This window comes from Lissotriton vulgaris, chromosome 4_1 (genome assembly GCF_964263255.1).
Source record: "Lissotriton vulgaris chromosome 4_1, aLisVul1.2, whole genome shotgun sequence".
NCBI classification, from domain to species: domain Eukaryota; kingdom Metazoa; phylum Chordata; class Amphibia; order Caudata; family Salamandridae; genus Lissotriton; species Lissotriton vulgaris.
The window spans coordinates 457,936,194-458,080,372 of NC_141691.1; positions in this window are offsets into that span (position 1 = coordinate 457,936,194).

Consider the following 144,179-nt stretch of genomic DNA (forward strand, 5'->3'; position numbering starts at 1 on the left):
CACATATAAATACAATTGCTGTAAAATGTGCTAGAGGCTAAGGTAAAATTTTGTCTCTAGATCTACTAAAAATAGAAGCTCTGTTCTTTATGAATAGTTCTACTTTAAGCAAAGGATGTGTGCCAGAAAAAGGTAAATATTTTGGAAATTTTGGAAAAAAATAATTTCATGATGAGGTGGGAAAAAAAGTTCAAAACGCTTTTTCAGTAGCTTTTGTTTTTCAAAGCTGAAGGCCGAATTCAGAGTTCATTGGAAAGCTGTGTGCCGGATTGTTTTCCCAAAAAATTATTGTTTCAGTTCAGGGGAGAACATCATTTCAGACAGGCTCACAAAGAATTGGTCTATATATTCAGGTGACAGTTCGACCAAGTTCGATAATGCTGTAACTTGGCAGTTGTGAGAATGATTGCTATCATCGATTTCAGGATCAGCAATGCTCACAGAAGGTTGTACCTGGGTGATTCTGCTTTCATTTCTTGCTTCACTGCCACCACCTAGTCGTAGTGCAGGAGTCTCAACGAATGCCGTCATCAGGATTGGTAACCGCTGGGGACAACACGATGCATGAGCCGTTACTGGACTTAGCAAAGTATCGACGTCCATTGGTTTTGTTGATGGTAGTGCAAGACAGGTGTCTAACACGCATTCCTCTCCGCATAGCATACATCGAAGCACAGGTAAGATGCAGTTCTGCCATATAGGTCTGAATGAAAGAAACCAGGTCATATTCAGATCTCGTAGCCTGGCTATCCTAAGGACTTTAGTTATGCGGTCCCGGTAGTGTATTGCTAGGATCGTTTCTTCCATCCGTGCCGGAGTCATGTCTGCATTTTGGTTTGCCATATCGGAGCAGGAGGGTCAAAAATAAAATACTTGCTACGAGTCCCAAAAGTAGTGGTACGCCGCCAAAAATCGAATGTGCAAAATTTGGAAAGATACCCAGGACTGCTTCAAATGGTGTTAACAGTCCCGAAAAAACTGTCTTAAATACATTCGAGATACCACTGGCATTCGACATATTTAGTATTTGGCTGAGCATTTCTTTGAAATGCACCGGGCAATTTGTTGATAATAGTGCATGTATCTCTGCCGACGTCCTTGCAACTTGGAGATCATACGTCTCTTTTGATGACGAGATGGGCACTGTTGTCTGCAAAAGTACAGACTTCATTCTGCTTGAAGTCGTATTCGTATAGAAGAGATATTCAAACTAGGCCAAATCGGAGCCACTGAATCTCCAGGGTGGTTTGGATACAATGCTTGCATACAGCAAGTGACCATGGAACTCACGTTTAAGAGATATGCTTTCCCTGGCACCAAGCCACAACAGCTGTGATCCGTTATTAGAACGTAACTCCCGTTAGAAAATTGCCTAAAGAATGGCTCTATTTGTGCTGCAGGTGTGCCATGCTGGTGGCATGAAAGGTTGTTTGAAGTACCCTCACAGGCCCCATGTAAGTTAATACATTGGCATAAAAGTATACCGCTTAGTGAATGTTTACACTCATTACCACTAAGAAATACATTTTTGTTGTTGTCACTATAACATGTGTGTGTATAAGGTAATTTCCATGATGACTTAATGTATCCTTTACCCAACTTTTCATACTGGCCTGCCGGTATATACTCAAGGCAATTTTTAAATCGGAAAGTTGTTATCGGAATTTTGATAATCCCGTGTATTATCCATTCAATGACAGGTCTTTCTGACATTGTCAATGGTAATCTCTCAAGTTTTTCGATGCTCAGGATTGTATAGTCTACTCCTTTCTGTGCCAAACTGATTTGTTTATCAGTAAGATTAAAGATGGAAAACAATGACGTTGTGTTGATTAAACGCCATGGCACATAGCCTGAACGAAGATTTTGCAATGTCCAGCCTAGCTGTACAATAGAACGTAATTGGGACTGGCCATGTTGTCACATTAGCAAGTCCTGGTCTATTATATTAATAGCAGATGATACAATACTGTCTAGTGAATATATTCTGGAGGACAGAGTCATTAACCCATTGTCCACAACAGAAAGTGATTTTTCTAAATTGATACGATAAATTTCTCGTATATTCTCGGCTGTTTCAATTTGAGTTTCTTTCCAAGCCTCGTTGTATGCCGCATATATGCTGGCCGCTATGAAACATTTTTTGATGCTGTTTGCGTGGTCCCATAATGAAATCGCGCAAGTCAGCACCATCTTTAAGTAAAGACAAGTGTTGATTAATTTGTGCCAGTGTGGATGTTTGTAGCCATTCAAGGCAGAGTTTCCCTACACTGTATGTTGTTACTATCCCTGGATGTTATCTCTGGGAGTATCTAGGGTCTGGTCTGGACATTTTTAACCCCTGTAATTTGTTCAGGAATCTATCTTGACAGTTATTCGTGTCTGTAGGCCAGATTAACCAGTTTTTCCAATCAGGATGTGTTCTGTTTTCATTTAAAATTTGGGATACGTCTATTTGTGGTTGCATTATCAGGTATTGGCTTTGGAATAGACGGTTTGTTAAGGTCTTTAATCTTAACTAGGCCAAGACAGGTTGTTTGTTGAATTGTGTCATTCAAGAACATTATTTGTTCTGGGATCATGCAGGCTCAAAATAATGCTTCTAGGCCTTGTACCTGCCAATCTTTTGTACCCCAGATGGTTTTTGTCTCAATGTTATTTTTCCAGAAATCAAAACCAAATGTAATCATTTTTTCATAAAATGTTTATTAATATATCAATTTGGTATTTGTCAGCATGGTTTTTGTCCCTGTTTTATCCAACAGTTTAAAATAAAATGTTTCTGCATTACTCGTGTTAAACCCTGAGAAGTATTGGAATTTCTCATAGAATGTTATTGAACTGCCTTTATATATTATCATATATTTGTAGTAATTCTCATTGGTTATATTTAAAAACAATTCTAAGTTGAGCAGATTTATGTAAGTAGTGGTCTGCATAATGTGAAATACAGTACATATGTTCATAATTAGATGAACCTTGTAAATAATCATGTTCTGTAAATTTTGCTGACAACACTAAATCCGACATCATATCATTTATACTTTTAAAGTCCCAATCATCAGAGAATGTACTTGGTTTTACAAAGTCACTTAATGAAACCTTAAACTGGTGAGGATATTTCAAGATCTCGACCGGGCCATATATTTCATAGTCGGTCTTGTCCCAAACTACCCCGCCGGGTATTGGAATGGCTGTGACATTTACTGATGATAGTTCTCTTTTCTTGACGTGAGATGATCTGTGAGGTTTCAGCACTAAGTTGATGTTCTGACTTGCTGTGTCCATTGAACTGTATTTTTTCTCAATTAATTTTCCCAAACAAAGTACCATGATGAGCCAAAGCATGAGGAAAAATACACCTAGCCCAATCCAAAATTCTAACCATGGAGAAATAAGATAGGTTTCTTTGAATTGATGATAGAGTTCTGTTGCTTTTTCTTTAAAAGTCTTTGTTTCTGGCGTCACTTCAGGTTCGCTTTGATCTTCCGAAAAGTTGTTGAAGTTGATGAAGTAGCCAGATGCAGTTCTGTTGATTGTTGGAATTGTTTTCTCAATTTGCCTTTCATAATCACATTCTGATGCTACATCATTGTAGACTGGTATTTCATGACGAACTGTTTCAATCTGTGTTTGAAGAGGCACAAGTTCCATGGCATTTCTGCATAGTCCTTTTTTATTCACTGCAGGTTTATCAAATGTGATTAGTCTTTCAGTTTGAACCTCTTGTATACTTGCAAATTTGGGTATTCTATTACTTCTTAGGAGTCCACTGGGCCTGCTATTGATTATAGGCCACATGATTGTGGTTTTACCAGGTCGATTGATACAACTCTGTTCTCCTTTTTACCAGCAAGGGGCGGTAGTACTACTGATCTTGTTCCGTTGATTGCTAAGACAGGTAATGCTTTTCAGTAAGAAGGCCCAAATTCCTTCTTCACAGCTATTTTCTCTCTGACCAGATCCCCAATCTTTGGAATCCAGCCAGGTCTTGCTGGGACAGGTGGTGTGTCTTCAGTGGTTGTTTGCTATTGCTTTAACTTTATGTTGCTCAGGGCTTTTCTTGTTTCATTTAAGTCCTGTAAAACAGCCAGACGATCTTTGATATCAAAGTCTTTATTCTTATCTTCTACCACTGAAGCAAGACTATCTAAGTCCTGAACATGCATTCTAGTTCCGAACAATAGTTTGTACGGGCTAAAACCTCTTAGAGAATTTCTTGGCAAGTTGTTAAGACTACGTTGGACACTTATTAAATGTTTGACCCACCCATCACCCGAACCTAATACCTTTGCTGTTATAGCCTCGTTTTATTCTTTCCACTATGCTATTTCCCTCAGGAGGAAATGGACAAGAGAATCGCAATCCAATGCCCATGCTGGTCATGGAGTCCTCATAAGCTCGAGAGCTTAAAGCAGGACCCTGGTCAGAATGAAGCATGGCAATTGCGTATGTGCCTATAAAGACTCGCAAATCTTTTATAACAGTTTTGGCGTCAGCCGAGCGCTGGGGCCACATTTTCAAAGTGAATGTAGTCTTAAACAATTAATAGGACGCTGGATTGCATGTGTAGCTAGCTCTATGCTACCTTCATACAAGGCAATGGCATTACCCCGCTTGACTCGTTACTGCGGTCTCTGTCGCAGTCTGGACAGCTCTTTACAAATTTATATTGGTGCAGGCTCATCCCCGGCCACCAGTATAATGCTTGTAATTCGGTCAGAGATTCCTTCATCTGTTTGTGCCTTGGACCTTCACCCATGTGTTTGTCTGCTATTAATAACTTTTTCCGGTTCTTGTTTGGAATTACCTTATCCCCCACTCCAGGGATTCGAGCAAAAGGAACGGAGTTTGCATCAATTACGTATGTATAATTGAGTGGATAGTTCACAGGTAGTGCTGCACAGTTGCCTTTTGAAGACGTTTTTACTGCCAGCGTTTTTCCCCGTCTATGTATTTTTCTGAACGTTTTTTTGTGGCTACGGAAGCCGGTTTACTTGCTTCCGCTATGGCTGTATTAGCCAATGAATTCCCTGCAACGTGAACGGCATCACGCCGTTGACTCAGAGTGTGTATCACGTGAGTCTTTTGTGGTTCTTTCTGTAAAAGGACTACTTGTTTCCAAAGCATCTTATGCTTGATTGTGGCACCCGTGTCATCCTTGTAATCATTTTGAACCCAGTTCTGCAAATCATTATTGTAGGAGTTGACGCAAAAATGCAAATCGCACACGATTAGTGTCGGGAATTCACGTTCGGCATTTTCAAGCGCCATCTTTAAAGATCTGATTTCAGCTCGCTGAGCCGAACATTTTCTCAGTGATTCAGTTTTTGTTATTTCCGGTCTGAATTTACCGCAGAGCGAGCGACCTTTAGCAATCGCGCAGGCTGCATCGTAGGATTTATCTTCTACATTGTAATGCTGTACAAATCTGTCTGTATAGATTATACAGGAGTACTGTTCTAGAGGCAGAATTTCGATTGGCAGAGGATACCCTTTTTCATATTTTAAATCATTCCGTTTTTTCATGTGCGGGGCGAAATAGTATTTCACGTCTTCTGCAGCAAGAGAATTTTCCCACTGTATCCATTTCGGAACCAGTGATACTGTAGGCAGGTTTTCTGGGATGAATAGTGCCTCGAAGGCGGATTCTGCTGTGAGAACAGTGATCCTTTTGCCTTGTGCTAATTCTCGTTCTTTCGCTATAGCAGTTTGCACTGCATTCACAGTATTTTCTGTGAGACTGAATGTTTTTTCTGCTTGTGTGTACAAATGTGATTTGTAAGCTATTGGTACCGTTCTCTTAGAGGTCAGGTACGTGAATCCGCATCTTACTGGGATGACCCGGATTACAAGGTTGCGTGCATTGTCACGTGTTTCTAATTCTGTGTTCGCTAACATGTCTGTTTGCAGTGATCTCAAAATTTCTGTGTGTTTTTGAGTCCAGTTGATTGTTTTGAAATCAGGTTTTATTAATTTGTAGAGAGGTTTAATCCTCTCTGCATAGTTTATGATGTAAGTTCTTCAGAAATTCAGGAAGCCTAGAATTGATTGTAAGTTCTTCAGCGTTTTCGGTGCTTGGAGTACAGCGCACTTTTCTAAGAAGTTGTCCGCTAGGCTTTTTCCTTCACTTGATAATTCGTATCCTAAAAATAAGACTGTCAGATGGGCAATTCTTGACTTTTTAAAGTTGAATTTGTAACCCTCTTCTGCAAACCCAAGTATTATGGTGTTCATCCTTTTCATGTGAGTATCCAAGTCGTCGTCTGTGAGATAGATGTCATCGACATAAGATAATGCCTCATCATCATATATTTGTAGTAACTCTGTTACTCTAGCTGAGAATAGTCCTCGGCTGTTCTTGAATCCCTGTGGGAGACTACAGAAATTTTTCTGTGACCCCATTATTGAGAAAGCAGTGAAATACCTGCTTTCTGGTGCAATATTTTGGCAAAAGAACCCATTAGATATGTCTAATGTTGTTTGGTATTTTTTGCGAATTATGTTATTCATTAGTGCAGCACTATGCGAATTTTGTACTGCAAATGTTTTGCAACATGAGTTAAGGTGTCTGTAGTCCAAAACTAGACGGTACGATTCGTCCCGTTTGGAGACAGGAAACAAAGGATTGTTCATTTGAGAGGTGCATGTTTCAATCACCCCTTGGTATTCAAGTTGATCTAAAATCTCCCTGACCTGTTTTTTCGCTTCTTGCTTAATTGGGTACTGCCTTTGTGCAGTTGGTTGACTTTTTAACTGGATTTTGTGAGGAGGAGAGTCCTCATCCCATCCTACATGATTTTTATATAATGCTGGTGCATGGGCTACTGCCCATTTCCTTGCATATATATATTTAGTGTGAATTGGAATGTGATTTGAGAAGGCAGGCATAATCTTTTCTTCGCCATGAGGGCACTCCCTGACAAACTCTGGGGGCCAATCTTGCTCCGCTAACAGGATGTCATAGCCTTTTGAGAGGTTATCCCAAAATAGACCCCTTATTCCTCTAGTCTTATCTCCCTCTATACGCACTGTTATTTTGTATATCTTATGAGGTTCGCTAACTCTGGTGTCTGCAGTTTCTACCTGAATGTATTCATTTGTGTCCACTGTCTCCAGATGATTCATCAGGATCTTGCGAGCTACGGTATTTCTGCTGCACTGTCTAGCATTGTCTGTGCCCACTCTCCATTTTTCAGCTGTGTCCTCAGTATTCTCGGCATGTTCAATTACTTTAATACTGGCTACCTTCTTCCTTGAGAATTGTAATGTTTTACTTTGAGCAGGTTCCTTGTCTTTGGACTTGGTGTGCTCTTCCCCTGGGTCTGACCGTCCTCTTCTTTCCGATTTCTGCGAAAAAGATCAAGAGGGATGGGTATCAATACTTTGATATCTATCAGGCTTTTTCAAGGTATCCCTATTTCTAAGGTTATATTTTTTCTCAGAGTGCTCCCTCTGGGGAGACTGATGTTCTCGAGTCGGAGTTCTTTCCCTCCGTTGAGGAGACCTTTCTCTGGACTGGAAAACTTTTTCTTTGGGAGTGGATTGTTAATTTCCATCCCAGCTCTTTTTAGGAGTGTTTAGATTATTTTTAATAAATAATTTTTCAGGATTTTTGAGTAGTTAGGGTTTTACAGGTTTCCCACCCAAACTATCTCTACCTAATTCTTCATAGCATTTTTCTATAATTCTGGCAAGCTCAATTGGTTGATCTGTTATATCTGTTTCTTTCAATTTCTGGCGGATCGCCACAGATGCTGCTTCTCCTTTTATGTTGGCTAGTAATATAGCCGAGACCTGTTTGAAGTCTTTCAGTAATTTCATACCAAGAGTTAAAGCTGGTTCTGGACCGTATTCATTCTGAATTTGTTTTAGCACATCCGGAATTACCGCCATGGACGGAACACCATGTGTTTTTGTATAAATGGAAGCAAAGACTGTACCCCAAGTGTCACAGTCCTCCACATGTGGTGCGACCCCCATTGGAAGGCAGATAGAATTCTGTGTTTCACAATAGGGGTAGTATTCGGGAATACTGCCTCTATTTGAGTAATTTTCTGTGCTAATCAAAAAGGAATTTGTTCCCGTTTTGCAGAGTTTTTCCAAGACATGATTGTATGTTCTGTGGTGTAATTTTATTTGTGTTCCCCTGATGAGGGGTCAGCTGTGGAACATTAACAGCTGTTGGACTGTTGCAGTCCGCATTACATATTGGACTAACTGTCTATGTATTTTAATCAGTAATTTTAGCTGTGCTAAAAGTTCTTCTCTTGACATTTTTTCAATGTCTGGATGTGGTGTGTAGCTGGCTAGAACAGGCCACGTTGCTCCTGGTCTACCTAGTGGACCGAGCCTGGTGATGTGATCATCATGTTTTAGGGCGCCTTTAAACCAGAGCAGGTGCTCTTGGTATTTTAATGGGATTTCAATCTCCTCGAAAGGAGCGTACTCTTCCGGTGGTTCCTCTATTTTGTAATGGTGAAACTCGTGTGTTGTAGCGTTTGCCGCTGGAAAGTTTATCCAAGAATAGAATACCTCTGTCTGCCAGTATTCGTGTGCCTCTATCACGAAAATGACTGTACCACCTCATGATGTCAGTTCGTTTTCTATAAGTTTTAAAGTTATAGTTTTTCTTATGTTTGCCGGGATGATAATCGCACCCGGTTCATTAATTCCTGTAACATCGAAACTCAGTTGATTCGCATCTACTGCAATTTCGATGGTTCCGTTGTTATTGCCATTTACTGACATTGTATTAATGAAGGTTTGCAGAGCAGGTTTTCAAGGAAACAAATATTAGGTGCACAATATTTTGGAACACTGTATCCTTCAACGTTGACTAAACCAGAATCTTTACATAGGAATCTCTTCCTACTAAGTTCCGGCGGATTTTAACCTTTCACCCACTCCAGACGTCTATTGGAGTATTTACGGGAGAAAAGGTCTGTGTGAAAAAGCACAACTGAATTACTCTAACGTCTTGCGTTAGTTTTATTGCCTTCCCAAACGTTGGGCGCCATGTAGTGTAGTTCCTATTTTCCCTATAGGCCCTGCGCTTTGGAATAACATAAACAGCAGTGTAGACGTAGGACTGCGGTCTTCTAGGTCTCTACTGACTATGTTAGACTTAATTTAGGTTTGCACCAGCTAGCTCAGAGGTCACTGGAAACTTTCTTGACTGAATAGGAAGTGATCAGTTTCCTGGCTCAGACAAGAAGGGATTCAGCTTCCGACAACCGCATTAACATGACAACTTTGCTCCTCAGAATAAGAGTCAATCTCTAGAGTCGTGTGAAACAATAGACAGCTATTTCACTCAGTCAGTTGTTCAGATTTTACTTTCACCAGGATGCAGAGAATAGAGAGACGGGCGTTTTCAATAAAAGATATTATTTATTGAGCAGTCTTCCTTCTCATGCAAGAGAAATGAATTGCCACAATTGCAAGACTTGTTATTATAAAAAGTGCGTACAGTAAAAGGAGTTTTACGAAATAATACTGTAAAAGCATTGATATGGTTTCTTAGCCATAAGATAGTTAAAATGAATAAAATATATACATTTCATATATACATTGGCTCACAACCTCAACTGGTGCTTCTAACTACACCTACCCCGGTGTACCTGACCTAAGCCTAATACGTGGGAGGGACTAAGTAAGTAGCAGTTTAAGTTTAGTTGGTTTTGCCTAGAGTTTGTTTCAAGAATTCTCTCTAAAGGTTTAGTCAGCACCGTACCTCTGGAATAGAATGCAGGAGGTCTGGTATCTCCTCTCAGGACCAGATGTAGGTAAAATAGATTTACCGATTCTTAATTACCGAAAATTACCGAAATTTACCGAATCGGTAATTAAGAATCGGTAAATCTGAGGGGTGGATTTGTAGGTACTCCAGATGTGCTGGAATAACGAACTGGAAAAATTGGTGAAAACCGAATCGGTAATGACCATTCATTCCTATGGGCTTTGAAGCCCATAGGAATGAATGGACATTACCGATTCGGTATTTACCGAATCGGTAAATACCGATTTTCACAAGGGTGCAGGGGGTGTAACTTTGACACCCTCTGGCACCCCCAAAACAGGCTCGGGTGCCATGTGGCAGGCATACATGCCCTAGGGGCAGGTCTGCCTGTCACATGGCATAGGTGTGCATGCACACATGTGCATGCACACCGGAATCGGTATTTTGCCATCAAATTGGATTTGATGGTAAAATGACGATTCGGTAAGGCCTCTGGGACTCAGAAGAGTCTCACCTACATCTGGGTGCCTCAGATTCTGTATATTTACCAAATCGGTAATTTTACTGAATCGGTAAAAAAATGCCCCCTACATACCTGTCACTCATTTACCGATCAGTAATGGCCAAAATCGGCCGTCACCGGTCGGTAAATGGCCTGAAACTGCCACCTACATCTGGCCCTTAGTCAGCACCGTACCTCTGGAATAGAATGCAGGAGGTCTGGTATCTCCTCTCAGGACCCGATATCCCAGTTACCCGCAAGGGTAGGCTGGAAACGCCGGAGCTGGTTTTTCTCGGCAGGAGAAAAGACAGCGTCTTTCTCAGCGTGTCAAGGAGGAGGGGCAGCGTCCGTGGGCTTCTCGCATCTGCTGGGCTCTGCAAGGGGACAGCTGATCTGCTCCAGTATTCACCTCCACCGTGTGTTTGTTTAAGGCAACGTTGGTATATTTATACCTGAAAGGTGGCGAGTTTGACGTAAGTTTTTGGACATAAGACTTCAATAAAGATGTCACTAAGAACTGGTCGTTCTTACAGTGCTCGCAGGAGTTTTATTACTAAGCAAAACAAAGCAAGCGGGGCTTTCCCAGGTTGCTGGGGGGTTTGAGATGTCGAAAGAACTCGGTGTGTTATCTAGGAATCTAAGGAAGTGGCTTCTGCTGTGTCATGGACTGTCATGAGCTGCAGAGACGAGTTACTGAAATATGGCTCTGATCGTTATGCCATTATAGGGATATGTATTGATTATAGCTTTATAGGGGCATGAGGTCACAATATTGATCGGGGTCCTAGATAAAACACAACAGTAACACAGACAACAAATTGACAACCATTTTTATAAAAATACTATTTTTGTACTGCACCAAGATAAGACACCTCTGCATGCTCAGACACCATTTATTTCCCCTGAAGACAATCCTACAGTCTACAAACGTTTTCTAAGTTACGTATTTCTGTACATGCTCTATTTAGGTGGGGTGATCTTAAGCCCTTCTGGAGCCATAAGTATTCCTATTATCATAAACTAAACTTCAACATTTTAGCGATGCGTACGCAGAGACGTTGCTCAACTCACGTACACCTATACTTAACCATATGCTATTATTCCTCGTGCACTACACAGCACACTCCTACACAACTGTGGTACCAATACCAACATATGACTGATGTAGGCACTCAAACCATGAACAGTTTATGCTAACTATGTTCACTGATACCTCACACTGTAAGTGCAGACAGGCTTTAACTAGCCCAGTAGATAGACCCTATAAAAGCAAAGTATCTTTTCAATCTAAACAAATGCAGGACCAGGACCCAGTATGAGATCAACCCCACAGCACTGTATTTTTTCATCGATCCTAACAATACCCAAACTGAGCAAGACAGGATGTGCAGAAGAGGCACAATAGGGAAGGACAGTGTTAGGCCCGGGACTTCATAGAAAATAGGTTCTTGGAGGTAGCCAGACCACTGCACCAATGTATAAATACATCCACTCCCACCTCCATATCCTGTTGCGGGTGGGCCCTTTATATCTTTTGGGTCACCTTCTTCGATGACTAGTGGACACCGGACATGGAATTCCATGCAGCCCACTCACCTTGATCACAGTAGTGGAAATGCGTCTCATGGGAGGGGTTGCAATGCTAGCATTGATGAGCTGTGCCAGGAAATCTGAGATAAAAAGATTAATAGGTGCACATCGTTTCAGGTAAGGGGTCAACTCCTAGTTGTACAGAAACAGACACTGAATTCTTTGGGTTTCAGAGGCAAAGGAGCCATATCGCTCAGCAGAAACTAAAAACTGTGGCATGATACTACATATACCGGACCTGCAATGGGGCACTTCCAAGTTGATCAATATCTACTGACAATGCAGTGAACTTACACACACCCAGCTAGTCCCAGCATGGCGGGCACTCTGCCCCCAATGTGACCATAATACGCTGGTCCTACCTGGAGAAGAGCTGTCTGAGTTGTCCCAACACCTTTGACTGAAGAACTCTGTTAATCATTCTTGAAAAACTGCTGATTATTTTGGCTGGGCTCAGAACAAGGACATTCCAGAAGAATTTAGACTGTTTACGGAGACTCAAGTAAATGCAGGAGGGTCAATATGCTTCTTCACCATGCAAACAAACCTGAATGCCCTTTGGTTATAGATAACTAGGTGAGAGCTGTTGAAGATGACAAATGATACTGAGCTCCGCCTAAACACTATTAAGGAGGAACTGAAAGCCATCCGCCTTATGATGATGAAACATTGGAATGTGTTGGACTTGATGACCTTGAATGGTTGGTTGGATTTGTGCCTAGATTGTTGCCTCCTCTTGTACTTTTATTCTGGGAAATTATCTCGGCAACAGAACTCATCCGCTTGCCACCCAAGAACTGCATCATTTGCAAGCAGACATGAAGAAGTAGGGAGGTGCCCCTGAGCAGGAACAGATGCATATCTTTTCTTGGATCCCCCTATGGGTGTCTAAACTGTTCACATCACTAATCCCAAATTTCGTTGTTGTAATTCTGTTGTGTGGTTTCTTACAAATGGGGGTTTCCTGCAGTTAAAACATAGTCCTCAATTTAGATAGTATGCATATATCTGAGAAGAGGGTATCAGACACTACTGCAACACACAAATATAGGTTTCAAATAATGTAACCATCATGACATATGAGGAGGATAAAGTCGTTTAAAATTCAGCAAGAGGGGGAAATGTTAGTATGGGTGAATATAATGTCAATGTATGCCATGAACTATGCCTGCATAACATTGTCAATACCATTAGAAACAATGTCAAAGTATGCCATAAACGATGCCTGCATAACAGTGGTGTTACCAGTCGAAACAATCTAAATGTATGCCATAATCTATGCATGCATAACAATGTCAATACCAATAAATACAATGTCAATGTATGGCATGATTTGGGCACACATAACAATGTAAATAGCAGTAAAACAATATTGATGTATGCAATAAAACTGTATCTAGAATGCATCGCACAATGTGGCACACATGGAAAGTGGAAAAAAAGGTTAAATACAAATATTTCAACTTGTTACATCTGCTCTGGGGAGACGGAAGATTTAGGCACTGCCCCAGGTTTACACGATTAAGTAAATCTGGGGCTGTGTCCAAATCCATGGGTTGCATGAGAAAACCCACTGCAATGCCCATGAAATGCCTCCTTGGCACAAAATAAGCTTTTCTTACTCCATATCTAGGAGGCCATACAAAGCCACTCAGAGTGGCTTTGCACAGACTCATCAATAAGATTGAGAGGCTTGTGCCACTGGAGCATCACAATAAGTAACTCCTTGGCAGTTCAAGCCTCTCATAAATGAGCCCCCTACTGTTTGGAGTGAACGGAGTCAATCGCAAGCGGAGCAATACATTCATGGATGGTGTTGCATAAACTGGGCATTGGTCTTCGAGGTTTGTAGGCAAGTGTGCCTTTGGTGGTGCTGTTTATGGCAGTATGGAGTTGGAAATTGAGGAATTCATGATTGGGGTGGTGCCATCTGCTGCGCTTGTGCAGTGAATGGGATGTTTGTGGAATTATTCAGTCAAAGCAAACATAAGGAGATGATGGACGGAGCGCTGAAACTTTTCAGACACTCACCCCCAGTCACAGATCTGGGTTGAATCAATCAACAGGCTATATGTATATCAGTCTTGATCTTGTGCCTCATGGGAACAGTCCATCCTTAACTGCCAAGCCATGTCTTCCCTGGACCGCAAATAAGCATCCTAGGACCGGTTTCGGGCTAACAGCCCTCATCAGCCAGGCTAGCTTGAATTCAGTGCCAATCAGGATTTGTAGAGGGCACCTGCTTCACCCATGAGAGTCACGAAGAGCTGTTGGATCATGCTGCCTGTTCTCTTATTGGTTGAACATCCAGGTATTGTGGTCCTTCTTGAATTGCTGGAGAGATGGTGAGGCTCTGATGTGCAGGAGGGGTCCTTTGATGTCTTTTGCCACCAGATGGGAGAAGGAGCAGTCTCTGCTGTTTGCCCGGTGAATGTAACGGAGGGCAGTTAGGGCGAGGGATAACAGGACAGCTAGGAGGATAATGGTGATTCCACCTCCATGTTTGATGATGCAGTTCCGGTGTGCTATCTTGTAGCTGTATGCATTTCTGCCATGATGTCAGGTGTGGAAACAGAGTTGGTGTCCCTGATCTTGGTGGCGGGCTTGCAGAGTGTTTCTGGGATTAGTAGGAGGCAGCTGAGTTGTTCTGAAGCAGTTGTAGCTGTTGTGGTGATGGCTATCCTGTGTTTGGTAGCTTCAGTGTTGCAGGAAAAGAGACAGTGCCAGCAGGTAAATGGTCCTATCATAGATCGAGGTGCACCAGAAGTTGTTGCTGAGTGCAGTGGCTTACAGCTCAGACACAGACTGGTTTTAAATGAAATACTGATAAATCAGAAGCTATGTCACAGAGCAAATATTGTTTAGAAGAATTGATTAAATATTTTGGGCTTGTTTGGACCACTACTAAGATTACATGTCATGAATTGTGTTCTCTATCTTGGTGAAGATTAACGTTGATGTACTTAAAGACAAACTTACCCATATCACTGAAAAATGATCCACCCTTCTTTTTCATAGCAGCGAAGGATTGATACACCTAAAATTATGTTTCTACCCTGTAGTAAAGTGAATCAATAATTGGGGCTGACACATGTTCAAAGTGTAAGGCCATCTCCGGGTAGATGCCACAGAAATGTAATAAAATAAACCTGTTCTCAATCTGTGGAAGCATGACACAAAGCACTCAGGCTTAATTCAAAGTCAATGTGTAAAGTATTCATGCGGTGAATATGCATTAGAAAAAGTCTCACATAATGCAATAAAACTGCACAGCCAATCTATACTACTATAACAAAGGAAGAACTTTGAGGCTTTGAGGCAGGTAAACTCGGGAACCACAGCGCTAATCCACACACCCGATACACCGTTGTAATCGTCAGGGTGTGCAGATGGTTATAGGCTATATAAATAAAAAAATAAAAACGTTATTTAAAAAATGTACATTAAAAAAAAAGTAGTCCCTCCGAAGTAGCGTCCGCCGCGACGTGCGTGCTCACGTCAGGAGCGCGGGGAGGAGCGGCGTCCAGGAGCACGACGAGGAGCGGCGGACATAGTGCGGGGAGGAGCGGTGACGTGAGGAGCAGCGGACAGGCCGGAGGAGCGGTGACCAGCGGCGGTGAGGTGACAAGCAGCGGACAGGCGGGAGGAGCAGTGACCAGCGGCGGTGAGGTGACGAGCAGCGGCCAGGCGGGAGGAGCGGTGACCAGCAGCGGTGTGGAGCGAGGAGTTTAATAGTAAATTCCATGTGTAAATTACTCAAACAGGTATATTTCATTTATGAATAATGGAGACATGGAATTAAATAGGTACTCTTTCTCTTCCATGGGATTATCCCTTTCCCTTTTGCTATTCAGTGCTGAGCATACCATCCATTCCTGATAATCCCCCTGTTGTTGTACTTAATGGCCCTGACATGGCTGTGGAACACACAGTTACAACTGGTGCAACCTTCCACTAGATCCTGCCACCAAGGACGATAAATCATAATTGATTGTAACCTGTAGGCCAGAAAATAAAATGAAATATAAATGAGTGCAACAGGGGTGTGTAAAACTCTGCTGAACGTTGTACGAATGGTGCTAGCAGGAATAGATGCCATGAAAAGAGAACGCAAATATATTCCTTACAACATATCTTTTGACGAGCGTAGTGCCCTCAATACTCTAAAACAAGATCAGTCCATTATCCTGAAACCCGCTGATAAAGGGGGAGGGATAGTTATACAATCAAGGACTGACTACGACAGTGAAATAACGACACAGATCTCACAGGAAAAACATTACAAAAGATTAGAGGGGGACCCAGCAGCCAATATTGCAGCTAAAATCTTAGAAATAACAACTGAGGGGCTAAATCTTGGCTATGTCAGTAAAAATAAATTTGAGTTCCTGAACGTGAAACATCCTAGAACACCACACCACACACAATTCCTAAAATCCATAAAAGTACCACAAACCCTCCAGGGCGTCCGATTTTGTCAGGATGCGGTTCAATTTTAGAACCAATAGGTAAATATATCGATTTTTTCATACAGGATTTTGTGCCGGTACAGGACTCATATGTCTGTGATTCTATGCACTTGATTATTCTTGTGAAGGGTAGACCATATGATGTAAGCAATGAATGGCTGGCCACCTTAGAAATCACATCACTATATACCAACATACCACAAAGAGAATGCATGCAAGTAATTAAGGATGTGTTGGACACCAGACCCAGACCCATGCAGGTCCCTACTTTTTTCATTATACAGCTGTTAAATATAGCATTAACTCAAAACTATTTTGTTTCAAAAAATACATTTTATCAACAGTGCTCCGGGACCAGCATGGGAGCCATTTTTGCCCAAAATCTGGCAAATATTTATATGGATTATGTTGAGCACCAGTACGTCATGAGCCCTATCAATGTGTACCGTCCCAACATTCAATGTTGGAGACGGTATATAGACAAAATCTCTATGATTTGGGCGGGCAACATTACGGAATTTAATTTATTTGTTGCATACCTTAACACAGTCCAACCACACCTGAAATTTGCTGAAAATATTGAAAAGACAAATGTTCCCTTTCTAGATTTAACTATTCAGCACGAAAGAGGTATTCTGTATACATCATTACACAGAAAACCAACCGGACAAAATACTCTACTCACATATCGTAGTCACCATCCCAGAGCATTAAAGCCAGTTTTTAAGACTGCGCCGGAATTGTTATAAGAAGCAGGACTATATGAGAGAGGCTGAGATCCTGTTGTGTAGACGGTACCCCAAAAAACTATTAAAAACTCCATGAAAAGGGAGTGGTTTTGTCCAAGAGACAGCTTAGTAAGTCCAAAAGAAAAGACGAAGTTGGATAAACTAATTTGTGTAACCACCTTTGGAATCCATACCAACAAAGTGCGTAAACTGATTACAAAAAACTGGCAGATAATCTCAAATATTGAACCCAGTATTGGGGCTCCAATGTTCGCCTACAAGAGAGGCAAAAACACTAAGGGCCATCTAATTAGGTCTTCCCTTGAGGAAGCCAGAGATAGTGCAGAGACACAATGTTAGAACCGGGACCCTGGCCGGCCAAGACTCGCGTCGAGGTCAGTCAGGGATCGCCATTTCTAAAGTCAGGGCAAGGGAGTCACACACCAAGGCAACCCCCACTCGCCCTCCAGGTAACGTGGCGTGAGCAGTCTAGGCTAAACTTGGAGGCGGTATGAGTTAAGTAGTTGCCCACGCACCCCAGCAACAGCACCCAAGGCCCACCTCAAAGAAAGACTCCACACAAGGTTATATATAAAAAATAGCCTTTGTATTATAATAAACAAAACACATTAGGTAACACACAAACTTTACAATGTGCCAGGGGCACGGGCAGAATTTACAAGGGGAATTATGTACAGGACAGGGCCACGTGGACCACTGTCAGGGGTAGGCACTTGTTAGAAAATAATACTGGTAGGTATACACTTATGTCGTAAACATAGAATGAGTAGCACCAAAATTATAAATGCAACACACATCCAGTAATCACTGGAACAGAGTCAAGACCTCCTACGCAATCCTAAAATACTGTAGGTAATCACGCAGGTAACTAGGACCTTCTCATCAGGACCTAAGGAAGGAATACCAACACCTAAGCAGTTCACTCTTAGCGAAGGGAAGGAAACCTAAACATAAAATGGGACATCAACAATCTACTATGCAGGTCACATTTAGCATAGGGGATAGACATGAAATACCTAATCAGGTCACTTTTAGAAAAGGTAAGCGGACATAAACAATTGCACATGAGGCATTAAGCACAGAGGTGCAGATTAGAACACATGCGCAAGAATTACATAGCAAGAAATTACAATGCGCGGGGTGCACCTAGCACAACACTCACAAATGTCCCTCAGGCCAACTGGCCTCGAAAGGGGCGGAATGCCCTGAGTCTCAGTGTCAGGGGGGGTCTGCGCAGGCAGCACAGACACAAAGCCTAAACGTGGCAACTGTCCACTAAGTGCTGGACAGTTGTTAAATACAGATGCACAACGTTGGAGCCAGGAGGGCTCAAGAACAAAGTGGGCAAGGAGCCTCTCAGGGGCTCACAAAGCAAAGGCCATTAGAGCTCAGTGCTCTAAATCAATGAAAATGCCCCCAGAGCCTCTCGGGGCTCGAAGATCAATTATGCGCTTAAGAGCTCAGCGCTCTAAAATAATGAGGGGCTGTGAGCCTCGTGGGCTCTTCACAACAAATTCCCCCTTCGAGCCTCGCAGGCTCACCAACAAATATCGCCGTCGTTGGAGCCTCGCTGGGCTCAAAACACACAACTTGCCCCCAGGAGCCTCGGGGCTCCAATCTGGATGGCAGGCTTCGTTGGAGTCCCTCACGGGGGACTCGCGATCAGAAAGGCCCCACGAGCCTCTACTCACTTGGGCCGCTCTCAGGCCCGGCCCGCACACGGAAGGGGAGGGGCGGCACCGACAACGTGCCCCGACGCCCTCCTCCCTCCCTTCACTCACCGGCTGTCTCGCTGGGGCTCCTCCGCACCACGGAGCCCTGCCGGTGTCATCAGCTGTTTCTCCCTTCGCTTCGGGAGCCTCCGGACGGCACGGCAGGCTACTTCCTGCTTCTTCCTCCTCGATGACGCAGTGGAAGGCTCGGCCGGCTGGGCCAATCCCAGCGCGGCCGGGCGTTGACGTCAGCGGCTGCTTCCTCTCGTCCCCGGGCTGCAGCGGTGAACACGGGGCAATGCCGGGTGGGCACCGGCCTCTAATGAAAAATAAAGCGAGGTGGGCACTCGCTCGCCCAAAAATCGGCGAAATCGGCTCCAAGGCCGGGTGGGCACAGGCAATGTCAATAAAGTGCTCCCAAGCGCTCTGGAGCACAGGAGAAGCGCGCTCAGCGCTTCAAGGAAATAAAAGCGCGCCTAGCGCTCTAAATCAAAATCAGGGTGCCTCCAGGCACAGCAAAGCTCCAGCAGGGTCTGGAGGCAGGCAGAGGGGCAAGGCAGGGCCAGAGCAAGCACACTGGGTCTCCAGGCAGGGAGACAGCCAAGTGGCGGTCCTCTTGGCCCCAGCAGCAGCAACAGCCCCCTCTGGCAAGGATCCTAGGCAGAACCAAGAACAGGACAAATTGTATGGGGACACAGCCCCTTCTTATAGAGAAAAGCCCCTTTATCTCAGGGTGCAGGGTGGGGGGAAAACCAGTCGCAGCTGGTTTTGAAGTACTCTGTTTACCTCAACCACCCTCTCTATTCACTGGCAGGGCTAGGGCCATCAGTCGCACTACAGGGGGTGGAGCCAGCATTGTCTGGGGAAAGTCCAGGCCCATCAGGGACCAAGTGCACTCCTCCCAAGCCATCAAGCATGCTAATCTCACACTCACCACCGGGCAGACCCATCCAGCCTTCCTGGAGCCAGGCTCACCAGCCAGCTCCAGCCAATCACACTGCAGACATATTTTACAGTAATATGCCAAGTACTAGAAATGACATTTCTACACATGCCACACTCACGCAACATACATCATTGCAAAGCATTCATTCCCACGAACACGCACATACCAAATTCGAGCATGCACTCCCCACACATCAGGAATAACTAGGGACACAGACATTCCCCATGCATCCCTATGGGAGAGCAGGCCAGCCTAACTACATGCACACACTTTACTCTGGGACCCAGAGAAAAAGTGCGCACAGACCAGAAAATCATCCACGCATATCACAGATTTAAAGCAAAAAGTTTAGGGGTGAACCTGCCTTAAGGGCCAAGTCCAACACACAACAAACACTATGGGGGCTCCCAAGTGCACAAGGCAGCTACAAATGTGGAAATTGTGCCTCATGTGCATTCAGTACAAACACAAAGACGTTTGAACTAGGAAATGTAAAACACAGCTTGAAATTTTTTGCAAACTGTAACACTAAAAATGTAGTGTACTGCATTTTATGTCGCTGTGGACTGCCCTATATCGGCCAGACTCAGCAAGCGATTAAGGCACGCATAGGGCAACATCGGAGCAGAGTTAGGAACTTGGTTCTAAACGCTCCTTTGGTACAACATTATCTATTAGGGAAGCTTACTGAGAAGTTTGTCAATCGGCACCTGTCAAAATACATCGAAAATGCTGGGGGGCTAGACCCCTCCCAGTCTGGGTTTAGGCCTAGGCATAGCACAGAGACCGCCTTGCTGTCCGTCGCTGACGATCTTCATATGCTACAGGATAGAGGTTTCTCCGTTATCCTGGTGCTTTTAGATCTGTCAGCGGCGTTTGACACAGTGTCACATGACAACATGACCTCCAGATTAATTGACATCGGTCTGGGAGGCAAGGCGCTGGCCTGGCTAAGGAGTTTTTTCACAAAGCGTACCCAAAGGGTCATCCTCGGTCCATATCGGTCGGAGGAGGTGGAGATCTCAAAGGGGCCACAGGGCTCCTGTTTGAGCCCCACGTTATTTAACATCTATGTGGCCCCCCTGGCTAACATCATGAGATCCCACGGTTTCATCCCGGTATCGTACGCGGACTCCTCTTTCCGTTTAAAACTATGACACCTGAAGTACGTAACTCCTTTGCCCGGGGGATGAACGAGTTGGCCACCTGGATGGCAGCAAACTTCCTGCAGTGCAACGTCTCCAAGGTGGAGGTGATGCTCTTCAGGGAAGCTAAATGCCTGTGGACTCCTGACTGGTGGCCTCAAGATCTAGGTCCAGTCCCTGAGCCCAAATTGGTTGTGAAAGATCTGGGAGTAAAACTGGATCAGGAGCTCGCCCTGAAACAACATGCTAATCAAGTGGTCGGCTCCTGCTTCCATGTTATTGGGCTTCTTCAGAAGGTATTCCCCTTGCTACCTGATACCACCAGAAGAACTTTGGTACAGTCGCTCGTGCTGAGTAGACTGGATTATTGCAATGGATTGCTGCTAGCCGCCAACGAGGGGATTATCGCAAGACTACAGGTTGTGCAAAACACTGCTGCACGCCTTGTTCTTAACATCCCTGCTCGTACTCCATCGAAACCCCTGTTAACCAAACTTCACTGGCTTTCAGTGAAACAGAGGGTGATGTTTAAAACATGCTGTATCAACCACAAGTGCCTCACAGGGAAAGGTCCCGATTACTTGACTAAAAAATTCAATTTATATGTTCTCCAGATCTCTTAGATCAGGAGATTAAGAATTGTTATGTGTCCCCAGGTTTAAGAAGACAAGACAAGGGGGAAGGGCCTTGTCAGTAGAAATTTAAAACTTTCCTCTTTCGCTACTAGGCTAACCATCTAGGAAGGAAGGATATATGACTGGGCCCTTTTTTGCTCTCAGATGATGCCAAAGGCTCGGAGATACTCCTCTGGGAGTCGATTCCTAGCGCGGTATAAGTTTGCAAATAAATAAATAAATAAATATGCAAGATTCCATTCATGATTATGATAGTTTTAATTGTTGTAACACTCTGGCAATTACATGCACATGACTTTGCACATGATTGCTACAAGGTAAATTGTTGAAGCACGCTGGTAACTGTATAGGTCATTGTACATGATTGCTATATGGTAAATGGTTGAAATGTATTTTATTACTATCAGATGTACTGAGACACTAGTATCCCGGATGTGCATACCGCAAATGCCCGTAGAATTGTAGTCCTACATTGGGAAGAAGCTTTGTTAATGTTTGAATGCCCCAGGAAACGGTGCTTCCAAAATGCTTAAATATGGATTGTTCTCATTGCTCTCATCGTAAATCTGTCCCTGCTCTTAGTAGTTGCGGGCCCAACTCCCTAATGACCAACCTAGTGGGTCAATGATATGATCGCTGCCAGTGGTTATTTTACGATCATCTAGATAGGGGTTTTAGTTGCTTATGTGCCGTGTTTATAATTTAGAATTTTTGCTTTCACGATACCCCACAATTGCCAGTATACATATTGCAACTATCCAAATCATTATGGTTGCATTTGGGGTCATTCTTTATTCCAACCTTTGACAATATGTCCCATCGACATATACGAACTACTTTGCCACTCCAATACGGGACGCGTCCTTTTAATTGATATGCCAAGTACATATGTAGAGGTCCAATTGTGTACAACCATGAGGCCCAATGGCTACACATACAATTTCAATGATATATGATGTATGGGCATGAGGCGAAGTAGTTAGTATTTTTTCCATTTCTATATGTCCAAAGTTCGCCTTAGCTCGCGCTCGATGAAATAGTCTACATCTGCGTTCCAGCACTTCTGACGCACATCGCACAGTCGTTAGGGAAGCTCTGCCATTGTGCGGACGCCGGTTGTATCCTTGGGATTGTCCGAAGTCACACGGCAAGTTCAAGGTAGGGAAGTGCATTATTATGGTTCCTTTTAAAGTGGTTGAAATCAGCACGAGAGTGTCTGTTGATAGAGTGTGTCTTATATATTGTATTACAGAGCCAGCATTATCTGAGCCCTGCGACAAGTTGGCCACATCGTTATTAAAGAAAATCGCCTCACCTGCAGCACCACTGAGTGCTCGGAGGTCAGTAATTGGGATTTCCTTTAGAGTTACCAAATGGCACAATCCTTAATGCATAAAGCAGATACAAAACACTGGCTATGCACTTATATTAACAGGCATTTTTGAACCCAAGTCGCAGTCCGGGAAACAATAGCGAGACTGTGTTCTACATTCACGCCATATCCAGTCATTACAGGGGTAAGTCTGGATTGCTGTGCCTCATGATAGGACCTTGACCTTCAATTGTAAACAGCATAAGATATTAATGCGTCCATTTGCCTTCTTTACCACAACTAGGTCCCGGCTGGGATCTCTGTAAGTTGCTTTTATTCACCTTCTTCACGGTGTCACAATCACCATACGTATACCGCAGTAGAATCGAGCAGGTAGTGTATAACCGTCCTACATGGACTGCTACACCACATACAATTTTTATTCATTTCACTTTGCGTTGGTCCACCCGCCTAATGTAGATATATTTTCTAATACCACTTTTTTAGGTGCCCCACATTCACTCAGTCCTGAAGAGACCTTTTATCCTCATAAGGTCGAAACATCGTCGAAAACTCTAAAAAGAAGCGGACCGTTCTTGAAAATAAGTTGCGACTATTGGGCAACTTTTTGCATTTATTTGGAAAATAACTATAGAGGTCGCTTCTTTTCCTTTGCAAAAAACGAATACATTTTAGGAACCTCATGTCACTTTTTTTACTATGATTTGTTGGAATATGTTTAGTTTTTTTGCTAGAATTTATTCACTTGGGACACAATTACACTGTTTTGAAATTGTACAAATGTATATAAATGTGTGAATTGTTTACATGTGTATCTATTTTTGCTGGTATTTAATGTATTCTTCCAGTGCATATACCACTTCCTTGCCTTTCGTCTTCTTTCATATCACCCATATTGCCATTGTGCATTTATACTATTACAACTTGTTGAGTATTTACCCACAGTAGCCATTGTTTTTGTTTGAACATTGTACTGACAGCACATATAAACTAGGCCTGGGCGGCGAACTACGCTCTGTTCGCAGAGTTTGCGAAGTTTCGGCAACTTCGCAGTTCGCGGAGAGCGTGAAGCTGTTGCCTACTTCGCAATCTACAGCGTAGCGTAGTAGTTTTTCTTCTACGCGCGCTCAATAACATTCTCGCGTGAGCGGTAATGACTTACCGTGGTTCTGCGTTCGCTTTCTCGCTTTTCTCTCCCGGTCGCGTTCGCTACGATGTTTGGAATCCGGCCGCACAATCCAACCCGACTGTGAGAACGCGATAACGTCATTCGGACGCGCGAACAAGTGAACAAGTAGTTGTGTTCCCGAACAAGAAGTGCACCGCGCGAACGCCTTATTCACGACCCGGAAGAGGAAGTAGGGGACGCGGGCGGGCGGGACAATTGAAAAAACAAGATGGCCGCGCCCATAGCCCACCACATGGGTAAGGTCGCACGCTACAATCCCCCGAACACGCAGACAGCACCCCGAACACGCACTACGCGCTCCCGAGCAAGAAAAACGGCTCGCGAACGGGACCAGCAAGATACTATGCAAGCTCGCGAAGCTCGCGTAGTGCGGGAACTGCTTCGCATAGCTTCGCGGAGTGCGGCTACGCGGACTACGACCACCCTTAATATAAACACAACACTTACTCTGTGCCCCATAAGTGTTGCTTCCCCATCGAACCTGAATAATGTCTGTAAAGTACTCAGAGTATTCCCCAGTCATTGATCTGTTTAACCTATCACTACCGCTATCTGATTTAAGCGCCCATTGTTAATATGCGTCTTATGCGTTTCCCTGTATATTACATTATTTCACACACTACTGAGTAAAAGCAAGCCTTGATAGCTCAACCTCATGCACCTGAAAGGCAAACCCTCAAAAAGATCAGACGACAATTCAGTGAATTTGAAGTATAATCTCCTTTTTACTGCTCCAATGACGGATGATAATACTTGTCTCAATGATTACTCATTTTTCCTTGAACCCTGCAGGCTTTAGGTACCTGAACTGACAAGCATACATTCAAAACCCATACTTACCCACTAGTTACATATCATGAATTTATTTGGAGGCACTTCTATTTTATCATCCAATAACACTGAGCTTGTAGATCCATGCCTAGAATAAAAATATCTGAAATTCAAATCCAACCATTCTCAATGCACTTCGCTGAAATCTCAAGCGTGGCTAATGGTGTACTTCCTGATAGATTTATTTTATTTATAAAGTTTTATATAGTGGGAACTTGATCCCGAAGGATATCAGAGCGCTTTACAATTAGAGGAAAAGGTAACAAATCAAAATGTGAGTCTAACATGGTGAATATAATAGGCATTGAATCAAATAGTACCCACATAACAGCTCATTTAAAAAACCTGAGTGAATGAGGAATGGGCTATACGATGGAGCATAGTGATATAAGAGGAGTAAGTAAAATAATCATATACAGGAATAATAACCAAAAACCAGATAATAATCATATACTGGAAAAATGACCAATACTATAGTATGTCCGATGCACTTAGAGCTAAAAATGACCCCTCCTTTTAAGGTAAGAACTTATTCATGAGGAATCTTTTTGCTTCCAAATTGAAAGCAGCCGTGGAAGAGATCCTCTGAATTTCTGGTGGAAGGGAGTTCCAAATTTTCGGAGCAGAGCCAGAGAAGGCATGTTGGCATGTTCTCTTTTTGTGGAAGATCTGTGGCTTCAAGAGGAGGAAATTGACACTCCTTGACAGTCTACCTCCTCTGGATTGCTCTAGTTTTTGTGCAAGGTAGATAGGGGTCTTGAAGAGGAGGGCTTTGTGTGAAAGGTAGGCAATCATCAGTTGAATTCTAGCTTCGTAGGGTAGCCAATTTAGCGATTTTAAAACCGGGGAAATGTGTGCATTTCCCTTGGTACCCATGATCAATCTGGCCGCTGCGTTCAGTGAAGACTTTAGAGGGGCCAAAGAACATTTGGGGAGGCCACATATCGTGAAACTGCCATAGTCAAGCCTCTGCAAAGCAAGCGCTTGGACTACTTGCTTAAAATCTGCTTGCGGTAGAAAAGGTTTGAGATACCTGAGTGTTCTCAGAAGGTGGTTAGCTCCCTTGCACCCATTGCTAATGTGAGACTTCATATTCAGATGCTTGTCCAGGGTAATTCCTAGAGATTTAGTTGAGTCGACAATGTGGGTGGAGCCGTTGAAAGCAGTGAGTTGGTTCATCCATAGGTCGAGTATGTTTCAGGGAGAAATGAGGCGGAATTCTGTTTTGGAGGTGTTTAGCAGTAGGTGGTTCGCAGTAAGGAACGAGAAGGCAGGCTTATCTCAGAGGCAGTGTGTAAAGCATTGTGAACACATACAGTAACCCAGTACCAACACTACGGATGGACACCACACAAGTAGTTGTAGCATAAAAATAATAATTTTTATATAGACTTAACAAAAGACCACAAATGACAAAAATGCAGAATAATATACTTTAAAAATAGTAGAAATAGCTGAGGGCCCGATGTAGAACACCAAATACCGTAGGGGCCTTAAATTTTACAGAATCTGTATCTTTATCGATTCGGTAAATTTACCGATTCTGTAAAATTCCGAATCGGTAAATTTACCGAATCGGTAAATCTAGATGTAGGTGGCACTGAAAACAGTGCCACAGGCCCTTAAGAATTCGTTATTTACCACAAAATAATATTTTGTGGTAAATAACGAATTCCAGTGTACATGCACATCTGTGCATTACACCTGTGCCATGTGGCACACATACATGCCCTAAGGGCATGTAGGTGTGTCACATGGCACACAAGCCAGAATCAGGGGTGCAACAGGGTGTCAAAGTGACACCCTGTCCCCCTTAACAATTCGGTAATTTTACCGAATCGGTATTTACCGATTCAGTAATTGACATTGATTCCTATGGGCCTTAAGGCCCATTGGAATCAATGGCAATTACCGAATCAGTAAATACCGATTCGGTAATTACCGAATCATACCGATTCAGTAAAAATTAGCGAATTATTTCCTACATCTCACCGAATCAGTAACATTCGGTATTCTAGAGTCGGTAAATGAGGTTTACCTACAACAGGCCCTGAGTTCTCACAACATGTAAAATGCAACACTTTAAGTTCAATGTACCTTTGGATGCGTAACGCTGTACAATAAAAAATTGCAGGCAATTTTTGATGCGTCGGTTCCTTACACGCAAGAACGGTGATGCATTGGTTCCCTACTGCTGCGTAGGGGATGCGCTGGTTCTTCTCCGCACATTCAGGTGATGCATCAGGATCTTACTCCTCTTCTGTGGCAAAGAGACCAGCAGCACCGTGATGCGATGAAGATCCGGTCCAATAAATCAAATGGCGTCTTCTAATCGATGCGACAACGATGCGTGCACGCCAAGTGGCCATGCAGCGACTAAATAATTCTTCTGAGCCGCAACAGGCCCTGCGACACGCTTCTGCGGTGAGGCAACGGTGTCTGTTGCGAGGGTGACATCCTTTTCAGGCGATGCAAGGCGCTTCGGGTGATGCAATGATGATGAGACAGCTTCAGCTGCGATGGCGACACTCTTCTCTGGTGATACTGTGGTATTGGGTTCCCAAGGCCTACATGCTTCGCAGAATACCCACTTACACCAAAAGAACTGTTGGCACGGAAACTGAAAAGTACAAAAGACAAGTTTCTTAAGACCCCATGGGGTGGTGGTACATTCCTACAGCACCCTTCGGCAATGCAAGAAGTATCACACCGAACGTTGGTGTGTGTCCTTCTTTTATACAGAAAAAAGGTAGGCGGTACATGGTTACAGAGTTTTAGGTACATATATGGTCCCTTTTGGAACACAGCCAACTCATGGGAGGAGTTACAACACCACTGGTCAGTTTGGCGGAACATTCCTAAGGGGTGACTGCTCAGTCGGAACTGCGCATTTACAGGCTTGACCGTTACTAAAAATAGCCTGTTGCTGGGCAAACTCGAGTGGTCAGTGGCACGGACAAAGGACTAAAGGGCATGCTAACCACGAGGCTGCTCATTCCCTAAAATGGCCGTCGTAACATACAAAATGGCGTTTTCGAATAAGGCCAAGTTAAGGGAGATAACGTGTAGCAAAGCTAAGCGCTAACCCAGCCATCGTCAAATTACGACAGACGACCCTTTTAGCGCTTAGCTGAAGCTACCTCATAATGGACATAGTCAGGATACTCATCTTCTATATCGATTGACATAATTTGGGCCACTTCTTTATGAAGCATCAATTCATTTTGGGCAAGAGCTCGTCTAGATGGAATACAAGCTGATAGACACATAGAACATAATGCAGGGCCACATTGTATACACAGACACAAGAAGAATAATATCCCAACTATGATACATAAGATTGTCAGTAGCTTCCAGCCCCATGTACTAAGCATCGACCAGAACCACCCCGAAAAGGTCCATGTACCATTGTCCAGATGTATCTCAGCAGCGATTTTGTGTAATTTAGATATGGCATCATATACAGATGGTGAATTGTCTGGAACGTACACACAGCAGCTACTTCCGATAATTCTACATGCCCCCCTCGATCGGCTAAAACTACATCTAGAACCATCCGGTTCTGGAGCGTGACAATTCTGGATATTTGAAGCTCTTCAGTTATATTCCCCAATGCAAAAGCAGTATCATTAGCTACAGCCTCAACAACACGGGTCAGTCGTCGTATCTTTCGACTGTTCAGAGCAGCCCCCACAAAGGAAAACAAACCCACATTAAAATCCACCTACTGTTGTAGTGCAGTATCGGTCTGATCAATGTCCTCCAGGACTACAGCACGTTTGACTCTATTTAACACAAAGTCATGATATAAAATATAGTCATTATGGTACATTGGTGGGGCAATGAATCCAGGGGGCAATACAAAAGAGATATAACATGTACCTAACCATCCTAACGGGAGACCATGATAACCTTTATTGCCACAGATGAAGTATGTATTTCGAGATGCCACAAAGGATATGCCATTCGGACTATCAAATGTAAGTGTGGTGTTACATTCACTTTTTCCAACAGGGATTGTACCTTTATTTCGTATACAAAGATCAGCTTTAGTATCTATAACATTAATGACATGAGAGCTGGACATGGGGGCGTGGCTTGGGCGCCGATGGCGATGGTCGCCTGAGAGCTCGGCTCCGGGACTGAGCCCGGATTTATCCTGTAAATCGGTGGCTGCGGGGCACCCCAGACCCCGCACTCGGCTGAGCGGACCGACGGAGACCTGCCGGGGCCCTTGGTGGAGTTCAGACGAGGGTTGTTCCGGAGCGCAACCGAAGTCTGCGGAGTCGCGGAGTGCGTCCCAACATGGCGCCCGGATTTCTTTGTCCCCCTGGCCGGACCCACTGACTTGGAGGAGCGTAGCGAGCGGCGACTTGCGCCCGACTTCGCCATCCCCGACTGCTCTGTGCACTGGCTGTCTATTGGATTGGATCTCTCACGACGACTTTGCACTCGGCTGGGTGGCCGGGCGGGTGCCCACGTTGTAGGGGACCCCGGGAGCGGACGCCCTGTGCTCTGGGCGGTGGCCCGTCTCGCGACTCCGCACCGAGCTACATCTTCTCGGCCAGCCCACTTCCATGGGAGGCGCGACACCTTGGCGCTACACATCGTCCAGTGGAGTTGGGGACCCTCACCCTGGATCCCTAGCGGGTGAGCGGGCTTGCCTGGCACGACGACGGCTGTCTCCGCCCCCTCATCGGTGCCCTCGGACGCCGTGGCGGTGGCGTGAGTCGAAGCGGAGAAGTCTCCACAGGCCCTGGAGACGGAGATCACCTGTATTCGATCTGAGGACCAGGAGCCGGGAGGGTCGTGGTCGACACCTGCGCCCGGAGACGCCTACTCCGGGACTTTCACGGAGTGCCCCCGGCGACATGGGGAAACCTAGGGGAGCCAAGGGGCCCACCCCGACCGCCTCGGACTCGGAAGCCCAGGACAAAGAAGAGCTTGGGGACCCTAAGAGTTCTGATGGCGCGCCGATGCAACGGCAGTTTGACTGCGTCCTAGAGGCGATAACGACTACGAGATCGGCCCTCCAACAAGACATTGCCCAGGTGGCGACGAGCCTTGGTCTCCTCAGAGCGGACCATGGCAAACTTTCGGACCGGGTCAAAGAAGTGGAGGGCTCGGTGAAGACCTTGGAGCCGGCGCAGCGAACCTTGGCTGCGACGATGAAGGATGCCCTGTCCCGAATTGCGTCCCTGGAGCAGAGGGCGGAGGATGCGGAAGGCCGCAACAGGCGGAACAACATTCGTGTCGTGGGCCTCCCGGAAAAAATCGAAGATGGCGATATGGTGACATACTTGGAGGCCTGGCTCCGCGACACGGTGGCCCCGGAGGGGCTATCCTCCTTCTACACTCTGGAGCGTGCCCACAGAGTCCCGGCGCGGCCGCCGCAACAGGGACGCCCCCCGAGGCCGGTGGTGGCGCGTTTATTACATTTTCGGGACAGGGATTTAATCCTCAACGCCGCCAGGCGTGATGGTCCATTCAAAGTAGCGAACAGTCAGGTGAACATCTTTCCGGATTACACCTACGAGACTCAACGCAAGCGTTTCTCCTTCCTGGCGGTCAAGCGCGAGCTCAGGAGCGAGGGCATCCAGTACTCACTTCTCTACCCTGCGAGGCTCCGCATTATAATAGACGACAAAACTCAGTTCTTCGACACCCCGGAGGATGTCTGTGCCTGGCTCGAGCTATATAGGGCGGGGAAAGATGGTTTCGGCTCCTCGTCCCAACAGGCAGATGAGCCGGAACAGAGGCGGCGATCCAGGAGGATCAGGAATCGCCGTGGCCGCACGGGTGGGCCCTCCACTGCAGAGACATCATCGGAGCGGAGGGGAGTGCTGGAAGTGTTGTCGGAGTTGTCGGGTGCCCGGGACGAAGCCATCGAGGAGGAGGAACACCCGGGTGAAGAGGTGGCACCGTCGGACTCGGAGGACTCAGTAACTGATAGTGCCCATACTCCGGTGATCACACCGAAATCGGTGGAGGACCTTTTGGATGGACAAGGGTAACGGGGTTTGCTGCCTTCTTTTGGGTGGGGGCCCGGCAGGGGGGAGGCGGTTGCTGTCTATAAGTTGCTGACAACGAGGGGGGGAAGGGGGGCCCTGCTTTTGCCCCGGGAGAGGTTGTCGACACTGTTTAGGGCTTGCAGTGGTCCTGGTGGCCTAAGCGTCGAGGGCCCACTGCCTCCGCCCAGCCCGCACCTGGCCCTTAAGGCCTTCCCACGGTGGCGACCGTGGGATTAGTTGGGGTTATTGGGTTGCTGGAAGGCGAGGTTTGGATGGGATCTGGATGGCATAGTTTGGGTCCTGTTCTGGGGCGGGTGGGTGAGGGTTTGGTTCGTTCTTGGGTGGTTTGGTTTTGGTTGGGGGAAATGGCCGCCATCAGCGCTGGGAAGAATGATGTTTTTCTATTGTGGGGACCCGGATGGGGAGACTGTGCGAGAACATTATGGGACAATGGCTGATGTTGCTAATTTGAAATGTGTCACTTGGAACGTAAGGGGGCTTCATACTATGTCCAGGCGCCACAAGGTCCACGCTTACTTAGTGCGTAGGGGAGTGCAAATGGCGCTGCTGCAGGAAACTCATCTGAACAAGGCGGAAGGGGCGGCGCTACAGCGTAGATGGCGGGGGCAGGTCTTCTCCACCTCGTACTCCGCTTATGCCAGAGGGGCGCTAATATGGATCAGGGCGGGGGTCCCCCTCCAGGTCACGAAAACAGTGGTAGATCCAGAGGGGCGTTACGTGGCCATCTCGGGAACACTGGGAGGGAGGGACTTGAACGTTTGCTGTGTGTATGCTCCTAACGTGGACCAGACTGCCTTCCTTTCCAGGTTATCGGGCTCGTTGGCCCACTTCTTCTCCGGGCCCCTTCTGCTTGGCGGAGACTTCAATTCCGTAGTGGACGTAGACATTGATCGCTCGCATCCACCGCTTCCCGATTCTCCGGTTCGTCGCACAGCTAAGGGTCGCCAGGATTGGCAGACTCGCTGGGGTTTGACGGACATCTGGAGGGCGCATCACCCCGCAGCTCGGGATTATTCATATTTCTCGAGCCTTCATGAGCTACATGTCAGACTCGATGGCTTTCTGGGGTCGCCCGAACTGGTCTCGGCGGCGCTCCGATCCGAGTACTTATCCAGGACCATCTCGGACCATAACCCCCTCCTGCTGGACCTTCGCTGGTTCCCCGGGAGGCCGGCGGTGCCCACCTGGAAGCTGCAACCCGAGACCCTTGAGGACAGTGTTTTCAGGGCGGACCTGGGGGACAAGGTGGTGGAATTTTTTGCGTCCAACGGCGGCACCGCGAGTACCAGAGCGTTAGAGTGGGATGCTTTTAAGGTAGTGGTGAGGGGTTACTGTATCTCTAAAAAGGTGGGCATGAGGCGGGTTATCCTGGCTGACTTAGATGTAGCGGATCGGAAACTCCGCGAGCTTGAACTTCGGCGCCCCGGGCACCCGGAATTGCAAGTACCAACGGCGGAGGCGAGGGAAAAGGTGGCGGCAGAGGTCGAACGGCTCCGCTGTTTTGACTATAAGGCCTATACGGTCCGATCCATTGCAGAGGGGGACAGATCGAGCGCGTTGTTGGCGTGGTTGGCGAACCCTACGCGCCAATCCCAATCGACGACGAGTATGCGACAGGCGGACGGCACCGAGGTGCACACCCAACCCGAGATTCTTAGCTGCTTCCGGCATTATTACGAATGTCTATACCATAGTCGCTCCACTCGGGACCCTGACCGACTTGAGGATTATTTACGTCCACTGGAGCTCTGCACGGTGGAGCAGGAGGTGGCGAAAGCCCTGGGATCCGACATTGAGTTGGGAGAGATCCGTGGGGCCATCAAACGGATGGCGAGAAACAAGACCCCGGGCCTAGATGGCCTGCCGGTAGAGTTTTACGCAGCTTACGCTGACCTCCTAGCCCCTCGGCTATTAGTGGTCTACAGGGAGGCGAAGAGGCTGGGGCGACTCCCGAGCTCGATGTGTGAGGCGTTGGTTGTTCCTCTCCTGAAGCCAGGCCGCGACTCATCCGACCCGGGGTCTTACCGTCCTCTATCGATGCTGACGGTGGACTATAAAATATTGAGCAGCATCCTGGCCTTGAGGCTGCTGGGACACATGAGTTCCCTAGTACATGTGGACCAAGCTGGTTTCATCCCACGACGGAACACGACTATGAATATCCGCAGGTTGTTCCGTTTGCTAGGGGAACCTTTTGTGGATGCCCCGTCCCCGGTTGTCCTGTCGTGGATTTAGAGAAGGCTTTTGATAGCCTGGAGTGGGACTACCTCTGCGCGGTACTGCGGAGATTCGGCCTCGGAGAGGGCTTTATCAGGTGGACCACGGTTCTATATGCCTCCGCGTCGGCCAGGGTCCGGGCGGGACCACTGATCTCCTCGCAGTATCCGGTAGAACGAGGCACGCGGCAGGGGTGTTCGCTGTCCCCACTTCTCTTTGCGCTGGCGGTGGAGCCACTCGTGCTGCATCTTCGATCGGGAGCCCATTATACGGGCTTGTGGACACCTGCGGGCCCGCATTATGTTTCACTGTATGCGGATGACCTGTTGCTCTTCCTGGAGGACCCGATCGACGCTTTACGTGGAGCGGCGGAGGCGCTTACGGAGTTCGGGGAGGTCTTGGGGCTCCGTGTGAATTGGCCCAAGACCTGTCTTTTTCCGGTGCGCAGGGGCACTCCTGCCCCTGCTCTAAGTAGGGAGATTAGGTGGGAACCCGACTGCTTTAAGTACCTTGGGGTGTTTGTCTATCACGACCAACCTGACCTCCTAGATGGGAACATTGCCCGCAGCATTCGGGCACTCCGAGGCTGCATGGCCTTTTGGGCCACGCTGCCGCTTTCGGTGGCGGGACGGATCGCCCTGCTTAAAATGGTGGCGCTTCCTCGGCTATTGTACTATTTCCGGACTCTACCGATCTGGGTCCCACCGGCCACGTTTCAACTGCTACGCTCCATGGTGGTCGGATTCCTCTGGGGATCGGGCCGCCGGCGGGTGGCCCTCAAGACCCTGATGAGACCGAAAGACGAGGGGGGGCTCGCGGTGCCGGACTTCAAAAAGTACTATCTGGCGGCACAGCTCCAGACCTTCACCCAGGAGGTCGCCAGGGAATTCCGGGGCCCGGAGGATGGGAGGGGAACGGGCATGGCCAGGCATGTTCTATCCTTTATAGCGCTGCGACAGCGACTGGCCCTTCGGGACTTGTCAATGGAGGAACGGACTGTCCGCCTGTGTTGGAACCGGGCCCACGCCCGGGGCCAATTGAGGATCCCGTACGCGCCTGAAATACCGTTGGGGATGTTGACGGCCCTCCCCCACGGCGGGGATTGGTCGCGCTTGGCGGCCTGGGAGGATGCCGGCTTACAGCTGGTTGGGGATTTATACGAGGACGGAGCGCTCTTATCCTTTCAAGATCTTATTGACCGCTTCGAGATCCCCCGTGGTGACTTTCTGCTACACTCGGCCATTACGAGAGCGATCCAGGCCCACTGGAAGAACGGGCAGGAGGAACCCCCCTTATCTCAGGTGTGTCAGTATGTGATGATGTCGGCGGGCACGGTGAAGGCGGTCACTTGCCTCTACGGCAGGTTGATCAACAAAGGGTTAGCCCCTCTCACCACTCTCAGACACCGCTGGGAGGAGGACATTGGTAGGGAGATCCCAGAGACGACTTGGTCCCAGTTGGTGAGACGAGCCTGGAAGGGCACTCGCAACGCCCGTTTCCAGCTGGTGCACTATTACGTTCTCCATAGAGCGTACCTAACTCCGGCGAAAATCCGGCGATATTTTGCCACGAATTCGGCGGCATGCCCTAGGTGTCCGGCGCCGGAAGCGGACCTCCTACATATGTTATGGGCCTGTCCGGGTCTGTCATCTTACTGGCGGGAAGTGGAGACGACCCTGGAGGAGGTGACGGGGAGAGCCTTGTCATTCGATGCGGCGGTGGGGCTCCTGCACTGGTTCCCCCATACCCCCAGAAATAAAATTTCTAGTAAATTTATCGACCTAGGGCTTCTCCTGGCTAAGCGAGAGGTGACCAGGAACTGGAAGGCACGGGTTGGTCCGACAGGCAGCAGATGGCACAGTGAGCTTTTGAAATGGGCGGCGGGGGAGAGCGCGCTGAGGTATCAACTAGCTTGGAGGCAGCGTAATGAGAAGGCGCAGGAGGCCGCGTTGGAATGGGAAATGTTGGTTCAGGCCCTCAGGGATTATTGTGCCCCCAGCGACTCGGAAAGTGAAGAAGCGACTTGCCCCGAGTCCCAGTAAACGATTGTACTGATGGTCCTATTGCTTTCCCCGTGGGTCCCAAGGCAGATCCTATATAGGTGGCTCCCTAGCGCTGGTGGCGGGGTGGGGTGGGGTTTCTTTGCTTAGAATTTTGTGGGTGGGGGTTTTCTTTCCTTTCTTTTGGGTTTATAGGCTTGTTTAGAAAAGCAGATGACGGACAGTGTATCATCCGGACCAGCTCAAGCATCCTAAGGACCCCCCTCTGTTTTTTCGCCGCCGACCCCAGGGTTGTGGGCCGGATGGCTGTGTTTGGGATTGAAGTTGGGGGGCCAAGGGGTTTTTCTACTGTTGATACTGCCTATGATACAAAGCTGGTCGATACTGTAACGATTTACTAATTCCTGCAATAAAAATATATTTAAAAAAAAAAAAAAAAATGAGAGCTGGACATATTAATGTTCCGTTGATTACTGTAGATTCGGGGTGCAGACGCGTTGTCGGGGCGGTACTCTTCCCATTCAAATCGAGTACCCTCAGCTTGTGGATAGCCGTCCCGATCATGATAGCATATCTTGTTTAAACGGAAAAGCACCCCCCCTTTTGTTGGCCAGCGCAAAGTGAATAGAAGAGTATACCAAGCATTGCAGGAACCATTATGGGAAAACGGGAGTGGGATAAGTGGTGTGCCTCCTTTCTTCTGATGCCCAGGCAGCATCCCACACACCCAACAGTTAGAAGTGTTCGTCATATTGTGAGTATGATGCAAGATTTGAATGAAGCTATTGTTCAAGTAAGTCTGCCGGTGCCGTTCTTCATGGAGGGTAAGGTGAAATGAAAATGTTCAGATGGAGCCGGGGTAGTCGGTAGCAAATGTTCTCGTACTGGCACCACAAGTTCTACTACCCAGGCTATCACTGCTATTACCACAATTTTCAATACAAACAATATAGCACCAAGAATTCTTTTGTCTCGTGCTGCAGAAGACGCCATAGTTCAAAAGAGTTCACAATGTCTCAAACTAAAAAAATTAAAATATGAGTGCTGAGCTCCGAGGTAGCCGTTGTTTTCTTCTCCGGGGTCAAGACGGGTGTCGCTACTCTTGGCAGAACTGACCCCCCCCCTTGATATTCCCGGCTTCAGTTTCACAAACCCCAGAGCGGTAACCAACAAGTCTCGCACCAAAAAAAAAAAAATCTTCTTCGTATTGTGGCCGCAGATTAAAACGCTGTTGTCCAGAAACGGTGTGATCCGGGAAGGCTCCCTCCGATTCAGCTGATGTCACAGCTGGGCTCTTTTCCTCGTCCAAGATGTCTCTGTAGTCAGACAGCACAGTAGGATTCACCAGGTCCGGAGAGACGCGACGGCAGTGAGTTGAATGCACCCACCGCTTCCTGTTGGTCACTCGCACAGCCGTTCGAGTCGCAAGCAGGACTTGCTCGGGGCCACCTCGGTTCCAAGCTGTTCGCTCTCTCAAACGATTTTACCATAACAAAATCGCCAGGACGAAGATTGTGTGCTTCTCCAGTGGAATTGTCAGGGAGCGCTTCTCGAACCTGTTGGTGAATAGAAAGCAAATCATTTGTTAATCGTGCCAAATAATCGATCATCATTATACAAGGCACATCATGTAACAATCGCGGCTTAGGAACTCCCCATATATTCATTGGTCTTCCAAACACCACTTCATAAGGTGTGAGACCCGTTCGAGAATGGGGCACTTATCTAATAGAGAGTAATGCTAACGGCAAAGCATCCGGCCACTTCAAAGACGTGGACGCCACAATCTTAGCCAACTTTAGTTTCAAAGTGGCATTGTACCGCTCGACAAGACCTGCTGACTGAGGGTGGAATACAGCATGAAACTTTTGCTGAATCCCCAATCCCTTCAGCACATATTCCACAATTTTCCCAACAAAATGCGGACCATTATCGCTCCACAAAAATTTGCAAACTCCATATCGAGGGAAGTACTCTTTGAGCAAAACCTTAGCCGTTGTCAAGGCCGTATTATCTTTCGTGGGGAAGGCCTCAACCCATTTGCTAAAAGCACATACCACCACTAAGACATACTTAAGGTTATTGCAAAGCTCAAGCTGGATGTAATCCATTTGTAGTACCTCGAATGGTGCAGAAGGTGGAACGAACCCTCCTTTCGGAGTATGCGTCCCTTTTGCAGGATTGTGCTGTAAACATATCAAACAGGTCTGCACTACTCTCTTGGCAGTGTTGGCAATCTCAGGATGCTCCCAAACTCGTGTCAACAACCGAGTAATCGCAAGAGCTCCAACATGTGCCAACCCATGTGTCATCTGGACCATCGCTTGCAAGTAAGCTGCAGGCAATTTCCATCGTTCCATATCCTTGCTCCTCCAACAACCCTCATCAGCCAGCACCCCCTCTGCTGCCCATGTTACAAGTTCTGCTTCAGTCGCTGATTTCTGGATGTCCAGTATTTCTGCTCTAGCATCATGCCATCGCTCGGCCTGCGACTTCACTACATACATGGAGGAGTCGTTCTGTGACATAGCTGTTTGTCTTGCTATACTGTCTGCAAAAGCATTGCCTTGTCCCACTTTGTCAGTGACCTTTTTATGTGCACTGCATTTGATAATCGCCACTTTCTTTGGACAAAGTAATGCGTTTAGGAGATCACGCACTAGTTCTCCGTGCATAATGTGTACTCCATGCGAAGTCAAAAACCCACGCTCTCTCCAGAGTAGGCCAAAGTCATGCGCTACTCCGAAGGCGTACCGGCTGTCTGTGTAGATGTTCACACATAGGCCAGCACTCAGTTCGCAGGCTCTTGTCAAAGCTATCAGCTCCGCTGCTTGGGCTGATTTCTGGGGTATCCGTGCTGTTTCTACCACTGTCTTAAGTGTCATGATCGCATATGCTGCAGATGTTGTACCATCTGGCAGCCTCAAACACGATCCATCAACCCACAGTTCCCCATCCACATCTGGAAGTGGCATATCCTGTAAGTCGACACGACCCTTTGTTTGTTCCTCGTCAGGAAAACACAATCATGGTGCTTTTCTTCCTGACCCTCTTCAACCGGATATGTCAATAAAGTGGCAGGGTTCAGGGTAGCGCATCTTTTCAGTGTGATATGCGGCGCCAGAAGTGTGAGCTCATATCCTGTTAAACGTGCGCTCGTGAGATACTGTGTTTTCGTTTGATTTAACAGGGCATCCACTGCATGGGGGACTAGCACCAACAATTTGTCCGACAAAACTATCCCCTCACTCTGCCGTATAGCTACTGCTGTTGCTGCAACTGCTCGGAAACACCCAGGTAACCCTCATCGCTACAGGATCAAGAATGGCTGAGAAATACGCACATGGCCTCTGCTTATCCCAGTGTGCCTGCACTAACACTGATAACGCGCAACCCTTTCTCGTGCACGTACAACGTGAAAATCTTTGTGTAATCTGGTGTACCTAACACGGGTGCAGAGCAAAGGGCTTGTCTCAATTGATCAAAAGCATTTTGACATTCATCTGTCCATTCAAGGGGCATTGGTGTAGTTTTAGACAATAACGCTAACAAAGGTTTAATAATGTGCGAAAACCCCATGATCCACTGTCTACAAAAGGACGTTAGTCCTATGAAGGCGCGTACATCTCTCTGAGTGCGGGGGACTGGCGTATCTAAAATCGCTTGAATTCGGTCTGATGTTAATGCACGCCCCTCCTTAGACAAAAGATGACCGAGGTAGGTCACCTTGGGTCTACAGTATTGTAGCTTTTTCTTAGAGACTTTGTGATTGTTCTGAGCCAAAAAGGAAAGCAAAGCAAGTGTACTCTCCTCACATTGTGCATAGGTGTCTGCAGCCAACAGGAGATCGTCAACATACTGTATAAGGGCTACTCCGGATTGCAATTCAAAAGAGTCAAGCTGTCTTTTTAAATCCTGACTATAGATGCTAGGACTCTCTGTGTAACCTTGGGGAACACGAAAAAATCTATACGATGTATTATTTAACGTGAAGCCAAATAGGTATCTGCTGTCAGGATGAATGGGAATTGAAAAGAACGCGTTCTTAAGGTCAATAACAGAAAAGGTTGTCGCAGTTGGGGGGACCAAGGTAAGAAATGTTGTGATATCAGACACCACCGAGTGTTGGGGAATGACAATTTTGTTAATTTCTCTCAAATCAATAATAAATCGATAGACTTTGTCGTCAGTGTCTTTTTTAAGAATCGGAAGAATAGGGCTGTTATAGACATTGTAAGGAACTTCCTCCACTACTCCTGCAATAATCAAATCCTGAACGATGTCAGGGCAATTTCACCTTCCCTAGAGATCTTGTACTGTGGTACACGTGGCAAAAGTACTCCCTCCTTGACAGTAATTCGAATAGGCGGAATGAGCATCTGTCCCACATCCGTATCTGATGTCGCCCATAACGTATGTGGGAGAGAGGCTAATGCTTCAATTTCCTTCAGTGTACAAAATCTATCTGAATCTGGGTAATTGTCATTCAAAATAACCCGCACTCCTTCAGGAGCGCAGCGTATCGTTGCTCGAAAATATTTGAGCAAATCAATAACCATAATGTTATCTGGAGTGTGAGGTGACAACAAAAATGGACAAAAACTGAAAAATGTGTCAATACAAAGTGCAAGAGGTTGTGATAATGGGCTAGGAGAGGGTGTGCCATCAAACCCTATACATGTTATCGTTTCGCCAGACAGGGGAGCCCTTGGAATCAAGTTTTTAGACAAAGCACTACGAGTAGCTCCTGTGTCAACTAAAAACTGATCAGTAGAACTCAAAATGCCCGCTGATACATATGGACCTCTTTGATCTACTGGCACTTCAACCGATTCCACACCCCATCCTACGCAATCCTATGCATGCACATAATCCTGATGCTCCACATTCTCATGCTCCGATATCTGATACTGATTCCGTCTATCAAAAGTGTTTCGTTCATCCTGACCACGGCCCCTCGCTTCAAACCTACCACGATCACTTCCGCCACCTCTCGCTCCTGAATAACTATTCCTCGACCTTCCACCTCCTCGACCACGCTGACTACATTGTTCACGAAGCACCGGACAATCTTCAGCCCAATGCCCAAACTCTTTACAATATGCACATTGGTCCTCAGCAATGTCGGTACGACCGTACGACGCATTACCCCCTCCTCGCCTGCCTCTATCATTTCCTCTAAATTGCGCACCTCGAACCTGTGCCAGCATCACCTTCGTTTTCAATTCCTTCGCTTTCTTATCAACACTTTCTTTAGCCTCTAATTCCTGCCGCTCATAATACTGAGCCATAGTTAACAAAGACGCAGGGGTCGCCGTGGTCCAGGAACTTTCACTTGTTTTCAACCGTTTTGCAATCTCCGGTAGGAGATTAGCCACATACTTATCAACAAACAGATGCCTACCCGTATCATCTGTTAATGATTGACCACTGTAATCATGAAACGCTTCTTCAAAACGTGTAAAGAAATCAGATACCGATTCGTCTGGCTTCTGTTTGCATGAAGCTAACATAGTCCAATCGATCTTTTTAGGAGGAACGAGCGTTTTTAGTTTGTTCAAAATAGCCGTTGGAAGGTCTAAAATTAAGTCACATGGCTTGCATGCAGGTTCCCTGTCTAAGTCAGCCTGGCCTATCTCCTTCCAAGTTGCCCCAAACATCGTTTGATCATTAGTCTTACGAATCGATCTCCACATATCGGGGGGGGAGTATTAATCCAAAGAAAAGATCTATATCAACAAGAGTCATCACACAAGAGGAAATGGCCCCCTCTACCCCTTCATAGAATGCTGCCGGATTCTTACGGAGATCAGGTAAAGCATTTTTCAATGCCATAGCATCTGCTCTGTTCCAAGGCGTATACACCCAATTATATAAAAAATACCCCTTTGCATTTGCCGACATTTTATCTTTATCTGTACCGTCCCCTTTAGGGGGAACATACAGAGGTGCAGCTTCACGCATAGGCATAACATGCACTTTAGAATTCTTATCTGAACCCAGGATAGAACACTGTTTGGACTGTTCCGTCGACCCCGGCACGGACTCTTTTTCTGTTTTTCGTGCTTCCCGCAATCTGGACGCCTCATCCCGTAGCTGGAGCAATCGTGAGAAAAACCCGTCTGCATCTGCAAGAACAAATAAACCTTTACGCATATTCTCATGATGGACTGACATATCCTTTGGTTCTAAGTCCACTGAATTTTTACGGAATCGAGCAATAACTTCATCTGCAAAAGTAGTTAAAAAACACATCAATTCTCGTTCCGACCACTTATCCTTTTCAGCTATAACTTCTGACACAGTTATGTGATTCAAATTCAATTTCCTAGCAAAACTACGCAATTCCGCGCCTCTTTCAGCAGTTAACCTGGTACTTGACTTATCCCGACCTTCATCACCGGAATCCTCGGACGGGGCCGTAGGCTGAACATACGGAGGCGGAGATCGATCTAATAACGAAAAATCATCAACTTCATTATTAAGGACAGGATAGAGCGGACGACGAATAGGAAATTGACCGGTCGTTTGCAAATTTCGTTCCCGTGCCTCCCTCTCTTTCTTCTCCTGCGCCTCCTTCTCCTCAAGCTGTAAAGCTTTATCTCGAGCAGTCTTGCGCTGCTCTTTGTCCGCCAAGGCAACCTCACGCTTCATACGTTCACGCACTGCTTTCTCCCACATTCGCACACAATCAAACATGTCCTGTCTAGACCTGCGCTGAAACAAACATTGCTCCACAAACTGAACCTTTCGCAAATCAAACGACCCATATAGTGGCCATTGCAACTCGGGATCGGTTCTAGTGTATTTATGCCATAATTTACTGTACAGTATAGGGGGAAGGCCAAATTTAACATACATATCACGATTAGGAGTTCCCTCTGGGGGAGCCGGCTGAGATTCGTTTAACCTATATGAGGTACCATTTCCAAGACAGCACATCCCTCGGAGTGTGCTTAAAACAGGCATGTTCAAAAAGTACCACGAAAACGTGGTACCGTAAAAATGGCACTTGCAATATTTCACACAAAATGTGCCGCTCAAAGTACGAACAAAGTTAGAGAAACATCTCTACATGCCTGCCTATGTGAAGTGCACTACACATATATATTCAAATTCACAAAGTCAAAAATGTTAGCTAACTCAAATCATAGTCACATTCATAGAACTTCAGTAAGCGTCCGCAGACTACCTTACCGATCACAAATCTTACCCAAATCTCAAATATCCAGATTCCAACTGCCAAGGTCTTTGATCGAATCAGCCAAACGGGCACTGTACAGCAACACAGACGAGCAGGATCTCAGTCGGAGACCGGCGCCACCTGGAAGGTCAGATCAGAAGGAAGGAAGAAAACACCGTGGGTGCCAAGACTCAGGTCACTCAGTGGCAACGTACGCGTCCATGGCGAGTTTCCAACCCTTCGTCACAACCTCTCCTTCCGGCATCCGAGTCGCCGATGAGTCCCTTCGTGGTCGCCAATTTGTGGTATTGAGTTCCCAAGGCCTACATGCTCCGCAGAATACCCACTTACACCAAAAGAACTGTTGGCACGGAAACTGAAAAGTACAAAAGACAAGTTTATTAAGACCCCATGGGGTGGTGGTACATTCCTACAGCACCCTTCGGCAATGCAAGAAGTATCACACCGAACCTTGGTGGGATTCCTTCTTTTATACAGAAAAAAGGTAGGCGGTACATAGTTACAGAGTTTTAGGTACATATATGGTCTTTTTTGGAACACAGCCAACTCATGGGAGGAGTTACAACACCACTGGTCAGTTTGGCGGAACATTCCTAAGGGGTGACTGGTCAGTCGGAACTGCGCATGTACAGGCTTGACCGTTACTAAAAATAGCCTGTTGCTGGGCAAACTCGAGTGGTCAGTGGCACGGACAAAGGACTAAAGGGCATGCTGACCACGAGGCCGCTCATTCCCTAAAATGGCCGTCGTAACATACAAAATGGCGTTTTCGAATAAGGCCAAGTTAAGGGAGATAACGTGTAGCAAAGCTAAGCGCTAACCCAGCCATCATGAAATTACGACAATACGAGAACAGCTGCGGCTGCGGCATGCTTCTTTGTCTTGAGTGGCGCTTCCGGTTCCCAGCAACACACAGTCTCTCATAAGGCCCAGCTCAACAGCAGGCACTTTAATTCCCAGCAAGAGAAGGCAGGGGAGCTGGTTGGTGAAGTCTGTTGTCCCTGAGACTTTAGCAGGAGGCAAGCTCCAGCTCAGCCCTTGGAGATCCTTTACAAGTTGATTTAAAAGTAGCACAAAGTTCTTTATCCTTTCTTTGGCAATCATGCAACCACTGCAGGCCACTCCCCCAGGCAGCACTCAGCTTAGGCATCGTCTCCTCCTCAGTTGCTCTGGTTCTTCTCCTCAGAAAAGGTTCTTCTTGTTTCCCAAAAGCGATCTAAAGTTCTTGGGTCTGGGTCCCAATATTTATTCTAGCAAATTCTTTGTCCTCTGAAGGCAGAGGGTCCTGTACTCAGTCCAAACCAGTTCTGTGCAGTCCTGGAGCACTTTGGTGACAAGACTCCTTTCCTTTATTCAGTGTGGGCCAGGGACATCGGACACACAGCAAACTCGCCATGCCACCCAAAAACACAGAACACACCCCAATGACACAACCACATGACAAATGTAAAAATACAGATCCCAGGACAACCAACACAACATACCTGACAGCAATCCCCCATTTGGACACACCCTCATAGCTGAGTATAAAACCAGCCCCTTCCCTAACCACAATCCTTTGCAATACTCGACAACTGAAGGGCCCAACACCAGAGCACAAAGGAGAGGCAAACAACACACAATCACTACTCACACCACACACAGCAGCACCACCACTTCCACACCTGTACCTCTAACCCCCTGCACATCACACACCATACACATCACCTCCACACCCACCACTCACACCCCTGCACCCGTAAATATTTTGCACATAACACACCATGGCAACACAGAAAATGCCCAAATTCACAGAGAGTGAGTTGAAGGTTATGGTAGATGAGATACTCAGAGTGGAATCACAACTATTTGTTAACCTTGTCCAACAGACACCATTAGCCACAAGAGCACAAATGTGGGCAAGGATAGTCGAGAAGGTCAATGCAGTTGGGACCACCCCGCGCTCAAAAAATGAAATCATGAAGCAGTGGCATGACCTGAAGAGGGTTGTCAAACAGAAGAGGAGCAAGAACCATGAGGTGGCTCAAAGGACTGGCAGTGGCCCTCCCATTGCACCCAAAACATTCACTGCATGAGAGGAGAAGGTGCTTGTCATACTGCATCCAGAGAGTCTCACAGGAGTAGCCGGGAGAGTGGATGCTGGTAAGTACAAACAAATGACTACCACCACACTGCTATGTACTGTCTTGCACAACTACAAAGTCACACCTCCAAGGACAAATGTCATTCATCTGCACCACACCCCCCAACACATGTCTCACAGATCCAACTTTCACTTCCTCCCATTCAACCCAAATGTAGTTAGCAACATTACCATGGAGGCATGTGTACAGGAAGCCAGCACTACAACTCCCACCAGGCCCCCTGTGTCCTAGCTCAGTAAGATGTAGCACTCCCCCACCCCCCAGAAGCATGTGTCAGCCAATACATTGCTCTCATCAAACTAACAGGTAGGTAGCCATCTTGCCATGGAGGGCTGTTTGGGGGTGGAAAGACTGCACTACAACTTCCACCATGCCCCCTGCCCCACACCTGAGCTGGATGGAGCACTTCACACTCAGAAGCAGTTGGAAGCCAGCTGTAGTACACCAACCAAACTAACAGGTAGGCAGCCATCTTGCCATGGACGGGTGTCTGTGGGTGGGAGGCCTGCACTACAGCTCCCACCATGCCCCCTGTCCCACATCCGAGCAGGATGGAGCACCACCCCCACCCAGAAGCAGTTGGAAGCCATTGCAGTATACCAACAAAAGTTACACGTAGGTAGCCATCTTCATAGTGAGGGTGTCTGTGGGTTGGGGGCCTGCACAACTCCCACCATGTCCCCTGTCCCACATCTGTGCAGGAGGGAGCACCACCCCCACCCAGAAGCAGTTGGAAGCCATTGCATGACACCAACCAAAGTAACAGGTAGGTAGCCATATTGACAGTCTGGGTGTTTGGAGGTGGGAGGCCCTAGGTCCCCTCATCCCCCAGCCCATCAAGATGGAACACTCCCTCCCACCCTGATGCATGTGTCGGCTATTGAATCACTAAAAAAAAAACAGGTAGGTCGATATAGTATGCTGTTTTGTCCTACCCCTGAGCAGGATGTAAGCCTCCACCACACACACACTCACAGATGTATCACAAAGAAAGCCAAATAGAAAAAAACATTACAGGTAAGTAGCCAATAGGTGCACCCTGCCACTTTTCTCAAAAAGCATGGCGCCATATGACTACACCAGCCCTCTCATTGCACAAACATACACACAGATCATATTGCCACTCACAGTGTGATGGCAGCTAAGCAAATGAAACTGTCACAGCCACCAAAGTGTGACACTCCAATGCACATGTAGAAGAAAGGCTGTGCATAATCATGCACAGCACTGACTGACATGTGAAAGTGCCATGGGGCCAGAGCATAAGGCCCATATGATAATAATGAAAGCATGGTTGGTGGTACAAATCCAGACATGCACATGACAAGACAAAGGTATGCAGGAGATGACAATAGCCAGTTCATGCCCAGATGTACCGTCTGCCAGGGCAGAGTAATCAACAAAGAGTCCTCCCGGAAAGTCTTTGTTACGCTAGTCCCTAGATGGCAACATGTCTTTGTAATCACAAATCATGCACATGGTGCATCGTTTTGACATCTCACCTCATGGACAAATAATGCATGTACCACTGCAGGAGGCACAGTAGTGCACATAGAAAATGATGTGGAGGTTAGTCAACTGTGCGGTGTACAAACAGTGAATGATACACAGCTAACACAAAGCTTACGGGCTGCACTACAATGACCATTTCCCATCTGACCCAAAGGCGACCAAGAAATCACTGCAGAGAACAACACCAGCAACCTGCAGAGCCAGTCTCCACCCCCAGAACATGGACTCTTGGATGTTGACTCTAGGGATTCTTTGGAAGAGGAGCTCAAAGCTGGCCCATCCAGTGTGCCAAGGCACAACTGGTCCCAGGACCCCACTGTTCCCCTCACCACATCTGAGGCAATTCCAATGTCTCTGAAGACCCCTGCTGTTATGGCTGGTGCATCCTCCACAACCACCAGTGCTGTTGCAATACTCTCCCTGTCCCAGAGGATGACTACCCTACCCCACCGACTGAGGAGGGCAGGGAGAGGATGCGGGTGCCTACGGTGGTAGAGCAACAGGTCTGTATCAGCAGGACAGAAGGGAGGGGCAGGGTCACCCACAGACAACCAGAGCCTGGGACCGAATCCCTGATCCACATAAACAGAGCCCTTGGGGAACATGAACGGCCCCAGGGTCGAACAAGCTGGTCTGAACAAGATTCCCGTGAGCTCCTCCTGCTGATGAGGTCCATGGACACCCGCATGGGCCAAATTGTGGACCTTTTGGGCCAGCTAGTGGTGGCACTGAGGGACAGGCCTGTGCATCTACCAACACCTCCAACCCCTCTGGTGGGCCGCAGGATGACAGTTAACCATTCTCCCCAGTGGCCAGAGATAGGGGGGAGTCCTCAGACCCCACTGGCCCTACAGCAGAGGCCCCCCTGCCAAGCGATGAAGGAGGCATCCTATGAAAACCCTGGAAGTATCTGTTGGCAAAACACCTGCCAAAAGCCAGTCACAGAGCCAGCCATGATGGCAACCCTCTTCTCCACTGCATTGACTTATTAGACTGTCCTTAGTCAAACTGCCATGTGAATTTCATCTGTCTGTTGGACTGGGTCACCACATATATGTGGTGACAACTCGATTATGTCATTTGCCATAACTGTCAACTCACTGCTTCAGCCAATCACCTCAATGGAAATGTTCACCCCCTCACATGTCACCATTGTAAATAAAAACTCCTTACACACATGTTGCTGTACCTGCTCTGTCTTTATTTCTCACCATGATTACAATGTACCAGAAGTATGGAATGGATTTAAGGAAGGAGAGGTTGAGGCACCTAGGATAACAACATTCACTAGTCTGCGTGTGACGTCACAGACATCACACAACTCTTAAAATCAAGATATTCAACAAGTGCCAACATATACATTCTCTAGATGTTCCTAAATGAACTGTCCCAGAACCATTGTCAGCCACCACTGAGTCAACAACCAGCTGTAGTCACAAATCTCAATACATCTTCACAACAACAGCAACATCATTAGACAAGGGGTCCATTGTACATTGCCACCCACCTTCAAGTGAAGTAGTGGGTGATGAGCTGTTGACGCAGGTCAACACCTTCCTCCTCTCCACTGTACTCATTACTGAACATGGTTGGTTTGCAGGCGGTGCCTTGGCTGCTCATCATCATCATCCTAGATCAGGGGAATCTCCTTGCGAATGGCTAGGTTGTGGAGCATGCAGCATGCCACTACAATCTGACACACCTTCCGGGGTGAGTACATCAGTGCACCTCTGGTCTTGTCCAGGCAGCGGAAACGTGACTTCTACTGACCAAAAGTACTCTCAACTACACGATGTGTCCTCCCATGGGATTGTAGCGGATATCAGCTGGTGTCCTGGGATTCCACAGTGGGCTCAGCAACCAAGGATGGTTGGGATATGCAGAGTCACCTAGGTGTGACAAACACAGATAAACATTGCTATGTCACTGTGGAGGAGGACTGCAGGTCACAGACACACACAGCATGCTATTTGACTAGGTATACTCACCCACAATCCATGCTTTCTCTGGAAGCAGATTAGCCATCAGCTGTGGTACAATGCTGTTACGCAGGATGTATGAGTCATGGCCGAGCTTGGAAATTTGGCACACACGTGCAAGATGATCATATCTGCCTGGCACACCACTTGCACATTTATGGAGCGGTAATGTTTATGATTCCTGTAGATGTGCTCATGTGCCTGTGGTGGAGCAAGCCCAACATGGGTGCAATCAATAGCACCAACAACATGGGGGATGTTTCCAAGGGGATACAAATCTCCCTTCACAGCTCACAATTCAGGCCCACTGGGGAAATGCATATATCTGTCCTTGCAGATCTTCAAAACAGACAGAACATCACGCAGCACCATGCTGAATGTTGGGCCCGACTCAGCCCGCCCAAGCACTGCAGGAGCGAAGCATGCACCAGTCCCCTTCCCGTATCCACAGGAAGCCCACTGATTAGAATCCACAGTGAGCCCTCCAGTGAACCCGAAAAGAGGGTGGTTTGATACGAGACACCAAGTCTCCCACCCTGTAGTATGCAGGACACGGCTCCCTCCTCCACGCTTCCGCACCTGTGGTAAAGGGAGAGAATGTCTCTCAAGAACAGTATAAATACAGTCTATTCTTTCATGGCCATGGTCCACCAAAACATCATACACCAACCCCCTCTTTCTCCTTACCAGTGGTAAGTGCAGGTTTAGCTTCGTGCAGGCACTGGGTTCTCCTCTCATATAATGCTCCAGGGAGATATAAACCCAGTCAGGGGCAACAAAACAAAAGATGTCCTGCAAGCACTGAAGGTGCAAAAACAGCACCATGCAAAATAAAGGGGAAAAAGAAAGCTGGGGTCAAGATACAGAATGCCAGCTACAAAAAACCCCTTCTATGAGATTTAGGTTTAAAAAAGGGTCCAAGGGAATGGCTAAATGCTCTTCCTTCCGAGCGCCAGCGTTCCGTGTTTACACAGCGTCCTGTGCACAGCGGAATAACCCAAAACGTCACTTCCGGGTACACAACGATGTGGACAGACGCCTAAGCCTAGACGTCTTCCTGCGCAGCTGCAGATGGAAAAGTAAATAGCGCGCAATATCGCCGGAAAATAAAACGGGAGCCCCCGCTTCTGGGAAAGTGACACACAAAAATTATACCGGCACAAGAAGGAAGGAACCAAAACAAAAAGGCTAAAAGGGTAAGGACCAATAATCCGAGTAGAAGAAAAAACGGGATAAAACGAAGAAGGGGGGAAGGGGAGGAAACTAACTTACTATCTACTCAAGGACGAAAGTTCAGGAAACAGCCCAAAAACAGGATGAATAGGGAAATACAAAAGCGGACTGGAATTCCCCACGAGCCCGTGGGAAACTAAATGGAGTAAGAGCAACAGAACTCCAATACTGCAGAACCTCAAGCTGGATACAAGGCCACAACGTTGGCGATATCGAGCAATGAGCATGGAAAAGGGACACCAATATATACCCAGCCCCAGGTCATGTGATGGTGGCCCATGGTCACAGAAACAGGACTGACTACATATCCCTAACACTGAACATAGTTTGTGACATCCAACCTGCTCTGGACACTGTGTGCTGGAATGATTCTGTGGCAAAAAGTGCTAGGCCGCCATCACCTTAGACGTTGGGGTGAAATCTGTTGGATATGTTCTATGAGGCTGCAGGTGGGGCTCTAACATAGTACAAAGGGTCTGTAGGGTGACTCTATCCAGACGGAATTTCCAGATGATCGCCTCATCCTCCATGTCTCCCAGCAATGTGAAGGGACAATGCAGATTTGGTCTCCTCCTTGTTGAGATTAAAGTTGACACATGTCAATGCAATACAACATGAGATGGACACAGCATCTCACGTTTTGGCTGACACAACGCCAACAATGACTGACATCAAAATTGTGTTAAACACCAACTTAAATGTAAAGACACCTTCAGCTACACTAATCACACACATGTCAACTTACACACAGCAAGTACCTCCAATACCACCTCAGTCTATGTGTATGCACATAGGTGTATGGCCACATTTACCATAGGCAAGCCTGGGAGTCTATCATCAAGCATATGTGTAACAATGCAACCGGATTGTCTCATACCTAGCTGCTGTACCTGACACACCTTCAGGCATCATTTAAACCTGGAACACATCAACAACACAATGATCACAGGCACACCATTAATGAGATGTGTGTGCATGATCAAACATAAGAGGACAGGGAAATCTGAACATTATTCATTGAGACAAACATCGCTGTGGTTTGCACTGCACTTTAACACATTGACATGTGTACACATTGTAGAGTCCATAACAACAGTGTCCTGTGTACAGGCCAATGAATATCACAAGTGGCATGTGAGGGAGTACGTGCCAATCTACAATATCACATACACAAACATGGCATGTGTAGTCAGCAGTGGTGTAAATGGAATATTGGCATTGTGTGCGCAATGATGTGCCATTACCCATGTGGCCACTGTGCACTGTTGATGACTGCCAGATGGCCATTGACACAGCATGATGTGTTCATTGGTGTTATCAAAGTTATCTGCCACTCCAATTCCGGCCACCCATGTCACTGTTTGGCACCCAAATCACGGTAGCTACCACCAGGCACCAGCGATGTGTCACCGCCAATGCCCAAGACACAAGTGCGGTAGTGATAGCCACAGAGACATGCCCAGAGGGTGGTTGGCATGCTCCACCATGCCAATCCTGGCCTCCCGGGTGAGTGTTTGGCACCCAAATCGCAGTAGCTACCACCTGGCACCAGCAGTGTGTCACCCCCAATGCCTAAGACACTGGTGCAATAATGATAGCCAGTCAGTCAGTCATAAAGCTTTTTATTATCGTCACAGACTGCTCTCACTCACTGATTTATTCATTGATGCTGTTTTCCCGAGAGGAAGAGGAGGAGCAAGCTGAGGAGCCGAGTCCGCGGGACGCGGAGTGTGCTGTAGAGGTAGCCGCAGAGGGAGCCGCGGAAAGCCAGGTGCCGAAGCCAGGTGCTGGGAGCCGGGAGCCGGGAGCTGGGAGCCAGAAGTCAGGAAGACGCACCACAGTGCACTACAGCCGCACCGCAGCCCAGCAGCAACAACAGCCGTTGCCGAGTCAATGAAGGCTAGAAAGAGGGCGGGTCTGCAATTAGCTGTTAGCGGGCAGCGGCTTACCCAGGGAGCATCGTTCACAGACATCAGCATTAGCCAAAATACGAGCCTCAGCCCCGTTCCCCACACGTTACACACTGCGGACCGGGTGGCCAGAGCTCTCGCCGGCAGTTGCCAGCCAATCCCGTGAACTTGCTCGAGCCCCGCCTCACTTCAACCACCTCGGCCTCCCACAGGAGCGGGCCTGCCGGTGGGGGAGCGGAGACCGTGTGGAGGTGCGCGGAAGAGTCTTCAGCCTCCAGGTGAGCCTTGTGAGCCTTGGGGTGAGTGGAACATGGGGCTTTGACCCACGGTGCCCTGAGGTGCCCAGAGGTGCTCTGAGGTGTTCGGTTTGGTTTGGGAAGGTCGACCGCCCGACTGTCCTCAGGGCAACTTGCAAATAGTAGCTAGAAGAGCGAGAAGACCTACCACAGTGAACAGTTTCCTCAGTCCTTAGTGCCTCAGTCCTTAATGCCTAAAACACCCCAGAGTCACAGAAAGTCACAGAGTCACTACCGCTGCTGAGGCATGAGGGGTGAACAGAGCGTGCGGAAAAAAAAAAGCGGCAGAAAAAAGGACCACAATTGCGCCACCGCGAGCAGCGGGCTGCCAATGCTGCGAGATCACCTTTATCGTCAGATATCCGGAGGGGCATTGTTTTACCTGTAGTGGGCACTGACTGGCCGTAAGCGCTCGAAGGTGGGCATTTGGTCCGCAGGGGTGAGCAGGAAGGGTAAAGGGAAGGGTAGAAGAAAGCCTGTGGCAAACACCGCATTACGGGGCCAGCTGCCGGACCCACGAAGGCAGTCAACTTAGGGAAACTCAGGGAGATGAGATCAGGGAGGGTCAGACAGACCCCAACGCAGAAACCCAAGAGTGATAAGCAGAACAAGAAAATAAAAAACAAGTTGCAAAATCAGAAGTAGAAGGTTGTGCCACCAAGCAAAAAATCACCAATAACAACAATGTTTAGAAACATAAAGGAAGGCGCCAAAAGAAAGAAGTGCTGAGCGATAGACTGCTATTGCTTAAAGATCCTGTGGCAGTCGTCTATTCCACAACAGCAGAGATCCCTGGCCTTATGACTCCTCTAGCTCCCCAGACATTTATTCTGCCTTGGAATGGAAAAAACAAGGTACAAAACGAAGTGGGTGAAAATTCAGACCGTACCATTAGAGAGTGGCTTCTACGAAAACCAAGCCAGAACGAGGAAAATTCCGGGCTGACCTCGGCAGACAAGGAGGAGTTGAGCAATTGTACCAGCACAGGTATGGCACACAAAGAGGTATTATGCCTGACCTCGGACACCGCCCAAGCGGACAGGGAAAAAAACGAGGGTACTGTGTACAATACCATTGAAGACAATTCAGAACAAATTAATCAAACGGACCGACTGAATATGACAGTAAGCTCAACAAACCCCAATCAAAGGGCATTAAGCTTCAGGGAAAAATCTTACTCACCAACAACAATTCTTAAAAAATCTCAAGGAACCATACATCTTCCACCCCGAAGCCTGTAACAAATAATGCAAGACTAATAGGGCTTCAGAAAGCCGCCCAGGTCCACCAGCTGGACCAAGATGACCAAGAAGGTATAGATAATATCTGGCCAACTGAAAGAATGCCACCAACAATTAAAGACACAACGCAAATAACTGCCCCTGAAACGATTGCCCAAAAAGGCAGAAAGCACCATGTAAATCCTCACAATGAAATTACTTTACAGGAATCCTTTCAGGGAACTAAAACCACCTTAAAAAATACTAACAACACCTCTTGCAGGGAGATTGATGATGACATCCACCAGCTTAACCAAGATCAAGATCCACAACAGACCCAAGAATCAAAATTACAGTATCATCAACGAGAGACGGCTCGTAAACAAAGTGTTTTCTCAGAGACATCTAAATCTTTATTGAATACACTACAGACAACAATAACTGTGTTTAACATGCAAAATGAAAAGACGGAATGACCTGGTAAACAGAAGGGATGGGGCTAAAGACAACTGGGGTTGGCTGCCAGGAGTGCTAAATTCGAACTCATGCCACTGACCAACGGAAAATAACCTAGCAACTCAAGACCCGAGCAACATACAGATGCTCTCGTGGAACATTGCGGGGCAAAAAAATGGTTGGAGAACGGAGCGCACCCAAAAAAATGGGATAACTATGATATAATAGCTCTGCAGGAAACTTGGGCACTAGAAGCACTACTTTTGGAAAACTACAGGCCTTATACACTTCCATTTATACACAAGGTACTTAGGGGTCTAGGAGCTGAAACCAGAAAAGTGTTTGCTGCTATAAAACCTATGTCTAGTTAGTACTATAGGAATATAACCAGTAACAGATCAAATCGCCAATAAATGAAACACCTGTAATCGTGAGTCACCCCAGTTGTTTTGGATTCCCATCAAAGTCTTACAAGATCAATATTATCATTTGGTAATCCCTGGCGGGTATTGTGTCTCCTGACCATTGAGATCACAAGCATACCCTCTCGGATGGTTCGGGGTAGCGACCACAATCACACAGGTATCACAAATGCTGTCGATTCAATGGGAAAGGTGCAGTGCAAAAAGGAATAAGTGGTGATTTAAAATAGGATAGGGAACTAACAAAAGAAATTTTAATAAGCGTTGGCCCCTTCCTGATTAAAAACAAGAACAGACTGGTAAACTTATCGCATTGATAACAAATATCTGCGCGGAGACCAACATGTTTCAGCCTAAGAGGGAGTGACCTCGGGCTTTCTTCAGGGTCTCTGTTCTAGATGGTGCTACTGCCTGTATAAGTGTAGTAAAGTGTGAAAAATTATACAAAAAAACACACAAGTGAAAAGAGCCAGAAAAGGATATAGTGTCCCGCCTCCCCCTGACTCAGTCACAGCTTGAGACAACGACGGACAGAGCGGGGTCTCACATATCCTGAGCCAGGTCCAGGAAGAGGTGAGGTCCACTCCCCGGAAGTACTGGTAACCGAGTACCTGCTTCCGAAGAGGAGTACGCACAGAAGAAGGAACACTATATCCTTTTCTGGCTCTTTTCACTTGTGTGTTTTTTTGTATAATTTTTCACACTTTACTACACTTATACAGGCAGTAGCACCATCTAGAACAGAGACCCTGAAGAAAGCCCGAGGTCACTCCCTCTTAGGCTGAAACATGTTGGTCTCCGCGCAGATATTTGTTATCAATGCGATAAGTTTACCAGTCTGTTCTTGTTTTTAATCAGGAAGGGGCCAACGCTTATTAAAATTTCTTTTGTTAGTTCCCTATCCTATTTTAAATCACCACTTATTCCTTTTTGCACTGCACCTTTCCCATTGAATCGACAGCATTTGTGATACCTGTGTGATTGTGGTCGCTACCCCGAACCATCCGAGAGGGTATGCTTGTGATCTCAATGGTCAGGAGACACAATACCCGCCAGGGATTACCAAATGATAATATTGATCTTGTAAGACTTTGATGGGAATCCAAAACAACTGGGGTGACTCACGATTACAGGTGTTTCATTTATTGGCGATTTGATCTGTTACTGGTTATATTCCTATAGTACTAACTAGACATAGGTTTTATAGCAGCAAACACTTTTCTGGTTTCAGCTCCTAGACCCCTAAGTACCTTGTGTACAAATTGAGTCCTTTGGGGACATTACTTAGGCATCGGTCTTTAAACGTCCCTCTAGCCCTCCCCTACTGTTTGTTTTGTTATGACTTATACACTTCCAGCCAACAAAACCAAAACATTTGGGGCCTCATTTATGAGGCCTTGCGGCAGTTTTGCGCTGCTGATGCGTCACTTTTTGTGACGCATCGGTGGCGTAAAACATGCGCCTTGTTGCGCCATATTTTAAAAGTGACGCATCTAGGTAGATGCGTCACTTTTTAATCCCCTGAACCACATTATACCTGCGTCAGGTATAATGTATGCAGAGGGGGCGTTCTCCCGCAAAAAGCCTCGTAATAGTGACGCAGTGAAATCTATGAGATTTCACTGCGTCACTTTTAGGACGCTGTTGCGTCAAAATCTTGCGCCTGCCTCACAGCAGGCGTAAGACTGACGCAAGCCCTTTCACATGGGGCTTTCCCCATGTGAAAGGACGCATTGCTGGAGTTGCGTCACTTTTGTGACACACTCCAGCAATGCGTCACTTTTGCGCTTACAGATACGTCAGAAATACTGACGTATCTGTAACTCCTTGCGACATGATGCGTCATGCATTAAATATGACGCATCATTGGTGTCGCAAGGAGTGCGCACTGAAAAGTGACGCATCGCTGTTTTCACGCAGCGATGCGTCACTTTTCATAAATAAGGGCCCATGCCGGCCAAAAGGGGGCCTGGCAGTCTACATCTCTACAGAGTTAAAAATTGAAAGCAAACAAATGGCCTCAGTAGGACCAAACATTCAATTGATCAAATTGACCTCGGGGCCTGCTAGCAGAACAAAAACCGTCCTCTTGATGAATACAAACGCACATCCTACAGCCACGAAAAAATTTGCCCACAACAAACAACTAATTGCAATCATTACAAACATACCTTTCCCTTGTGGGACTTGATACTGACAGGGGACTTCAATTCAAACCTAATTCACACCCCGGATGAGGACGAATCTCTAGCATCTGATAATATATTTTGGTCCGTCCCACACCAATACCAGCCGACGAAGCCAAAAGTGGACCACGCAGGCCAGGGGTTGGTAAATGCCCTAGAGTTTCTCGGGCTAAGGGTAATGAATGGTAGAACTCCCGATGATTTCCCCCCTAAGTTTACATTCCATGGGGGGAAGACAGGATCAAGACTGGACTACACAGCAATCTCAGTATCACTGATACCATATCTCTCCCACTTCTCAAAAGAGTTAACAACCAGGAGCGACCACTCATATCAGCTGATACATTTTAGGCTAAAAATTATCAAACATGAGGTAAATGCAACAGTTGAAGGCAACATACACACGGTAGCCCTAAAACGCCTAAAATGGTCAAATGATTCAATTGAAACTCTACAGTTAAAAATAAAAAAAAAGTTAATTACAAGCAAAGCTGGGGCCCAGAATAAAGTTCAAGCATGGGAAAACTTCACAGCGGACTTAACAACACTAATGCCGACTGGGAAAAAACAGACAAACAATCACAGCCAAACAAACAACCTGGGAATAACATCAACAGCAGGGTTGCGAACCTTGAAACGTAAACTCAAAAAATCGATAAGGATGCTAAAATGAACAGCTCCGGATACAGCGGCATGGGACAGGGTGAGGCAGCTCAGGATATGCTATAAAAAAGACCTCTGGGATGACAAAAGAAAGAGGAACGACAAATTCTGGGCTGAACTTCTCTGTAGCTCAAAGAAATCCAACTCAAAACAGTTTTGGATAATCATAAACAACTTGAACCGACCAGTAAAAGTCTTCTCATCAAACATTTAAGAATCTGAGAGGGTGGAATTTCTATCAATGAGGTTCTTGGAAACATCCTATCAAGAAACAATCATGGAAAACACCTGTGATCCAGCTGTGGGAAATGGCAAGCCCAAAGGGGCCATAGAAATTATCAGCCTGGAAGATGCCGCAACTCCACAAAAAAATGAGCAACCAGACGTCGATACAAATCCAATGGAGGGAAGTGTCTCTCTGATACCAGCAACAAGCCACACGTCCCCCCCAAGTGAAGGCGTCAGACGCATAATTTAGAAAGGCAGAAACAATGGTGCGCCAGGCCCCAACAGAATCCCCCAAACAATTTTTAAACATGACATCTCGTTTTGGGGTGATCACCTTACTAACTTATTTCAAGAAATAGAGAATCTAAATACAATACCAGTAAACTGGCAAGGTTCGATTCTAACTCCTATATTTAAAGGAGGAGATAGAGAAAATCCAGCTCACTATAGGTTGATAGCCCAGCTGGACGTAGAGGCTAAATACTATGCCTCCCGGGTGCTAGAAGATCTTAAGGCATGGTCTGACAATCTTAACCTCATCCTCACCAACCAGACGGGTTTCAGACAAGGCCTAAGGAGGACGACGAACATTTTAGGTCTATCACTAATTGCGAACAAGTGTAAGCAAAGGACTCTACATCTTTACCTCTGTTTTATAGACCTAAAAACAGCCTTTGATAGCGTTGTTCGTCACCTCCTGTGGAAAAAGCTGCAAGCTTGGGTTATCCCTGAAAGGGTATTAAAAGGCATACTGCTATTCTACTCAAACACCTGGTTAAGGATTAAGATAGGTGATGGGTCCAGACTATCGAGGAAGCTGCCAACTACCAGAGGCTTAAAACAAGGGTGTGTTCTGGCCCCTCACCTTTTTAATTTGTTTCTATCAGATCTCTCTGAAAGGCTGGATTTTACTAACTCCCATCCACCGAAGCTTGGCGAATTGACACTTTTGCATCTTTCATACGTGGATGATGTGGTACTAATGAGCCAAACAAAGATCAGTCTCCAAAGATGCCTGAACGAAATGTCAGCCTATATTATCTGAAAACAAACTTGAAATAAATGTATCCAAAACTATGGTGATTGAGAGCAAACAGCGAAGAAAACAGACAATCTGGCTTAATGGAAACCAACTAGAGGAGGTAAAAAAATACAAATACCTAGGCCTCTATATCGACAACTCAAAAAACCTCACTGAACAAAAAAAGTATATGTCTCAAAGAACAAGTGCCCTAACATTCGCCTTCAGCTTACTGGCAAAAAAGCTGAAGGGGCCCTCCTATGAACCCTTGCTTGATGTAATGGAGGAAAAATCCTGCCAACTCTAACATATGCCAGTGCTACCTTCCATGGTGAGGATGGAGAGCTCTTAAACCAACTAATAGCTTTCATCTACAAAAAAGTATTTCAGACACAAAGATCGGCCTCTCCAGCCCAGGTTCGACTTGAATTCGGCCTAATAATTGAAGACATAGGCAGAATGTACTCGACAGTGAAAACCTGGTATCGCATGAAGCTAAATGTAGCTACATCGAAAATCAACGAAGCCCTTTGGTGTGAATTAAATGAGGACAAAACTTCTCCTTTTAATCAATACCTCTGCAAATCCCTCTCCACCACATGTACAAAGGAACTATGGAACAAATCTTGCCATACCGATCTTTTAAACAAGCCGTAAACAAAGTTTCAAAAACCCACTCATCTCTATTGGACAAAAACATTTTCAGATCAAGGTCGCACGCCTGGATAGTGATAAACCACTATAAGTCTCTTGCACCGGCGGCATATTTGAGCGAAACATTTTCAATTAATATAAAAAAGAAACTTATGGCATTACGTTTTGGAACCATACCATCCTTGGCTGACCAGCCCGCTTGGTTGCATACAGGCTCTAAATCATGTCGGCTGTGCAATTTCCATAAAGAAAATTTTATCCACGTAATTTGCACATGCAAGAAACTGCAGGAGGAACGAGTAATCTTTCTAAAAACATGCTTCAACGAAAGAGGCATTAGATCCTGCAGAACTGCAATAATGGCGTGCCTAAACCCCTCAGACCCTCCATTGAATGGCAGACTGATTACATTTCTTAAAGCATTTACAAAGCTATGCTAAAAGGGTCTGAAGCACGGCATAAGGAGGACTAACTTACGGCATTGAGCTTTCATTAAACTGAATATTTTAGATACTCTATGAAGATATGAAACGATTGAATGTTTAATTCTCTCCTTTTAACTTTTGCTATAATATTGTTCTCACTCGCTTTTTGCTACTTGTTTTAAAATTTTAAGGTTTTAATTAATTAAACAATGAACATTACTTACTTACTTACCATAAAAAGACATATTTACAGATGTGCACATACTTCAATACAATTTAAATATAAATACAGTTTAAAAAAATGCAAAAGACCTCGATGAGCAACGTTCTTAAAAGGATAAAAAGATGTAAGATAATACATGCATAAGTATCTCAAGAGGGCAACAGAGATTCCCTACTGAACTGCCTGATTTCTTTATTAGGAAAATACCCTCCGCTGCTATAACATTATAACACCCCAGAAGCAGTAATTAATGAATTAATGTTTTTTTTTTAATTTTCACACCTAGTGAACCACATGGACAGAAGAAATGCTGCCGTTGCATATACTGTCAGAAAGGTGGTGTCAGTTTTAAAGATTCGGAAGGCCTCCCTGTAATACCTTATACCCCTGGACTTGCAGAATTTATTTATCCATTTTGCTCTTGCCCGAGAGTACAAGGGGCAAAAGAGCAGAACGTGCAGTTCTGTCTCCCTGCTACCTGCGCACCCTGGGCAAATGCTCCCTGGAGGTGAAGCATTTGACCACTTGGCCTCCCTAAGAGGGAGTGAGCCGTGCCTGAACTGGATATAAAGTTTCTTGGCCAGGGGCGGCTGGATGTCGTCGAGGAATCTCTCAAAATTGGGATGTGTCTTAATCTCTAAGAAGGTGTTAGTAACTCTACCCATGGAGGAATTTGATAATAAGAGGGCCATACCATGTTCTCTCAACTGTGAGCTCAAGGTTTTTCTTGAGAGCTGGGCACAGGCCTCCTAAGGAGTAGACCACAGATCCCCCCTACCAAGAGACTGAGGAAGGTGCTGGATATACTTTAACAATGGGATCCTCCCCGCGCCCCTTCTAGCTAGCAGATCCCACAGGTCCTCCCTGTAACTCTCAAGTTCAGGGGTCACCCAAAGTCATCTCCAGTATAGCAATGGATGATTCAAGACGACGTCCTGGAAACCCATGTCCAGCCTTAGTGAGGTAAGGGGAGTACTCCGAGGGAGTCTTAGGTACGCCTCATATAACTATTCTCAGTGAGGGAGAGGGGCGCCGCACTTACATGTCCCCATAATTTTGCCCCGTATAGCACACCACCTCTTGCCTGAGCTTTAAATATCTCTACAGGTGGTCCAATCAGTTTAAGGGAAGATTTGTTAAAAATTTTTAGGATACCACCCGAGGATTGGGCAAACTTCAGATTAGCTTTAGCTATCTGCGAGCCCCAGTCCATTCTGTCATTTAGGGCGACCCCCAAATACTCAAATGTGGAAACCCGGTCCAGAGCCAATCCATCCAGGTGTGGATGGGGGTAATTTGGGTGTTTCATATAAAGCACCATGTACTTGGTCTTGGCAAAATTAATTTCCAAGTTCATTAATTTGCAAAAACTGGAGAAAGCCTCTATTGTGCACTGAATACCCCCAATGACTTTGACAATAGGAGGGTATCGTCTGCGAACATTAGGGGCGGAATGTTCCATCCAGCTAAGGTAGGGGAGTACAGGTTTTTTGCTCCTAGTAGGAAAACAATCAGACCAATAAGAAATAGGCAGAAAAGCGTGGGGGCTAGGACGCACCCTTGCCTCACTTCCTTTTCCACTGGGAACGGGGATGACTATTCCCCTCCCCTGCCAAACCTCACCCTAACATACGTCCCCTGATGCATGCGCTTGAGTATCTCACACAAATAGGCCGGGGCACCCATCTCATTTAGAATTAACCAAAGCTTGTCCCTCTAGACCAGGTCAAATGCAGACCGAAGGTCCACAAAAATCAAATACAAACTACCCTCCATTAGGATGACCGTCCTCCAGTATACCAGCTGTAATCTGAACAGCTGGTCGATCGTGGAAACCCCTGCCCGGAAACCAGCCTGCAGAGAAGTTAGGATGTGATGATCATCCATCCAACTCTGCAGCCTGGTTAGGAGAACTCTGGCAAAGAGTTTCTGGAGGATGTCAATCAAGCTTATGAGCCGGTAGTTGGCCGGGTTCAAGGGAGAAGCTTTTTTATGGATTGGTATGATCTCGGCTCCCAGCCAAGTCAAGGGGATATCTACGCCCTGCATGATGGCATTAAAAAAAATGCAAATATAGGGGGCCCACACCCTTTCCTCAGTCCGATATAGGTCCCCCGGGATCTAATCAAGACCCGGGCCTTCCCTGGAGTCAGGCTCCTAATTGCCGCCTTAATTTCCAGAATTGTAAAAGGATGACTGTCATGGTCCCAGCCCATCACAGGGGCTGGATGAGGGGTGGTTACAGGTACTTGTGGGTCCGCAGGGGCGGCCTCACAACCTAATGAATAGAGGGGCTTCAAATGGGCAAGCCACACCTCTTCACTAAGGTTGGGAATAATAGCCGACGGCCCTGTGGCCGAGTCTCCATGCACCAGGTTCCAGATAGTAATAGCCATTGAGACATGCCCAAACGGTGGTTGGCATGCTCGGCCATGCAAATCCCGGCCACCCATGTCACTGTTTGGCACCCAAATCATGGTAGCTACCGCCTGGCACTAGCGGTGTGTCACCACAAATGCCCAAGGCATAAGTGGGGTAGTGATAGTCATAGAGACATGCCCAAATGGTGGTTGTCATGCGCCGCCATGTGAATGCATGCGCCACCATGTGAATGGTGGTTGTCATGCGCCGCCATATGAATGCATGGCACCCAAATCATGGTAGCTACCGGCCGGCCCCAGCGGTGTGTCACCACCAATGCCCAAGACACAAGTGCGGTACTGAAATCCATAGAGACATGCCCAAATGGTGGTTGGCATGCTCCGCCACCCCAATTCCAGTCACCGATGTGAATGTATGCACCCAAATTGCAGTAGCTACTGCCTGGCACCAGCGGTGTGTCACCTCCAATGCCCAAGACACAAATGTGGTAGTGATAGCCATAGAGACTTGCCTAAATGGTGGTTGTCATGCTCTGCCACCCCAAACCCAGCCACGCATGTGAATGTATGGCACGCCTGGCACCAGCAGTGTATCACCGCCAATGCCCAAGACACAAGTGCGGTAGTGATAACCATAAAGACATGCCCAAATGGCGGTTGCCATGCTCTGCCACCCCAATGCCGGCCACCCATGTCAACTGCTTGGAACCCAAATCGCGGTATCTACCGCCTGGTACCAATGGTGTGTCACTGCCATGGACAATGCCCTTACAGCCAATGGGAACCTCAATTGCTGTAGCATGATGCAATTTTGAAAATTGCGTTAGGTGTGCTTCCGCCAGCGGGTAGCCGGTCATTGGATGCATTTAAAATATGCATTACCGTGGTAGCGCCTGTCTGGCTCATGCGGTCTATCACCGCCATTGCCCATGCCCTTAAAGCCAATGGGAAACTTAATCACAGTAGCATAATGCAATTTTGAAACTTGCGGCAGGCGAACTCTGCCAAGTGGAGCCCGTCATTGGATGCATTTGAAAAAGGCAGAACTGGAAAACCAATTGCATCAGCTTAGCACCACTGAGACGACCCCAGGAGGCTATATATGTGTGGGGGAGAGCCTCACATTTCCACTGCTCCCAGAGCCTGCTGCCAGAGAGCCCTCATCTGCTGCTGCCTCCAGGGACTACTGCCAGAGACCCCTCATCTGCTCGAGGACTGAGAAGATCCGTGTCAGTTCCTTTGCAAGCGAGGAGCTGGTAGTCCTAGTGGACGAGGTGCTCACACAGTACCCAAGGCTATATGGTGCCCCAAATGTCATGGTAAGTCTTCAACAGTGGGGGGGGGGGGTAGTGCAGGGGGGCACACATGTATTTGCTACTATGCAGAGTGTGGGTTTGTGTCATGCATTGCCTAACATGCTGTCTCAAGGGGGACGGTGGGTGTACCCTATTCCACAGGTTTCCCTGCCTGCACATCAATATTTGAGTGACATGTGTTGTCTTGCTAGCCATACAGTGATCCAGCAAGTTGGTAATGCAGGAGTCTGGAAAGTGAATGCTTCCATGAATGGCTGTGTGGGTCCCTGTTGTACATCTCAGTGTGTGCTAACTTGGCCTGCACAGTCACCGCCCAAAATGTCAATGACACACCACTGAACTTACAGATTTTTACATGTGCCTTTACTCATTGCACTCCAGCAATGAGACATCCCAGCCCTGTAGATTGCACATGACAGTCCTTGTGCGTAGGGTTTTGGTTTTGTGAGAACATGTCCCTCAATGTGACATCCATGACACAGTAAGCTATTCACAGGGCAGGGACATTGAGGGCTGTGCAGTGTTGGACACAGTGAGTCTAACCCCAAACACATGTTGATATGTGATGTATGTCTTGCTCAACCTAGAAATGGACAGTAGATGTGGGCAGTCTACACATGGCTTTCTGTGCATCCTGCATGTGTGTGAGATGTGCATATACTGTGTCCCCCCTCACACCTGCATGCATTTACATGTGCTTTTCCCACGCAGATGTTCCATGTAAGATGCATTCTTGTCTCTATTCGACGTATCTGCGGATTTGGGATGAGTTAGTATCATGGTACTGTACAGAGAGATATTGGTACATAACACTGTGTCACAGATGTTTTTCCCCTCTTGTTTTCCATGCCTGCAGTTCAAAGTACATCAGCGTAAGGCTGTGTGGAGGGCCATTGCAACCAAGGTGCGGGCTCTGGGTGTCTCAAATTGATGGCGCACCCACTGCCACAAGAGGTGGAACGACATCAGCCGGCTGGCAAAGAACGTGGCAGAGATGACACTGGGACTGCTCCCTCGCACTGGAAGGTTGGCACGGCGCAGCATGACACCACTAATGCGTTGAATCTTGGCCGTGACACAGCCTGAGCTGGGTGCATGTTTGAAGGAGCATCAACAGCATGCATGGGGTGAGTATTCTGGGAAGTTTGACTTTGGCTGTGGGTGGCTGCATGTGTACACAGCCTTGCCAGCGCTGCCTATGTGATGTCGGTAGTGTGATGAAGTGGCTTGTAGGTGGCCCCTGTGCTGGGTGCAGCTGTCTTGCATTTGCCCTACCTGTAGTGACTAAGGTAATTTGAGTACTGTGCATTTCTATAGCATTCTGAGTTGTGGTCTTCAGCTATCGTCTGCATTGGGGTAGTCTGGGAAATCCCATGGAAAGGAACAGCAGTGTGCCCAATCTTAGTGTGCTTTCATCAATGCATGCATTGTCAGGCCTCAGATTTGTGAGGCTTTGACATTTGACACCAATGTGCAACAGTAGTTATGCCCCAGAGTACAACATGGTGGATGGCATGGGCTCATGGCCATTATGGAATTACATGATATAGTCTGTATCTGTGTTGTCCCCTCCTGCTGCATCCTGATCTGTCAGTGGCAACACTTTTTAGGGTTCATCCTTGCCCCCATCATGGCCCTAGGTGTGCTCTGGGCTATTAGTGTGTCTGGTTGAATGGAGCCACCAGCAGGATGTAGTGCGGAGTGGTCATCAGATAGGTCACTTATGGCTGTTTTTCTTCTTTACACGCACTGTTTGAGTCAAAAGAAGTGTATTTGCACACTGTTATTGCACAGGGTGGTATGCAACATGTAGATTTAGTCATCTTCAGTGATGCTTGGCTTACATATGTTTCTTCTGTTGCTGCCACTGAACTGACCCTACTTCTCTCTTGCATGCAGCATCTCTGTCATGGAGAGACTGAGGGCGAACACCAGTGGTAGGGAATCAAGCACAACAGCTGCACAGGAGCACAGTGACACAGAAGTGACCAGCGCCTCGGCGGGGGACAGGAGTCTGCTGGAGGAATCACAGCCAGCGACACAAAGTTTAACATCATCTGATGCCAGCGGTGATGAATCCATGTTGGCGGGCACAGGGAACGGGGACTCTGCCTCATCTTCCACCAGACAGCGAACAATGCCCACCCTCCTAGTCAATTCCTCTGGTGCTGCCCGTTTTCATACCAGTAAGAGGGGAAGAGTGTCCTTCACCCCAGGCACTGCTGCTCTTGCCCCTGTCCCACCTGCTGCCATCAGTGCTGAGTCTGTGGACTTTTTGCGCCAGCTGTGTGTGTGCCAGACAGCTCTCCCCAATACATTCATAGAACACAGCAAAAAGTTGGCACAGGTGGTAGCTTTTAAGGAGGGCATACATTCAGACGTGAGTGGGCTGCACAGGACTGTCAAGTCTTTCTCCTCAGCAGCGATGGCAGCCCTTCAACTGGCACAAACTCAGAGTCCAGCTCCAGTCCCTTAGTCCACCCCACTAGCAGTAGCCACATCTTACAACAGTGACCACGTTCCACAGACCTTAAGGTCACGATACAGCACACGAAGCACACAGCAGCAGCCCAAGCAGTCCAGGGTGCAGACACCATCCCCACAGAAGACTAAAGCCACCCCAGAGCGCAAAGACAAAATCCCGTCAGGCGACACCAAGGGCCAAAAAGAAAAGAAGCAGCCATAAGACTCACACGCCTAAGAGGCATCCGCAGCCACGGACTCTCCTGTCCCTAAAGCGTCTCACGAAGAAAAGCAGACAATTTCCGTACCCACTGAGAAGGTGGTGCATGCCAAGGGTACACATAAGAAGGGCTCTAAGGCAGATTCATCCACCACCTTGATTCCCATTCTAAGCCCAGTGAAGCAGGGGAAGGAGGGCACTGTAGAGATAACACCTGGTAAACACGGGATGGAGGGGCAAAGGCAAGGCCAGGCGAAGCGTACCCCTGGATGCTGCACGTCCCCAGAGGGAGTGCCAGTGTGTGCACCTGATGCAGCTTTGATGGTGAGTGTGCCTGTGATCCCAAGTCAGGGAGGCCAGATAGAATCCCCAAGAAGTAGAAAGGGACCTCTTCACAATCTCCCACCCACACTGTGTCTCACATCAGCATGACCCCACCTCCAAGTGCCACTACACCACTAGGGCCGGACTGGTGATGCCGGGCACTGGGCAATCTCCCGGTAGGCCGGAACGGTGGGGGGTCGGTTTTGTCACAGAGGGCCGTTTTTTCCCCAAAACAGACGATGCACTAAGAAACAGAAATATTCACACTTTTTTGTCCGTACGCATCCCACAGAACACACAAACGGAAGTTGTTAGCCTGCCTCCCCCAAGCGACTTCGGAAACAAAAAGAACTTGGTGCAGCATACATCTCCCTCACAGGAGATATTAACTTTAGAAAGGAAAACGAGTGCACGTGAAGTTTGATTATTCCAGCAACTTCAGGTTTGTAGAGGCGGTATTGCTGTAGACTTGCTTTTATCCTGGATTTTATAGACATGCTTCCTGCAGACTTTCTTTCATTCTAGCATTTTTAATAGAGTAATAATGTATTTTGTACTTGGGATCGAATCATTGTTAAAAAAGCTTAAAGGCAGGGATAACGTTTGAAAAAATACGAAGATAAAATAAAAGGTTACAGTCAGTATTTGCAGTGTTCTCGTGTCTCAAAAGGACGGCAATTTTGAAGTGGCATTTCTTTATTTGGTACTATATCGAAAAACGTTTAATTTCTTTTTAGGAAGGATTTTACTAGGCTACTAACCATCGGACTTTATTCAAACATTTCCGCTTTAGCTGGCAACTTGTTCCTTATCATGATGAGGAGTTTAGGCCAGTTTTTGCTTTGTAACCTACAGCACCCAGCCTTACTGGGATTTGAATAATTATACTTCTAATGCGCGTGAATCCTGCTCACTGACATGAATTCAATATTGAGATGGTCAGTGCCATGGTCCTTGTGATATCTGATTCGCCTCATCACTTTTCCCCCTACAAGTTGGACATGGGCTCATATTTGTTATATTTGTTATAATGCAGTACGTTTAGCTTAACTATGTGGCTTTGAACACAATATTCTTAGGACGATCTCATTGCTCAAACGTGTGTACTTTCTGAATTATGTTTTCCTCATTGTCATTGGTTGATTTTGCTCATGACAATGTGTCATTCATAGTCGTTGAAATGTCACTCATATTTGCACTGAAAACATGAAAATGTCACACATTGCAATCTGAAACATTGGCAGCTATGCAGCCCCCAGTTACAAAATCAGAAGGCCACCGTCTGTGACAGTATATTTCTCTGCACTCTTTTCACTCGCCGCACTGATTCACTCGGACAGAAAGACACACAGTCAGGCACTTTTAGAAGCTGTACTGCATGTCTCAGTGCCAGTGCTTAACTTATAAAACAATAGAAGAACGTGGTCAGTGCTATCAAAGGTAGTGGTGGTGAATACTAAGACTGCATTGACTTTCTTCCACCACATGCGTCTTTCCTTCACCACCAGAATCCCCTGCCCCTTTCCCTCACTCTTTCACATTCATTTTCTTCCATTTTCTCCCTTTGTCACCAGCTTTCCGTTTCTCTCTTCCTCCTTCTTTTTTCCTTTTTTTGTGTGTTCTCTTGCATACATTGGGATCAAAGCATGTTAAGAAAAAAGGAGGGCTAATATTTCAAATACGTTTCTGTGGTTCCTATAGGCAAACACTGGCTTGAAATAAAAACAGCAATACTTTAAATTGGACAGAACTGGTAATTCTCTATAAAACTTTATATATTCAAGTGGGCAGTGCCTGCCCAGTTCAAAAGCCAGCAATACTTTTAATGAACCGATTTTCAATATGTCAGGCACTATTCAGCAGAAGAACATTACTCTACGTGGGAACAAATACTTCAAAACATAATTATGTTACATTTACTAAGACACAGACACTATGGGCCATATGTAGGTAGCTAAATACCGGTTCGTAATGGCCGAAATTCAGTAAATTTGCCGTTACCGACCGGTATTTAGACATTTGAGATGTAGAAGGACAAGTTTAAGGATTCGGTAAATATGAATCGGTAAATACCGAATCTACATTACCGAATTCTTAATTACTGAATCGGTAGTTACCGAATCCTTATTTACCGAATCGGTAAATAAGAAACAGTAAAAATGGAATAGAGATGTGGGTAACTTCTAAAATACCGAATTTCATAATATTCGGTATTTAAGAGTCAGTAATTACCAAAGATTGAAAGCAGGTGTTAACCAGATGCAGGCCATAAACCAGACCCCAAAATGCAATAGTGTGATCAGAATGACGGCTTTCTCTGTGATAGCAAAGCGGCCACGGCTACAGGCACCAGGAGAGAGGCACTGGAGACGGTAGGAGCAAGTCTACAGACAGCGGACCACACTCTTCCAACTTACTGAGGCAGAGATCCATTAAAGGTACAAGCTACACCGCCACACCATCCTGGACTTGATAAGGGACCTGCACCCACTCCTGTAGCACCCAACACCAAGGGCGCACGCCATACCACCACATCTGCAGGTCCTCCGTAGCCTACACCTGCTTGCATTTGGCAGTACCAGGGGGTGATAGCTGCGATAAGTGGGGTGTCCCAGAGCTGCCTGTCTCGCTTATTCAGTTAGTTCCTGGAGGCCATGATGCAGAGAATGCATCATTACGTCAGAAAACCCTGACACACATGGGGAACGGCTGAAGACCAAGACTAACTTTTACCAAATGGCACAGTTCCCACATGTGATTGGCTGCATTCATGGCACACACATCTCTATCTGCCCACCTGCAGCTACTTAGTACATCTACAGGAACAGAAAGTCCAAACACTCAATAAATGTGCAGGTAATCTCTGATGCTGCCAACATAATCACAGACATTGTGGCCAAATTCCCAGGAAGGACCCACAACTCCCACATCTTCCAGAACAGTGGGATCTACACACACCTGACAGTGGGGGAATGCGGAGAAGGATACCTGCTAGGTAAAATGCTGTGACACACCCTGATAGGTACTGCAGATATAGGTGTTGTTGTGCATGTGATTAATGGCTCTCTCTTTTCCACATACGCGATAGCTGCACAACCTTGCCACCAAGAAAGGAACAGCAGTAGAATTAACAGACATTGATGATGACGATGATAAATTTGCACACCCTGAGCCCAACACAGCAGGAGTGGTGCAAGCAACAGATGGGAGTTAGAGATGGGCAGAGATCACACGCAACTATTTCTAAGTAAGTAAGGAGACACAGCCAGTTGTAGTATGTACACGAGATAGTTTTATTTTTAGGCTCTACGCCAGTACACAAAGGCCCAAATGTGTCAGTCCAATTGTAGCCATCCATTATGGAAGTCCTGGGTTACTTCACCCATTCCAGGTCAGGGAGTGTGGGCATCATCCCTTTTTGTGGGCACGCCTACTGGTGCTGAATGCCAATGGCTGGCTGTCCTCACTGGCTGTGTGTATAGTGCCAGCCCCATGGAGCCTGCTGCTCCTCCAGGTGTCTGTAATAGGGGGGTTATGCGGCTCCTACTGGTGCTCTCCTCACTCTCCCCCACATCCAGACTAACAGTATTTGCCGACTGAGCAGTCAGCAGTACCTCAACTGCACTTGTCACCCTCACAAGGCCCCTGGATACTTCACTGCAGCTGTGTGCCAGTCCCTCCTGCATGTTAATGCAGCGCCTGAAAAGGAGGGAAGTGGCAGTGACTAAGCGGTTGACTGCCCTTCTGTGTTGTTCTGACCTCTGTCTTTCCTTCCGCCTTGTTGCCCTGTCCTCGTCCAGCTTGCTGCACAAGAGCAGCACAGACTGGGACATGTCCGCCATGCCCACAGCTATCTCTCTCATTCCCTCCGCCATTGAGCTGATGCCCTTATTTATGCTTTCAACATTTACATTTAGGTGCCTCATTTGTCGTTGGACCGACTGGATGGCCTTCTCCTGCATGCGCTGCGCCTTGACCATACTGGCCTCCAGTCCGCAGAAGACACCAGGACCCTCAACATGTTGGTATTGTCTGCTGTCTCTGGCCCTGCGGTGTCTGGCACCCGTGTTGTCCCCCTCAGCGGTGGACTGCTGATTGGCATTGCTGTCCTCAACTGCCACGGTTGACCTATCACCCCCCACTGTGTCTCCTGCAGAAGACTCCATTTCCCTGAGTGTTGCTACAACATGCCTCTTGGTTTTTTGCACAGCAAGTGCTGTTGCAGCAGGTGACGCTACCTGCTTATACAATTAAATTCTCATTACTGAAACACTGTCGCTATTGCCTCAGCTTGCTCATCACTGATGTATGTTGCATGCCTTGTTGTTTGGTGTGCTGTCTGACATGGTAGGTGTTTCAATTACTACATCTCCTATAATGCATTGCTGGTATATACTAAAACCTGTATTGGAGTGGGGTTGACACTACCACATTGGGGAAGGGGAAAGGGAAGGGGAAGGGGAAGGGTTGGGGGTGATTGCTGTGCATGCTTCTTACCTTTTCTGGTGGCAGCTCGGGCTGAGCTGTCTGCATCCCCAATCCCACTGACCCTGTCTGGTTCAATGGTGGACTCGACCATCTCCTCAAGATCAGTCAGGACAGGCGCCCTGTTCCTCCCTCCTCCTGTCAGGTTTGCTTGTTTGTGGAGCTCAGCCATCTTTCACTTTGTCATGCTCCGGAAGTCATACCACCTCTTTTTCCGGACGTCAGTGTCCTGTGGGGTCACTCAAATTGCATTGACCTTTGTCTGTATTGCCAGCCAAATCTTCCTTTTGGCAGATTCTGCCACTTGCAGGGACTGCTTCCCAAACAACTTGTGATGTTCCTTGACTACCTCCTCCACAAGGACCTGCAGCTCCATGGTGATAAATTTAACCTTCCTCTTTCTCTCTGCACCTTCCCTGTCAGTGTCTATGCTTGCCATTGTGCAGTTTTCCAGGAGTAAAAGTTTCTCAAGGGATCAAGGACTCTTCTCTGCTCTCCCAGCCTCTCCAGCAGTTTCAGATTGAGTGCACCTGCATGGGTGTGGCCACTTCCTGGTTGGAAGGAGGGGTGTTTGCACCGGATTGGCTGATTCCTTCAATGTTTCTGTTTTTGAATTACCGATTCAGTATTTACCGATTCAGTATTTACTGATTCGGTATTTACCAATTCGGTAATCACCGATCGGTATTAGGTTTTTGGTATTTATTTACCGAAATATACCGATTCAGTAATTTTTACCTATTTTTTAGCTACATCCCAAATTCCGATTTCTAATTACCGATTCGGTAAAATTCGGTAAAAATCTGTATTTAAGAATCGGTATTTGGGATTTACCTACATATGGCCCTATATATAAAATAGCGCAGTACCACCCGATGTGACCTCTCTCCCCACAACAGCCACTTTACTTTTAGTGGCACAGCAGCACTACATACAACAAAGAAGAGCAATTCTTCTTTTTTGTACTTTGGGGGGCCGAACAGAAGCACATGATTTATGTTTCTATCCTCATTTGATTTTAACCCACAACAGTGCTTATTCTAGTTTAATTTACTGATGATGGCGAGCCTGAGAGAGAAATGAATAGAGTAACTAAGTGAGATAAAACAGGAAAGAGAGGAACAGAATAAGAGGCAGAGTGTGATAGAGATCAAATGACAGAACGTGCTGTGGCAACCGCTATCTAAAAACTATATTACAACAATGCACTCTTTAAATTCATACGCTGACGGTACCAATTCAATCATTCACGTTTGCATTGTTAGGATGCTGAGCTATATGGAGCAGTTATTTAATAATAATGTTATTAACCACCCAGAGGCAATTTAGGTTGTGCAGCATACAGTGGCCGATAGGAACATCGATAATAGAACACAAAAAGTCTGGACTGGAAATCCTTAACCATGTGTCTTAGTTTTCACGCACTTGAAGGAGTTAGGGATTACAAATGCTCACCTATGCACAAATTAATCTTGGCGCACGCTCTCACAGCCACAACACTCACCGGGACTCGAGAGATAAGTAGAACTGTCTGCACCGATTCAGGGATGTAATTATATTATGAATGCCATATGTGATGTGCGGACGCATGTAGACCCAGCTCTGTTAAGTAAGTGCCGGTGCTAAGCACCGGAAAGCACCAGCACAAATTAAGCACTGCTCAGTGCATGCCTGAGGCTGTGTGGTAGCATAAGTAGGGCTCATGTACATACAGTATCAACTATTGTGTTGCCTCGTAGGATCCCAGGTGACATTGCTACCTAGACTCCTCCTATTTCTGGCAGCGCTGTAGAAATAAGCCTTGGGCATTCTATTCTTCAGCTCAGGCTGCAGGAAGATGAACGTCACTCAAGAATAATTTCCACACCCTTACCCATTTGATCATAGGGCAGCGCAGGATTCAGAATCATAGTTAACACACCCCACCCTGTGGCAATCGGAAAGGGAAGTGTTAAGAGGAGTGAGAAAGACTGCTACTCCTTGCTCTCTGATGCCAGGTCATATGCACCTTCAGTTTTTCATTTACGCACTTATGGAGCAGGCAGATTAAAGGGATTCTGGGCTCCAAACACCCTCACACACCTCTCTCTTACACAGCGGGCCTGTACTGCCCATTGTTACCCCCTGATTGTGTTGCTGACAATGGCAGTGTCCAGTCACACATATTCCCTGTACAGCTTCTAAGGGACTCACTCTCCACTTTGTCATGCCCACTGGCCTTGTTGTTCACTGCTGTGTGCTTCTTGACTGTGCAACTTCTCATGGACATACTCTGCACCTTGGACTGGCCACTGGCCTTGCTGTTTTCCCCTTGTCTGTGCAGCTTCTCATATACATACTCTGCACCTTGGACCTGCCAATGGCCTTGCTGTTTTCCCCTTTCCTGTGCATCTTCTTATGTACTCTCTTTGCACTTTGTCATGCCCACTGGCTTTGTCGTTCACTGATGTTTTCCCCTTGCCTGTGCAGCTTCTCATGGAATCACTCTGCACTTTGTCATGCCCATTGGCCTTGTCGTTCACTGCTGTGTGCCCCTTGCCTGTGCAGCTTCTCATGGACATACTCTGCACCTTGGACTGGCAACTGGCCTTGCTGTTTTCCCCTTCACTGTGCAGTTTCTCATGTACATACTCTGCACCTTGGACTGGCCACTGGCCTTGCTGTTTTCCCCTTGCCTGTGCAGCTTCTCATGTACTCACTCTGCAGTTTGTCACGCCCACTGGCTTTGTCGTTCACTGATGTTTGCCCCTTGCCTGTGCAGCTTCTTCTGGACTCACTCTGTACTTTGTCATGCCCACTGGCATGACAAAGTACAGATTTGCATATAGCCATGTCTGAACTGGGGTGGCAGAGTGGGCTAAAGAACGGAGATGGATTAAACCCAGATCTTTTGACTGGGTGTGAGTGTTTGATTGATTCCAATGCTCTGTCCATCACCACCCCCTTTTGTACCGCTTTTGGCCGCCATAAGTGTGGCAGGGTATGCTCAGACGTGAGTCCCCTGCTCACTTTGCCACTGGATTCAAGCAAGCCGGGCTGAAGAAGGCTGGAATGCCAGAAACCGGTCCTCGGAAACTTGTGTCCGGTCCAGGGAAGACATGGCTTGGCAGTTTCGGCTGAACTGTTCCCATGAGGCACAGGGTCAGACTGATTTGCATATAGCCATGTCTGAACTGGGGTGGCAGAGTGGGCTAAAGAACGGTGATGGATTAAACCCAGATCTTTTAACTGGGTGTGAGTGTTTGATTGATTCAGATGCTCCGTCCCATCACCACCCCCTTTTGTACCGCTTTTGGCCTCCATAAGTGTGGCAGGGTATGCTCAGACGTGAGTCCCTTGCTCACTTTGCCACTGGATTCAAGCAAGCCGGGCTGAAGAAGGCTGGAATGCCAGATACCGGTCCTAAGAAGCCTGTTTCTGGTCCAGGGAAGACATGGCTTGGCAGTTCGGGCTGGACTGTTCCCATGAGGCACAGGGTCAGACTGATTTGCATATAGCCATGTCTGAACTGGGGTGGCAGAGTGGGCTAAAGAACGGTGATGGATTCAACCCAGATCTTTTGACTGTGTGTGAGTGTTTGATTGATTCAGATGCTCCGTCCATCACCACCCCCTTTTGTACCGCTTTTGGCCGCCATAAGTGTGGCAGGGTATGCTCAGACGTGAGTCCCTTGCTCACTTTGCCACTGGATTCAAGCAAGCCGGGCTGAAGAAGGCTGGAATGCCAGAAGCCGGTCCTCGGAAGCTTATTTCCGGTCCAGGGAAGACATGGCTTGGCAGTTCGGGCTGGACTGTTCCCATGAGGCACGGGGTCAGACTGATTTGCATATAGCCATGTCTGCACTGGGGTGGCAGAGTGGGCAAAAGAACGGTGATGGATTAAACCCAGATCTTTTGACTGGGTATGAGTGTTTGATTGATTCAGATGCTCCGTCCATCACCACCCCCTTTTGTACTGTGTGGGTTGCCCTGGCCCTGTGCTTATGTGCTGTGTATTCCTCTGCAGCCACTACTGCTGTGGCTGTCTCCCTAGTTTTTTGTTGTGTGGTGCAGGGTGTGAATTCACCTGGCTTCTTGTTGTGCATAGGGGTGTACAGGAGGGGTGCAAGGCATGTCCCTTCAGGGGGATGGGCTAGTGTGTTTAGGATGGAGGTGTGGCCCTGTGGTCTTTGTGCCCTGCTCATGCCTGGCGCGGGCCCTCTCTGCTGCATTGTGTGCATGTATTCCCTTGTCTACATGGCTGCGGTGACATGACCGGGACATTACTGCAAGATCGGGGAGAATTTGTGACATGTGAGGTGTTAAGATGGATCTTTCTGAACATGTATTCGTTGATTGAGATTATCAAGTGTTGTGATTAATTTCCTTTTTGTCTTTCTTGTGAGTTGTGCAATTATTCTAGCCGAGCTCTTGTTGGTCCCTTAGTGATGAGGTTTTAGATCTGGAGGAAAGTTCTTCCACAATCCTGAACTGTATATTGCACATGTTGAGGGTGAGTTTATTGAAATCTGTTATTGCCTAGTGCATAACAAAAAGCATGATTAGTTCTTCTTGGAGTGAGCCAATATTGTAGGCTTTGCAATAACAAAATGTTTGTTTTTTGCTTTTGGGTGGAGTTGATGTGTAGGTGTGGCATGAAGAAAGAATAAGGGAATGACGAGGCAGTAATAAAATCATCTTTAAATGCAAAAGCTTGGGGGAGTGATGTCCTACCGTCCATAATATATAAGTTGTCCATAGCCCAAGTTGCCACATTTTTAGTCTTCCTCCTTAATGACATTTTGAAAGGATTTGTGATATCCAGTTCCTTTATGGAAGCAGTGATTATCAACATTCTTAAAATGGGTAAACCTTCTGAAAAAACAGCCTCATACCACCCAATTAGCTTGCTGAATAGCGATTACAAAATCTTTACAAAAATCGTCACAGCCAGGCTAGCCCCTTTAGCATAAACTTTGGTCCACTTAGACCAAAATGGATTTTTACTGGATCTCAGCAATTTGTGTTGTAGGTCATTTATTATCAATCAATTTACACTAGAAAGGCGGCCATTAACATGTTCAATGCTAAAAAGGCATTTGACATAGTCCAATGGGAGGTGCTGTTTGCCATATTATTGAGCTTTGGATTTCCTGCAGAAAGGGTTCATTTATTGGAAAATCTACACAAGAGAGCTAAAATCATAATCAATTTGCAAATGGTGGGGTGAGTTTTCATTAAAAGCATTATGAAACAAGGGTGCCCTATGACTCCTGTTCTTTTTGGTCCCTTCATTGAGTCCCTGGCTGCTGCATTAAGGTAAGATCCGCCGTTTAGGGCTCCTATCCATGGTGCATCCAAGTTAAAACTCCTTGCAGCTGTTATGATTTTATAAGTAGCTGCCAAGGAGCAAAATATCCTTAACACACTCCCACAAATTCAGGTTTATGCGATATTGGGTGCTGCAAAATGTATCATGCAAAAACAACAAGTGATGGACCGAATGTGGATCAATGTGACACATTCCCCCAGTCAAAAGATCTGGGCCCAAATCCATCGTTTTTTTGCACACCACACCACCCTGGGTTAGACAATGGTGATATGCAAATCAGCTCTGACCCTGTTGCCCCATGGGAACAGTCCAGTCCGAACTACAAAAGCCATGACCTTCCCAGAACGGAATCAAGCATCCGAGGACCGGACCGGTTTCGAGGTAACACCTCTCATCAGCCCGGCTAGCTTGACTCCAAGTGGTGTGGAGTGCCTGGGACCCACGTCTGGGCATCCCCAGCGCACTTAGGGCGGCAATTGCAAAAACAACAAGTGATGGACCGAATGTGGATCAATGTCACACATTCCCCCAGTCAAAAGATCTGGGCCCAAATTGTCCATCCAAATTGTTTTTTGTAATTTTCTCCTGTCCATCAAATTGTTTTTTGTAATTTTCTCCCTGAGTGTACTGGGGTAGCTCAGATGTGGGTCCCAGAGCCTCCACACCACTGGAGTCAAGCTAGCCGGGCTGATGAGAGTTGTTACCTCGAAACCGGTCCGGTCCTCGGATGCTTGATTCCGGTCTGGGAAAGATATGGCTGTTGTAGTTCGGACTGGACTGTTCCCATGGGGCACAGGGTCAGAGCTGATTTGCATAAAACCATTATCTGACCCAGGGTGGTGTGGAGTGCAAAAAACGATGGATTTAGGCCCAGATCCTTGTACTGGGGTGAATGTAAGACATTGATCTACATTCTGTCCATCAAATTGTTTTTTGTAATTTTCTCCCTGAGTCTACTGGGGTAGCTCAGACGTGGGTCCCAGAGCCTCCACACCACTGGAGTCAAGCTAGCCGGGCTGATGAGAGGTGTTACCTCGAAACCGGTCCGGTCCTCGGATGCTTGATTCCAGTCTGGGAAAGATATGGCTGTTGTAGTTCGGACTGGACTGTTCCCATGGGGCACAGGGTCAGAGCTGATTTGCATAAAGCCATTATCTGCCCCAGGGTGGTGTGGAGTGCAAAAAACGATGGATTTAGGCCCAGATCCCTGTACTGGGGTGAATGTAAGACATTGATCTACATTCTGTCCATCAAATAGTTTTTTGTAATTTTCTCGCAAAATGTATCATGGCAATCACTTAGGTCATTTATTTAACAGTACTCCCTAAGTTCTGCCCATCGAAATGAGACTACATTACTCCATTACTCGTCCCATCAAATACCTTGGGACTTATGTCTCTCATCATTTTGCAGATGTATTTAGATTAAACTATACCCCACCACCCTTAACAAGGTGCATGAGTTACTACTCAAATGGCTTTCCTTGCCTCTGCCTATTATAGGACGCATAGGTTTAGTTAAGATGGCTATTCTTCCATTAATCATTTTTATTTTTTCAAATGTCATGATCAAAATACATCAATCTTTTTTTAAATGAAATAGATCAAATGTTACGCCATTAAGTAAGGCAGGGGAAGGTGTTCCACACTAATTTGTGCTGTTAACAAATTCAGGGAGATTTGATTTAAATATTTAACTGTTTTTTAGCTGTGTGGGGTTATAAACCCTGTTTATATTTTTGTTGTGCGTGTTAATGACTACCATTTAATGGGATGGCACTTCTTCTTTATTTTTATGTATTTTTGCTGTATATGTATAAAAACAAAACATTCCAATGTGTGCAAATATTTATGAAGTTTTGAATCATGATGGAAATTTGTGATTAACTTTTTCTACCTTAGTACTAAAAAAAACTGTGTGATATGTAGGTCTCTAGTTGGCACACGTAGGTACCTTTTGTCCAAATAAGGAATCTTGCTTCTAGTCAGGGTAAGGGGTATACACTTCTAAAATACCGCAGCTCACCCCCTTGGTAGCTTGGCCCGAGCAGACAGGCTTCTCTTAGAGGAAGTGTGTAAAGCATTTGTGAACACATACAGTAATAAAGTGAAAAAACTACAAATGAACACCACACCAGTTTAGAAAAATAAGTAATTCTTATCTAAACCAAACCAGACCAAACGACAAAAATCCAAACAACAGTTATAAAGATATGGCTTTCAAATAGTAGAAATGGTTTACTTCAAAGCAAATTGCAGATGCAACACTTTTCACACAAAGTACCTTGGATGTGTTGCGCACACAAACAAAAAGGGCCGCAGGGCAGGTGACGCGTTGGTTCCTTACACCTATGGAAGGTGATGCGTTGGTTCCTTGCTTCGGGTAGGCGAGGCTTCAGTTCCTTGCTCTGGAGCAAGGAACTGAAGCCTGGAGCTCATCACCTCGTCTGCTGCACAGACGAGGTGATGCGTCAGTTCCTTACTGGAGAGGAAGTGATGCACCGGTTCCTTACTGCATGGGGGGTTATGCATTGGTTTCATACTGCGTCCCCCAACGAGTGACAGACCTGACGCCTCGATGCGATGCGACGATCCGGGATATTGCGTGTGTTCTTGAAGCCGCACAGCAGGGCTTGCGTCGGAATTGGCGCGGTGATCTTGGACTTCGGAGATTGTTTTTATGTCACAAAAAGTCACATACTTGATATGTAGGTTCCACTTTCACTTGGGATACCATGCACTGGATTTTGAATAATGTGAATAAGCATTTACATAAACAACTTGAATTCATGAATATTTTGAGATATATTTTCTTTTCTCTTTCTGACATCTGCATGCCTTTGTTTATTGCCATTGTGCTGTTCATTATTGTTTATTACATGTTGATTGTCCACAGGAACCACTGTTCCATGGTAAACTATATTTACCCTGGTTCCATGTGAGTAGGGTGGCCCTTGTATCCTTATACAAGGCAGGCCCACTGGTAGCATTTGATTTACAGGCCCTGGGCACACACAGTGAACTGTACTAGGGACGACTATTAAATCAAATCAGACAATTATGGAAACATCAATCCATACATACAATTTACAGGGAGAGCATATGCACTTTAGCACTGATCAGCAATCGTACAGTGCCCAGAGTCATAAAACCAACAAAAAGAGGTTTGAAACAGAAGGCCAAAAAGCAGAAAAATCGTGATATAAACCCACTATAAAAGCCAAAAAACGTTTTAAAGAAAAAATTAGTTTTCTTAATAAAAGGCTTTGAATTGATTTGATGGTTGGAGTATTATGATGAGGAGACAGGTTTTGCATTGGAAATGGATAGGTTTGTGGTGTGCTGCTTATGTCCAGAGTGTTGGGTAGTGTGTTGATGGGGATTCCTGGTATTGAATGCATTGGGTGTTTAAAGTTACTGATGAATGAGTGGTTGCTCTGTAGAATAGAGGCTGTAGTGATTTCCTTGGTGTAGTCCATGGTAGAGTAGGGAGTCAGTAAAGCAGGTTTTTTGTTGTAATTCTTTTTATTGAAAATAAAAACAAACAAGGCAATAAACACAATACAATAGGATATCAGTCCAAGTGAGAAGGATGAATAAAAATACCATACACTGAAGTGCTCAAGTCATAATAGGGGATGGGAGCAGAGGAGAGACAAATACAAAGTCGATTATTTCTGTTACACTACGAGGAATGGAAGGTCCGGGGGAAAAGTGGAACTTCAGGAACCTCCATGAGAGGAGGCGTGCAAAGTACTCCACGGGAAGTGTTCCAATGACCCCATACCTTACCCCATTTCCTGGGTCTCCCCCGTGCTACTTAGACCGTTTTCTCCCTGAACATGCACCAGTCCATGTTTTCCATCCAAGCCTCAACCGTGGGCGATCTTGGGGAACCCCACAGTTGTACTATATCCCTTTTTGCTACCATATTTCCCAGGGTTGCTCACTGCGTCTGTGCAACATTATAGTCGTTTGGTTCCCAAACATTCAGGAGACAACGTCTGGCCTCGGGCAACAGAACAATACCGGTAGCCTCCCTCATCTTATTGTGTATCCCAGTCCAAAAAACAGCTACTGCAGGACATTCCCAAATTATATGTAGAAACGTCCCAAGCAGCCCACAGCCACGTTTACAGAGACCATCATCTGAATAACCCATTTTAATCAAGCGAGGGCCAGTCACATAGACTCTATGCAGGATCTTCAGTTGCACAAACTGCAAACGGGCCGGAATCGCGACCTCCTTGGGAGAAGAGATAGCGGATTGCCAATCCTCATTGTCTAATTCAAGACCGTCTCAGGTCCACACATCCCTGAGAGACACCAACAGGTCAGTCCTACCATTAATCAGCTTTTTATAAATCAAAGAGATAGTACTATCTGGCACATGACCATCCAGTATTCTATCCTCAAGTGGAGAGGACTCCGAAATATCTGCACTCTCAGGAAAAACCGAAGTCAAAGCATGATGGACCTGAGCGTATCGAAAATATTTCCTGTCACTCAGGTTGTACTCGGCCTTCAATTCCTCAAAAGTCTTAAACTTGCCTTTTACCCAGAGATCACCCACCTTACTGATACCGATCATATCCCATTTCTCAAATCCTTTCGTTTTCCACAAGTTACCCAGCTTCTCAGAAGCAAAAAGCGGGGTCGCACGGGTCAGTCGGTCCCTCCATCCCATCGCATTTTTAGCGCAGTGCCAAACCCGAACAGAAATCTTTGTGGGCCGGAAAGCTTCCCTCTATCCAAACTAGAATAAAGCACTCTATAGTAATCACCCCCCGGCCACTGCCATCTTACCATGGCAAACGCAGGGTTCAATCCGGGGTCATACAAACCATGATTAATGGCCCCCAACTGACTGCCCAGTAATACCGCTTGATGTCAGGGAGAGCGACGCCACCGTCATACCATGGAAGCGTCAATTTGGCGAGGGCGATACGCGAACGCCCATCGTAGATCAACTTCCTCTGAAGACCCTCAATGGTACGAAAATACCCGCAGGAATTACATCAAAGGTGTTCTGAAGAGCATACAAAAATCATGGTAGCGACAACATCCTAAAGAGCGCCGCACGGCCGGGCGGCGGGAGCGGCAGCTTACGCCAGTGCACCACGTCCAGCTTCAGTCAGGCTAGCGGTGGGAGCAAATTTATATCGGGCAGCCGGGTTCAACGATACATAAACCCTGAGATACTTAAAACCTGTCTGTGCGACCTGGATGGGACAATCACGCGGCAGAACAGGGGCATCTCCAGATAGAACGTGTCAGTAAGACTTAGTCCAATTAATGACAAGACCTAAGTTCTTCCCAAAGGAGGTGACGACATCTAACAAAACGATTAACGACTTCCGGGGCGAAGTCAGGAACAACAATATATCGTCCACATAAAGCGAAATACAATCCTCGAGGTCAGGGGCCGACTGGATACACTTCATCGACGGTTCCCACCTAATCCATGCAGCAAGGGGTTCAAGAGCAAGAGCAAACAAGAGTGGAGATAATGAACAACCCTGTCTTGTGCCCCTTCCAAGAACGAAGGACTCTGAGACCCGACCGTTCACCACCACTTGTGCCAACGGTTCCTCCTACAGGAGCCTGACCCAGCCAATAAAGCCAGGACCAAAACCAAACTTGACAAGTACAGCCCATAAATACGGCCACTCCACCGTATCAAAAGCCATCGTGGCATCCATGAGGCCAAGATGGCCGGCTCACACAATGACGAAGCCCTCGCGAGAACACCATGTAAACGTCGCAGATTCAGGGCCATATTCCGATGCGGAATGAAACCGGACTGGTCTGGATGAATCAAGTCACCAATTACCTTTATTACACGATTGGCCAATAGCTTAGCAAGAATCTTGGGTTCCACATTAAGGAGTGATATAAGCCTATAGGAAGCACAGTGGTCCCTTGGTTTCCCTTCCTTATGAATCACCACAATGGTCGCAAGACGCGGATCACGGGGAAGAGAGCCACCATCTCGCGATTCCAGGAACATGTCACGAAAATATGGCACAATTTTATCGGGGCGCAGTTTATAGAGTTTAATGGGGAGACCATTAGCTCCCATCGCCTTACCCAAACAAATAGAGCGAATAGCAAGAGCCACCTCGTCCGCAGTTATTACGGCATCTAGCAACTCTCTATCAGAATCAGATAAGCTGGGCAATGCAATGTCGCGCAACAATAAATGGGAATCTTCTTCCGACCTATCAGATACAGGTGAATACACTTCTCGGAAATGTTCCGCAAAACTCTGGACAATCTCCTCTGGTTCAGTCACACGGGGACCATTTACTTTCTCAATCACAGGAACCACATGACTGGCCCTCTCTTTTTTGTCTAACCACGCTATCAGCTTGTCAGCTTTATCCCCGACATCGTACAGTCGACCCTGCTTCTCCCTGCCCATAACATTTGCGGCATCCGTAACCAGCGCCCTATAGTCAAGCTGCTTAAGATGCATAACATGTATCTTCTCACGGGTGAAACCCAATTCCAGATCACGCTCCAGTTCGGTGATCTCTGTCTCAAGCCTAACCACCTTCTGGTGGCTACTCTTCTTTGATCCAGCAATCAATGATAGTGCCTGTACTCGAATGACCGTCTTAAAGTCCTCCCAGAGCGATACTGCAGAGGAGACCAATTCCAAATTCTCAACAAAATACTGGTCAAAAGATTTGACCAACTCCGAGCGGGTCTTAGGGTAACGTAAATACCACAGATTAATCGGGGCTACCCGTCCCTCCGACCCGACATTCACGTGGAGAGTGGTCGGATATTCCTCGCGCCAAATGTCGTACTTCAGCTATGGAGGGGGCATGTGCAGCTGGTATTAAAAGGTAGTCAATCCTGGAAAGACTTCCATGTGCACCCGAGTGGAAAGTGTATTGATTCTGAGCTGGGTGTAACAATCTCCAACAGTCCACCAACCCCAGTGTGTCAATAAAGCCACCAAGCCAATTTTGTGACCCAGTAAGTTCTCTGGGTGGGTGCCGATCTAGCCTGCCAGAGACAACCGAGTTAAAATCTCCGCCCATGACCAGAATTCCCTCAGGAAGTCCCAACAACATTCGCCCCAGGTCAGCAAAAGTTGTCGACTACAGACCGGGGGGGGACTTAAACTGAGATCAAGGATATAGTTCTACCCTCCCACCGTCCAGTAAAGGCTACGTAACGCCCCCTATCATCCAGGTCTGTTGCATCTATTTCTAAGGGGAGAGATCTCCTGACTAGGATACCCACCCCTCGGGATGCAGAGGTGAACCCCGCATGGGCAACCACGTGATATCCTCTCCGGTTCATGGCACGACAAGTGTTACCGAACAAATGCGTTTCTTGCAACAATACTACATCAGGAGACAGTTGTTTCAACAGTTGTAAAACAACCCCTCATTTTATCTTATCCCCCAACTCATTCACATTCCAACTCAGTAGTCTCAATCCCCTACCCCCCATCCCAAAAGTGAAAACAGATCCACCCCCCCTCGGAAATCAACATCCAAATCAGATGATAAAACAGTACGTTGCCTTGCATTGAACCGAAACACACCCACTGAAACATCCCCCCACCCTCGAACCCAAAAACCCGTTACAACTCCCACCACCCTGCACCCCTGCGTGAAAACTAATATACACCCCAACTTGCAGTGTGCCTGTCACCCTTATATCAAACAAATCTACAAAAATAAACCCCCTAGGAGGAAGAGGGTCAACCCATCGCCCCGCCACTCCCAGGCATGACACATTAAATCCTACAGCCAAAGTCATCGAACCATTGCAGAGTTATCAGTAACGTTCAGGGGCCGATACCCTGTTCCTATTCCTGCTCCATCTGGCCTCCTTCTGCTCCTCCAGAAGGTTCCTCCCGGCCTTGTTGGTATGACAAAGTGTCGAGCCATTCTCCCGCATTCTCTGGACGATCAAAAAAATATCTACGCTCCTTAAATTCCACACGCAGTCTAGCTGGGAATAACCTTGCGTATTTCAGTTCCTTTTTCCTTAATCATCATTTGACTCCCAGCAATCCAAGTCTTTGTTTTGGACTGCCTGTGTAAAATCTGGGTGGAAACTTACAGTGGTATTTTCATATTTTGTGGGTCCATTCATCCGTGAAGCCTGCAGGATAGCGTCTCTGTCCCGGAAGTTAAAGATTCTAGCGAGGAGAGGTCTCGGCAGGGCACCCACCTAGCTCAGACCCTTAGGAGTGAGGTGTTTAGTAATAAGATCTTCCACAAACATATCAGCTGCCGGATCTTCTGACTTTTGCGGGACTCCCATAATGTGTACGTTGTTGCGCCCGGCCCTACCTTCAAAGTCCTCCAACTGGCGTGCAGAAAGATCATTCCAGGTCAGCAGATTGCGGACCTCCGTCTGCAAGTCGGACATATCGCCCGTTAGGCTGGAAGTTTTCAGATCTAAAGATTTGACCTTTTCATTAGTTTTTGATAAATCTGTACGGATCAAATTCACATCGATCGAAACAGTGTCCAGCTTGTGGGCGAGAGTCTCAAATTGCTGGCCGATAGACGCCTTCATACCATCAAGGGCACCCATGATGTCTTGCAAAGTCAATCCGCCGATTAGGACGGATCCTCTTTAGTACCATCCAGTGATTTGCTCAGTCCACCAGGGGATCCTTTAGAGTGGGCATGCCGATCCATATTGTTTGCTTGGGTGTAGGTACCTCGCCAAGTGGCCTTGAATTTTTGCTTGTCGCCATCAGGTTTGGTCGCCATTGCAGACAAGAAGGCCTTCCACAGTAGCGTATCTCAATAGAAATGGCTGCGATCCAAGTATCAGCGGCAACCAGAGGACTCAGTCTGTTCGGGACCAGTATCCACTGTCAGGATATCGCCTTATGATCGCTAAGTCATCAAAAAGCGTCTGTTGGTAGCAGGCTCACTTTCAGAAAAGATCCGACTGGAGCCACAATAAACAAAAGTGAAAGTACAAGTCTGTGGTTCCTCAGGCCGCTGTTGTTCAACTACTGCCCAGGCACCATACAAACTCATGGAGGTGCCCCTTAGGCTTGTGGCAGGGGGAATCCTTCACGCCCAGTGTATTTGCTTCCGGGCGACTGCCCGCCATGAAAACATAAGGCGACCACATCCACAGCCCGAAACAACCTTGATTCCCCCTGCCACAAGCCTAAGGGGCGCCTCCATGAATAATTAATTATTCCCCCGTCTCTCACATCTTGGAGAGGCTGCATGAAACAACACCCGTGCAATTCTTACATTTAAGGTTGTAAAGTTAAATTTTTCCCACACCATTTGGTTCAGGCGCCTTAGCGTGCGCCAACCGCGGTGTGAGGACGGTTTTTCGGTCCTGATGAATGCTGAGCTGACTATTGGCTCATTAGCAGAAACATGACAACCCTTTTTCTTTACTGATCTATAGGAATTTATGGTTCAAATTAATATAACCATTCATATGTCCGCTATTTCACTGGTTTTAACCCCTTCCATGCGGCCGCGATTCCCCTGGTGTGCTGTAAACAACACGAACAGGGGCGGGCCGTGACGAACCCCAGCCATCATCAGCACACGAGCATCATAGTGCATGACGGCTGGGGTTCGTCATCAGCATGGAAGGGGTTAATGGAGTTAGAACTACCCTCTTATTAAAAGAATGTTTCAGTTTGGGGGAGTAGTCCACACTCCTTTTAATTAACTTTTTTCACCACACTTTTGATACTATTCTTCCTATAAGGACCCAATGAAGACTACTGGCTACCGACTTCCAGTTGGTGCCTGAGGGTTCTTTTCTTCCCACAATGCATGCTTACTTTACCTCCCTACTGTCTTTGTACCTGTTTTGGTGATAGAAACTAAACTACTCCATGACTTTTTTCCTCTTTTAAGTTATATTGTCACTCTTTTGTTGATTGGAATCTGTGTAAAAGGTATACAGTAATTAGATGTAATTCCAATTGGTACTGACAACTTATCTGTAAGTCCCTAGTATATGGTAGGGAATGTAGGTTTGGAGTCCAGGTGGATTTAATGCAGTAATTTGTGCACTGCTATGGTACCTGCTGATATTTTAAAGGGAGCCCTGATTTGCAGTCTGCGTTTACAATAAAAGCATTTCCAAATTCAACTTTGGAGTTAAAAGTACTTCCAAAGTCTTAAACAACTTTATTTTTACATATATGTCAGCCCTACGGTCTGCCCTAAGTGTCCCAGAGTAGGATGCATTCTTAAAATAATCAGGGACATTAAAATATTTTATATGCAGTGGTAGGGGAAAACTGCCAATATCGTTTTCCCCCATTGTAGATTGCTAGCTCCGTAGGCAAACAGGGTAAGGCTTTATTAATCCTTAATAGAGCAAAACGTTTGACAAGAGTGAGCTAGAAAAATAATTAAAAGTTTGAAAATAATAGTTGCAATAAATCCAGCAACTTTGCGAGGATGGAATCATTATAACTAATGCAGGAAAGAAGTCATAGAACGGCTTTCCTAAAGTTATAAAATTCAGCTCTGTAGCAGCCACTTCAGAATGGCCATCCTCTGACAGGCTGATCCAAGCTCCCTTGAATAGGCGTGAAGTGCCCTAGGCTGGGGCAAAGGAGATATTTGGTTGAGGAGATCTGCTTCTGCAGATGCCATGACAGGTAGGGGGCTGAGTAGCCAAACTGGACTTCAAAGGGAGAACAACAGTAAGGACAGGGATCAGGCCCATCTCCACTTCCTGCAACCCCAGCCCATTGGTTGCCTCTGTAATTAGATAAGAAAAGGAGCTGGAAGGAGTGTGAAGGTAAAAGTCATACCTGTGGGTTGGTTTACCCAGACCTGAACCTCCAGGAGAGATCTTCACCATTTTTATTTTTGTTGAGATGTGCTTTCTGGGACATTGAAATACCACACTATTATCTTCACGGAAGGTGTCAACCTGCACCACATTGGCCAGTGGTGCCCCCCGCCCATTGTCAGCCCAGAAACTGGAAAACATTCGGGAGAGCTACCCAGCAACTCAGATCCCTGCCTAGAAATATTAGGAGAAGAAGGAAAGCCCTGCTTAACCCCGGGTCTGTACCATGAGAGGACTGCACTCATAAGGACTGCATCTGCTGCACACTCTTGGTTTCTGATAGAGCAAGGTGGAAACAAGAATTTTTGTATACCCCTTGTGAAAGTAACTTTCCATAACAATAATTTTTACTAAACGTGTGGTTTTGAAATTAACCAACATAGAATAGAATGCACACACACAAATACACGTGGGATATTATTTTGCATGAAATGGCCAAGCATAATTTACTAATTTGTTGTAGATTGTGTCATAAAGCATGCATGATCGGTTTGAAAGTTTAGCAAGTGAAATGGATGAGGATTTTACAAAATACCAAATATTGCAGAAACCTTATAGAGTGGATTTTACTGACAAGGATATTGAAAATATAAATACAGCAGGGAGAATTACTCAAATAAAAGAACTAATTGTGTTATTGAGAAAATGGGGAGGCATTGATAAATGAAAAATGATTTGGACAAAGAAAAGAGAGGAAAGCAGTGACAAATCCACATTAGAGTTTCCGGTAAGAGAAAAGGAAGAAGTGGTAAAAGAATTTCCTATGAGAGAAATGGAGGATGATATGTGTATGTACCTTGGAGTAGACAAGATATTTTATCATTCACAAATGGCTTTCCCAGAATGAGAGAGAAGCCAGTAGAGTGGTATAGACAAGTGGATTGATTTGTGAAAGTTTCAAACGTTTTGTGGGAAGACTTAGATGGGTTATTCGACATAGTAGTACCAGGGAATCTATGGTCAGAGTGTAAGATTAAGGTGGACTGGCCAAAAGAAGAATATCCACAAGATAAAGTGACAGGTGCTCCTGGACCTGAAGTAATGCAAAAATATGAGCAAGTGATAGTGCTTCTGAAAAATAAAATTCCACCAAAAGAAACAGATTGGGTAAAAATAGACAGGACAATACAAGAAGCCACAGAGTCAGTTCACGCATTTTATGAAAGACTGTTATTAGTGTTTAAACAGTATAGTGGATAGGAGGAATTTAATGAAAAGGATATGACTCACTTTGTATATCGCTTTGTATTTGGATTGAGACCAGAAATAGGGGATATGATTAAACATAATTTAATGGGATGGCAGTCATGTTCCGTAGATGACATCCTGAGACATGCAAAATACTGTAGTGATGAAATTGAAGTAAAACAAAGGAAACTCAAGGAGAAAGCAATGTGGGCACATGTAAAGGTTGCAGAGCATCAAGTAGCTCAATTTGAAAATAAAACTACAGAAGGGAACCAAAATAGAGTAAAAGGGCATTTTAGTAAGCAAAATGTAACTGGAAATATAGAAGAATTAAAGAAGAAATATCCATGTCATAATTTGTGGTAGGATGGGACTTTGGAGGAAAGAGTGTAAGTATCCACCGAATATTATTACGGAAAATACATCATCGAATCCACAGGTGCAGATTGAGATAATTCAACAACCATCGATACAACAACAGTTAGTTAATCCACAGTGTCAAGTGCCATAACCTCCACTTCCTCACAATGTAAACCTACAGAGATACAGTACAGAGACAGGATTCTGCGCAGGAGATCAGGTAACAAGAAATAACAGAGTGCCTGTGAGCCACAATATTGGCTGAAAGAAGACGGAGGCGAGTCGGATGACAGTTTCTGACGGTGCCTGAGAGAGGGAGAACAGTGCGTGCTTGGCGCGACTTTAGAGGTAGATCAGTCTGCTCCATATGTAAATGGGAAGGTGAATGATGTAGATGTGACTTTCCTAGTGGACATAGGTGCTACCTGTTCTACAGTCAGATCAGTGGAAATTCAAAATCTTCCTATCTCGGGTGCACACATTCAAGTTGTAGGTGTAGCTAATCAGCAGATTAAAACGTCATTAACAAAACCAATTGAAATAGAGATTGGATATGAATCAATTTGTAGTGTGTGACAGTAGTCCTGTAAATCTTCTTGGAAGGGACATACTGTGTAAAATTAACTGTGCTGTTTATTTCTCACCAGATGGCATTGAGCTCCTAACTCCAGACGAGCAGAAAAGAATAGTATGTTTCCTGTGTTTGATCGAGGGAAAATACTGGATTATTTGAAAGATGTAGTTAAAGAACAAGTATGGGATTTCACAGGAGAAGATATTGGTTTGATGAAAAATGTAGATCCTGTGAAAGCTTCTGTGAAAGAAGGAATAAGTTATCCGAATATTCCTCAGTACAAAATGACAGCTGAAACAATTGAAGGAATAACACAAGTAATAGATAACAGGATTGAGCAAGGGATTTTGAGAGAACTAGAAAGCAGTCCTTGTAATTTACCAATAATGGGATTGAAAAAGTCTAACGGAACATTCAGAATAGTGCAGGCCTGAGAAAGGTAAATAGGAAAGTTGTTTCATGTTGTCCAATTGTACCAAACCCAGCAGTAATTCTATATCAAATTCCTCATGATGCAGAATGGTATACAGTCATTGATCTATGTAATGCATTCCTCACGGTTCCATTACAGCCTGAAAGCCAACCAATATTTGCGTTCCAATTCAAAGACTGTATTTTAGCATGGTGCCAAATTACTCGGGAGTATACTGAAAGTCCTTCAATCTTTAATCAATTGTTAAATACATTTTTAGAAAATTTAAGTCTACCTGGAGAATCATTTCTAGTGCAGTACATTGATGATTTGCTACTGGTGTCAAAAACAAAAGATCCATGTGTTTCAGACACTGTTACATTTTTATATCATTTGGCAGATGAAGGACATAAAGTGTTGCCATCAAAGTTACAATTTTGTCAGAAAGAAGTAAAATATTTGGGCCACAAGATTGCTAAGGGGATCAGACAAGTCACATTAGAAAGAATAATATTGATACAAGGAATGAAACCTCCAAAAACACAGAGGCAGGTGAGAATGTTTCTTGGAATGGTTGTGTGGTAAATATTTATATTACCGTATGCGGAATTTCTATGCGGTATAAGTTCAATAAAATAGCTCAATCAAATGAGAGGCAGAGTCTGTGGCATCTGAGTTTATAAGGGTTTTATTCCATGTAATGGAATGGTTCGAACCATGGTATCATGTTCCATCACCACGAGGGTTCAGGAAGGGATAGACATTTCTTTATTAACAGTGCACATTATATATAATAAAAGCATACAATGGTGATGGATACAGAAGGCGTAACAGCTGAAAGAAACGAGATAAGAACACATGTGCGTAACAGAAGGCGTGCACGAGGGCGTACACGGAGGTGTGTGCTAGAAACGTCACATGAAAGTGTCACAAGTGGGTGGATTCATAGAGGAATCCTGCAGTGTCAGCAGAAATATATGGCTGGATGCGCGCGCAGGCAACATGACGTGTGATTGACGTGGAACTGGAGGGTGAAGGGGACTTGACATTTAGCACCAAAAGGGGAGACAGAAGTCTGGCGTGTCAGAACAACCTAATCCCAAATCATATCTGATATCTTGTGTTGAAGAACTGTTTTATCTAGAAGGAAAGGTCTTTCGGGCAGAGGCTATTCTATACTGACTGCTAGTGCGTGCATATGTGTCTACGTGTCTACGTGTAATGCGAGGGGCCATGGGCCTACCATGGTAACAGGAGCAATGAATTTCATGCACGGAGACAGAAAGGCCGGGCCCTTTGCTCTGCAGCTCTGGAGATGTTTACCTAAATCACTAGACAGGAATGTATTTTCGAGGAGCGGAGCAGATAACTTGAAGGCAAAATACAGTTTTGGCAGGCAAGCAGGCCGAGCCGGGCACCGCTCGCCGCACAGGGAGTAGGGCAAGGGTCATGGATGCAGATCCAGGCTGCAGCTTTCAGAGGCAGAAGGCAGAAAGGGCTCGATGGCAGAAATCAGGGCCTAGCTCGCCAGAGCCAGGAAAACGTGAAAGTGCACCATGTAAAGACGGTGGCACGGCATACTTAGGAACGGAATTATCGACCCATTCATGGTGGATCTGAAAGAGGACATGTTAACGTTGGACGCAAATGTATTTGCGTCTTCATAGCTGGTCATGGAGGGAAATTACATGTACTTGAAGCATGTACATGGAGCCGTTGGGGTCTACGTTAGGGGACACAATTGACCATAAAAATTCCAATTACCTCATTCCCTCCTTGTCCCCTACGGACCCTTTATGATATATCAATCTTCATTAGTCTATCTATTTGTTCATATAACACCATTTGCTCTTCCTTTTTCTGGCGGGATTTAGAACGTGAACTTGGATGGGGAATGCATGATGTGGCACACAGGCCGCAAATCGCCGGTCCACACTGTAAACATAGGCAACAACTGAATACTATGAGAAGAGCTATTCCGAGGAAGGATAGGACTTTCCATCCCCAGGCTGATAATACACTCCAGAGCCAACCGGACCAAGTCCAGGTGCCTGGATTCTGGTGTATCTGACTTGCAATCTTGTGGAGACGGGTTATGGCTCTATATACTGATGGTGCGTTTTCTGGAATGAAAACACAGCAGCTCGATCCGATGACTCTACAAGCTCCGCCCCTATCGGCCAGGATGACGTCAAGAACAAGACGATTTTGAAGAACAACAAGTCTCATAGCAGACTGTTCCTCTGTTAAGTTGCCTAGGGCGGAAGTAGTTTCATTCACTACTGCTTCAAGGGTTCTGGTTAATTTACGTATCAGTTTACTATTCGAGACAGTACCTAAATAGGGAAAGAAACCTTTATTAAAGTCTGTGTATTGCTCCCATGCCGTTTCAGTATAGTCGACAATCGGGAGATCTCTCTTGGGTCTATTGTGTTCTAGATGGGAGTCCTTATGATAATCAGGTGGGGCTAGGAAAACAGGTGGCAGAAGGAATGCAATGTAACAAGTACCATCCCAGTCTAGAGGTAAGCGAACATAAGCTGTATGACCACAAATGAAATATGAATGACGGGAAGCTTTGAATGTAGACTTGCCTTTATCACTGAATTCAATCACAGTAGTACATTCACTATGACCTAGGTGTACTGAACCATTCTTTCTGACACATAATTCACCTTTAACTGGTAATACTGACATAGCGGGTAAGTCTGGTTTTGTATCGGATAGGACATTCAGAATCATGAGGTTAAGTGTAAAGTTACCTAATCCATACACTTCGTTTTCTAGATCGGTCCCTGTCCTTTGCGGAAGACCCTCCTTGTCAGGGAAACATACTTTATGCATAACTGTGTTCAGATTTCCCCATACCCAATTGCCCTGGTAAACTATGGAATCAGAATTTAATGAATTTATTAAACTAAACCATGCACCACAGGAACCATTGTGTGTAAACGGGTACGGAAAGAGGTGCAGAACTCCCTTTTATTTCTGATAGGGAGGGAGTCGGCCACATATCCAACAATTTGTTAGCATTGCTGGTCTGATGGGAATGATGTAACATACTGATGAATGTATTGTTGCGCAGCGCAAGTCGGTAAGATAACTCGTGAGGGGGCAATTCACTGAAAGTATGCTCGACAGTGTCATTTGAGGAAGAATGTGCACGTACGGAGATAGGAAAGTACATGTGTAATAATATGCTTGCAGCAATAATTATAAGACTCAGAAAAAACATAATCAATAATGTCACAATGCAGTGACTACGGAGAGATTTACAATATTCATGTTTCTTGATCTGTTTCTGTCTATCTCTCTCTCTATTGGGGTCTAACTTGTACATGTCAGGAACCTGTCTAACCGCTTCACCTAGGGGAGGACTTAAACAATTAAACTGTCTGACTTGCTAGACCTCAATTTCAGTTTGTACTCCTGCTGAGGAGTTTTCTCTACCAGTGGGAGTTTAGTATCAGTCTCTGAAACGGGGCAGGTCTGGGAGTCTGTTTTTGGCGGCAGTCCATAGTATTTCTTAATATGACTCGAGTGGAGCCAGCCTTTGCGGCCCTCCACCTTCACTGCGGTCCTTGTTGTGAGAAGAACAAGCTTCGGCTCCTGCCAGCGGGGCTCCAGCGGATTCCTCCGATCGAAATTCCGGACAAGCACCAGATCTCCAGGGACGATCTCGTGTGGCTTCACCTCGGTGTTGTCGGGAAAGGCTGCTGCTACCTGTGAACGACATGATTGTAGTGCAGACATCAAGGAGGCAAGGTAATCTGTCAGCATATTACAGTCAACATCTGTGATCTTACGAGGCAGAGGCGTCCCCCACATATTCGGTGGCCTGCCAAAGACCACCTCGTACGGGGATAGCCCTGTTCTTGAATGTGCGATCATCCTCATATAAAAAAGAGCAACTGGTAAAGCTACTATCCAATCTACGCCTTTCTCTTTACATATTTTGGCGAGACGTGTTTTCAGGGTCTGATTGTGTCTCTCTACGAGACCTGCTGCCTCGGGATGTCGGACACAGTGGAACTTCCACTGATATCCTAGCAGGAGTGATACCTGCTTCATAAGCTCGGACGAGAATGGCTGACCATTATCTGAGTACACGATACGGGGCAAACCATACCTGGGGAAAAATTCACGTACCAACTGCTTGGCAGTGGTCGGAGCAGTGTAATCTGGGACTGGATATGCTTCTGTCCATCGGGAGAGTGCACATACAACTACGAGGACATATTTGAATCCTCGACAACGTTCCATCTGGATATAATCCATCTGGAGGACTTCAAAAGGGTGATCGGGAGGATGAAATCCACCTTGCTCTACGGGAATGCCTTTTCCTGGGTTGAACTGACAACAGATCATGCAAGTACGCACTTTCTGTTTTGCTGCTGCTCGTAAATGTTTATTGAACCAAAGGTTTTGAATACTGTCTAACATGGCTTTTTCTCCTAAATGTGCAGGACTATGTGCTGTATTAATGATAACTTGAACCATAGAGTCGGGGAGAAACCATGTGGCTTTTCCCTTCGTCATCCATCCCTGTTCTGTCTGGATCCCTCCTAGTTCAATCCATTTCTTTATTTCATCTGGTGTAGCATGTGTCTGTATGTCAATTACATCTAGGGCGGGATCCCTAACTGTCATGCAATGTGTCAGTGTCGGAACTACTGCCTTTGTCATATCAATTGAGTGAGTATGAGTCTGATCTGTATGCTTGGCTGTTCGGTCTGCCAGGTCATTACCCTGGGAAATGGTATCTGTAACTTTCGTATGTGCTTTGCACTTCATGATGGATATGGCTGTAGGCAAATGTATTGCTTCTAACAGAGCTTGGATGAGGGGGCCGTGCTGGATCTTGGCTCCGTGAGAGGTCAAGAAACCTCTCTCTCGCCAGAGTACACCGAAGTCGTGTACGACTCCGAATGCATAACGTAAATCTGTGTAAATGTTAACTCTCTTGTTCTTTGCTTGTATACAGGCTTGAGTCAGAGCAATGAGCTCTGCTGCTTGGGCTGACAGGGTGTCAATACGATGTGTTTCTATGACTTCAGTTTCCGTCGTGACTGCATATGCGGCCACTAACTCTCCTGTACTTGTTCTCATACATGAACCATCCACATAAAGTGTCAGGTCTGGATCTGGTAATGCGATGTCTGTCAAATCTTGTCTGGGTTTCGTCGTAATGGTAATGACTTCAACACAATCATGTGCCAAAGGGTCTGTCTCACTTAATGGTAAAAGTGTAGCAGGATTCAATGTATTGCAACGTCTGATTTCTATGTGTGGCTGAAACAGTGTCAATTCATAACCTGTCAGTCGTGCTATAGTCAAATGTTGAGTCTGTGTTCTGTTCAAAAGGACTTCCACGGAATGTGGAACTTGTACTGTCAATTGGTGTCCTAACACTATGGAATCGCTTTGTCTAATTGCTAGAGCTGTTGCTGCTACTGATTTCAAGCACGCAGGCAGCGCCTGGGCTACTGGATCTAATGTACTAGAAAAATAAGCACACGGTTTGTGTGAACCTGCTTGATCCTGGGTGAGTACTGACAACGCAGTACCTTCGCGTTCTGTGACAAAAAGTGTAAAGGGTTTACTGTAACATGGTGTCGCTAAAACTGGTGCTTGACATAAGGCTTTCTTTAATTCGTCAAAAGCTTGTGTATGTTCCTGAGTCCAAGGGAGGACAGTCGAAGATGCTGCCTCCTGTGTTGTCAACTGTATGAGTGCCTTAGCTAGGAATGCATATTGTGGAATCCATTGTCTGCAATAGGAAGTGAGTCCAATAAAGGCTCGTACTTCTTTCTGTGTCTTGGGTTGCGGAAGATGTGCAATTAACTGTATTCGTTCAGGTGTAAGCTGCCTACCCCACTTGGTCAGCAAGTGCCCAAGGTACACCACTTGCTGAGCACAGAATTGTAGCTTCGAAGGAGACACCTTGTGTCCCTTGTCCGCCAGGAAATGCAAAACTGTCAGTGACGCTTGTTCGCACTCTGGTTCACTACGGTCGGTGATCAATAGATCATCGACGTACTGGAGTAGGGCAGTGTTGTCAGGCATGTGGATACTGTCAAGTTCTCTCTTCAATGCTTGGCTGTAGATACTGGGGCTTTCTGTGAATCCTTGAGGTGCACGTGCAAATTTGAAGCTTCGGCCATTTAAACTGAATCCGAAAAGATATTGGCTTTCCGGGTCTATAGGGACACTAAAGAAGGCGTTCTTGAGATCAATTACAGTGAAGAACGTCGCTTCGGAATCAATAGCTGTCAATAGGGGCGAAATATCTGGGACCACGGGATATTGTGGTACAACGCATTTATTCAATTCTCGTAAATCGATAATTAATCGATAAACTGGAGGTGCATTTGGATCAGTACGTTTAAGAATTGGAATGATAGGGGAATTACATAGATTGGAGTCGGTTTCTACAACCACTCCTTGTGCAATGAGCTCGTCAATGATTTTCAGTAAGGCCACTACAGCATCTGGTGGTAACTTGTATTGTCGAATACGTGGTAGTACTACTCCTGGCTTCAGTGTGACACGATATGGAGTGATGTGCATACAACCTACATCAGTGGGGCCTTTTGCCCATAAATGTGCAGGAACATTATGTAATCTGGAATCAATATCTCTCAACACATAGTGACCCTTAAAGTCACGCAAAAACAATCTTACTCCTTCCGGAGAGCAACATATTACAGCTCCTAGAGCTTTCAGAGTCTTTATACCAAGTAAGTTTTCTGGACATGATTTCGTGAGTAACAAATCTGTAGTACGTGACAATGGACCAACTACAAGAGGGACTGGTTTCGATACTTCATTAACAATAGGCTTTCCTGAAAAACCAAGGGAAACATTCTGTGAGCCTGAGAGGGGTGCCCCTGGAACCTCGTCGTGACTTATTGTTGTCCTGCTTGCCCCTGTGTCAATCAAAAACTTTCTATCTTTTCCTAATACCTGACTATGTACATAAGGACCCTCTTGATCTACAGGAACCTCAATAAGAGGCAAGCCAACTTCCCTCTCTAGGCTGTTTCATGTGTATCGCTGATAATCGGGATAGTCAGATTGTGCATATTGGTACATCTGCTGCGTTGCATGTTGTGTTGCGGCAATGGGTTGTGGCTGTGGTACCGCTACAGTCTGTACTGTCTGTTGTGGAGCTTGCATAGGCTGTACATTCTGGGGAACGTGTTGTGGGGCCTGGTCCTGTCTAGGAGGACGTGGTCTCTCTTTAGTTTTACCTGTGGCTATGTTGTGTTTCAAAACTGTACAATCGTTTACATAGTGACCTGGCTGTTTACAATAGTTGCATATCCCTTTAACAGGAGCTGCTGAATTTGAATTATTGGCTTGTGTAGTGCCCCTTTTATGACCGTCAGCTGGAACTGACTGAGCAACTAGCATTTTCATTTTCGTGTCTTTCATACGTCTCTGTTCGTGATCATGTTCTTCCCTGATCCTATTCTGGTGATACTGTAACATTTGTAACATTTGTGAAGGTGAATTAGCTTGCCATGTGCTCTCGACTTTCAGTACACGGTTCTTAACCTGGGGCAATGAATTCTCGACTAATTTGGATACAAAAAGGTGTGGGTATGACTCGCTACTTGCTTTCAGGCCACTATTAATAATAAAACATTTCTCAAATCGGGAATAAAAATCACTAGTGTCCTCATCGGGTTTCTGTTTGCAGGCTGAGATTGCATCCCAGTCCTCCTTTTTAGTTGCTAACAAACGTGGTAAAACCTGTACTAACAATCCTGGTAATGCTTTAGTTTTATCCCCAAGACCCAGCCCTGGGGTTCGACCTGTCTCTTCAGTTTCTAATGCAGCCCAATCGATCTTTTGGTCTCCCACCTCCCATTATTTTTCTTTGAGTTTTTCGTAAATACCGGCAGGCAATAATACTTTCAATATTTTCATAATGTCGGGATAGTTATAATCTCCCATGAGGAACATGTCTTTTATTTCGCGGTGAAAACCTGCAGGGTCTTTGTCGTGACTGGGCACTATTTTCTTCATTTCTAATAATTCCATTTTAGTTATAGGCGTGTATACATACACACGTGTAAGGGTATCATCAGCATTCCTGACTGGATGTACTTCTCGTAAAGGATTCTGTCTGTCTATGTAAAACATTTTCCTTACTGGGGGTGGAGCTGAAACAAACTGTGGATTCAGGAAAGCACTATATCTATGTCGATGTTCTAAAATTACTTTAATTAAATCGGTACCTAGGCCTCTCCATTTGTTCATTAGTAACTCTACTAGTACATCAGGTAGGGGACCTGGATCAGAATGTTGGCTCTTATACAACGTTAGGAGGTGTTGTATCATGTACATACCAGCTAGTCGCTGTTCGTCTGGGGAAAGATTCAAAAAGGTTTGCGCTACTGCGTCATCATTATATCTATCGGAATTGTCAGCCCATTGTACTGCTGACCTGGCTAATTCTTGTTCATCCATGGAATTGAGTACATGGTACCCCATTCGTTCTTGAAGTATTTTATCGGTAGCCTGAAATAGATATTCAGGAGTCCTCGGGTTTGACATAGCAGAGTGAAAAAGTCTCTTGCTTTCTGGGCGTAACGTTTTATTAAAGGGTCTACCCTTACCCACATATGCCACAGTTTCTGTATGTTCTGGCTCATCCTCCTCTGAGGATTTATTCTTGTCTTTTTCTGCTTCCCTTGCATCCTTCTCTCTTTCATGCATTACTACTATTTCTTTACGGACCTTTCTGTACATGGCCTCTATACATTTCTGTTTATCATGTTTTCCGTCTTCTATATTCTGACTCCATGTAGTTAGTACCTCCATCTCTTCTTTATTTACACCAGGCCGATCTCGTTATCTTATAAAACAGTTTACGAGGAATCTTAATATCATACTTTGAGTGTCTACTTTCTGATATGCCATGGCCTCGTGAATACATTCAGGACCCTCCCCAGTCTGAACAAAACGATATATCCTGTCTAGATAATCTGGCATTCCTGGCAATAAAACAAAAAAATTTGCAGCACGTCTTAAACGTATTGAGGCTAACATCATGGGTCCTTGCTTGCCTGGAACGGGATCATATCTACAGTCTGTAAGATATTCTTTAAGCTTTTCTAAAGGGGCCCCTTTCGGGGTATGTTGTGCAGCTAAGTCTCTTATTGTCAATCGCTGTGTAGGTGGCGGGGTACGGTAACCTCCTGTAGCACCTCCTGAGGCAGAGGCTTGGACATAATCTGGCTGTAGGGTCGGTGCTTGCTGTAACTGGGTTGGAACCTGGACAGTGCCAGACCCAAAAGGATTAAGCGGATTAATAGGGGGACCAACAGGTGCGGGTGCAGGAAGCGGTGCAGGGAGGGTCGGTTGTTGCGGACCTGGGGGCTGATGATCATGGGGTAGGTTACCATCAGCAGGTGGGACATGAGCGGGTACATTGGTATATGCGGGAGCTACATCGTCTAAATAGGAAGAAAGAAAAATGTCTGCTGCGGTCTTGTGACGTAATTTAGTCGGAACCAATGGAGGGGGCAGATTTTTCGGTGTTTCCGGGGTCGCTTTGGGCAGGCCCTCGGCCAGGACTGGATACAATCCTGTCATAATGGCATTACTCCGTCTATCGTGTTGTTCCATTCTAACTCGTTCTCCTTCTTCTAGTAGTTCTTTTTCTTTGGCTTTCTCAGAATCCTCTCTACTTTTCTCTGCTTTTCTAAGTGCTTTCTCTGTCTGTCTGTGTGCTTCCTTACGCCATAGCTCAATGGCATCTTTCTGTGACTGTCTGGCTTTCTTTTTCCACAACGCTTCTTCTACTCTCATGATGCACTCGGCATCCCATGTCCCTGTAGCGGGCCATCTCTGATACTCTGCTAAGTCCTTAGTGTAATCCACCCACAAGTCGAGATATAATACGGCGTCTAAGCCGTGCTTGTGGTACATAAAATGACCGGGAGTGTCCCTGGGTGGGATGGGAACAGCTTCCTCGAGTATCCCTTTTCTAGTTCCTATCTGTCTCAGTTTAGAGAATAGAGGCATCCTGTAACTCGATACTTGATACTTGATACTTACTCGGACTCGGACACAACTAATACAATAAACACAGGAATGACGATCAAACAATCACTCATACCACGACATTAAAATACATTAAAACATTTCGGAACGGACAATAACTTGATAACTGGATACTGGATATACTGCTAAACAGTACAGATACACTGCTAAAACAGTGCAGACCGGGTCTGCGTACCCAAACCCGTCTTGACCGGACACAAATTAATGCACCCGTCTAGAAGCGTCCGCAGCAACGGTACTCACCGGGAAGCACGGAACGGAAGGCCTCAGAAACTCGACTGGACTGGACCGGACTGGACTCGACTCGACACGTGACGTAGGTACTTCGGAACTGGTGGGCCTCTAGACACCTCGGACCTTGCTCTCTCGGCTGGGCTCTGGTCGGGATCCTCCGCACTCTTCACCGCCTCGTCTGGATGTCGATCGCAGTCTCCGTCACCTCCGTAGGCCTGAGGGAGATACAGGAAATCCTGCGGGTACGCGTAGTTGTCCGTCACGGCTGTGGCAGGGGGCAAGGCCTGCGACGCATCGCCGGCGTGAAGGTGGGGGAGGGGTCCCTATTCGGGCGCCAAATATGTGGTAAATATTTATATTACCGTATGCGGAATTTCTATGCGGTATAAGTTCAATAAAATAGCTCAATCAAATTAGAGGCAGAGTCCGTGGCATCTGAGTTTATAAGGGTTTTATTCCATGTAATGGAATGGTTCGAACCATGGTATCATGTTCCATCACCACGAGGGTTCAGGAAGGGATAGACATTTCTTTATTAACAGTGCACATTATATATAGTAAAAGCATACAATGGTGATGGATACAGAAGGCGTAACAGCTGAAAGAAACGAGATAAGAACACATGTGTGTAACAGAAGGCGTGCACGAGGGCGTACACGGAGGTGTGTGCTAGAAACGTCACATGAAAGTGTCACAAGTGGGTGGATTCATAGAGGAATCCTGCAGTGTCAGCAGAAATATATGGCTGGATGCGCGCGCAGGCAACATGACGTGTGATTGACGTGGAACTGGAGGGTGAAGGGGACTTGACATTTAGCACCAAAAGGGGAGACAGAAGTCTGGCGTGTCAGAACAACCTAATCCCAAATCATATCTGATATCTTGTGTTGAAGAACTGTTTTATCTAGAAGGAAAGGTCTTTCGGGCAGAGGCTATTCTATACTGACTGCTAGTGCGTGCATATGTGTCTACGTGTCTACGTGTAATGCGAGGGGCCATGTGCCTACCATGGTAACAGGAGCAATGAATTTCATGCACGGAGACAGAAAGGCCGGGCCCTTTGCTCTGCAGCTGGGGAGATGTTTACCTAAATCACTAGACAGGAATGTATTTTCGAGGAGCGGAGCAGATAACTTGAAGGCAAAATACAGTTTTGGCAGGCAAGCAGGCCGAGCCGGGCACCGCTCGCCGCACAGGGAGTAGGGCAAGGGTCATGGATGCAGATCCAGGCTGCAGCTTTCAGAGGCAGAAGGCAGAAAGGGCTCGATGGCAGAAATCAGGGCCTAGCTCGCCAGAGCCAGGAAAACGTGAAAGTGCACCATGTAAAGACGGTGGCACGGCATACTTAGGAACGGAATTATCGACCCATTCATGGTGGATCTGAAAGAGGACATGTTAACGTTGGACGCAAATGTATTTGCGTCTTCATAGCTGGTCATGGAGGGAAATTACATGTACTTGAAGCATGTACATGGGGCCGTTGGGGTCTACGTTAGGGGACACAATTGACCATAAAAATTCCAATTACCTCAGTTGGATACTGTCGACAATGGATTAGTGGATTTTCACTAATAGCTAAACCCTTACAGAGATTGACAAAAGCAGATGTAAAAGATCCCATAAATACTGAATAAGGCAGAACTGGAAGCTTAGAGCAGCTAAAAACAAGTCTATGTGAAGCACCAGCATTGGGAATGCCAGATTATGAAAAAGAGTTTGAACTATACTGCAGTGAAAGGGAAGGATGTGCATTGTCAATTTTAATACAGTGACATGGAAAACTGAGGAAGCCAATTGCATACTTTTCTGCTGTTTTAGATCCCGTTGCAAGGGCATTCCCGGAATGCTTAAAAGCAGTAGCTGCTACATGTATGAGTATTGAACAAAGTGGAGGTATAGTGATGGGATTTCCTTTGAGAGTGTATGTACCTCATTCGGTGGAGATTCTCCTCACTAGAACCAAGACACAGCACCTTACCAATAACAGAATGACAAAATATGAGAAGATGATTTTAGGTGATAACAACGTTACAATTTCAAGATGAGGAAATGTGAATCCATTTACTCTATTACCTGGTGTTATGAATGTGGAAGTAAGAGATGAAGTGGGTCACAAATGTCTGGATATTCTAGAATACTGCACTAAACCAAGCCCTGATTTCAAAGATGTACCTTTACCAGAATCTGATTAAGTGATGTTTGTTGATGGATCATGTCTGAGAACAGATGAGGGTGTACTGAGCGCTGCGTATGCTGTTTGTACAGTAGGAGATGTCTTGGAAGCATCTTGACTGAAAGGAATCCGTTCAGCTCAAATTGCAGAATTGATTGCTTTGATTCGAGCATGTGAGTTGGGTAAAATAAATAAGGATCACCATAGTGACTGAGAGTCAGTATGGATTTGGGGTTGTCCATGATTATGGTCAACTGTGGTCCCAAAGAGGTTATATGACTTTGTCAGGATCCCCCATTTGAAATACAGAATTTTTGAAAATGTTAATTGATGCCATTAAATTGCCAGAAAAGATAGCTGTTGTAAAATGAGCAGCTCATAAAAAAGGAAATGATTATAACACTCGTGGAAATAAATATGTGGATTCAATTGCAAAATACTGTGCCAAAAATCTTGCATCTATCAATCGGGATAGGCAAACTGAACATGTCAGGAGGTAAAACAAATGCAGGAAGAGGTTAGTGAAGAAGAAAAAGATAACTGGTTAAAAGCCGGATGTAGACAAAGAGAAAAAGATGAAATCTGGGTATACAAAGATGAAATACCAGTAATGCCTGATAACATGATCTCAAATATGGCCCGAATGTATCATGGTCAAGCCCACATCGGAAGAGACGCTATGATCAGAATGTTTAGACAGACATTGTACAATCCTAAGTTTAAGATGATTGCTGAGAGCCTTTGTCAAAGATGCCTTGTGTGTCAGCAAATGTACCCAAGAAGAAAAACTGTTGTGAGTTTGGGAACCATAGGACAGGAGGGAGGTCCTTTCACAAGAATGCAGTTAGATTTCATTGAACTTCAACCATGTAACAGACTTAGGTATGTACTTTTGATCATTTGTTTATTCTCACGATGGGTTGAAGCTTTCCCCACTAGGAGGAATGATGGAGTGACTGTTACCAAACTCATGTTACGTGAGATAATACCGTGCTACAGTTTTCCAGTAACTATTGAAACAGATCGCGGAACTTATTTTCATACAGAATTAATGCAAATGATTTGTGAAGCACTGGACATTCGTCAACAGTTGCACTGTGCTTACAGACCAGACGTTTCAGGGGTGGTTGAAGAAGTAAATGGATCAATGAAAAACAGAATTGCAAAAATGTGTTTGGCCACAGGACTAAAATGGCCCGATGCACTGCTACTTGTTCTAATGACCCTGAAGAGTACTCCTGACAAAAGAAGTGGATTAAGTCCCCATGAGATTTTGATGGGAAGAGTAATGAGACAAGCATTTGACTTGGTCCCAAGATCTAAATTGTGGAATGTATTGCTAGGGCTGGGGATGCCTAAGGAATTGGTATCCTTGTTTATAAGGCTTCATAGTCTAAACCACGCTCAGGTCCGCTGGGGTAAACCAGGGGAGGTTACCGAGAAGTTTGCAGTAGAAAAGGGCGTCCGTCAAGGGTGTGTGCTGGCCTTCACATTATTTTCATTATTTATTAATGGGGTCGTGCGCTATTTTGAAAATTACCCTACAGATGCGCCCATACTTGCCTGTCACAAGGTACCCCTGCTCATGTTCGCAGACGACCCCATAATTTTAGCCAAGATGAGGCAGGGGCTTCAATTGGCCCTGTCTCGTTTTGAGAAGTTCTGCAGCGATCATGACTTGGTGGTCAACGTGGAGAAGACTACATTTATGGTTTTGCACGGGGCTAGGCCCGTAACTTAAAGAGTCTTCATGAGCAGAAGGCTCTTGGAGCAGACAAATGTCTTCACTTACATGGGTGTTACTTTAGGTGATAGATTGAGTTGGTCACCACAATTGAAGCTAATGGCGCTTAAACACTCACAATTATCAGGCGCATTGATCAAGGAACATAGGCAGTCACTTACTAAGCCTATAGCCCTGGTTGTTAAAGTGTACACCACAAAAATAATTCCCGCAATCCTCTATGGGGCAGAGATGTGGGGGGCCAGTAACCTGTACCCTCTAGCACTAGCCCAGAGTAAATTTCTAAGATCAATTGTGGTTCTCCCAAAATCTACCCCACGCATCCTGCTTTTGTTAAATCTGGGCTGTCATGCCATAGAGGACATTGCACGATACAGGATGTTGGCTTTCTGGAGAAGGCTCTGGATAACCCCGGAATTAATCTTATTTGCCATGGGATTGTTAGAAGTTAGGGGACTGGTTGGCTTGAATAAAATTGCTTGGTTTGTTAGTATCAAATCCTTACTTACAGATATGGGGATGAGGGACCTGTGGGATTGTCCAGAGACTGCTGAATTTCCAACTAAAGAAATGTTTAGAGCAGCTTATTGGAATCTCATTAAAATCAGGAGGTTCTCCGCTTTGGTTAGCTCCTCCCTGACTAGTGAATTCTGTGAGTTTAAAGACAAACCTAGTATGGAAAGCTACTGGGATCTAATAAAGAAACCTAGGGATCGCAAGCTTTACAATCAGTTTCGAGTTGAGTCTCTCCCATTAAAGAAGTTCATGTGTAACTGGGCAATTGGTACAGGGGATAAATGCCTGTTTTGTCCTAAATATATTGAAAACATCGGGCATCTCCTTTACGTTTGTCCAGCCTACCGTGAACCACGCATTAAGTGGCTTAAACCCCTTTGCAGATCCTTGAGAACCAGCTCAGCCATGTATGCTAAAAGGTTGTTGAAAATTGGCTGTAATGACATTTTAGTTGTAGGGGTTGCTAAATTTTTGAGCTGGTCCTGGGCTATCCGAGAGAAGAATAGGGGGGCCCTCATTGTTGGGTAGATATATTTATCTTTGATAATGGCACTTTATGAATTGTTGCTACGGTCTTTTTAAACAAGTCTTTTAAATGGAAAAGTCTATGAAAGCGAGATATTTAATCTGGTCTTATTGAATATTTTAATATGTAACATTTGCTATTTATGTTTTTAGCCTGAGTAGGTACTTTCTCATAGTGTTTATGGTGTATTATATGAAGTATGTACCTGTATTTTTGTATGTCTTTTAAGATGAAAATCGCAATAAAGACTTTTTTGATTGATTGATTGATTGATTGATTGATTGATTGACAAGCATTTGTACCAGTTGATAAAATGTTGAGCATAAATGATGATATCATACTGGATTACTGCATAAATCTGTCTGACATAGTAACTTCTGTGTTCCTTCAGGTGGGAACTGAGTCACAAACGAATGGAAACATCCAGCTCATGATCTAGTACCTGGAGATTGGGTTCGGATAAAGGTTCACAGGAGAAGAAATTGTTTAGTGCTTCGCTGGCAAAAACCTCAACAAGGTATTCTGGTTAGTACCACTGCAGTTAAGTGTGCTGGAATCAAAAGGTGGCTGCACGCCAGTCACACTATTCATGTGCCAGAGCCTGAAAATCTGCAGGAGGAGAGTGAAAGCACCACTGATTCAGACACTGAGGGTGAACCAGAAAAAGATCCAGATACTTTAGCTTGACCTGTTTGTCGACATCTGGAGATATCAGATACTAGCTCTGCATCAGAAGGAGAAAATTAAATTGTTGAAAATACCAAATATTGAAGATAGACATATAAGTCGAGATTTGGTAGAAACTGATACCAGTAAGGACACTGAGCTGGGCTGATAAAATATGTGATTCCGCTTGGTTAGCATTTGTTAAGAAACATGCAGTTATATGCCTCCAAGAGACATGGATGGAAGATAAAAATGCCTTTATTGAGGGCTATCAAAGCTTTGTTATACCTGCAGTTCCCTCAACTAGTGGAAGAGCAAAGGGGGGCCTGGCAATTTTTACTAATCTGTGACTTTGTTGTAAAATAAGTACTTGTTACAATGCAAATCGGAACATTCAAATGCTTGAACTGAAGAGAGGCAAACATGACCTGACCCTGATTAATTTTTATAAAGCTACCAATAGTAAAGGTGAATGTAATATCTTGACCCTGAATGACTTGATGAGAAAGGGGGCAAGTACACTGTCAGGAAAGGTGTTGATTGCAGGTGATTTTAATGTACACCCATGTGGTAACCCAGGCGTTACCCCCATGGGATCTCTGGGGTGTAATAGTGTGGAAGGGTTTCATTTTGTCCACACTAGGCATGGAGCTAATCTTAATGATCTGGTGAATGAAAATAATTTATCTGTAGCCATGTCCATGGTACCTGAGTCTAAGGTTTTTGATGTTCCCACATTTAAAGGTTTAGGCCAGGGGTCTTTTATAGACCACATATTACTATCTGCAGACCTTGTAAACTGGGTGTCGAGATTTACCATTCAAACGAACATCTATAGTGATCACAACCCCATAAGTATCAGACGGGAAGGGGTCTTATTCGAACAGCGATTGATCCGCGAAGACCGGGGAACGTTAAGTTTTATTAATGGCAAACGTCGACTGAAGTGGTCAATGGTAAATCAAGAAAATCTGTACACTGAAATAAATAAGTTATGTGGAGAGGATATTGTGGCCTGTACGTCACCAATTACATCCCCTGAGAAAACCTTGGCTGGCTTTGAGGCCGTGGTGTCACTAGTAGGCTCCATGTTAACAGCACCAGTGAGGGGTCATACCAGAAATAACCCTAAATGGTTTTACCAAAATTGCTCCAAGGCAAGCAGAGACTTAAGAAAGGCGCTAAAAACCAAACCCATAGATCAAGGTCAAATTAAAAACCTGCGCATGATTTATAAGAAATCACTAGCCACACGGAAAAAAGAAATTAAGGCTAGTACTTTGGAGTCTCTACTTGACCCATCAGTTCTGGGTAATAGCAATACATTTTGGAAAATTATTAACAAACCTTTGTTTAATAATCCTAATGATATAGCCCTTGGTACTAACATCTCAGAGGAGGACTGGGCCACCCACTTTAGTGCAATTTTTAGGAGTAATGAGCAACAGGCTGAAAATGCTTTTTTAAACTCTACGGAGAACTCTCTGTGCTTCTCTGTAAATGAAGTAGAAAGGGGTATTCAAGGACTAACTAGTAATAAGGCCCCAGGTCCGGATGGCTTGCCATCGGACCTTTTTAAATCTAGTATTTCATTTTGGGCCCCTATCCTTACTGCCGTGGTAAACGCAGCTGTAATCTCGGGGTGCCCAAGGTCCTGGGGGCTATCAACCATAGTCCCCGTGTTTAAAAAGGGTGATCGCAGCAGCCCGTTATGCTACAGGCCAATATCTTTAATTAATTCTGTAGCCAAAGTGGTAGGTGGTATAATCTTGAATAGGTTAACCACATGGGCAAATGAAAATAATGTTATATCCCCCATACAATATGGCTTCAGACCTGGTCACTCGACAGTTACCCAGTGTCTGAATCTATATTTGATTTTAGGTAAATATACCCTGGCCAAGCAAGGAACTGTTCACATGGCCTTTATGGACTTATCGTCCACTTTTGATTGTGTGGACAGAGGTAAATTATGGGACACCCTGTTAAAGATGGGTGTAGAGAAGAACTTAATTAACCTATTGGCTGACCTGCACTCCGACACAAGAGCTAATGTTCGATATACTCAAGACCTGAAAGTGACGGGGGATTTCAGAATAAATCGGGGTGTTCGCCAGGGGTGCATCTTGGCTCCGTTCCTCTTCAACTTGTATATTAACGAGTTGGAGGAGCATCTGCTAAAAACAGGAGCTGATTACCCCTACGTAGGCCGAAAGGGGGTCCCTGTTCTCCTATTCGCAGATGATGCTGTCCTTATTTCTAGGACAGCAATAGGCCTCCAGACACTCTTAAATTCTTTTTTCGACTTTATGGAGTCCCGAGGCCTAAGTATCAACAATTCTAAGTCTTATGTTTTGAAGACAGGCCAGGGATCACGAAAATCTAATTTCTTTTGCATAAATGGGGAAAAAATTCCAACCACCAACACCTTTTCATACCTTGGGGTCCTTCTTGATCACAAATTATCCTGGGGCCCTGCTGTCCTCAAGAAAAAGGGTGAGGTAACACCTGTTAATGCGGCCATACTTGGCTTTGCGAGAAAAATTGGTAACAGCCCGGTGGCCGCTTTACTTAAATTATACCAGGCAAAAAGTGTTGCTGTCGCCTGTTATGGAAGCGAGCTCTGGGGTTATAGTAAATTGAGGGACCTGGAGGTCGCAGAAAATAACTTCTTGAAGAAAATATTGAGGCTGCCAAGGGGAACCGGAAATTATTCAGTACATGAGGAGTTGGGTGTACCCTACCTATGTGACAGAATAGCAGTAAATCCTGTGTTGTGCTGGTTGAATTGCTGGCTCAACAATGATATACCTCTCACTCATGAAATACTAAAAGAAGCCCTAACACTGGATGGAAGGTTCAAGGTCCCGTGGTTGAAGTACATTAATGACCGCCTGACTGAAATTGGACGGCCTGATTTGTTTTTAACCCCAAACCTTATTACCAAATCTAACGTCATTTTTGTGAAAAATGCATTCATGACAATTAGGTATACTGCTCGGGAGGAGGTTGATTTGCAGAAGGATAGTGTTAGGAAACACGCTCTACTTAAAACTTGTGTACAAATGGAACCATATCTATCATGGCCTATGACTGGCTATGAACGTTATCTGCTAACAAGGTTCAGTTTTGACCTGTTTAACCTCTTACTGGCGGTACCAAGTGGGGCCCATCGGGGTGCGGTGTTGCCAGCTTGCGGCTGCGACGGAAAGTCTCCGCAAGATCTGGCACACTTTTTATTTATTTGTCCTTATTACATAATACCCAGGAGGCTATATTTAAAACCATGCCTCAAAAAACTGAATTTTGCACAGATAAAACCAGCACTTTATTATCTTCAATTATTGAAATGCAATTGCACTTTATTTGTCTGTAACTTTCTGAAACTAGCAATTACCTTCAGGAAGAGTATGGAGGGATAATTATGCTGCTAATGCCGCTAGGTATTTTTAACTTTTTTATTGTACCATAACTATTTATATATTTTAAGAATGTTCACGCTGCCTGTTGCTTATGTCTTTTATATTGTCTAAAGAAATTCTTGTCTTATAAATGAAATAGCCGGATTGTTTTTAACTGTTTGTTGATGAATTGGGCTTTTATGATTGTAAAGTTTACAATCGAATAAAGATATTTGAATCTTTGAATCTGAGTGAAAGCACCACTGATTCAGACACTGAGGGTGAACCAGAAAAAGATCCAGATACTTTAGCTTGACCTGTTTGTCGACATCTGGAGATATCAGATACTAGCTCTGCATCAGAAGGAGAAAATTAAATTGTTGAAAATACCAAATATTGAAGATTGACATGTAAGTCGAGATTTGGTAGAAACTGATACCAGTAAGGACACTGAGCTAAGTGAAAATAAAACTGGCAATTTTGAAAATACTGAAGGACAGTCTGAAAGCAGGAACCGAAATCTCGAAACTGGTGAAAAGGAAATAACTCACGATGAGGATGAGCTTCCAAGTACCAGCTATGGAGAAGTTCCTAACAGAGTGAAAGAACTGACCAGAGAGAATTTAAACTACGAAAAATAATCAGATTCTGTAAAATTCATTATAAATGAAACTATAGAAAGATCTGAAACAGAGACAGATGACAGTGATGATGAAACTCAATTGAGGAGAAGTTCATGAAAATGAACTTGGAGAGTGGAGCAAAGCACTACTGAAACTGAAATAAAAAGAGTCAGGAAAGGAGATAATTGGCCTACAGAAAATGATGGACTGAAAATCAAACTCGTTAACAAAGCAAAAGTACAAGAGTATCAAGTAAATGAAATAACCAGTCAAAAGGAGTTGTTGGGAAAGAAAACAGAGATTATGCAAAGGCCAAAAAGAGTGAGGAGATATATATCCAAACAGAAGCTGTGATAGAACTTGAAGGGAACATAGGAAGTGGAAACAAGGTTAAAAAGAGACAATTTAGGGTAAAAGGATTGTAAAAACTGATGTGTAAAAAAAATGGCTACTGCTGAAGTGGTTACATCTAAATGTTCCATTTTAAGAAAATGCTGTAGAATGTGGTTAATTTGAACTGGAATATTAATGTTAATATGGTTAATTCTTGCTATTATCATTCCTTTTAGACCTGATATTGAAAAAACTGAAAGCAAATGAGAGTATGAAAGGTAAAAATGATGTTGTGAAAAATGAAAAATTATATGTATATAGGCCTGAAATTCATCAAGATACATCGCTCAGCAATTTTTCTAAAAATACTTTTTCAAGACTATTGTCTGAATATGTGAGGACAATGGATGCCAGCGATTGCTATGTCTGTGTAAAGCTGCCAGCATTTGTTCTCCGGAGGTGTGACGTACCACCATTTACTGTTAACATAAGGAGTAACCTGTAGTGTAATAACAAGTTTATTTTATAGAACTGGAAAATTAGAATATTATTATTCTGACTCAGATGATGTATTTGTGAAATTGAAAATTGTTGCAGAACTAAATCAAATTAAGCCTGCTAAGGTTTTTGGAGAATATTTCCTAGAAACACAAAAATTGACACATGATTATGCCTTTAAACATAATTTGACTTGTAAAATAAGAAATGAAGAGAAAGTTTTTCTGAATATGGTTGAGGAAAGAAGACAACAATATAAGCGAAGAGATAAAGTTAAACAGACTAAATCTACAAAATGGGCATTTTTAGATGATAATATTGAAGGACACAATGTAAATGTGGCTCTAAATATAGATACACCATTGTTAGGGAAGTTAAGTATTCAGAGAGATAACACTGTGTATGACAAATTGTTTGTGGGGATTTAAAGGTGGAAATGACCCAGTTTTTTCCGGGAATTTACTTTCTGTGTGGGAACAAAGCTTATTATAGGTTACCAGATGACTGGTACAGGTCGTGCTACCTTGGCTTGGTCTTTCCTAAAAATTTTCATGTTGATAGAGGACAAATGGGATGCATGAAATAGGTAAACCACTAAGTCATAGAAGAAGAGAAAGTGTAATTGAAATAATAGGTTATGTTTTTGGAGCACTAACACAAGCAGTAGGCATATCATTCAATGCAAACCGAATTAGAAAATTGTCAACAATAGTAGACAGATTGTCAACAGATACAGCTGGAGGATTTTTAATGGTTAACACTGAAATGTTTGCTATGAGAAGTATGATAATGCAAAATTGACTTGCATTAGATATCATTTTGGCAAAAGAAGGAGTGGTTTGTGGAATTTTAAAGGTGCAACACTGTTGTACCTACATTCCTGATAAAAATCAAAACATTGAGAGATATATATTATAAATATTACACAATTGCATAAAGAAATAGAACCACTAGAAGTTGAAGGTGTTCTTGAGAAACTTGGTAGAAGTTTAATAGCAGTTAAAAATAGTTTTTCTGAAATAAGTAGATCTATTATAGGGAAAATACTAATACCAGTAACTATAATAATAATAGTGATCTTAGTCTTGAGATTAAGTTGTCAATGTAGACAGAGAAGAAATGTCAAAAGGTCTTTAAAGAAAAAGATTGAAGAAAAACAAGACAGGGAAAGGGAAAAAAGGTGATATTGAAAAGGAACAATTTAAAGAAAAGTTTTATCACGATGGAAAGAAATTGCAAGAAACAGAAATATAACACGTACTAATTAAAATAATTTGAAACATTTTGAGATAAAAAATTCTAAATTTTGGGAGATATTTGTTGACAAAATCACCAAAGGGGGAAGTTGATGGAGCAAGGTGGAAACAAAAATTTTTGTATACCTCATGTGAAAGTCACTTTCCATAACAATAATATGAACTAAACGTGTGGTTTTGAAATGAAAAAACATAGAATAGAATGCACACACACAAATACACATGGGATATTAAGTTGCATGAAGTTGCCAAGCATAATTTACTAATTTGTCGTATATTGTGTCATAAAGGGTACGCATTTGTCGTAATCTAATTGAAAATTGCATGAATGTGCTTTTTGTCTGTTTATTTTGTGGCATAAATTATGCAGATTGGTAAGTAAATTCACGCATATGTGTTGCCTAAAGCTAGGTAATTACTAACTGGGATATTATTAGAAGGGGGAGGTAAACAGAAAGGCTTTATTTAGTAAATTTACATTTATTTGTGTTTGTTTCTGTAATAGTTCTTAAATTGAGGCCTGTGTGACCAAAACAAAATGGAAGCTGACTGTGATTCCAAGGTGGCGGTCTAAGTATGCATGCGCCAACTGGAAGCGCAAGCTGCCTGTGCCTGAGCAATATGGGTCAAGGACAGCGTGCCCCGCTACATGGAGTACATGCCAAGTTTGTTGAAGTCAGCAAGTTAACTCGTGGGAATAGGACACCGAAAAACTATTTAAAGGACACTTCGAAGGAAGTAAAATTTGAACAATAGCACCACTATTTTTGTAGTCATAATGATGACTGTACATAAATTGTACAGTAAAGGGATGAGGTGATGCTCATCCAACTCTAAATTGACCAATCACGGACATTCTAGGACATAGGAGTTACAAATTTAGATAGATAACTTGGTGAAAAAGGGTTTAAAAGAGGACATTGGGGACTTTGAAGGGAGCTTGCTTTTTGGCTTAATCTTTTCACCTTGAGATGCTGTTGGTCTGCACAATTTTTCTTATGGCGCAGGGACTTTGACATTATTCTGAAATATAACTTTTGAATGGGTGTGAAATCCTATGAGAAGTGAACATCTAGAGAGATAGCGAGGTGTTTCTTTGGGAACTGTTTTGTTTTTGTGCTGATGTCTGCGGCCCTACATTTGGGTAATATACCTTCAACTTATTCTCCGAAATTGTCATGCTAATAAATAAATGTTTTGAATTCTAACTTTTGTTTCAGGATTATTAATGCGTAACTGAATCATTTTCTTCAAGTAAAATGTAGAGGTCATGCTAGATGATCAAATCTCTAAATAAAAATTAAATCAATGGAGAATTAATCAGGTCTTGTTGTCCTTAAGTTAACTTTTACAAGCTGATCCATCGAAAATGAATAGTGGGATGTTTTAAATCTTTCCTTTAGAGAAAACCATGGTATTATAATTAAATCTGAGGGGGGGAAATAATGTATACATTTTAGGTTTAGGCACTCCGCTATAGCACAGTGGCTCTCCTTTTAGTCTTCACTGAATCCTCAGAGCAGAATAAATGTGTGAGTGAATGAAAGGTAAAAGTTGAGGGCTCATTTGTGAGAAATTAGTGAGTATCTCCGTGGGTTAAGGTGATGGTTTATGAAGAATTTTTGGAGTCGCGCTGTACCATTTCACAAAAAAATATTTTGCCTGACATCAAAAGGATTAAGAAGTGGACTTCCTGAAAGTAACAGGTACAAACAAGCTTCAAGGAGTCACCTGCATCAATGTCATCAAGACAAGGCCAGATGGCCAGCTTTTCCTGGACCTTAAAGGATTTTCCCAGGTGCATTATGGTAATTGTAGTCCCAACCCTTCAAGAGGCAAATTAGAGCTTCTGGACAATTGGCTGGTGTTGTGGACCCTCAAAGACCCAAATGAAAAATCTGGAGAAGATGGACTGCCTGCTGGATTCTTGGACTGCATAAGAGAGGACTGCACTCATAAAGAATGCACCAGCTGCGCTCACAATGCTTTACAACAAAATAACTTTGCCTGTCTTAAATGATGAGGACTAAACTCCCTGATCAGCAGCAGGAAGAAAAGTTCTGGGAAGTTTATATTCAACATCAACCAACTACAAGGAAAGATCCAGCTGACAAGTTTCCCCTGGATTTTACTTGGATTAACCAGGTACATTGTGGGAGTTGTAGTCCTAGACCCCAAGAGGCAAACCAGAGCTTATGAACCCTCGTCTGGTGCTGTGATTTACTTTCCAGCATAAAGAAACACTTCTGGAAGTAAGTGTAAGACTCTTACATTGCAGGCGGCACGAACTCTTGACTTTGTCCCAGTGCGGGATGACCTTTAATAACTCTGTTTTAATCTACCTGTTGGTTAATGCATCCTCCCTATTCTTGTTCTCTGCCATGCTGCTCAGCCAATGGTGATGTCATTGGAATGTTCAGTCAGTTTGTACTTGAGGAAAATTCAGTTGGAGCCGATGGGATGAGCAGCAAGGATGCTGTTCCTGGTGGGGCATATTATGGATCTAACTATCATACAGTAACTTATATTTGAATCTGTAACCTGATGAATAAATCAATAACTTGTTTCTACACGACTTATCTACGAGACAGTTTTTCAATTTAACAAACTCTTTGAGCACTATTTGCTTCTAAGTGCTAGTTTTACTTCAAATATTTAAAAAATCCTATTTCTGGCTCCCTACATTGGACTTTTTGTCATTCTGATCATACAAATATTTCTTGTTTTATTAAATTGGTGTTGGATTTTTATTGTGTTTTCTATCTTACTTATTAATTGTATGGATGTTTTTATAAGCTTTACACACTTGTCTCCTAAAATAAGCTGTCTGCTCACAGCCAAGCAAGGACTAAATTATTGAGAACTTGACTAGACCTTATTTGTGATTGTGGTGGTATTACTAGCTTTAGTTACCTACCTGCACCTACTTTCAAACCACCTTCCAATAGTGATTGTACAATGTATTGCAGAATCCTCAGGTCGTGGAACCTCTGTGCTGCACTTACTTGTGGGGTGATTTGCCTGACCTAGGGTTTGGCCTCTTTAAAGTGCTTACAGTCATGGAAAAGATATTTGTGGATCAAGATTTGACAGCGATTTCATGGAAAAGCTTTTTATATGAGTTTTGAGCTTTACTGCTTGACAGGAAAGTTTGTCTAACCTGGGGCATAAGGAGTTGCCACGTTAGTCGTTTAAATGGTAAATGAAATGGTTTGGGGCTGATATTGTTTGGGGTGCAGAGAAGGAATATCGCCGGGAAAATATCGCCTTACATAAATATCGCCGCAGAAATATCGCCATGATGAAATATCGATGTCAAAAATATAGTTTGACAAGAATATCGACAGAGAGGTAAGAAATATCGATAACAATAATATAGTAGTAATAAATATCGTTTACTAAAACATAGTTTACAAAAATATCGTTAATTAAATAATTATAAGTAATTTAGTGTTTTTAATGAGTATTGTTAATTAAAATAGTATATTTAGTAGCATTTTATTAGTGAATAATGTATTTTATGTTGAATTTAGTGTTAAAAGTTCCGTAGCGGGTTGTGGGTTTATAGGGGAATAGGGTGGGAAGTAATTTAAATATAATTAAATAATTGATTAATTAAAATGTTAAATTAATGTAAATATTTTAATAATTATTAGTTAATTAATTTAAATTGGTTAATTGATAATTAATTATGGTAATTAATTATGTTAATTATTTAATTATTTTTAGGTGTGTGAACTTCAATATTTAATAGAAAATGTAGTGAAGTAAACACATTTTAATTGAATAATTAATTAATTAATGATTATTTAATTATAATTAAATACATTTTTATTTTTAAAACAATAAATAATGTGTAGTTTGTGTAGTGGTGTTTATAAGTGTATATGGTGTGAAAGCTGAAAAATAATTATTTATGTAAATAATTTGAAAATACAATACTAATCAATAATTAATTAGAAAATATTTAAAGTAAATGATTTTTTATTTTTAGGTGTGTAGGTGTTTGTTAATAATAATATATTTATATGTATATATTTAATAAGTTTATAAACTAAATTAAATGTAATACTAAATTTGACAGATGGTGTATTTTTTTTTTAGTTCTCGCGTTTTCCCTACTGTTGCACCCTCTGGAGTGGGAATAGTAATTATTACCCCTACACTATCCAGCGCTTTCCATACTGTTGCACCCTTTGGAGTGGGAATAATAATTTTTACCCCTACGCTATCCAACGTTTTGCCTACTGTTGCACCCTCTGGAGTGGGAATAGTAATTTTTACCCCTACGCTATCCAACGCTTTCCCTACTGTTGCACCCTTTGGAGTGGGAATAGTAATTTTTACCCCTACGCTATCCAATTCTTTCCCTACTTTAGCACCCTCTGGAGTGGGAATAGTCATTTTTACCCCTACGCTATCCAACGCTTTCCCTACTGTTGCACCTTCTGGAGTGGGAATAGTAATTTTTACCCTTACGCTATCCAGTGCTTTCCCTACTGTTGCACCCTCTGGAGTGGGAATAGTAATTTTTACCCTTACGCTATCCAGTGCTTTCCCTACTGTTGCACCCTTTGGAGTGGGAATAGTAATTTTTACCCCTACGCTATCCAACGCTTTCCCTACTGTTGCACCCTCTGGAGTGGGAATAGTAATTTTTACCCCTACGCTATCCAGCCCTTTCCCTACTGTTGCACCCTTTGGAGTGGGAATAGTAATTTTTACCCCTACGCTATCCAACGCTTTCCCTACTGTTGCACCCTCTGGAGTGGAATAGTAATTTTTACCCCTACGCTATCTAGCCCTTTCCCTACTGTTGCACCCTTTGGAGTGGGAATAGTAATTTTTACCCCTTCGTTATGAAATTTTTAACTAATAATATTGATATTATTTTAAATAAATGTATGTATTATTGTTGTTATATAATTTTATGTGTTAAATATATGGCTATGTACACAATTATTAAGTTTATTATGAACAAGTGTAGTTAATTAGTTAAAAATAGTTAAAATATTAAAGTAATGTAAAGTATTTTGTTAATAGTACTTATATTTAATAATTATTTAATGTAATTATAATTAATTTACAAAGTCGATATTTTTAACATCTATATTTATTACATCGATATTTTTGAGTCGATATTTATGTACTTACCTGTTTAGGTATAGGGTGTCGATATTTATGTAAACGATATTTATACAACTATATTTTTTACATCGATATTAGTGTAATCGATATTTAAACACCCTACCATATCGTAGCAAAAAAACTGAGAGGAGATGCACAGAGTGTGCTTTTACCTTATTATTGGCCTCATGCACAAATCATTATAATTTTGCGGTAATTGTGGCAATCATAGCAACTAATGGTGCTTCTAATTGTATCACCTTTACTGGTCATAATATCTTTATGTGACAACAGTCTTTGAATCACGCTCCCGTGAAACCAAATAATCTTGCTGTAAAATGTGGTTAAGTAACACAAAGGGCCGAGTTTGTCTCAAGGGACAGGAGATCCGCAATACACTGGTCAATGTTCTAACCCATCTCCAGCGTTGTCTTGCCGCCAAAGACGCTAACTAATTAGTCATTTCTGTAATTATCAGGGTAATGCACTCCTTCCTAGGCTTTTAAAAATGCAGTTTAGTGCAATGTGCTAATGACATGCGGCATAAGTCAACCTCATTAATTGTGTGCATGTAGACGTTTATGTACCTTCTCCCAATTTGTGAGCCAGCGATAGTGCGGCCGCTTCTATTGCCAAAATAATGCATTACAGCTTTATAATTGTTACAAATATCACTTTTTCTTTGGAGAGTGTGCAATATTTCAAGGTCTCTTGACATTCATGGAATCGTTTTCAATGCGTTTCTTCCCTTTTCATCAACAAAATATAGGCAGGTTTGGCGTTGTTACATTATGTAAAAGGTACGTTCCAGGAAATATGGCGACATTATTTCCTAATTGTAGTAGGAGCTTTGCAATATTCAGTATGGTTAGTTTAAATAATATATAACGCTCTGGTCACATTACAAGGCGATATCTTAAGCTGTAATCTTGTTTTTAGTCGCCGTTAATAAACAACTCAAGGTAGGTTTATAATGTGTTTTTCTTTTGAGCACCTGCAGGTGCAAGAGATGAATATGACATGTGACTGAATGCACATTGCACAAATTAAACGGAAAGTGCGTCTGGTACATGCTCATATTATGTTTCCATGGCCCTTATCTATCACTAGGAATCATGACCACTGCGGAAATTAAAAAAAGCTCCACATGTATACATTTTATTGAAAGTTGTGGTGATTTGTAGAGGGGAATATATTTTAAGGAGACTATTGATGTATTTACTCCTTAAAGTATGTACAGTATTCCTAGAAATATTGATCAAATCTATATTGACAGCTTCACCAACATCAGAAACTTGCTCTGATACCTGGATCACTCTTACTCCAAGGTAAGGAACTCATAAAGCAAACCTTTTATTGCATACACCTAGGGCTGAGAGGAGAGAACACGACGAGAGCGTACGGCCCATGGGTTGATAAAGCCACATTTTGAAGTGTGTCCGACCGCTAACGGGTAAAAAGTCACCGCATCTTCAAAGTCAAGCTCACTGAGAACAGTTCACATGTTTTTTTTTTATTTCTGTAATTTTTTATTGTACAAAAATATATATTTACATGGAGCATAAAATATACATGAGTGGAGGAAGAGGGAAAGAAAAAGAAAAAAGGGGGAGAGAAGAAGAAAAAGAAGAGCGCTCTTCTTCTCTCCCCCTTTTTTCCTTTTCTTTCCCTCTTCCTCCACCCATGTATATTTGACCAGCGAAATACCTGATGAATTCCTTTAAACAAAAACTTAGAAAAGCATTGCACAGAAGACAAACATGACTATTATCTAGGTTTTAACAATTTTAGTTGATTACCTAACTTTTTAACTGCGTTAGGAAAATGTATTTGCATTTAAATTCTAGCAATGGAAATGCCTTTTTAGCCATGCTCTCTGAGGGCCTGATTAACTAGCGTTTTTGAAAGTGGCGAAAGTTGAACTTGTGTGCACAACACATTAGTGATTCGAATTCTATATACGCTTCTGAAGTGCGAGGACTAGTAGATTTCTGAAATTAAAGTACACTCAAAAGCACTGACAAACAGTATCCATTGTGAATGTTCTTTTGAGAAATAATGTTGTTCAGTTTAATCAGAAGAAATGCAGTGTTAGAAGTCGCGTAAAACAGAGAACATTCGAAACACCCACTTTTGTCCGTATTTTGCTGGTAGTTTTTAATGGAAGGGACAAGCTGATATGTTATTGCTTTACAGATCACCTTAAAGTCACGTTTGCCTTGTTACTGCAATGATTATGCCTACCTAATCTCTTGCCCATACTCCCAGCATCCACCGAAGCAGAAGTGGAGGTCGCTCCTTCTCGCACAATGTAGCAAAGACCTAGAACAGCCTCCCACACACTCCGGAACATCATATCACTTCCAAAATTCCAAGGGGCCTTCAACACTTGGCTGTTCAAATAATCCTTCAGGACCTGCTAGCTCCTGAATACCCAATCACCTCCTGTGAGGGTGAGTCCAGAGCTCCGCTGCCCCCAGGTTACCAGTTGTCGGGCCCCCGTGTGTGTTGCGCAGCGCCATTATCGCTGCGCTGGAATAACGGGACCCAGGACACGCTTCTTGGTCTCCGCGTGGTCCGGACTACCTCCGTGACCACGCCTCCTTTATTTATACTCACGCGGCCGTTAGTTCAGTATTGCATACGTAATATAGATCACCCATTTATTGACTTGTAACTACAGGTCTGTCACATTTCCTTTTTAGTATCAAAGTCCGACGGACGGTTATTTGTTTATCCAGTCCACGTAGTCAAGGAAGGGCACGTCGAGTCATTTTACTTCCCCAACGGCTGTGGGACTCCACCAGACAATTTACGCGGCTCCCATAGATTGTTGTAAACGCTCTTGCCTTCAGATTTACGGTAAGAAACACGTCCATGATGTATACCGAAGCTACTAGTGCAATGGTGATACAAAGTATACTCGATTTCAATCGTAACAGTAGCCACTTTGTTCTCCCCTTTCAGAAACATAGCCCGACGTATAGTTATACCTCTATCCTGTCTATATACTTAAAGAAGGGCTCTTCTTATACACCGAGGTATCCTCCCCTTCCAACGCTTGTGCGACGCCAATGGTTGTTGCCAGCTCGGCTCCCCCAGGTTGTTATACATGTGCTCAACTCTGAATTAACGGTAAGATACACGTCCTCACCGTATCTAGGGTCAATCCACTTGCAAAGAATATGTAGTACTAAAGAATTGCTTTGTAACTGCAGTAGCTACACTTTGTTATTTCAGATATCAGGTCCCGTCGTGGAGTCATATTTCCACCCAGTTCTTAGAAACACAAAGAGATCGCGAGTTGTCCCGTCCTGATGCACTTTTAGAGAATAAGTACTGCACACGCATCCTGTGTTTTCTCCGGTAAGGCGTAAACAGTGAAACTCAGCTTTTATGCCTATGATCTTTCCATCTTTCACTGCTAGTGATATATATTTTTATTAACGATTTATCCATCGAATAACTCACAGTGCGTTTTGGTTAGGTGTAATTTGTAAATAACTTTTTCTAGTGTTCCGATGGTGAATACTTCACGAGATTTTCTGATGTGCTTATTTTTAGACTTGAGATATGCAAGCGGTTTGTTCTAATCAACCAAGATAACTTCCATCTTATCTGAAGAGTTCTATCCAACACAATTGGCCATTAGCACTAAGGTGAGCAGCAGCCTAGGGACATTCGATTTTATTAATTCTAAACTTTAAATACAGTAATGAGAAATATTCATGACATATACATCTGCCCCCTCATACTGAATAACTCCTTGAAATTTGACTACATTATTCCACAACTTGAAGGCCACATTGAGTCCTTCTCTAATGGCGTCATAGATACCCTATTTAGTGATTTTTCTAAACACTTTGTATCATATAATTTTGACAGTTGTAGATCTTTTTTCTCAAAGAGCTACAATAGATATAGGAATTTTGGGCCTTTACTTGAAGTCATTCACAAATCTAAACTCCAAAAGGGTTATGTTAAGAGGCTTTCCCTTGTACACACATGCATAGATCCATCCTTCCTCATGCAGTTCATGGAAGTTATGTAGTCCAAGGAAGTTATAAGTTAATTCAATGTCAGAGCTCTGCAGCTTTTGAGTTCATCGTCCCATTTTACTTATTGTGTATTTGATTCATTTACAGGGTATCCCTCCCTTCCCCTTTTTCCATGCCCCCCCCTCCACTCCCCCTCGCTCATATACTACTGCTCAAATATAAAGCTATTAGTTTGTACCTTGTTTAGCTACATCTTTTAGCTATACTAGTAGGGAGTCATTGGTATGTAAGCACAGTTAAAGGTATATTCTTTATATGTACTTCTCACTGTTAAAATTGGAACTTGAGATTGCAATTTTTTGTTTTAAATTTGCTTTACATATGTTTTTCAGATTTTATTGTGGATCCTGAAGAAGGCGTTCCCAAAAACACCGAAACGCGCGTCGATTAACATTGTCTGCCACTGTTTAATGACTTTCTTATGTAATTGTGTTACAAGTATATGAATATTGTATTATTGAGTTGTCGATGTAATTATTGGATTACTATGCTTTTTTATTAAATGTTTTTAATATGAATAAGTTTACATATAAATAAATGAAATCTTGTGTTTTTTAATTAATTGGTTGTGTGCTTTCCATACATTTTCTCCCTTGTCGCATTGATATTTGATTACTCCTTTTGCATCGTCTCCAGTCTTTAAACATTACACTCCTTTCAACCTTTATTAAATCAAAAAAAACCATAGCAGATTAGTTCATCACAAAGTCAATTGTTTCACCTGGACATGTGAGAAATCAAAATGGCCGGCAGGCCTGTCACCAGTCTGATGATCAGGTTTCACAGTCTCAGCCTACAGCAAAGTCTGCCAGCTGCGAAGAGGTGGCTGGGTTTCTTCTCAGCCCGTAGCCTGCAGCCTCGCCTCGGAACAGGGCTCTTCGAGGAATGTCGTGTAGGGCTGGGGTCAGCGATAGCCGGTCACCTGAGGGGTGGGGGCTCTCAGTGTCCCGCCTCACCGAATCCGGCGTGTTCGCCCCAGACTGCTCCTCAGGGCTTTCTTGAACGCTCACTGGGGAATTGGTGTTGGAGGTTGTAGTGCTTGGCGTTGCTCTGTCTGGGTCCTGACCGTGCTGATCCTCAGATTAGTCGAAAGCTCGCTTGAAAAATGACACGTTGCAGGTGACGCTCTCACCGTCACGTTGGGCGGTTACCATTGTACCCGACCGGCGGGTAACTGTCCAAGGTCTGGGCTCAAACGGGAGCCTGAACTTGCTCCCGGGGTATCGGTCTCTCACATAGTCCCGATCTCTTTCCCAGATGGATGATTCCCTGGCTCGGCGTCTGAAACTGGCGGAGTTGTTCAAGTGTTTCCTGTTGCGCAGGGTTTGCTGGGGGTTCGCATCCGTTGGGGTCCAGGTGTGATGATGGGGAATGGTGTCTCAGACTATTCTGCCCATTGCTGATGGCCCCGGGGCAGCTGTAGTTGTACGATGGGGCGTTAGCCTGTATTCTCTTAGGAATGTGTATATGGCTCTCTCTAGTGGTGTCCCCTCCGCGTGAGTAATCCTGATGACCTTGTTGAGGGTCCGCATAAACCCTTCGACCTCTCCGTTGGCTTGAGGCCATCTGGTGGTGATCTTCCTGTGTTGGATCCCCCACTCCTGAAGGTAATCTGCAAACTTTTGGCTTTGGAATGGCGGTCGGTTGTCAGTCTTGACTTGTTCAAAAATGCCATAGGTGGCAATTATCTTCTCGAATTTAGCAGTCACTTCTCTTGCAAACAGGGATGTTACTATTTCCACTTCTGGCTATTTCGTTAGATCGTCGATGACAACGAGCATGTAGCGGCCATCTGGGAGGTGTCCGAAGTCAGCACTTACTCTTTCCCAGGGCTTCGCCGGCTCCTCTTCAATGATCACCGGTGGTGGAGGCTCGGGAGGGCCTGCTGCCTGGCACCAGCGGCACCCTCTAACAAGCTGTTCAACCTTGGTGTCCATCTCCGGGAACCATACTTTTGCTTGGAGACTGCTTTTTGTTTTCACCATTCCCTGGTGGACACGGTGGGCAAGTTCAATCGCCTGTTGGGTTAGACTTGTGGGCATTACAATTCTTGGTCCTCTGAGGAGGCATCCTTGGCTGTCCACGGACAGTTCATCCTTCACCCTGAGGATGGCTTCCAGGGCACTCTTCGCCTCTGGGGTCCTATGGTTGAGTGAAGTCTGGAGTGTTTTTCAGTCGTTTTGACGGATAGCGTTTATTACTAGCTGGAGTACTTCATCACCACGGGTCGCTTCCACAATCAAGTCGATGCCCATGGGTAGGGGTCGTGATCGCTCCAGGATGATCTTCACATACTCCTCTGTTTCTTCGGCATCTTCCTTTTCCTGGGTGGTTGCCGCTCAGGGGTGTCTGGAGAGGTAGTCAGCCGGGTTGGTTGCACCGGGCGTGAACTCCAGTTTGTAATCATACTCTTGGAGCTGTAGGATCCACTTCTCGATTCTGGGGGGAGGTTTGGAGACTGATCCTCGGAACAAGGGCAGTAGAGGCTTATGATCGGTGGAGACAGTGAACGGGTGTCCATAGACGTACACATGGAAGTGCCTGCAGGCCCAGTGGATTGCGATGGCCTCCCTCTCAATTTGAGAGTAGCGTTGTTCAGTTTCTGTTAGTGACCTGCTTGCGTAGGCTATGGGCATCCAATCCTCCCCACCTTGGCTCTGTGTCAGTACCACTCCTAGTCCGTATGGGCTGGCGTCTACCGCTATATTGGTTGCTTTGGTGGGTTCGAAGTATGATAGGGTCGTGTTAGCTGACAGGGCCGCTTTGGTGTTCCAAAATGCCAGCTCCTTCTCATCTCCCCACTGCCAGGGGGTGGTGGATTTTGTGAGCTCTCTTAATGGTCTGGTGAGATTGGACAGGTCAGGTATGAACCTCCCGCAGAAATTCACAATCCCGAGGAAGCTCCGAACTCCTGACGTGTTCGTTGGCGCTGGGGCTCCTTGCACGTCTCTCGCTTTTTCAGGGTCAGGGGCCACTCCTTTATCGGAGAACGTGTATCCAAAGAAGCTGATTGTGTTCTGTAGGAATTGACACTTTTCCCGGTGCAGTGTAAGTCCTGATTCCTTAATCCTTTGTAGTACGCTCCTGAGCCTCCTGTGATGTTCTTTCACGGTATCAGCGTATATCAGCAGGTCATCGCTGACTTTTAGGACTCAAGTCAAGTCAAGTCAAGTCATAAAATTTATATAGCGCACTACATACCCAGAGGGTTTCAAGGCGCTTGGGGAGGGCAGGGCGCTTGGGGAGGGGAGGGGGATTATTTGTCAAATATCCACGTTTTAAGTTGTTTTCTGAACGCTAGATGATTCTGGGTGAGGCGAAGGTAAGCGGGGAGTGAGTTCCATGTTTTGGCAGCCAGGTATGAGAAGGATCTGCCTCCCATGGTGGTTTTGTTGATGCGAGGGACAGTGGCGAAAGCTTGGCTGGAAGATCGAAGTTGGCGGGAGGGGGTGTAGAAGGACAGTCGAGAGTTGAGGCAATCTGGTCCGATGTCGTAGAGTGATTTGTGTGCGTGGGTACGCAGTCGGAAAGTGATCCTCTTATTGACGGGTAGCCAGTGTAGGTCTTTAAGGTGACCAGAGATGTGTTCGTTGCGTGGGATGTCTAATATTAGCCTGGCTGAGGCGTTTTGGATTCATTGTAGTTTCTTCTGTAGTTTGGCGGTGGTACCTGCGTAGAGGGTGTTTCCGTAGTCCAGTCGGCTCGTGACCAGAGCATGGGTGACTGTTTTCCTTGTTTCTGTGGGGATCCAGCGAAATGTTTTTCTGAGCATGCGAAGGATGTTGAAGCAGGATGAGGATACGGCACTGACTTGTCTGTTCATTGAAAGTGAAGAGTCCAGGATGACGCCAAGGTTCCGTGCGTGGTCTGTCGGGATGGGTGCTTTTCCGAGGGCTTCCGGCCACCAGGAGTCGTCCCATGCAGAGGGGGATTTACCTAAGATGAGGACTTCTGTTTTGTCTGAGTTCAGTTTCAGACGGCTTTGTTTCATCCATTCGGCGACTTCTTTCATTCCTTCGTGTAGGTTAGTTTTGGCGGTGCTGGGGTCATTGGTGAGAGAAAGGATCAGTTGAGTGTCGTCCGCGTAAGAGATGATGTTGAGGTTGTGTTGGCGGGCGATGGTCGCGAGGGGGCTCATGTATACGTTGAAGAGGGTGGGGCTGAGAGAGGATCCTTGTGGTACGCCGCAGATGATTTCAGAGGCCTCGGACTTGAATGGTGGGAGGCGGACTCTCTGGGTTCTTCCGGAGAGGAACGAGGTGATCCATTCCAGTGCCTTTCCTTGGATTCCGATGTTTCTGAGGCGCTGTAAAAGGGTGCTGTGGCAGACTGTGTCGAAGGCTGCAGAGAGGTCGAGGAGGATGAGGGCGACTGTGTCTCCATTGTCCAGTAGAGTTCGAATGTCGTCTGTTGCTGCGATGAGGGCGGTCTCAGTGCTGTGCTTTGCACGGAAGCCAGATTGTGAGGAGTCGAGGGATTTGTTGGCCTCGAGGAAGGCGGCGAGCTGGTTGTTGACCGCTTTCTCGATGACTTTGGCCGGGAATGGAAGAAGCGAGATGGGGCGGTAGTTTTTGAGTTCGGTGGGGTCTGCTGTTGGTTTTTTCAGAAGGGCGGTGAGTTCAGCGTGTTTCCAGTCTTCTGGGAAGGTAGCGGAGTTGAAGGAGCAGTTGATGACGTCTCGGAGGTGCGGTGCTATGACGGAGTCTGCTTTGTTGAAGATGTGGTGAGGGCATGGGTCTGTGGGGGATCCAGAGTGGATGGACTTCATCAGGCGGATGGTGTCCTCAGTGGTGATAGGGTTCCAGGCGTTGAGGGTGTTAACGGGGGGAGGATAGTCAGCTGATGGTAGGGTGGGTTGGCTTCCGGGTTGGTTGTCAAAGCTGTTGTGGATGTCAGCAATCTTGTTGTGGAAAAAAGAGGCTAGGGAGTCGCAGAGGGCTTGAGAGGGGGTGATGTCGTTGGAGTTGGTCGAGGGGTTGGAAAATTCCTTGACGATGTTGAAAAGTTCCTTGCTGTTGTGGGCGTTGTTGTCGAGTCGATCCTTGAATGCTGTTTTTTTGGCTTTTCGGATCAGTTGGTGGTGAGTACGGATGGCGTTTTTGAAGGCGTCCTTGTTGCTGGTGGATGAGTCTTTTTTCCAGGCCTTTTCAAGGGAGCGGCATAGTTTCTTGGATTTCTTGAGGTCCTCGTTGAACCATGAGGCCTTCTTGATTTTGTGTTGGCGTTTTTTCAGTGGTGCTAAGGTGTCTGCGGTGTTGGATAACCAAAGGGTGAGGTTGGAGGCGGCTTCGCTGGCGTTGGAAGAGAGGGCTGGGGAGGTTTGAAGGAGCGATGACGAGATCTGTTCCGTGGAGATTTTGTTCCAGTTTCTTTGTAGAGTTGGTTGGAGGTGGATGATGGGTTGCGGCTTGTTGTAGGTGAAGTGGACGCAGCTGTGGTCAGTCCAGAGGAGCTCCGTAGTGTGGTTGAAAGAGACATGGTTGCTGGAGGTGAAGATGGGGTCGAGTGTGTGCCCTGCGATGTGGGTGGGGGAGGTGACCAGTTGTTTAAGTCCGAGGTTGGCGAGGTTGTCTAAGAGGTTGGCGGTGTTGCGGTCGTTGATCTTCTCAAGGTGGAAGTTGAGGTCTCCCAGGAGGATGTAGTCTTTGGAGGGGAGCGCGTGTGGGGTGATGAAGTCCGTGATGTCTTCACTGAATTTTGCGCGGGGTCCTGGTGGTCTGTAGAGGAGGGTGCCTCTGAGTGTGGTCTTGGGGTCGATGTGGATCTGGAAGTGGAGGTGTTCGGAGTTGGCGAGGTTGGCGTCAGAGCTGGTTGAGACGCGGATTGATTTTTTGTGGACGATAGCGATTCCTCCTCCTGTTTGGTCGGTGCGGTCTTTGCGTGTAATCTTATATTCGTCAGGGATAGCGATGGCGATGTCAGGGGCGGAGGAGGCGTTCATCCATGTTTCCGTTAGGAAGGCGACGTCTGGAGAGATGGTGTCTAGTAGGTTCCAAAGTTCAATGGCGTGCCTGTGGACCGAGCGGGTGTTGAGCAGTATGCATTGTAGGTGGTTGGGGTCGGGAATCTGTGGTGTTGTCGGAGCGGAGATGTTGACGGTGCCGATGAATTTGCAGGAGAGGCAGGAGAACGGTCCATGGGTGCGTCCTGGAGCGGCTTGGATGCAGTTGGGGGCGCGACCGGGGTTGAGGGCTAGGAGGGTGGCGGCATCGTAGGTAATGCGGGGGGGCTGGGCAGCGCGAGGGGCAGGGGGTCTGGCGCTGGGCGCGGTCCAGGCGCGGACGGGCGTAGACGGGCTTACCTTTGGCGCACCTTCGGCGCGGGTTGGGCGCGGTCGCTGCGCGTGATCGCTGCGCGCGGTAACAGCTGTCATATATGGATGGTGGAAGGGGAGGGGCGAGGGCGTCTCAGCTGGGAGGCGGGGCGGGCACACGAGGACAACAACAAGAAGTCTAAAATGGAGGCGGAGGGGGGAGCAGAGCGGAGCGCTACGCTTAAGACGCGCTGAACACAATGAATCACCAAAAACAATTATACCAACAGTAAATACAGTGATATTATGCAAAGCGGCAGGCAGCAGGCAAAGCTAATCGGCAGAGGCACAGGCAGATCAGCGCTACGATACCACAGCCAGCAGGGGGATGCTGGGAGCGACCACTCGACTCGGAGAGATGAGTGAGTCACAGCGCGCTGAGGGGGAGAAGCGCTATTTCAGTGCAGTGGGAGGGCGTCTCAGCTGGGAGGCGGGGCGGGCACACGAGGACAACAACAACAAGTCTAAAATGGAGGCGGAGGGGGGAGCAGAGTGGAGCGCTACGCTTAAGACGCGCTGAACACAATGAATCACCAAAAACAATTATACCAACAGTAAATACAGTGATATTATGCAAAGCGGCAGGCAGCAGGCAAAGCTAATCGGCAGAGGCACAGGCAGATCAGCGCTACGATACCACAGCCAGCAGGGGGATGCTGGGAGCGACCACTCGACTCGGAGAGATGAGTGAGTCACAGCGCGCTGAGGGGGAGAAGCGCTATTTCAGTGCAGTGGGAGGGCGTCTCAGCTGGGAGGCGGGGCGGGCACACGAGGACAACAACAACAAGTCTAAAATGGAGGCGGAGGGGGGAGCAGAGCGGAGCGCTACGCTTAAGACGCGCTGAACACAATGAATCACCAAAAACAATTATACCAACAGTAAATACAGTGATATTATGCAAAGCGGCAGGCAGCAGGCAAAGCTAATCGGCAGAGGCACAGGCAGATCAGCGCTACGATACCACAGCCAGCAGGGGGATGCTGGGAGCGACCACTCGACTCGGAGAGATGAGTGAGTCACAGCGCGCTGAGGGGGAGAAGCGCTATTTCAGTGCAGTGGGAGGGCGTCTCAGCTGGGAGGCGGGGCGGGCACACGAGGACAACAACAACAAGTCTAAAATGGAGGCGGAGGGGGGAGCAGAGCGGAGCGCTACGCTTAAGACGCGCTGAACACAATGAATCACCAAAAACAATTATACCAACAGTAAATACAGTGATATTATGCAAAGCGACAGGCAGCAGGCAAAGCTAATCGGCAGAGGCACAGGCAGATCAGCGCTACGATACCACAGCCAGCAGGGGGATGCTGGGAGCGACCACTCGACTCGGAGAGATGAGTGAGTCACAGCGCGCTGAGGGGGAGAAGCGCTATTTCAGTGCAGTGGGAGGGCGTCTCAGCTGGGAGGCGGGGCGGGCACACGAGGACAACAACAACAAGTCTAAAATGGAGGCGGAGGGGGGAGCAGAGCGGAGCGCTACGCTTAAGACGCGCTGAACACAATGAATCACCAAAAACAATTATACCAACAGTAAATACAGTGATATTATGCAAAGCGGCAGGCAGCAGGCAAAGCTAATCGGCAGAGGCACAGGCAGATCAGCGCTACGATACCACAGCCAGCAGGGGGATGCTGGGAGCGACCACTCGACTCGGAGAGATGAGTGAGTCACAGCGCGCTGAGGGGGAGAAGCGCTATTTCAGTGCAGTGGGAGGGCGTCTCAGCTGGGAGGCGGGGCGGGCACACGAGGACAACAACAACAAGTCTAAAATGGAGGCGGAGGGGGGAGCAGAGCGGAGCGCTACGCTTAAGACGCGCTGAACACAATGAATCACCAAAAACAATTATACCAACAGTAAATACAGTGATATTATGCAAAGCGGCAGGCAGCAGGCAAAGCTAATCGGCAGAGGCACAGGCAGATCAGCGCTACGATACCACAGCCAGCAGGGGGATGCTGGGAGCGACCACTCGACTCGGAGAGATGAGTGAGTCACAGCGCGCTGAGGGGGAGAAGCTCAGTACCTCTCGAATCGTATTTTGGAAGACTTCAGCGGCACTTGATATCCAAAAGTTGAGCCTACGATAGCGCCGGAGTCCTACGTGGGTGGAGAAAGTGGTGATATATCTGGAGTCCGGGTGCAGGGGCAGCTAATGATATCCTGACCTTAGGTCCATCTTGGAGAACCATTTCGCTCCATTTAACTCTCCCAAGATGTCGTCTATTGTGGGTGTCAGGTGTCTTTCCCTCTTCACGGCTGCATTGGGCAGGCGCATGTCGACGCAGATGCGGACCTGTCCTGGCTGCTTGGGTTTTCGTGCCACCACAATCGGCGACACCCATGGGGTGGGCCCGCTGACCTTCTCGATTATACCCTGTTTTTCGAGGGTCTCCAGTTCTTCTTCCACTTTTTCCCGTAGGTGAAATGCTATTTGTCGATGCCGGAGGGCTACAGGCTGAATTGACCGGTCGATATGTAGAGATACTTCCTTTCCACAGAGACATCCAATGCCCTTGAAGGTGTCTTCAATTTCTTCAAGGATCATGTCCAGTTCTTCCTCTAAGACCGCCATGGCAAAGGATATCAGGTGAAGTTCTTCAGCCGTTTGGCCGCTGAGTAGCATCCCACTACCTTCTTTGGTAACGTAGATGGTTGATGGTGTCTTCTTTTCTTGGTGCTGTATTTCCGTTTGGAAGCACCCAATTAACGGTATTGGTGTCTTTTGTCCATAGGCAAAAACTCTGATCTTGGCTGTTTTCAGTGTCGGCTTGTCTCGCAGTTGGTTGTAGTCATTTGCCGCCATAAGTTCGATCGAGGCCCCTGTGTCCATGGTTGCTCTCACCTCTTGGTGCTGTATCCTTATCCTGCACTTCGGGAGCCGCCGTTTTTTCCTCAGTGGCTGGTCTATGGCAAACACATAGTGCACTGGATAGCTGTGAGCATCGTCGTCCATGTCTTCACTCTCGGGGTCCTCCCTTATGGCATGAGCCGCTTCAGGTTTGGGCTTGGATGACCTGCACACTGATGCGAAATGGTTCATGCGCCCGCATGACCCGCATTTTCTCCCACGCGCTGGGCAGTTTTGTGCCCTGTCTGGCGCGCCCCCACAGTATCCGCATTCTTTTCAGCGTTCTGGCGGCTTTCCTCTCCCGGCAGGGCGTTGTTTTGGCCACACCACATTGACGTGCTCCGCAACGTGGACCTGCTCCGTCTTGATCGGTCTGTGGAGCGCTGCTTCCATATGAGACGCCCTCGCATGGGATAACTCTTTCGAACGGCCTAGTCTTAGAATGTCTGCTAATGGTTTGCCGTCCTCTTGGAGGATCTTCACCCTTAGGTGGGAGGAGTAGCAACCTTGAATGATCTGGCCGCGAATTTCCTCTTGCTCGTCGCGGAACCCGCACGTGCTCGCTAGCTCCTTCAGGCGACCATGGAATGCGTCAAGGGATTCTTCCGCTTCCTGTCGCGCCTGCCTGAAGATGAAACGCTCGTAATCTTTGCTTTGCATCGGCTCAAAGTGGGCGTTGAACGCATTGAGAAGCGTGACATATGTGTGAGAGGTGGCTTCCACCGTGGTCTTGTAGATCCGATAAATGTCCTTCCCACCAAGATGCAGGAGAAGCACCCTGCGCCTTTCTCTCGCCGTGCCTGCCCCTTCAAAGTAAAATTGTAGCCTTTCAACCCAGTCCCTCCATCTCGGGGCCAGGGACGCCGGTGCACCGTCGACAGTGAAGGGTTCAATGGGCGGAATGGTCGCCATGGCGGAGGGAGGTGTTGCCCCTTAATGTCTCGGGCCTACAGGGGTGGTCAAATGTAGGCCTGGCGTTCCTCACTGCACGGGCTGCCAAATCATGCCCGCGGAGTGCGCCTCAGTCACTCGCAGTCAGCAGGGCGAAACTGCGTGGCTACTTGGGGAAAGCACTCACCCCCTCACACAGCGTAGATGAGGTTGCGGGGAATGAGTGTCTCCGTTACGCGAGGGGCAGCGCCTGTACCTCACTCTGTGGCTCGGGCTCCTCGGGGCCTCCGGCTGGGCGGGACACGCCACTGTGAGTCTGATCTCTAGGCTCCCCGGCATGTGCTGCTGCTCCCACGTCGTGAGATGTGTTGCACCTCGGGGTTACTGCCTGTGGGGCCCGTCCGGGCCTGGACTGCCGTGAGGTTGGCGGCAGAGCGGGGCAAAAGAGTGCACTGAGGCACTGCATGGGCTCGTCAGGCCCTCGTCGCTATTGTCGGGCCCCCCTGTGTGTTGCGCAGCGCCATTATCGCTGCGCTGGAATAATGGGACCCAGGACACGCTTCTTGGTCTCCGCGTGGTCCGGACTACCTCCGTGACCACGCCTCCTTTATTTATACTTACGCGGCCGTGACGCGTCACGGGCGCGCTAGCGCATGACTACATGCACAACAACTAGACTGCACGTCTGCAGTCTTTACCATTACACCAGTGGCTCAGCTGTCCTGATGGCTGCAGGTCGGGGTGGGTGGGGACTTTGATTGAGGCTGCGGCGGCTCTGCTCTGAGTCTACTCTCGGTAATAGACTGGTGCGATCCTGCCACAAAACCTCTGACTCAGACGGAGTAGGCTCCATGCTGGCGGACCCCACCGAGCTCCCGCCTGTGATCGTTCTCTCTGTTTGCTTTACTCCCCTTCCAAACCTGGAGCTTGTTAATGTCCTGTGACTAGTGGCGCCCAGTCGCCCCCCCATGACTGTTCTTTCTGTACTGTTCTCTGTCTTTTACCAGTCCTGATGCCCTAGGATGAATGGCGGCATCTGAGGATCGAATAGCACAAGACGGCTTGGTACCTGGGGTGAACACAGGAACCCATTTTGGGATTTTTGAGCCTCCATTTTGAAGACTCTAGCCTTTTCTCTTCTCCAGTGTAATGTAGAAACAAAAAGAGGACTATACTTCAGTGCACCGGAAGAAAAAAATATAGAAAGAGGACGACCATACCCCACTATGAGACTCTAAATAGAAGAACACCCCTTGCTCTCCTGAGCTTCAGCCCCCTCCTACAGAGACCAGTAGACATAGAAATGGAAAGAGGACTACCCAAGCCTCTTGGGAAAAGGAAACCTCCTTTCCACTGTGTTTACCCTTCTTAGTCATCCATCCATTCCACCAAATTCTGTGAACCTAAATATTAGCCACTCCCCATTAGTTACAACCTAAAAAATATATTGATCAATACATTTATGCTTGTTTATTCAGTCACATGTCCTGTAATCCAGAGTAATCAAAGTGTCCCCTGACTTCTGTCCTTTCCCTCCACTCCAGTCACCACGGCCCCACGTTTTGGGGGACTAAATTAATGAAACAGCATCCATCCCACATTTATTAATCCCACCAGTCCAAATCACCATGGTTGCCTCCACAGTACACCACTTTCCTATGTCACACCTCTTGAATCCTCCTGGCCTGAACTCATTCTAAATCTCCTACCCACCGAACCTCTCACTTACTACTTAAAAAAAGCTCAAAGACAATCTGATCAAACAACATCATGAAACACTCATAACAGATCTTTATTACAAAACCTCCAAAGGTCAGGAGAAAACCGATCTCATCTTCTACATGACCCGACCAGTGAAATGGAATACTACCCTAACTAACTACCTATGCATTAGAAAAATCTCTATCATACCACACAGCATTATACTGACAACATCTCACTCCGCCATGTTCAAAGGCAAGGCCCCCCTTCCTATCTACTGAAACAGAATTGCACTAATTCAAGCCAAAGACGCCAACCTACGCTCCTTCAAATCCATGTTCCCCACACTCTGCAAGGCTCTCTCCCTCATATGCAACCCCTAAACACAACGCCCCACACAGACTCCGTCCATCAAGAGGACAGCCATACAAGTCTCCCTCGAGTTTACAACCCTACACTCATCACGACCACAGTTTTCGATCACACCTGCTCCCACTCTAAGCCAGACACCAACATCCCACCTAACCAGATCCTAAACCTTCACTCCCAGAACACTGACCCCACAGTTAGAACTATCAGACCGGATCCGAACACTAACGTCAGTCCACCCACTCATCCCTGCTATTTTCCCACTACCTCGCCCCTCAACTAAACACCCCCCACCTTATATCCACCCACGCAACTAGAGAAACTGACAAAACAGCACCCACACACAACAGGCACAATGTATCCTCTTCCCCCTTCAAACTGTTGGCTGACTCAGTGCCAGCACACTAGACCTAAAGAAAAGACTAAGGGGCAGGTTTATGATAACTGGCGCATCCCCAGGGATGCGCCAGTTATTTCTCTCCGCTGCTCCGCCAGCCATAATGCGCCGCATTTACAATGCGGCGCATCATGGGGCAAAAATGGCACAGATGCGTGACGCATCTGTGCCGTAAAAGTGGCGCATTGCTGGAGTTGCGTCGCAAGCGAGACGCAGCTCCAGCAAGGCTCGGGGGTGCCCCATCTTTACAATGCTGCGTCAGGACCTACGCCTGCTTCAAGCAGGCGCAGGGTTTTGACGCAGCATTGGCCTGAAAGTGACTTAGTGAAATCTTATAGATTTCACTCAGCCACTTTTGCAAGGCGCACCTGCCCCGGAACGCCCACAAGTGGCGCAGGGCTTTACAACGTGACGCATCTGCCTAGATGCGTCACGTTGTAAATGGGTTGTAGGGATGCGCCACATTTACGCCGCAGTTGCGTGACGCAAACGTGGCGCATTCTCAACATAAATCTGCCCCTAAGTCTTCTGGAAAGACAGCTCGATAAAGTGATACTAGGTATCAACAAAATCCTGAAGAACCTCAAAACCCCCCTCCCGACCATGCCCACTGTTCACTTCTCTCCCCTATGGCAATACCAGACCTCCACTTCAGCCTTCAAAAACTCAGCCAAATAGCTGGATTACTACTCCTTTAAACAACCAAGATCACAGACTGATTAAATCTAATCCTAGGATGTCACACAGCGAAGCAATAGAGCTGACCAAAACGTATCACATGACGCCAACCAGGAAAACAGAACCCACCTCTAAGATCCAGGTGATCACAGGAAGAAACCCTATGCCACCCAGGAAAACAGCGCGACCACCAGCACACCTCTTTGATATCCCCAGGGCACCCACCTCTCAGAAACAGAACAGCAACTCTAGTAATATCAACTGCATATTTATAAACTGTAGATCTGCCTTCAAGCATGCAACCAAACTGGCGAAGCCATCCTTAACCATGATAATGATATTGCTTTCATCACAGAAACTTGGCTTAATGAATCATCCTACCCGATCCTCGACCTGTTAGTTCCTCGTGGGTTCTCAATAATCAAGAAAGACAGAATGGATCAACAAGGCATTGGCCTAGCTATTCCCACAAACATACAATAACAATGGGGGAAACACCACTTATAGCACTTTTGAATATCTCAGCACTAATATATGGATGAAAAATAATAAAACAACTAATCACCACCTCCTATACCACCCTCCTGGCAACACTCACCCCTTCCACGAACACCTATCAGAATTGCTCACTCTCAGATGGGAACAACATAATCTTAGGTGACTTCAACCTCCATTGGCATGATGAGAAAAACATACTAATCCACTCCTTAAAAAAATATCTTACTTGAGTACAACCTTTTCCAACAACTGATAAGAACAAACCAACAACAGAGGCTCAACCCTTGACGTCATTATAGCCCAGGAGAAGGTGATAGCCACCAATAACACCTTCTACACCACAGATACAAAATATCCCACCCTGCTCTCCTCTGACTCCCAAGTAGGGATCCCCCATCCTAAGACTAAGAAGGGCAACCAAATCCTAGGATCCCCTCTACCCTTAATTGCTGGAAAGCATTTAACCCACTCACATAAATGGACATCTCTAAAATAATTGCAAATTCAAAGATATCCTCTCACTTCACAGACCCCCTTCTGGCCTCCGTGGCAATAAATCTCAATCACGTCATTACCCCCCTCTGGACGATGATGTTAATAAACAGCTCCCTAAGCACGGGGGTCATGCCAGACTGCCTAAAACTTAGCCAAGTCTCTCCACTACTAGAAAAACTGGGATTAGACCCTGAGGACCTCAACAACTTCAGGCCAATCTCAAACCTGCCCTTCCTGTAGAAAATCCTCAAGAAATGTGTCCTACTCCAACTCAACCTGCACCTCAACACTTTCTCACCAATCATGCTTCAGAAAAGGGCTTTAGCACAGAAACAGCGTTACTAAATATAGCAGATGACATGCACAAATGTATGGATGCTGGCCGTTGCTGCCTGCTCATCCTCCTAGTCCTATCTACAGCCTTCGACACGGCTGGACCATAAACCTCTTCTTAACACCCTTAAACAACTGTTTGGAACGGACGGCATGGTGCTGAAATGGTTCACATCTTTTTTTTCACAACCATTCTCAATAAATCAAAAGAAACAACACAACTTCAGATACCTCTACTATAATCAGAAGTGTTCACAGGGCTCAGACCTCTCACCTACTCTCTTCATTGTCTACATGGGGCCCCTCACTACCACAATCAAACAAGCCAACATCACCTTCCACCTCTATACAGACGACATCCAGCGCTACCTGGAAGTATCCTCCCCAGAAGACATACGCCATCTAAACGATACTCTAACAAAAATCCAAAACTGGCTGTCACACAACCACTTAAACTGAACCAAGATGTGACAGAAATTCTTCACCTCTCAAAAGACAGACAAACCCACCAGGTTCAAGAATTGATGAAGCTTATGAACTCCCTTAACTATGACTCAACCTGAACATGAGCTCACATATTAAGACTACCGCAAGGAGGGCCCACTACAAATTAAAACTACTTAACAAAATCAAGCCCTTCCTCCCACCTAACGATCTCAAAAAAGCAATGGAAGCCTTGGTTCTATCCAGACTAGACTGTGGGATTGCTACCCTCACAGACACAGCAAAATCCCACCTAGCCCCCATGGGAACAGCTCTAAATGCAGCAGCAAGGATGGTCACAGGAGCTAAAAGGCACAATCTCATTTCCCCCTCCTTGAAATATCTCAGGTGGCTCCCAATTGAAGCTTGTTGCCACTGCAAACTGCCTGTCTCTCCCACAAAGTCCTTCACACTGGTAAACCAGTCTACATGGGAGAAAAGCTCACCAAGGTAGGCAAGGAAAGGAATCTGAGGAGCACCAATAACCTACTTCTCATTCCTCCAAATAGGCATAAACAAAAAGGCCTGGATTGCTCCTTTTAAGCAATGCTCCCAAAATATGGAACTCTCTACCAGCAGATCTCAGAACCAACCTCTCCTTTGTGACCTTCAAAAGAAAACTAAAGGATCTCGTCCTCGCTCGGCACCTTTAACCTTCTTAACAATACACCATAGCTACAATCAAGTAACTGTTGAATATATAACCTGCCTTCTGAAACGGCTGTCCATTTGTTTTGTCAGTCAGTTTTTCTTAATGCCTGTGTACATGTATTAAAGCACTCTGATACCCACGGGTCTTTCCAGTGTTATATAAAACTGTCTAAGTAAATACAAAAATAAAAAATAAATAAAGGCTGTCAACAGGTATAAATATTGAGTTTGGAGGGCTACTCATCTGTTCACTCCTGGACCTGTGGGAATTTCAAGAGAAAGGACTGACTTGTTCCTCAAAGAACCGCACTGCTGCTTGAGGCCTGCCGTGTTCCCCAGAGAACTGCCCTGCAGCTTGACCTAGCCTTGTTCCCCAGAGGACTGCCCTGCTGATTGAGGAGTGGATTGTCGCCCAGAGCACTGTCCTATTCCTTATAGCCTGCCCTCATCTCTCAGAAGGAAGAATGGACCTGCTCCTTTTATCCCAGGCTACTAGAGTGACTCCATGTGTCAGTTGGATTACCTACTGTTCAGAGTTATAGGGACACAACAAGCTCCAGAGGCCATCCAGCATATGGCTTGCTGACCAGCTGCACTGGAGATGTCTGAACTTTCAACTGGACTTGACCGAACTTTAGTGGCCTCTACTGGAGTGAGTTTCTGATCCCCCTAGAGATGCCTTCCCAGGTTCCGGGCCCTTGGCTAGCATCAGGTGACCTCCTGCTGTGAAAGAAGGTGAAATTCTGAAGTTGTTGGCTCTTTGCAACTGCCTGTTAATGCTAACACTCTGCCACCCACAATGACCACCAACTCGTACCTCCAGCACACTCAACTCATTGCTATAAATTGACCATCAGTTACAAATGACAATGCAAGATTCATAAAAGAAAGTCAAAGCCAAAGTAAGGGTTCAGCTAAAGGTCTGGGAAAGGTGAGGTGTCCCCGTAAAAGGAGGGGCAAAGGTGGGTAGTCGTCTTCAGCGGAGAAGTTTTCAAGGAAAGCGTCAGAAGCCTCAGTAGCTTCAGTGGACTCCGGATCTGGGGTGCCCTCTCAAGTCTTCACTCGATTACCCTCTGACTCAAATTTAGAAAAAACATCTTCGTACCTCTCGGTAGAGGTGAAGGCTAAGAGGGGAAGAAAGTGCAGTAAGGCGGCCAAACCTCCCCCAGCTCCGACCTCAAAGATTACTCCCTCGCTACGTTCTTACTTTAAAGTGGTCCCGCAGGTGCTAGAAATAGGTCAAGACCGTCTGTTGAGGGGTAGTAATTCTATTGAGCCAATTACTGAGAACAGTGAAATGGCATCGCTGGAGCAAGACCTGGAGCCAGATCTCCCTAGCGGATAAGCGGGGCAGTCTCTGGATGCTGACTCTGATGCTCTACTGCACCACAGTGTTGGGGGAGGGGAGGGTCTATCAGTTCCATCAGTCCCAGACTTATTTAATAGTCAAGTGGAAACCTCAGAATCAGTTTATGAAGTTGACGCACCGGGGGCTTTGTCAGCTCAAGTCGCAGCTTTGCCTCCCTCACCCTCCCAAGACAAAAACAGGGGCAAAGACCATCTAACAACAGCCGACCTGGAGAATATTAAGAATAGTGTGGAAACGGATGCGCTATTATCTCCTGGGTCTCTTTTGGTGCCTAGCTCCGCTGATGGCGGCGTTTTTCTTAGCCCTGAGGAAAGCGGAGCCTTGGATCCTAATTCCACTCCCATTTCTGTTGCCTCATTGCAGCAGATGTTTGCAGCACTATCAGCCGAGATCAAGTGAGGCTTCGAGGAGTTTGCCTCTAATCAAAGAGACATAAGAAGTTTTTGCGAGTCCCTGGACGAAAAGATCGTTGGCCTCTCAGCAAGAACTCAAGCTTTAGAAGAGACTGTGGGGCAAATTTCTATGCGTGCCGAAAGCGTTCAGGATGATATACTGAAACTAAAAAGAGAAGACACGGCCTTATCAGAGAGAATGGAGGTTGTGGAGAATAATGCCAGATGATGCAATATCCGCATCCTAAATGTCCCGGAAGGGAGTGAAGGAACAGACATTAAGGGCTTTATTATCTCGCTGCTAAAAGAGTCTTTCAACCTTCAACACTCCAACGAGGATCTCGCAACGGATATACAGCGCATCCACAGGGATCCATTTAGGCGCAACCCGCCGAGAACTAAGCCGAGGAAAATCCTACTGAATTTTCATACGTACACCCTGAAAGAACAAATCTTGAACCTTGCCTTAAAACAAAAATCCTTAGCAGGCAAGGGATTCAACTTTCAGGTACGCTTGGACCTGTCCAGATTCACTCTTGATAAACAGTGGGAGCTGGGTAGGAGAATGGATGCCTTTCGAAGGTTGGGTGCCACGGTGCAGATGGGTTTCCCTGCATCCCTTAAAATAATGCATGACAACAAAATGCACAATATACGATCGGTTCAGGCTGCAGATGAGCTGTCTTTGGGTAGTGGGAAGGGGAAGGGGCCAGCTGACTAGGATACGTAAGCGGCTTATTATTCATGGCTAACAGGACAATCCATTCTTACAAGATTTATAATGGTTAACCTCTAGCTATGGTTTGATAAGAAATTATACCAAACTTTCTAGGATGAAATAACAAATCACGTGCACACAAAAAAAAGGGGGCGAACAAGAATACAATAAAATAAATATTAGAGGCACTTATGGGGGGGTTTGGGTCAGGTAGAGTAGGGGCACTTACTTCCGGAATTTCCGGATAGTGAGTACAAGGGTTTCTCATGGGAGGGGGGAGGGTTGGGGGGTCACCGGGGGGTGAAGGGACGGAATAAAAAGGGAAAAAAATACTTATTCTCGATTGAGCTCCAATCAAAGTATATTAGGGAGTTTATTTCTATTTGGCAGACAAACAGGGTATCGTATAATTTGGCAGCAGTTTCTACTAACATCTACTCCCAGGGCTATGAGTAAGCTTAAGATTTTCTCCTGGAACCTCGAGCAAATAAAATTCTGCAGTACCTACGGGATGTTGATGCGGGGATCATTATACTCCGGGAGACACATTCAATTGAGAGTGAAATGCTTGAGCTAGTCAAGAAGAATAGGTGGCTAGATACATCAGTCTCTACCTCCCAATTGCTGAACATAAGGGGTGTCTCTATCCTGTTCAAAAAACCCATGAACATGAAAATCATACAGCAAAAGGCGGACACTGGAGGGAGATGGGCTTTTGTAGCGGTCGAGATAGGCGGCACAGCTTTAACATTAGTCGGCTATTGTGGGCCGAATCGTGATGACCCTACGGCACTAGAATCTTTATTTTTACACCTCTTACACTTCCCAGAGCCAGTTATAATTACTGGTGACTTTAACATCGCGTTGAATCCTTTATTGTACAAGTCCCCAACAAGTAGACAGCAGGCTCTTTCAAAATCTAGAAACTGTTTACTGGGGTGTATGAACCAATATGGCTACGTCGATATATGGAGGGTTAGAGAAGGGCAGAGGCAGGGATTTTCGTTCAGTAATTTTAAATACCGACATAGGTCGAGGATAGATTTTATCCTAATTAGCCGTGCCCTGGTTGACTCCGTTAAGAATGTAGGCTATGTCCCTTCGCATCTCTCTGACCATTCTGCCATGAAGCTAGAACTTGAGTGGGGGGATAAGCTTCCCACTCGGACGTGGTCTTTTGATAGATCTCTCCTTACCTCTTTCGAGGATATAGAGTTTATACAATCAGAAGCACGGGAACTCTTCATTACTAATACTGGTTCAGCACCACTTGGCGTTGTTTGGGACGCCTTCAAGTGTACATTAAGAGGAATGATAAAGAATAGGACTATATACAGAAGAAGGCAGTATATGGAAGAGGTGTCTTCCATCGAAGCGAGTATGACAGCAGCCCAGATAGACATTGATAACTGTAGGGTTGACGATAATCATGATTTATCCCTGAAACTCGCAAAACTGGCTGAATTGAAAAATAAATTGTCATCTGTTCTAGATAAGCGCATTTTGCAGAGATGGGAGGCGAGTAAATTGTCTCATCTTCAATACGGGGAGGGGGCTGGTAGGTTGCTGGCATGGAAAGTAAAATCCGATCTGGTGCGAAATCATATTGACTCGGTTACAACAGACAGAGGCACCTTTACAAAAGATGTTGACATTAGGGAAACCTTTAAGGATTTCTACCAGGCAATATATCAGGAAGACCTTAGTGTTACATCTGAAAACATTACGAGCTGGCTAGAGGATATCTCTTTACCGTCTCTGTCAGTTGTACAGAGTAATTTCTTAGACAAGGCAATAACTAAGACTGAGGTAGAGCAGGCCATATGGGGAGCTAAGGGAGGTAAGGCTGCAGGAACTGACAGCTTACCGTCTGAAATTTACAAAAACTTGCTATCAGAGGTGTCTCCCATCCAGGCGGCTTTGTTTAATCAGATATTGAGGGAAGGAGAGGCCCCTCCCACCTCCTGGGATAACGCCTCCATAACACTTATCTTGAAGCCAGGAAAGCCCCCATCCGAATGTGGTTCGTATCAGCCAATATCAATTTTAAACGCCGACTACAAGATTTTTGCGACAATATTGGCCAAAAGGCTCGGTCAGGTAGCCCCGGATATACTGCATCCCAATCAAAAAGGTTTTGTAAAGGGGAGGCAGTTATATGAGCTCACTTACGATCTTGTAGGCGCCATAGATGTGGCGACGAAGGAAGCTTTGCCCCTCTCAGTTCTCATGTTGGACGCCACCAATGACTTCGACAGGGTGAATTGGTTATACCTGTCGGAGGCCTTGTTGAAATTCAATGTGGGGGACAAGTTCCGCAGAGCAATAAACTGCTCTACAGAAGCCCTTCAGCCTCAATTTTGATCAATGGGGGCCTATCCGAGCCATTTAGGGTTGTCCCCTGTCTCCTCTGTTATTCGACTTATATATAGAGCCATTCGCTCAAAAATTAAGAGAAAACACACTAATTAAACCTTTTGTTTATTGCAACTGGGTCAAAAAAGTGGCACTCTACGCAGACAATATTATAATCTTTTCACCAGACATTAATACTGCGTTCCCAGAGGTTATAGATTCAGCCCTGGAATTTGGAAAGGTTTCAGGATATGAGGTGAATGCCTCCAAAACTGAGTCAATGTCATGGAATGTCAACTTAAATACCCATAGAGAAATATCAAGAGTTAACTTGCGGTACCTGGGGATCAATATAGTCAAAGATATAAATTTGATAGCCTCCTCAAGCTTTGTTAAAGTAGCAGCGCAGTGCCAAAAACTGATGAGAGCCTGGGCACACCTCCCTCTTACCATTTTGGGGAAGGTGAATCTTGTAAAAATGTCTATTCTGCCAAAGGTTTCTTTTTTATGTAATTCAATTCCGCTGTTTTTTGACCCTAAATTAATTTCAAAGCTGCAGAGCGAGATTTCTTCATTCATTTGGAACAACAAGAATCCAAGAATTGCTTGGAAAAAGATAAGGCGTCACAGGGAGACGGGCGTGTTGGCGGGCCCAGACCTCCAGGCATACGCATGGGCATTTAAGTTATCACATGCACGAATGCTTTTAAAAACACCTGCTGAGACAGGCGTGGGCCCTATGTTTTCCACCTTGCTGAGCTGTGAGGGAGTCGGGCAGGGCAGTTTCTTGTTTAAATTCGGAGACCCTAAATTAAAAAAATAAATAAAGCTGAAGGTATTACAGGGGATGCCCAATATGTGGTATAGAGTGAGGCACTTGATCAAACTAGGCTATCACTCAAGTAGAGATCCAATATGGGATTTACCTGTGCCCCCAGCCTGGGCGGAAGATGCATTAGCATTAACACTTAAAGAGGCTGGAATTGTATCCTGGGGTGACTTGTTCATTGATGGATCTCTTTTTCCATGGAATTACTTGGTCAACAAAGTTGGGCCGAGACTCTCAGAATTCAAATATTTACAAATCTCAAGTTGGGCTCAGGCATCTCGTACACAGCCTTCACGGAACAGCAGCTTACCTATAGGGGGAGGAAGTGAATTAGAGGCGTGTCTGGTTGACAAACCCCCTGTAAAGAAGGAGATTTCGCTATGGTATAACATGATCTTAGAGGAAGCAGATGGCAAATTTTGTCCCCCAATGCTACTGTGGGCTGAGTCGATGCCAGGAAAAGACGTGGAAGAACTCTGGACAACTTCATGTAGGGTGCTGTGGGACTTGGTTAAACCAGCCTGGCTCCGAAGGAACCATCTATTTACAATGCATAGGGCTTACTATTCCCCGCAGAGGCTGTCAAAATTTTCCCTGACAGGTCCGGTCTCTTGCCCAAGATGTGGACTCGAGGCGGCGTCCGATATTCACATGTTCTTTGAATGTCCGCAAATTACCTCCTTCTGGGATTCCAAAAGTAACAAACTGTCCTCGATACTGGATTTTCACATCTCCATAGATCTGGGCCTAGTCATCTTTGGCTGAGCGGGAAGTCCCGCAGCGCCGCCTCTAACCTGGTGTTCTATTCCATTCTGGCAGGGCGCAGAGAAATTGGCAATGGGAGGGAATCAGGTAAAGAGAGCCTTTTGGAATCAGCTGGAGGGGTCACGTTGAGCCTGTTTTTTTTTTTTCCCAGGTCCAATGATTAATGCAGACATGGCTCACCTTCTGGTTCTGCTACAGTACGTAGCTGCGGTTTTTGGGGCCCTGGTACCTCGGACACTATTGACCAACAAAATAGCCCATACGTCAGCGTTTCATGGCTTGCCAGTAGCTACTGTTGGGATTTGGTCGCCATCCCTCCTATGCTATCCCTGCCAGCTGACGCTGAGACAGTACAGAAGCACTGCCTGATTTTCTGCTCTGTGGCAGTTTTTGTTTTGATAGATTGGAGCCATGTACGCAAATGAGGATAATTAAAAAAAAAAAAAATGCAAGATTTGCATTTTTCACTACAGCAACAACAGCCTGCGCTGCCCGGTCTGCTCCTTGTGTTGTAGTGGTGACCAACTGCAATTCTCTCTCTTCTACTAGCAGCCTTCTCCACTGTAAATGGAACTCTGCGCTGTACTTCAATGGGACTAGCCTGGCCCTGTATTCCGCTCACTTTCAATAGCCATCGTCCTGAACTTGTGACTTTCCCATGAGCCTAACATGACCAACTGCCTGTGAGTGGCTCTATGTGCTTTTAGAAACTAGATATACCTAATCTTTTCATTTGAACATCTCTGATTCTATTGATTGGATTAAATTTGTTTTGGTGTCATTTTATTCATTAAAATGTTCTATAGTTATCTAAATTGGTGTGGGATTTTTCTTGTGTTGTTTTTTCACTTTATTACTGGTTAAGTCCTGAAAATTACTTTACACACTGCCCATAAGAAAAATTTGACTGTTTTTGTGGCAAGATACCACATGCTAATTAAGTAACTTTTGTGGTCCCTCCTGTCAAGGATTGTGGTTGTTGCCTGTGGGGGACGTCTCCCCTCCTAAATCAATAACCCCACTTCATAACATTATAAATACAGATTTTTACACTAAGGTCAGTATTGGGCTACACAATCATCTTTTTGTGATCACATTGAGTATTTTGAGTTATAAGCCCTTGCATACATTGCATACATTGCACTTACTTCTCCCTGAAAAATCTTTGACTGCTCCACCCAGGCGGCCACTGAGATTCAAGTGTTGATTCAAGTGTTGAATGGTTAGAATAGGTCCTAGTTACCCAGGGCAATTATTAGATTGGGCCCTGTGATATCAGGAGTAAAAGGCCACAACCCCCATCGTTGCGCCCAGTAGCTTCTGCTTATCCATTAACCCTCAAATAAAGTTTCTAACAGCCTAAGTTTATAACTGGGCTTGTGAATAATGTATAAATATTTCATGTTTCTTTTCTCATTGTATTAAAACATGTAATTCATTGGTGAATATAGATTGTTGATATGCATGGTGAAGATATACATTTTAAAAGTGCACTTTTGAGCATCCAACTGAAAGCTTATCCAGTGACTTCAACTGAATCCCACATTTGGAATGAATTACATGCATGTTGGAGGAGATTCCTGTCTAGCATGGGAAGTAATTCCAGTATTTACTACCTTTGAGATATTGAAAGCATTAACTGAAGCTATGTGTGCCTGATGAATCTTCAATAATGAGATTATCTATGTTTGTTTACGTTGGATCAGCATAGTTGCTTTCACTAACGAATCTGTTATACCTGACGACATGTTTTATTGTCATCAAGGGGGTCCATAGTAGATTATGGCAGGGGTCTTCTATCACCAGACTGCAGGGTGTAAAAGTTAGAGTTGTGTGTTGTAATCCATTGGACTCCTAAGGCCATGTACTCGACATGGGCAGAGTTGCAAAGCTGAGCAGTGAGCATTTCTTTTTTCAAAGACACTGTGCTGTCTACAGTGCTTTTTCATAACTCAAGAAGTCTGCAGGTTAGTTGTAACCCCTGCTCCCTGTTTTCGAGATTCACCGTCTGCAGTCTATATATAATCTTGTAGAATTGCACAGTTAAGTGTATGCAGTGCATAGAGCGTAATTTATTATAAAAAAGGTTCTCCCCAAAGCGGGTTGAAATTGTTCAAGACGTGTGCAGGGG